At 40.3% G+C, this 123,674-nt stretch overlaps 3 protein-coding genes across 30 annotated transcripts in view; 2 read left to right on the plus strand and 1 right to left on the minus strand.

The window, feature by feature from the left end:
* LOC130086249 (nuclear receptor subfamily 1 group D member 2-like) overlaps window positions 1-36,225 on the plus strand; it is a 297,692-nt gene extending 261,467 nt beyond the window's left edge. For all 28 annotated transcript variants that reach the window (XM_056252463.1, XM_056252470.1, XM_056252477.1 and 25 more), the window contains 7 exons: window positions 30,372-30,701; window positions 30,791-30,879; window positions 31,038-31,182; window positions 33,522-34,063; window positions 34,176-34,361; window positions 34,866-35,076; window positions 35,925-36,225. In XM_056252463.1, coding sequence (XP_056108438.1) covers window positions 30,372-30,701; window positions 30,791-30,879; window positions 31,038-31,182; window positions 33,522-34,063; window positions 34,176-34,361; window positions 34,866-35,076; window positions 35,925-36,121 — 1,700 coding nt within the window. In that variant the 3' untranslated portion in view covers window positions 36,122-36,225. The remainder of the gene's footprint in view (window positions 1-30,371; window positions 30,702-30,790; window positions 30,880-31,037; window positions 31,183-33,521; window positions 34,064-34,175; window positions 34,362-34,865; window positions 35,077-35,924) is intronic.
* A 3,862-nt stretch (window positions 36,226-40,087) lies between these two features.
* Window positions 40,088-51,927, plus strand: faim2b (Fas apoptotic inhibitory molecule 2b). The gene is made up of 12 exons (XM_056252505.1): window positions 40,088-40,213; window positions 41,136-41,199; window positions 41,272-41,348; window positions 41,439-41,503; window positions 42,042-42,095; window positions 42,205-42,255; window positions 42,353-42,392; window positions 48,081-48,118; window positions 48,213-48,300; window positions 48,463-48,558; window positions 51,412-51,465; window positions 51,578-51,927. Exons 1-12 carry the CDS (start codon window positions 40,199-40,201, stop codon window positions 51,725-51,727), a joined length of 792 nt encoding a protein of 263 aa, XP_056108480.1. The 5' UTR covers window positions 40,088-40,198; the 3' UTR covers window positions 51,728-51,927.
* A 7,906-nt stretch (window positions 51,928-59,833) lies between these two features.
* Window positions 59,834-119,657, minus strand: rbms2a (RNA binding motif, single stranded interacting protein 2a). The gene is made up of 14 exons (XM_056252500.1): window positions 119,481-119,657; window positions 94,487-94,647; window positions 78,164-78,222; window positions 77,967-78,058; window positions 68,751-68,908; window positions 68,121-68,200; window positions 67,920-68,029; window positions 67,770-67,813; window positions 67,508-67,601; window positions 64,464-64,514; window positions 64,280-64,390; window positions 62,128-62,205; window positions 61,951-62,038; window positions 59,834-60,845 (listed from the first exon to the last, which is right to left on the minus strand). Exons 1-13 carry the CDS (start codon window positions 119,550-119,552, stop codon window positions 61,958-61,960), a joined length of 1,191 nt encoding a protein of 396 aa, XP_056108475.1. The 5' UTR covers window positions 119,553-119,657; the 3' UTR covers window positions 59,834-60,845; window positions 61,951-61,957.
* Window positions 119,658-123,674: the final 4,017 nt, after the last annotated feature.

The raw sequence follows: 123,674 nt of genomic DNA on the forward strand, positions 1-123,674 counted from the left end.
ATTTTTAAATTACTTTGATGGAGTTCTGCATCCTTTTTGAATCTGGAAAGTCAAACATCCATGCAGAGACCGCAGAACAACTCTTCAGATTTTCTCCTTTAGTGTGCCACATAAAGTCATGCTTTTGGAATGACATGGAGAATAAAAGATTTTGCTGTGAACTGTTTTTTTATTCCTTGCTGTTGCATTTCACATGTTGTATAAAAATCGGGTGTCCTAAACCAGCAATGAAGGGTCATCATCACTCAGACAAACACTCGCCTCCACAGAAGTTTTTTTTTTTTTTTTTTTTTTATACCAGAAACCTTGATTTCAGCCCTTCAAAAGACTGACCTTTGACCTCTGCTCTCTGGAGAACTAGCTCTTGATTTCTGGTCTTCAGAAGGCAGCTTCGGTTGAAGGTTATTGTCATTCAGCAGCATGTACGGATTGGATTGATTTTCTCTAGGGCAGTGGTTCTCAAATCTGATCCTAATCAGGTTTAACACAGGTTTTTTTGGGGGGGGGGGGTTTGTAGCTTACTTACTTATAACCCACACATGCAATTACAGTTCCGCAATTAATTCTTAAATAACATAATTACTTGTTTGCGTATAGGATACACAGGTATGAAGTCTTTTATATTATTTAAGCATCTGGAACCTTTTCAGTTTGACAGAAGTTTCAAAGGCCGATGACTTTCAGGTTCTTGTAAGGGTGATCATGAGTTGATGTGTTCTCCTCTTTCCTCTTCAGATTTTTTAGTTTGTGTGGCTGTTTAGATGATTGATTTCAGCATAGCGTTTTAAGGTCAAGCAGTTGCTAGTATTGGTTATTAATCATCAGCTCATTAGAAGTGTGTAGATAAGAAAGACATAGGCTACATTCACACTGTCAGTCCAAATATCTGTGTATCCGATTAGAATCTGATCTAAATGATTGACTGTCCACACTGTGTCCGATTTGTGTGTGCCGTGGCGGTCGTTCAATTTCCATTTTCCATTTTTAGTTCATCATTTTCATGACTTCGATGTTCACACTGTATTGGCAGACCGTAGGAGGCTGGCATGAGCGGGTTTATTACCGTCTCACAGGATTCAAAGAGACGTGTATGCCAAGCCGACTGGCAGTGAGGATATTGTAATTTTCCGCTCGATCTGCACTTCACAACAACACAACCTTCTAATTGCAATGACTTTCAGCATGTTTTCTACCCCAACGTTTACATGGCTTGAGAAAAGCTAAGCAAAATCCGATTAGAGTGGTCAGACTGACGGATTTCCAGAAATCTGATTTGAACATATGAATGGAGTTTGAAATAGCTTTGTAAATATTGAATTTCACGTGATATTTTTGCTGTTCCCACTTTCTAAATATGTTTGGATTCCAATTGCACAAAAATCGAATTTGGACTGATTAGTCTGAACAAGGCTAAACAAAATGTTGGGATTTGAGAACTAATGTGACCACTGTGCTGTTCAGACATGACCTACATCTATAATAACATGAAGAGATGCGTATACAGTAGCTTTATATAAAACTGAAAAGTGCTGGTAAGTCTAAAAGTGTGTTGCTTGAATGAGGTGAAAGCATGAAACAAATAAATAGGGAGAGAAAAGAAAAGAATGAAATAAAGGAGTAGTGATGAAGACTGCATGATGTTAGAAACAGCGTTTGATCTTTTCCCTCAACTTTGCATATTCTGTCAGTCTAAAAAGGTAGATATGGTTTGCATGTGCAAATCGCTTATATGGTCGATTAGAGCAGAACAAAGGTAATAGATCAAAGGAAATAGATGTGTGTGACCAATGAAAATGAAATCATTTGTAACTGTGTATGCGTGTGTTCAGGGTTTGAAAGGTTGAGGCAGCAGCATTAGAGGTCAGAGGTCAGACCTGTTAGTGTTGTGTCAAAGAAGTGTGCCGAGAAACAGGGCATGGGCGTAAATGTGTACGATCTTAGGTTTGTTTTCTGGCCAATGAAAGAGGAAAATATAGTGGAGTAAACTACTAGTGATTGTGCTTCTATTTGTCATTTTTCAAAAAAAAAAAAAAATCCATTATACTGTACATGGGCAGTAAACAAATAAGTGAAGTGAATTTTTAAATCACCATGATTTTAGATTAAAATGTGCATATGCAGAAAATGTCTAGGGAACATATATATATTTTATATGCTGTGACAGAATTTCTTTCAATTTCATGAATTTCTTAAATGTCGAATTAAGTGTTCCATGTTGTCATTCGAACAATATATGGTCTTCAAATCTACATACATAATACTAGTCTTAGAAGGAGTGTCAATAAATCACAAATATTTCTTATTTATTTTACATTAACATTTTATTTTTGTTACCTTTGAAAATCAAAACTAATCTGTTTATTTCTACGATCAGATTTTTTTATTTATTTTTTAAAGCGGGCTCAGACGTTTGGACCTCTGCATGTACAGCGCCTCCTAGTTTGCAGAGGGAATTAACTGGGCATGACAGAAGCTTTCCTGGACACATCAGCATAAATAACAAGTTTTCTTGCGGCATAACTATGAAATTAAAGAATATATATACCAGATCTATACAGATCAGTAAAATAAATATATAAGGGCAGAGCAACGAAGAAAGGAAAATAACATAAAAAAAGAAAGTACGGTTGAGTGAGTTTTTAGAGAACATAAAATGGGGCCCCGTTTGGAAGCCAGCGGAGGAGAAACCGCAGAATGGAGTGAGCCTCAGGCTGAAGGAGGAAAAGTGTGTGTGTGTGTGTGTGTGTGTGTGTGTGTGTGTGTGTGTGTGTGTGTGTGTGTGTGTGTGTGTGTGTGTGTGTGTGTGTGTGTGTGTGTGTGTGTGTGTGTGTGTGTGTGTGTGTGTGTGTGTGTGTGTGTGTGTGTGTGTGTGAGACACAGTAGGCTTTAATCAACAGCAAGTTGTCTGTAATGAGATCACTGCACAGTCCACACAGATTGATGTCATGTGAAGTTCTGTGTGTGCATGTCTGTGCGTGTGAGTGTGTGTGTGTGTGTGTGTGTGTGTGTGTGTGTGTGTGTGTGTGTGTGTTGGCATATGCATCAACACACCGACAACAACACACAAGCAGACATAGACAAAGACTTTAAGCAGAATATAAACGTGTGTCGAACTCAAAAGTCCAAAAGCACAGTCAGGGCAAACACACAAAGAGCACACTGTGCTGTGTTTAAATGGACCTGGCAAGAACAAGAGGAGAAAATGAGATAGAAATGGAGAGAGAGAGAGAAAGAGAGAGTTTTGGGTTATAAAGTTAAGCTCACATCCTAACCAATGAAAGAGCACATTCATTGTGCAGACGCCCAAATGTGAAGTCATTTATACATTTCCAGTGCCATGGAAACACACACAAACCCGTTAATTACTTCATGCATGCATGTTGACACAAGGCCATGTGCTCACACACAGTCCCATACACTAATGTAAGCGCAGGGGAGAACGGTGCACGGATTCTCTCTCTGCTTTTTGGTTCAGCACGCGTGTACCGAACGAATGCAGCGTAGTCTTACCTTAAGCCTACATCTTACGGTTGTGTCCTTATCGGTAAATGTTAGAAATTCACATGAGTATTTTACATTTTGCATAAAGACTCATTCTGACAGCAAGCAAGTCTCCGTTGAGGCCGGGACGCACCAAGCAATGTCGGGCCGTTTTTCCGACCAGTGCGTTCCGCACATAGACTGTAAAAAAATATGCACATAGTGTCCGTGACGTCACCCGTGGGTTTCTGAAGAGTGTTTTTGAAGACCAAAGTAGGCGGAGCTGGCCGTCGCCATCTTGGCCGTCGCCACTCCCGGATAACTGAAAATGTGCAGCGAGGCGGATTAGCAGAGGTGACGTGACGCTACAGACAGCAGACAAACGGCTAGTAGTGACATCAGCGGTAATCCACCTGTCACTCAAGTGGCCACGCCCTTAATTATGCAGAACTTTGAGGCTTAATATAATTGAGTTATAAAAAAAAATCACCCCCCTCACAGTTGTCATGAAGGGCAAAATTAGCAATATAGACCAAAACCACTTTTTCAGGCTGTAAACATAATAATAATAATAATAATAATAATTCATTACATTTATATAGCGCTTTTCTAGGCACTCAAAGCGCTTCACATGGAAGGGGGAATCTCCTCAACCACCACCAATGTGCAGCATCCACTTGGATGATGCGACGGCAGCCATAGTGCGCCAGAACGCTCACCACACACCAGCTTACTGGTGGAGAGGAGACAGAGTGATGAAGCCAATCAGTGTATATATATATATATATGGGGATGATTAGGAGGCCATGATGGACAGAGGCCACTGGGCAAATTTGGCCAGGATGCCGGGGTTACACCCCTACTCTTTCGAAAGACATCCTGGGATTTTTAATGACCACAGAGAGTCAGGACCTCGGTTTAACGTCTCATCCGAAGGACGGTGCTCTTTGACAGTATAGTGTCCCCGTCACTACACTGGGGCGTTAGGACCCACACAGACCACAGGTGAGCACCCCCTGCTGGCCTCACTAACACCTCTTCCAGCAGCAACCTGGTTTTCTCAGAAGGTCTCCCATCCAGGTACTAACCAGGCTCAGCCCTGCTTAGCTTCAGTGGGCAACCAGTCTTGGGCTACAGGGTGATATGGCTGCTGACACACATAACATATTTGTTTCTGCTGTAAAGTTGCCCATTTTAACATGGGGGTCTATGGGATTGACTCTCTTTTGCAGCCTGTCTCTAGCGGCCAGTAGATGAACTGCAGTTTAAGTCACTTCCGTGTTGGATTCAAGAGAGAGACAGGAAGGTTGCCGCTCTGTTATGCACCGTTGGCTCTAGTCGGACGCCATCAGGTTTTTTCAGGCCACTTCGGCATGTTGAATCGGCTTCGGGCCGTCAGTGAGAGAGAGAACTATGATTGGCTGTTCAGCTTCACGAACGAGTCAGTGCTCGAGAATAAAAGCGAAAGTGATGAAAGCGAGAAAAGAAGTCAAGACGGCACAGACAGAAGGCTGTTCGTCATCTTACCTGACCTTTCGAATGCACAAATATTTTTATAATAACATGAGCCGACTGGAATGAAGAAAGTGATCAGCATGATTGACATTCAAAATGATAAGCAAGCACTGGTTTTTCATGGTTTGTATTTATATATGCAGTCCTAGTTCCGGTTTCTCTTTTTGAATGACAAAAATAGAGTATTGATGCCTGCTGATATAGTCAGATATCGGCAGCTTTTTGGCCAATGAGAGGCGACAACACAGTCAGCTTTAGTCGCCGCTAGTAATTTGACATCGGCTTGGTGTGTCCCGGGCTTTAGAGGTAAATGGTAAATGGACTGCATTTATATAGCGCTTTCACAGACCCAATGGCCACCAAAGCGCTATACAATTTGCCTCACATTCACCCATTCACTCTCTCATTCATACACCCGACGGGCGACGGCAGCCATGCAAGGCGCCATCCAGCTCGTCGGGAGCAGCTGGGGTTAGGTGTCTTGCTCATGGACACCTCGACACTTGGTCAGGTGGAACCGGGGATTGAACCACCAACCTTCTGGTTTGTAGACAACCTACATGAACCACTGAGCCACTGCCGCCCCAACTATACCCTGCCCGCCCGCCCGCCCAGGTAGGGTCGGCAATTTTGGGGATTCAAGTAAAAGTAAGTTAGCTTTGAAAGCATACAATCCCACCCTCCCTTCAGAGTGCCAAGCCTCCTTCAAAACACATGAACACACACAGCAGAGTCTGTAAAGCGTCATGAAAGATGCCGTTAAATTACCTCATGTCTCAAAGGTTGTACCAGGCAGGTTGGACATCGTATCGGACCGAATGCAATGATTGGACCAAAATTTTTTGGTCCTGAGATATATGTTTTTATTTTTTATTTAAACCCCTTCTATTATTGATTGCTATCAGGATATGAAGAGGATTTAAACCAGTATCACAAAAACTGAATGAAGAAATGCAGTACGAGGAGTGTGTTGCAGCTGTATTGACAGTATTGAAAGTCAGTTGTATGTTTTGTTCTCCCCCCTCCCCCTCCCCCTCCCCCCCTGCATACAGAAATCATACCAAACATTACTTCAAAACCAAAGTATTTACCAAACCATCATTTTTGTGTATTGTTACCCCCCAATAAGTGTAAAATGAAGGTTTATCCCTCACGTACTGTATAAAAGACAAAGTTCTCACCCTGTCAACCATAATATTGTGCAAGAGGTGGTTTTCTCCTGGTGGATGTGAGTGAAAGAGATCCATATGCACTGAAAGAGATTGTGGTGGAAATTTTAAATTATATATATTAAAGACTAACATTAGACTAACATCTAACATTTGAACAGAATGTACTGTACGAAACCAATGGAAAACTTATGACATTGAGTGTGTGCGTGTATAAATAACAAATACGGGAAATGAAACTAGTCTAGGTTTGAAACCTTGTGATTATGAAGTAATGAAGAACCAATCAAATTGTAGGGAAATTATATAATGCATCATGTCATTTTCGCCCATTCTCCTTTTCTATAAAAACTGTTGTATTTGTGTTTACTGGTGGGATTCTTAATGGGATTTCTCTGAGATCCACTGGCCATGCTTATTGCTTCTTTTTGGGAGATTCTCTGAGAACTGCTTGAGAACTCCCGGCCGTAATAAAGAGCATTTAAATGACAATTACTGAAGTCTTTCTGTCATTTAAGCTGCGCAGCAAAAGAAAAAGTTAGATTATCGGCTCAGCAGTAGTCGTCTAGAGACACGCTGGAGTATAGTTAGGGACAAAAGGCTGTAGTCGACTGGAGACACGCTGGAGTATAGTTAGGGACAAAAGGCTGTAGTCGACTGGAGACACGCTGGAGTATAGTTAGTGACAAAAGGCTGTAGTCGACTGGAAACACGCAGGAGTATAGTTAGGGACAAAAGGCTGTAGTCGACTGGAGACACGCTGGAGTATAGTTAGGGACAAAAGGCTGTAGTCGACTGGAGACACGCAGGAGTATAGTTAGGGACAAAAGGCTGTAGTCGTCTGGAGACACGCTGGAGTATAGTTAGGGACAAAAGGCTGTAGTCGTCTGGAGACACGCTGGAGTATAGTTAGGGACAAAAGGCTGTAGTCGTGTAGAGACACGCTGGAGTATAGTTAGGGACAAAAGGCTGTAGTCGTCTGGAGACACGCTGGAGTATAGTTAGGGACAAAAGGCTGCAGTCGTCTGGAGACACGCCGGAGTATAGATAGGGACAAAAGGCTGTAGTCGTCTGGAGACACGCTGGAGTATAGTTAGGGACAAAAGGCTGTAGTCGACTGGAGACACGCCGGAGTATAGTTAGGGACAAATGGCTGTAGTCGACTAGAGACACGCCGGAGTATAGTTAGGGACAAAAGGCTGTAGTCGACTGGAGACACGCTGGAGTATAGTTAAGGACAAAAGGCTGTAGTCGTCTGGAGACACGCCGGAGTATAGTTAGGGACAAAAGGCTGTAGTCGACTGGAGACACGCTGGAGTATAGTTAGGGACAAAAGGCTGTAGTCGACTGGAGACACGCCGGAGTATAGTTAGGGACAAAAGGCTGTAGTCGAGGGGAGACACTCTGGAGTATAGTTAGGGACAAATGGCTGTAGTCGACTAGAGACACGCCGGAGTATAGTTAGGGACAAAAGGCTGTAGTCGACTGGAGACACGCTGGAGTATAGTTAAGGACAAAAGGCTGTAGTCGTCTGGAGACACGCCGGAGTATAGTTAGGGACAAAAGGCTGTAGTCGACTGGAGACACGCTGGAGTATAGTTAGGGACAAAAGGCTGTAGTCGACTGGAGACACGCCGGAGTATAGTTAGGGACAAAAGGCTGTAGTCGACGGGAGACACTCTGGAGTATAGTTAGGGACAAAAGGCTGTAGTCGTCTGGAGACACGTCGGAGTATAGTTAGGGACAAAAGGCTGTAGTCGACTGGAGACACGCTGGAGTATAGTTAGGGACAAAAGGCTGTAGTCGTGTGGAGACACGCTGGAGTATAGTTAGGGACAAAAGGCTGTAGTCGTCTGGAGACACGCTGGAGTATAGTTAGGGACAAAAGGCTGTAGTCGTGTGGAGACACGCTGGAGTATAGTTAGGGACAAAAGGCTGTAGTCGTCTGGAGACACGCTGGAGTATAGTTAGGGACAAAAGGCTGTAGTCGTCTGGAGACACGCTGGAGTATAGTTAGGGACAAAAGGCTGTAGTCGTCTGGAGACACGCTGGAGTATAGTTAGGGACAAAAGGCTGTAGTCGTGTGGAGACACGCTGGAGTATAGTTAGGGACAAAAGGCTGTAGTCGTCTGGAGACACGCTGGAGTATAGTTAGGGAAAAAAGGCTGTAGTCGACTGGAGACACGCTGGAGTATAGTTAGGGACAAAAGGCTGTAGTCGACTGGAGACACGCTGGAGTATAGTTAGGGACAAAAGGCTGTAGTCGTCTGGAGACACGCTGGAGTATAGTTAGGGACAAAAGGCTGTAGTCGACTGGAGACACGCTGGAGTATAGTTAGGGACAAAAGGCTGTAGTCGACTGGAGACACGCTGGAGTATAGTTAGTGACAAAAGGCTGTAGTCGACTGGAGACACGCTGGAGTATAGTTAGGGACAAAAGGCTGTAGTCGACTGGAGACACGCAGGAGTATAGTTAGGGACAAAAGGCTGTAGTCGTCTGGAGACACGCTGGAGTATAGTTAGGGACAAAAGGCTGTAGTCGTCTGGAGACACGCTGGAGTATAGTTAGGGACAAAAGGCTGTAGTCGTGTAGAGACACGCTGGAGTATAGTTAGGGACAAAAGGCTGTAGTCGTCTGGAGACACGCTGGAGTATAGTTAGGGACAAAAGGCTGCAGTCGTCTGGAGACACGCCGGAGTATAGTTAGGGACAAAAGGCTGTAGTCGTCTGGAGACACGCTGGAGTATAGTTAGGGACAAAAGGCTGTAGTCGACTGGAGACACGCCGGAGTATAGCTAGGGACAAATGGCTGTAGTCGACTAGAGACACGCCGGAGTATAGTTAGGGACAAAAGGCTGTAGTCGACTGGAGACACGCTGGAGTATAGTTAAGGACAAAAGGCTGTAGTCGTCTGGAGACACGCCGGAGTATAGTTAGGGACAAAAGGCTGTAGTCGACTGGAGACACGCCGGAGTATAGTTAGGGACAAAAGGCTGTAGTCGACTGGAGACACGCCGGAGTATAGTTAGGGACAAAAGGCTGTAGTCGACGGGAGACACGCTGGAGTATAGTTAGGGACAAAAGGCTGTAGTCGTCTGGAGACACGTCGGAGTATAGTTAGGGACAAAAGGCTGTAGTCGACTGGAGACACGCTGGAGTATAGTTAAAGACAAAAGGCTGTAGTCGTCTGGAGACAGGCTGGAGTATAGTTAGGGACAAAAGGCTGTAGTCGTGTGGAGACACGCTGGAGTATAGTTAGGGACAAAAGGCTGTAGTCGTCTGGAGACACGCTGGAGTATAGTTAGGGACAAAAGGCTGTAGTCGACTGGAGACACGCTGGAGTATAGTTAGGGACAAAAGGCTGTAGTCGACTGGAGACACGCTGGAGTATAGTTAGGGACAAAAGGCTGTAGTCGTCTGGAGACACGTCGGAGTATAGTTAGGGACAAAAGGCTGTAGTCGTCTGGAGACACGCTGGAGTATAGTTAGGGACAAAAGGCTGTAGTCGTCTGGAGACACGCTGGAGTATAGTTAGGGACAAAAGGCTGTAGTTGTCTGGAGACACGCTGGAGTATAGTTAGGGACAAAAGGCTGTAGTGGTCTGGAGACACGTCGGAGTATAGTTAGGTACAAAAGGCTGAAGTCGTCTGGAGACACGCTGGAGTATAGTTAGGTACAAAAGGCTGTAGTCGTCTGGAGACACGCTGGAGTATAGTTAGGGACAAAAGGCTGTAGTCGTCTGGAGACACGCTGGAGTATAGTTAGGGAAAAAAGGCTGTAGTCGTCTGGAGACACGCTGGAGTATAGTTAGGGACAAAAGGCTGTAGTGGTCTGGAGACACGTCGGAGTATAGTTAGGGAAAAAAGGCTGTAGTCGTCTGGAGACACGCTGGAGTATAGTTAGGGACAAAAGGCTGTAGTCGTCTGGAGACACGCTGGAGTATAAATAGGGACAAAAGGCTGTAGTCGTCTGGAGACACGCTGGAGTATAGATAGGGACAAAAGGCTGTAGTCGTCTGGAGACACGCTGGAGTATAGTTAGGGACAAAAGGCTGTAGTCGTCTGGAGACACGCTGGAGTATAGTTAGGGACAAAAGGCTGTAGTCACCTGGAGACACGCTGGAGTATAGTTAGGGACAAAAGGCTGTAGTCGTCTGGAGACACGTCGGAGTATAGTTAGGGACAAAAGGCTGTAGTCGTCTGGAGACACGTCGGAGTATAGTTAGGGAAAAAAGGCTGTAGTCGTCTGGAGACACGCTGGAGTATAGTTAGGGACAAAAGGCTGTAGTCGTCTGGAGACACGCTGGAGTATAGTTAGGGACAAAAGGCTGTAGTCGTCTGGAGACACGCTGGAGTATAGTTAGGGACAAAAGGCTGTAGTCGTCTGGAGACACACTGGAGTATAGTTAGGGACAAAAGGCTGTAGTCGTCTGGAGACACGCTGGAGTATAGTTAGGGACAAAAGGCTGTAGTCGTCTGGAGACACGCTGGAGTATAGTTTGGGACAAAAGGCTGTAGTCGACTGGAGACACGCTGGAGTATAGTTAGGGACAAAAGGCTGTAGTCGTCTGGAGACACGCTGGAGTATAGTTAGGGACAAAAGGCTGTAGTCGTCTGGAGACACGCTGGAATATAGTTTGGGACAAAAGGCTGTAGTCGTCTGGAGACACGCTGGAGTATAGTTAGGGACAAAAGGCTGTAGTCGTCTGGAGACACGCTGGAGTATAGTTAGGGACAAAAGGCTGTAGTCGTCTGGAGACACGCTGGAGTATAGTTTGGGACAAAAGGCTGTAGTCGACTGGAGACACGCTGGAGTATAGTTAGGGACAAAAGGCTGTAGTCGTCTTGAGACACGCTGGAGTATAGTTAGGGACAAAAGGCTGTAGTCGTCTGGAGACACGCTGGAGTATAGTTAGGGACAAAAGGCTGTAGTCGTCTGGAGACACGCTGGAGTATAATTAGGGACAAAAGGCTGTAGTCGTCTGGAGACACGCTGGAGTATAGTTTGGGACAAAAGGCTGTAGTCGACTGGAGACACGCTGGAGTATAGTAAGGGACAAAAGGCTGTAGTCGTCTGGAGACACGCTGGAGTATAGTTAGGGACAAAAGGCTGTAGTCGTCTGGAGACACGCTGGAGTATAGTTAGGGACAAAAGGCTGTAGTCGTCTGGAGACACGCTGGAGTATAGTTAGGGACAAAAGGCTGTAGTCGTCTGGAGACACGCTGGAGTATAGTTTGGGACAAAAGGCTGTAGTCGTCTGGAGACACGCTGGAGTATAGTTAGGGACAAAAGGCTGTAGTCGTCTGGAGACACGCTGGAGTATAGTTTGGGACAAAAGGCTGTAGTCGACTGGAGACACGCTGGAGTATAGTTAGGGACAATAGGCTGTAGTCGTCTGGAGACATGCTGGAGTATAGTTAGGGACAAAAGGCTGTAGTCGTCTGGAGACACGCTGGAGTATAGTTAGGAAAAAAAGGCTGTAGTCGTCTGGACACACGCTGGAGTATAGTTAGGGACAAAAGGCTGTAGTCGTCTGGAGACACGCTGGAGTATAGTTAGGGACAAAAGGCTGTAGTCGTCTGGAGACACGCTGGAGTATAGTTAGGGAAAAAAGGCTGTAGTCGTGTGGAGACACGCTGGAGTAGGGTTAGGGACAAAAGGCTGTAGTCGTCTGGAGACACGCTGGAGTATAGTTAGGGACAAAAGGCTGTAGTCGTCTGGAGACACGCTGGAGTATAAATAGGGACAAAAGGCTGTAGTCGTCTGGAGACACGCTGGAGTATAGTTAGGGACAAAAGGCTGTAGTCGTCTGGAGACACGCTGGAGTATAGTTAGGGACAAAAGGCTGTAGTCGTCTGGAGACACGCTGGAGTACAAATAGGGACAAAAGGCTGTAGTCGTCTGGAGACACGCTGGAGTATAGTTTGGGACAAAAGGCTGTAGTCGTCTGGAGACACGCTGGAGTATAGTTAGGGACAAAAGGCTGTAGTCGTGTGGAGACACGCTGGAGTAGGGTTAGGGACAAAAGGCTGTAGTCGTCTGGAGACACGCTGGAGTATAGTTAGGGACAAAAGGCTGTAGTCGTCTGGAGACACGCTGGAGTATAAATAGGGACAAAAGGCTGTAGTCGTCTGGAGACACGCTGGAGTATAGTTAGGGACAAAAGGCTGTAGTCGTCTGGAGACACGCTGGAGTATAGTTAGGGACAAAAGGCTGTAGTCGTCTGGAGACACGCTGGAGTATAGTTAGGGACAAAAGGCTGCAGTCGTCTGGAGACACGCTGGAGTATAGTTAGAGACAAAAGGCTGTAGTCGTCTGGAGACACGTCGGAGTATAGTTAGGGAGAAAAGGCTGTAGTCGTCTGGAGACACGCTGGAGTATAGTTAGGGACAAAAGGCTGTAGTCGTCTGGGGACACGTCGGAGTATAGTTAGGGACAAAAGGCTGTAGTCGTCTGGAGACACGCTGGAGTATAGTTAGGGACAAAAGGCTGTAGTCGTGTGGAGACACGCTGGAGTATAGTTAGGGACAAAAGGCTGTAGTCATCTGGAGACACGCTGGAGTATAGTTAGGGACAAAAGGCTGTAGTCGTCTGGAGACACGCTGGCGTATAGTTAGGGACAAAAGGCTGTAGTCGTCTGGAGACACGCTGGAGTATAGTTAGGGACAAAAGGCTGTAGTCGTCTGGAGACACGCTGGAGTATAGTTAGGGACAAAAGGCTGTAGTCGTCTGGAGACACGCTGGAGTATAGTTGGGGACAAAAGGCTGTAGTCGACTGGAGACACGCCGGAGTATAGTTAGGGACAAAAGGCTGTAGTCGTCTGGAGACACGCTGGAGTATAGTTAGGGACAAAAGGCTGTAGTCGTCTAGAGACACGCTGGAGTATAGTTAGGGACAAAAGGCTGTAGTCGTCTGGAGACACGCTGGAGTATATAGGGACAAAAGGCTGTAGTCGTCTGGAGACACGCTGGAGTATAGTTAGGGACAAAAGGCTGTAGTCGTCTGGAGACACGCTGAAGGGTTAACGTGGCTAATGTCAAATATATATAGATGCGCTAGCGTATAAGTTAAAATAGTATAGTTAGTTTTAGGGAGACAAATCTAAAATAGTTAGGTTTGAGGATTGAAAATCCATCACAAGATCTAGAGTAGAGTATTTCGAGAGAGCTCTTTTGATTTGCAAATCCATTGAAAAACGCTGGTCATCATCCGCATCTGATGTGTTCTGGATATTAGTGTCCCGTCCGGGTTTCTGCTAAGCCTGAAATACCTAAACCAGCTTCACCAGAAATACCATGATGGTTGACCATCAGTTTTATTTTGTGCTGAAAACCAGCATGGTCCACCAGCTAGATTAGAAACTAGACTGGAAATGTATACGGGTCTAAGCTAGTCTTTTGAGCAGAGAGCCACCTGGCAACACTCTAGCAACGCCCAAATAAATCACTCTGTTCAGGGAACCACAAATACACTCTAGCAACAGCGCGGCATCACATGGTTGTGTTTTTATGTGGGCAAACACCACTCACATTTTCTTCACAAAAAGAAGGGGTGGATTCAGGACATTTTTGTCCAAGTCATCTCAATGGCAAAACGTTTGCCAATCCCCCTGAATTCACCCTAGTTTACAGTTCAGCATGGGTATTACATGTACATGTTTAACTACATGTGTTTGGTGAGACAAAAAACTTTCTCAATTTAGCCAGTGATGTCATCATGAACTCACGTCTGTCAACTACCATTACTGTCAGATTCACGTCTGCTTTGCAGTCATTCTTTTTCTTCTTCTTTCTTGCCATTTTCCCTCACCTAAGCCTCCGCTACTTTCCACTCCTCCATCTGTAATGGGACATCTATTTTTGCTCGAGTCGCCTCACGAGAGAAAGATGGTTACCGCAGTCTTTGTTTTTACTCTGCTCTTTTTTCTCTCATTTTCTCTCTCTCTCTCTCTCTCTGTAACTTTGATTTTTTTTTCTCTTTCTCTGTCTCTCTCACAATGATTGAATTTCCATAAGTTTGTAGCCATGCCAAAATGTGCCAGGTTGTTCTGATTAAGACAGACATCATAAAAGTTTTAAAAACTCCAAATTATTAGAAAAGAGAGAGAGGGAGAGAAAGATAAAGAGAACAAAAAAGGAGAAGGAGGAGTTTGAATAAAGGAAAAGCAGTTTGATGCACATATGGAAACAATTGTAGAGTTTCTGCAGTTTCTGCCAGGAGCATGAGTTTAAAATCACCACTAGAGAGACTCTGTCCTCTAATCCATTAGTCCATTAACCACTACCTCAGGCCTTCTGATCACAAACTCATTTATTTTACAAATACTGGTGTTTTTTTATTATTGTTGTTTTTATTGATCAACAGAATTGAAAGGATCATTAGAATTATATAGAGATTGAGAAGAAAACTGAGTCTATGTGTAACTTAAAAGTGTTTTGTTCATGCCTGCTTTGTAAATATTCTGTTTCTGGCATGTGTTTTCATCAAAGTGCTTACAAATGAACATGTTTGTGATGATGACTTCTCCAGAACTACAGTGAAACATGTATTTCCAAGAGGAGGTCAGGTGGTCAGGAAACCATCCAAAATACAGTAGGGTCATATTGTGAAATAATGTTACAGTTCTCCTAAATGAAACTGTTTTATTCAGATCCATCCCAATAACGAAATATTGTTCAGAAATATTCAATCTCTGAAGCAATCGTGGTAAATAAATGCAGCATAATTGTGCTGTCACTTGATCCTTTTTGAGCCTTGAAAATCTTCTGATTAAAATGATCTCCAAATTCTGAAAATCTGCACCAAAATGAATTTTTTCACATAGGCAATTCTGTCATGACAACTCTCGGAGTGTTTGGCATGGTAATGGAAATGACAATGTTGATATGTTTGGTCTTAGATCTGCTACGCAGGTTCGGGACTTGCTACTGCTAATACACGACACACTGTTGTGAGCGAGTACGACATGCTGATGCTGTACAATATAGAGAACATGAATGACCCGTAGCAGATCTACACAGGTGGAGCTGGGGAAGGTGAGGGTTTCTGAAAGCACACTGTAAACTGCTACAGAAAATGCTGACCTCGCTTACCTCGTTTCCACCAAAAAAGAACTGGTTCGGAACTGGCGCTGGTTCAAAGTTGGTTCAACTTGCGAACGACGTCGTTACGTCACTGTGTACGTCGCCATACGTCTTAGCTTTCCCAAAAACACTTGCGCCAACTTCAAGCATAACGATTACAATAACCCCGCCCCCAGCCCCCGACGTAAGCATGACGTGGAAAAAGAACGGTTCTAGTCCAGCAAAGAGTTGGAACCACTTTGGAAACAATTTTCGTGGCCGAGAACCGGTTCTATGGCTGTCCAAACACAAAGAACTGGTTCGCGAGTAGGCACCAGCTCTCTTTTCCACCAAAGGCTTTTGAGAGCCGGTTCGGAGCCGGGTACCTATACTCGCGAACCAGTTCTTTGTGTTTCGACCAAGCGTGCCGCACAAGCCCTGAAAAGGGAAGCCAAAACGTCTCGATCCCCCCCCCCCGGTGGCTGGTCCTAGTATAGGTCATAAACCCCGCCTCCCCATGTTATTCAACGGCACATGAGACCAACTAAAAATTAAATTACACTTCAAATATCGTTTATCCAAAGATGGTTTCTGTCATTTACTGTAGTTTTAATCACGCTGATGTAATTTCAAGTGTTTGTTTTTAAAATAAGTTTGTTTTTAGTTGTTTATTTGATGCGGTGGTGTGACGTGAGCTGTGATTGACAGGTTATCTGAGCGAAAGTAGTCACTGAAGCACCAACAGACTTTTTTTCGGGATCTTCGGAGGACTGAGGAGATTGGAGCTTTAAATGTAATATCTATATTTCTATAATTAATTTAAAAAAAGTGCAGGAGCGTGTGCTTGCGGTTGATTCTGCGAGAGTGAGGGCAGGGCCTTGATTTCACGGCTTTACTTCCGGCTCACGACTGCGCATGCTGGTCCCGAAATCGCTTCTGCGCAGACTCAAGTTCCAAGATGTCAGCGCCATATCGGGACACTGGCGGCTTCACTTCTGACCAATGGAAAAGAGCGAAGGGGCGTCGTCCATCTTTTTTTACAGTCTATGGTTTTGACAGCCAAAGAACCGGTTCTCGCCCAGGAAAATTGGTTCCAAAGCGGCACTAACTCTTTGCTGGACTAGAACCGTTCTTTTACCACGTCATGCTTACGTCGGGCTAAGACGTATGGCTACATACACAGTGACGTAACGACGTCGTTCGCTGGGCTCTAGTCAGTGGAAAAACAAACAGGATTTGAGAAGGTTATTTTTTGGTGGAAACGAGATAATAATGCTTTGGTGGAAAAGGGGTATCTGAGGGTTGAGCAGCGAGCTCATTGACTACTGATACAGCAGGAACCAATCAGCTGTGCCCTATATAGAGAATTATGTGATTGCAAGCAGATTGAGTTAAGGACCTATCAGCCTGCGCCATCTAGAGTTTCATGACAGAACTTTAAATGAATTTGCCGATCATGTCTAGCCTGAGGATTGTGGGCATTCCATCAGATAAAGCTCTTATGTCACAGATGCTACTGAGGGCAAGTACGGGAACTGTGAGCCGTCATACACCAGCAACAGTCTGACCATAACCACAGGCTACAGTCTTTTGTTTATGATGTTTCCGGATCAAAATATAAAAATAAAATAAAAGCAGATGTATTACATGCACACTTTTAAAAATGCAATCTTTCCTTTCATTGCATACAAGCTTTTTTGTAATGTATTCATCAACATTCAGGCAGTTCAAACCTGTAGTGTGCTTGCATATACATTGACTAAACGTGATTTGCCAATAATGCTGATTTCATGTGTGTGTGTGAATGCACATATGCTTGTGTTTATAAGAGTGTCGGTATGAATTAGGGCGTTGAACGCTCCAGGCTCAAGGTATTTTGCAAGTGTGTGTTGGCAGAGCTGTATGCTGAGTTTCCAAACACCACGCTCACTCTGTAATTACCAACATGCCCATCACAACATGTCCTGACAAAAACCTTTTTCTTCTCTGGATCCCTCTTTGTTTAATTCTCTCTTCCTTTCTGTATACAGTTTCACCTCAACACACGCAGACATATTGTAACGCAAGTATTTACATTTCTGTTGCATACTGCACATCACTGGCATCATTATCCAAAAAAATAAATCTTAAGGTGAACAGGGGTGATCCAGAAAGCAGTTTAACGATGAATGACGGGAGATTCTTCCCTCTAGCGGTTTAGGTGTAAAACTGCAAGTTACTCGCAGAGAATTCTGACATTTCCCGCGTAATCCGACCCGACAGCTCAAAATCCTTATCATTATTATTAGCTTATACCATTGTGAGAGGCAGTTTTAAACACCGCTTTACTTACTCATCTTTACATCCCTAGTGCAGTGAAAGGATATTTTGCAAACAATGTTAACCTCAGGGTAGTGAGTAACCATAGAAACTGACAATGAAACTAACCTGGTTCTGTAGAGTTACTTCAGGTAAATGCCTTATTTCAGGAGGATTGAGTAAGCGTAGAAACAGATTCTATGCAATATTATAATTGTTATATCACATACCACATATTAGCATAGCAATACACAGAATGCTCATTAAAATAGTTGATCGGTGTTTAATAAAAATCTCTGATAGTGCTTTAGATGAGAAATATATTTGTAGGATTTCAATGTTATTGACATATTCAGTTGAAAAGAGAATGTCTTTTGAATACCACCTTAGTATAGGTTGACATGAATTGAGGTGACAAACAAAATACAGAATTCCATAGTTGTAGAATTTTATATATATATATATATATATATATATATATATAATTCTACAATTCTATATGCAATTAAGTGTGTGTGTGTATATATATATATATACTGTATATATATATATATATATATATATATATAATTTGTATAACTGCAAGAAATGTTTTTAACTAGAAAAGGCAAGACAAACTTTTTTTTCTTTTTTTGTTGTTGTTGTTGTTCTTAAAAGTAGTTTAGGCTTTTATAGACCTTACAACAGACAGACAGACATACTTAATTTAATTTGTTTCATTAGCCTATATTTTAAAAATAAAAATAAATTCTTTAAAAAATAAAAATCCTATTTCTGTCATTCTAATTCAAATTCCAACTCATTAATTGAAATAGAGGCAATTCTATCTTTTATTGATGTAAGAGCGCCATCTTGGGGTTCATATGAGCACAACTGCAAGTTCTTTGCAAAGACATAATAAAAAAAAAAGTCAAATTAAAATAGTAACTATGAATACAAACATTTTCAAATTCTCAATAATGACTATAACAGAGTAAAAACCTTCTTTAAATTCAGTTTTATGATTGAAATGCCTGTGCAAACCAGCCAAGGAATATACATTTAAAATGATCCAGAACAGCAATAAAAAGCAAGAGTAGATGAGAGACAGAAAGAAGACAAAGTAGACATGATATTATGACATTACTGTATAAAGGCCATTGAGAAATAATAGTTGTCATATTAAGCACAAAAAGCAGATTAAGCAAACTGTGGCTATTATGATAATTCTCCCCAACCATGATCATTATCATCAGATTAAATTTTGATTCTTGTGGTCTATAATTATATTGTAATATTTTTGTTAGTTTTACTTATAATAGTTTTAATTATAATTAGATATCTGTATATAATTAGAATACAAACATATGGATCACTGTGATTCATATGATTAGCATCAATTAATGTTTTAAGACAAACAGCTAAATAAATGGTAACACTTTACAATAAGGTCTCATTGGTTAACGTCTGTTAATAAAAACATTGACTAACAATGACACATCATTTGTTTACCGTTTTTATTAATCCTTGCTTACATTAAAACTAAAACAAATAAGATTTGAGAATACTAATTCAATAGCAAAAATAAATAGATAAATAAATACAATAAAGCGATAGTTCACCCAAAAATGCAAATTCTGCCATTTCTTTCTTTGGCTGAATACATAATAAGATATTTTGAACGTTGGTAACCAAAAAGTTGATGGACCACATTGACTTCCATAGTATTTAGAGTCATCAACTGTATGGCTACAAACATACTTCAAAATATCTTCTTTTGTTTTCAGACACAGAAAGAAACTCATACAGGTTTGGAACAACATGAGGGTGAGTAAAGGACTATCCCTTTAAGCCCTGATATAAAGGTGATACATGTAACATGACTCAGCTGTGTTTGTGTGCACACCTTGTGTTTAGTGAATGACCATCATAAATCACACATGATTTTAGTCAAGAGATATAATACAACAATAGTGAGGCCTTGAAAATATAAACATCTAACTAGAAAAGAGTTAATCAAATGATTGGGCACTTAGGCTCCTGTTGATGTGAACCCAAGCATTGAAATGTAACTTTTTTTTTTCAGGAAAAGCAATGTAATATATGTTTGTTCAATAATATTTTTTATAGTATTATTTAGAATTTATAGGGAATTTATGACACTATGCAATTTTTTAGACAATTTTTATTAGCTATTTTCCCCATTGAAAAAAACAAAACAATTCTGATATATTTTTACATGATTTTTCATTTAAAGCAATATTACATATTAAAATAGAAACAAGGCATTTAGAATCCAATTTTTTGTAGGTAAATTAGTGCCATGTAAAAAAAGAGAGAGAAAAACGTATGTAATGCCATGGTGTAACCACTAGATGCCTGTATAGCATAAAGTGTATGGCAAGCCGTTTTAACTTTTATTCATTTCCAGGATATGAATTGTTGATATCAACAATTACATTTTTGATATCAACAATTACATTTTTTGATATCAACAATTGAATTATTGATATAAAAAATGTAATTCTTGATATCAACAATTGTATTTTCACTAGTGAAATGTCACCATAGACTGCCATTCAAAATCAATTGGTGATATCAAGAATTGATTTCTTACTAGTAGGAATATAATTTTTGATATCAATAATTACATTGTTACTAGTAAAAATGCGAATTCCTGATATCAATAATTAAATTATCACTAGTCTAAATGTCTATTCTTGATATCAATAACTGAATTGCTACTAGTAAAAATTTTCATTTTTGATATCTGAAAATGTATTTCTGATATCAATATTATTTCAGATATCTAAAATGGCTTTCTTACTAGTAACAATCACATTCATGATATCAGAAATTAACATTGTCACTAGTGAAAATTGAATTATTGATATAAAAAATGAACATTGTTACTAGTAGCAATTCAATTGTTGATATCAAGAATAGACATTTCAACTAGTGACAATTTAATTCTTGATATCAAAAATAAAGGTTTTTACTAGTAAGAATTGTATTTCTGATATGTGAAATTGGAATTTCAACTAGTAAGAAATCAATTCTTGATATCAAGAATTGATTTTGAATGGCAGCCTATGGTGACATTTCACTAGTGAAAATACAATTACAGATATCAAGAATTGATTTTGAATGGCAGCCAAGCCGTTTTAACTTTTATTCATTTCCAGGATATGAATACTTGATATCAACAATTACATTTTCACTAGTTAAAATTATAATTATTGATATCAGGAATAATATTTCTACTAGTAACAATGGCAATTTTTGATATCAGGAATTACATTTTCACTAGTAACAATGCTAATTCTTGACATCAACATTTACATTTTCACTAGTTAAAATGATAATTCTTGATATCAACAATTGAATTGCAACTAGTAAAAACTATAATTCTTGATATCTGTAATTGTATTTTCACTAGTGAAATGTCACCATAGGCTGCCATTCAAAATCAATTCTTGATATCAAGAATTGATTTCTTACTAGTTGAAATTCCAATTTCACATATCAGAAATACAATTCTTACTAGTAAAAACCTTTATTTTTGATATCAAGAATTAAATTGTCACTAGTTGAAATGTCTATTCTTGATATCAACAATTGAATTGCTACTAGTAACAATGTTCATTTTTTATATCAATAATTCAATTTTCACTAGTGACAATGTTAATTTCTGATATCATGAATGTGATTGTTACTAGTAAGAAAGCCATTTTAGATATCTGAAATAATATTGATATCAGAAATACATTTTCAGATATCAAAAATGAAAATTTTTACTAGTAGCAATTCAGTTATTGATATCAAGAATAGACATTTAGACTAGTGATAATTTAATTATTGATATCAGGAATTCGCATTTTTACTAGTAACAATGTAATTATTGATATCAAAAATTATATTTCTACTAGTAAGAAATCAATTGTTTCAATTGTATTTTCAAATCAATTTCACTAGTGAAAAAACAATTACAGATATCAAGAATTATAGTTTTTACTAGTTGCAATTCAATTGTTGATATCAAGAATTATCATTTTAACTAGTGAAAATGTAAATGTTGATGTCAAGAATTAGCATTGTTACTAGTGAAAATGTAATTCCTGATATCAAAAATTGCCATTGTTACTAGTAGAAATATTATTCCTGATATCAATAATTATAATTTTAACTAGTGAAAATTGAATTGTTGATATCAAGTATTCATATCCTGGAAATGAATAAAAGTTAAAACGGCTTGCCATATAAAGTGGCTTATAAACGCAGTTTTGATGTGACCTACTCTAACCGTTACACTAACTCGTTGTATCAAGTAATATTCTGTTCACGATGACCTCATGTTTTTAGCAAAATAACACAAAGAAAAAATGGCCATATACTCTAGGAAACAGTGTAATATGGAAAATGCTTCTGCAAGGCTGAACATTAGGGTGTGTGTTACAGTTAACGCCACATGTTAAACTTGTACAACACTGTTCTACGGTTTGGGGTCAGTAAGATGTTTAATGTTTCTGAAAGAAGTCTCTTGCTCATCAAAACCATAACACTATGAAATATTATTTTGGGGAATTCTCATGGCGGAGAGGTCTGCCATGGGAGGAGCTACAGCTCACAGATGCAGAAAATGATTGATTTGCTGCCTTTGTTTTGGTGTGTGTGTGTGTGTACGCAGACGTTCCTTATATTCTAGATGAGATTCTGTAGAGTTGGTGTGTGTTTGACATTTGTAAGTTCACTCCTTTGAGTCGTGTTCAGTATAATGGTTGTGTTTAACTCTGAAATGCTGCAGGTGATTCGTAATTCGTATGATGTCTACCTATCGGTGTTCTTGATTGTTAAACCATTGAATCATTTGAATTATAGGATCTGTAATACGTTGTTTGAATTTCCATGGTTTAATTGTTATATTTGTTTTTAAGCTTTTGTTTGTGTTTCAATGCGTTAACACCCCGTCTAGGGTGAGGCCGCAACAAAAACTGGAATTGGCAATCAAAGATCCTTTGTACACTTTTATTAACAGGACCACAAGTAAAAGCACAACTTCAGGGGTGAGCGAAGGCCAAAACACCAGACAAACTCCAAACAGGACAAACTAAATTCCCTATCAAAAGAAAACAAAATAAAATACCCTACCTAATGAAAAACAGGAGAAAACAGTATTTACAAAAGAAAAGGCACTCAACAGCTTCCACGTGTGGAAAAGATACTATACTTTACAAAATATACAAAAAAGAACAGGTGATTATCAACTCAAAACCAAAAATTCCCACCGCACCCAACAGGAAAGCTATAGCAAACACACACAATAGCACATGTGCGACTGAACAACAGGTTGAGGAGAGCTCCCTCTTCTGGCTCTCCAGATCAGTGTATTACCCCTCATCCCATCAGGACCAATCACATCTGCAGATCACTGGTCTGATCCAATCCTGTGACAGAAAGGGCGGGACGAGAGAGAGAGATAGAGAGAGGGAGAGAGAGAGAGAGAGAGAGAGAGAGAGAGAGAGAGAGAGAGAGAGAGAGAGAGAGAGAGAGAGAGAGAGAGACAGAGAGAGAGAGAGAGAGAGAGAGAGAGAGAGAGAGAGAGAGAGAGAGAGAGAGAGAGAGAGAGAGAGAGAGAGAGAGAGAGAGAGAGAGAGAGAGAGAGGACCAGCAAAGCAATATAACAATTGTCTTTTGATGATCATGTATACCATGCAACTGGATTTCCATGTGTTACTGCCAATAAATGATTAAGATTGAGAACTGGATTCATCCTGGAAGCACATTTCCTGAACCCAAGTCCTGTATCCCACACTTTACAATTACAAGTAAGGAATAATCTACAGTCTTGACAGAGAGCATTCAGATTTAATGCACAGCTGGCCGTGGATTCTCCCACTGATACCGTGGTCATTTACCAGCATTGACCAGTTAAAGCTGTTATTGATGTTTGCAGCGCTAAATTCGACTGAAAGGGCAAACTGGCGGTTATTTTCTTCAGCAACTACTCGTTCGTTAGATCTAGCATTCGCTTTAAATCAGACACATAGATAAAGTAGAGAGAGAGAGAGAGAGAGAGAGAGAGAGAGAGGAGAGAGAGAGAGAGAGAGAGAGAGAGAGAGAGAGAGAGAGAGAGAGAGAGAGAGAGAGAGAGAGAGAGAGAGAGAGAGAGAGAGAGAGAGAGAGAGAGAGAGATGTGCGTGTGAATTACATGCATCTGCATCTGTTCAGCGTCTCTTTACTGAGTAATATAATATAATGTAATGATTTAGTAGTGTGTGTGTGTGTGTGTGTGTTCCAATGAAAGCAGCACATTAATATAGAATGGTAATTCAACTGACCTGGAACTATCTGTGCATTAAACCTTCCAGCCAATCATAATGGAGTATTCAGACAGACCATGGTAATTTAAAATAACTTTTCTGTGAATATATTTCAAAATGTCATTTATTCATCATGTGTGATCAAAGCTGAATTCAGCATCATTACTCCAGTCCAGATCCTTCAGAAAACATTTAGTTGATTTGCTGTTTAGTATCAAATCAAAATATGACTTTTTGTTACAAAACAAGGCATTGATTTCATACATGTCCACTGTAGAGACACCAGGACTTACAGTAGGTTTGTCAGGCATTCTGGGAGAAACAAATTCAATTATATATCAATATTCCTATGAAGTATTATATATTATTATGAAAATGTTACCAATTATTAATCCCATTATTGCACTTCTTTTTTCATTACATGTTGGCCCAAGAACACATTAATATGCTAATTAGATACCGTGTATACATTGTATATTTATGGCCAGTTTACCCACATATTGCATAAAGTGAAATGGTATATCAATTCATTCCATTATACCTTTCATAACATAGTTGGGAATCATCTTTATACAGATTTTGGTTAAAAAAATCCTGAAACCTAAAAATGTATTGGTGAATGAAAATAAATCCCATTGATTTTTCATGTATTTTTATTTTTTTAAACAACTGAGTACTGGTGTCCACTACATGGACATGGCATAGCATATGAATAAAATATATTTTGCCAAAAATAAAATATATATTTTTTCCATTTGATTCTTATGCTCTAAACAATGTAATGACATGAAAAATACTACATTCAAAAAAACTTTTTTTTCGGGGTCTCAGGAGGATATGTCAGTATAAAAGTCTCCACTGTCACTTTTGATCAATTTACTGCATCATATGCATTTCTTTAAAAAACAACAACCTTACCTTAATTTTTTGACGTGTAGCCTATATATGCACATTTCTTCAGTAACAGTGTTTTAGACATGCTTTTAATACCCCGATCAATGTTTAGTTCTCCAAACATTATTTCATCAAATGATGTGCAGTCTACAGCTAATTTAGGCACATGACCTACATCCAAGCCAGTGCGTGATGCAGGCTAAAAACGTGAGACCCACATGATGCCTTTCCGAGCTGAGTTCAGGCTGTTTGATGCGATGTTCATTCGGGCAAACCCTATATGGCTCGGAGCCTATCAGCAGCGCGTGTGTGGAGAGGAGGAACTCGAGCAATATAAAGCTGTGAGGGAACAAACAGCAGTCACGGTGCGCTCCTCCTCTTCTACATGTGCGTCCCCACGCCTCTCCTCCTCCTCTCGGAACATTAGCATAAAATCTGTGTCAGTAGGACAGCGATCACATGCAGCGCGCGCATGAGGCGTTCCAATGTCAACCGAGTGCACGCGCATTCAGTCAGTCACAGAAAGAGAGTGAGAGAGAGAGAGAGAGAGAGAGGGGAGGAGAATAGCAGCTACTACAGGGAAGAACAGAGGGCGTGTGAAACGGACTCACAGTCCTTGGCACACAATACCACAAACAATTTAAAGGGCACAGAAAGGAGGGGGGAAACTAGTGGGGGGAAGCTCAGTCACATTTCTAAAGCACCTGAAAACGTGTTTGGTGTGATGCTTGTGCTCGTCTCAAACTAGTTGCACATCTCTGCCTTGATGCCAGGTCACTAGCTCGGACTGTTACTGTACTGTACACAGTGTTCCAGCTCAGCTCTCTAAGACTGAGGACGGCGCATTGCCCTGCTAACCTGAAGGACATCTGACTTTTGAGAATCAGCTTATTCTTTTCCCGAGACATTTCCATAAAAGACTTATTGAAGTTTTGTGTGGACGGAATTTGAAACACGCTGAATATCATAATAGAGCCGCTTCAGATTCCCGCTCTTCCTTCATCAACATCAGGAACAGACACTATGGACGGCAGTCCAGGTGAGTTAAAACAATATATTGGCTATACGTGTTAGCTATTCTAGATCTTTCTACATTAATTTTTCAATCACCCGATTAGAGTTATAGCTATATGCACTGTTTTATCTTCGCCAATGTTGATATAACTTCTTGTTGAACTTTGTAAAATAGAGACATTACACGCTCACGTTTGATATTGCCAAGGAAGGACTGTAATTGTTTTTCATCTTTTCATTTTACAATTACATGCTGGTGTTATTTTTCCATCTGCACGTTGCATTTCTGATGTGAAATACATTTCGTAGGCTACTGTACCGCGTGCCTTGCGTTACGGTTACCGATGTTTTGACAAATGTTTCCGGTCTCGCGTGGCGCGTAAACAAACTCACGTGCAACTGCTCGCGCGCTCTTCCAAAAGACATCATGACACACATCATCCTCATAAATCAGTCGTGAGATGTTTTTCAGCGTGACCTCAGCAACCAACGACTTGTTGCTATAACAAAGTTACAATCTTCAAGGCTATCTGTGCATTCGCCGCGATTCAGTGGCGCTTTGTTTACATGTAGCGTGATCTCCAATAGAGAGGTGGGTGACATCCGAAACTGGGTTATCTACTGTCAAGGTGTTTCCCTCTCGAACAGGGAACGTGTTCACACTGTGATTCATTACCCGAGTCACGCTCGTGCGCCAGTGACTGATGCTCATTCTCTATAAGCGCTCCTCCTTTATATTCACCCAAACACGTGCATGTCAATAACTGCTCAGGAACATGCGAGGAAACCCGTCATTTACAGACAGTAAACACTGCACATCAGGCAATACACCAGAGGTTTGTTTACTGGCACATGACCTTTCTTATAAGCCAATGATGTTTTTAGATGGCTAAATCTGAAGTCATTTATTATAGAGTCATAATAAAGTAATCTGATATTTATATTAAGTCAGAACGGTTACACTTTACAATAAGGTTCATTAGTCAACATGAACTAAGAATGAACAATACGTCTGCAGAATTGATTCATCTTAGTTAATATTATTTTCAACATTTTGCTACTAATGCATTATTCAAATCAAAGGTTGTATTTGTTAACATTACTGTGAACTAACATGAACAAACAATGAACAGCTGAATTGTGATTATTTTTATTAACTAATATTAACACAAATTAGTAACAAATTGTTCATGTTATTAATATATTAACTAATGTTAACTAATTAACCTTATTATAAAGTGTTACTGTCAGAACGAGTGTGATTGTGATGCTATAGTTTTTTGGCAGCAAGTAAAATAATGATACATGGGAACTTTAAAACATGGGCTCTACATTGCAAAACTGTCAATTTATTGTACATATTATTATTATTATTATTATTAATACTATACAGGCTACAATTATCATTGTGCTACTTTAGGAATAACATTTATAATTGACACATAAACACATATGGTCAATGTCATATCCAGTATGTTATTTTTCTGATTCTGGTGCTTGTGATTTCTTTGAAAGCGCTCTGTTCGCCAGCTGCACGTTTTGCATGTCATCAGACAGACTTTCACTTTCACCATCACGAGGATCAACTCGGAACTCCACGTGCCACGCGTGATTTGATTTCCCAGGCGCACACACACACGCACACACACCCCCTCCTTGCCTGTGTTTTTGTTCCGGCAGCCGATCTCATCCGGCCTCTGAAGGGAGGGAGGCTGGTCACTGGGTCAAAGTCAAACAGGCACAGCTTTCAGCTCAGTCCGTTCTTCTCTGCCTGCGTGATCTCTATTAGACAACACACAGGCTTATAACAAGCACAGCCTTATGTGACAGAAGATGCTTGGTGCATTTAAGGCCTAGACACAAGAGATTGACTCGTCTCGTAAAAACAGAAAGCTCAAATATATAGTCTAACTCGCTTGTGCTTTGCCCCAGTACAACATCCGGCAGTGTTCCTTATGTCAAAAATAAAATATATTACAAAGCGAATGAATTTGTAGCACAATGAGTCTTCATTTACATAGATTGTGCTGCACATATGTGTTTTTTCCAAAAGATACAGTAATACTGACCTAGTTTTCAGCAGCAGGCAGCGCATGTCTGAGGACATCCAGTTCTCTGAACAAACCTTCACACACCTTTAAAGCCTCCCAACTGACAGTCTCAACGTAGAGCTCACCTGCCATTTACTTAATGTTCATTTGGCTGGTTTAAAATATAGTTAAGTCCTTTAGCGTTTATCATCTTTCTGTTTATCATTCAGAATCATAAGAAACTACACATTCAGATACACATATAGGGGAAGCATATGGTTCTCTTTTATTTGACAAGACATCACAGTATCACACTTCAGGTGATACAAAATGTCAGTAGTTATTATTATAGTACATTACAACAAGGTATGCAATACAGCAGTTTAATACTTTAAGTTGAAATGACAAACATCTAAGGTGATTGTACCTAATTTAAGGCAGCATTTTTTTTTACAGTGTACTTTACAATACTATATAGTATAATCTGAAGTGTACATTTATAGCCTACTAATGTTATTGAAATCTATTAAAGTCACTAAGTGATTAAACATAAAATCTACCTTGCATATATTAAACAAACACAGCACTCCTGTCAGCATTCAGAACATCATCAAGAGGGATGTTGTGTTCCTGAACAGCAGGTTTCACAAACTCAATAACCCATTCATTTCTTCATTCTTCTTATCATTCTCATTCACCTTTGTGCATGTGAGATACAATACACAGGAAAGGTGTTTCATGTGGTGTTTGGGGAAATGATGTGTCATACAACAATATTTAACTCGGATGAAATGAAATTGGGAAGGGCCGTTAATGTAGTATAATATCTATATTTCATCCATGCACGTCATATAAACAAGTGAGAAGAGGTGAAATGAGTTGCTTATAAAAAAAGAACAAGAAGGCGAAAACAAAAACAAGCTCGTATGTCGAGCAAACGTGACCGTGCACGTTCATGCATGCACTCCAGTTTCCGGTGACTCAAGTATTACAAACACGGGCGCATAAACCTGGCCCTGGTTACTGTTTTTAAGCCCTCTTCAAACGTGAGCAGCAGGCTGGCAGTGTGTGCTTCTCTCTCTCTCTCTCGTACTGCGGCTGTTTTAGACACGGGACTGCGCAAAGAGGCTTGTGTTTTCGGGGCGTTCACTGTGTCAGGAGTGCATGTGAGTCGACGGTCAGGTGGCTGGCAGCTCTGGAGCGCGCAGCGCGTGAGGCGGGGGCGTGAGAGTTCTTCGAGTTTATGATTCACAAACAAATTGTTCTTTTGAGTCGATTCTTTTGAATGATTCTGTTTAACAGACTCGGGAAGGTTAGAAGAGAGAACTTTGCAACGATGGGAGACAACTCGATTTTTGACGCAAGAAAAACACACTTAAGGAAAAAAACTTGGCAACATTAAACTGGAAGATGCAAATTGCATTTGAAAACAATAAAATATAAAACGCAGTCATAACAAACAGCTGTATTTAACTAACACTGAACTCGTGAAAATCGGCATGCAATTCTTGGAACGCTGTGGAGAGACGGATCGAATCACTGAAGTGAACTGACTCTCTGAAATAAATCCGATTCCCCAACGTTACACACACAATTATACACGTGAGTCAGTCTGGCTCATCCTGGCAGTCTGGCACACTTCTCACATGTTTGAGCCCTCTCCTGGCGCGGTTTGAAACATGTGATTCATGATGACGGATGAGCTGGCCAGACTGAAAGTAGTGAAGGGTTCAAACATGTGAGAAATTTCCAAGTTTACATAGAAGTCAGTGGCTTGGCAGCTTTTTGAACAAAAAAATACATACATTTCTGAATAGACCACATCCACACCCACTCTGTTTACAATACCATTCAGTTCATTGCTGACATTTAACAGATTCAGAGAGCAACAATGTGGCTGGTAACTAAGATGTTGCACGTTTATCTTTGTTAAAGATTTGCATAAAAGCCTCAGCTAAATTACAGATTTGCCAAATCCTGCAGAATGGATTTAAACATCCAAAATGTGTCAAACTGACGTGAATATACATGAAATTAGTCGGATTTAATAAACTGTGTAGAGTGCAATGGATATGTAAGCTAAAATGAAAGCCTTCATTCTGCTCATTTAGATATTTATATCATGACAACACTCGGGGTAGTTTGGTATGTTAATGGACATGACAATGTTAATGTATATGGTCTTGGCACTTGGCAGACTGTTATTGGTGCTGCTGTAGAGCCAGTATGGAGAATTGCTACTGTAAATACATTCACAGACACGATGCTGTGAGCATGTTGCCATGATATACCACACATGAAATTACACATAGCAGATCTAGGCAGGTGGAGCTGGGGAAGGTGGAGGGCTGCAGGACCGGTTTACAGCAAACACTAAACCAGACTATTTAAATGTTGAGCATGCAAGCTCATTGGCTGCTTGTAAACCAGAGACCAATCAGCTTGTAGAGCCATGTCGTGAACAATGCGATGGCTAGCATATTCCATTAAGGATCTGCTCCGTCTAGAGTTTCATGACTGAACTAGATATTTATAATAACAAGAGAAACTTATCCTCATGAAATATTTTTTCCCCCTCTCTTTCTCTCTTCTCCTTCACACACTCGCAGGTGAAGGAGTGATTCACTATGCAGGCTCAACTGGAAGTGCCAGCCCCAGCCCAGGAAGCCCATCCAGTGGGTACCAGACCCAGTCCCCATCCTCCCAGCCCTCATCCCCCGAGGAGGTCTCCTTCACTGATCTTGGTGCCCCTAAAAAATACTCAGCTGGAAGCAGTGGCAATTCTGTAAGGGGCAACAAACTGGTTTTCCAATTTCCAGAAGTAAGCAGTGCTTCCTCTGTCAACACCGTTACACCGACCTTAACGTCATCAGGGCAAAACTCCTACTCTCACCCAATGGTTGGCAGGCGACCCATTGGATTCACGGGTACCTTTACTAGTGAGTATTATTGGAGTCATTTTTGATCATTTAGCCTCAAATTCTGTGAGATTGACCACTGCTAACTCATTTTAAATTTGTGTTAATAGAAACCGGAGGTATGGTGTTGCTTTGCAAAGTATGTGGAGATATTGCATCAGGATTTCACTATGGTGTCCATGCATGTGAAGGATGCAAGGTAAGGACACGCAAATGCACACTTCTCACTCATAAAATATTCTCAAAATGCATAACTGATGTGTTTAGTAATGGCCCCTAAACTGAAGTCTCTATTCGGTTCATGTGCCTGTTGCTTTACTCACACACACATTCAATCTGATCTTGTGTTACCCTCAGGGTTTCTTCCGCCGCAGTATCCAGCAGAACATCAATTATAAGATGTGTGTGAAGAATGAAAACTGTCTGATCATGAGGATGAATCGCAATCGCTGTCAGCACTGTCGCTTTAAGAAGTGCCTCTCTGTCGGCATGTCCAGAGATGGTAAGAGCTTTAAACATACAGTTATTAATAATAAACATTATTATTCTTGGTATGACTATATTATTTAAAGTGTTTGCTGAGGGAAACAATCAGAATTACCAAACAGTGTTAGGAATGTAGTTGGTTGAGTAAAGAACCACCTAGCAATGTCCTAGAACCCCTCAGTATAGACCCTAGTAATTGCACTTTTCTAAGCAATTTAACACCGATCTGGAGACCAGCATATAGACTGGTCCAGTATGAACCCACTTAACAACAGATCACGCAACACACTAGCAGTTTGTCCATTGGCAACTGCATACCAATTCTAAATATCACATTTGTAATCCAGTGGTTTCAAGTAGAATCTGCGTGATCTGAAGTTTCGAGTGAGGGCAAAAAATGTCCCCATGTAGGTTGAAATTTGTTACGCAAATGTGATTGTGTTTGAAAGTGACCTCTGTGTGAGTGGTGTTTCATGCATCACTACTATTGACAATGGACAATTGACCTTTTTGCTGCAAAATTTCGCTAATGTGATCGCACCTTTACAGCACATTTAAAACATTCTTTCGATTCTCCTTTTTTATTTCCTCAACCCAGCATCCACCATCTGTTCTGTAATGTTTGCACCTATGGCTGACAGTTTCCTTTCACCGCTGATTTATTAGTGCGGGCACGCCGAAATCCCACAAGTCATCGCTCACTGTAAAAACTGCTGCAAATCAGGTTAATTTGGGGAATTGGGGACACCGAGCTCCTAGTGCACTGCAGTTTAATGTGTTTCCAGGTCTTCGTTTGCTGTATTGCAGGATTAATTAAGATCTAAACGCTCGCTGGGATTTAATAAAGTGCTTTGTCGATGTAACCCAGAAGCTTAGAGCATTTATTTCAGTCGAATGTACTGCATAAATATGCTAAAATATATTTTTTCCGATTTGTCCTCTAGTACACTTTGCCCATACAGGACACTGCTGTCTCTGGGGAGCTTTGTAAACTGGGCTGATAATAAATCATATTTTCTGGGGCTAGTGTACATATTTAGGTGACCTAAAAAGCGGGGAAAGTAAAGTGATGCACCGTATGCACCATCATATTTCAACGTCACTTGACCTTGTTTTCCTCCCTTGTTGCAACTCACGCTGTAATTGCATAAGATTTCCAATTAATTTGAAAGTTTATGAATATATAAAGAACCATTATGGATTTAACTTTGCCCTTAAATGGCAAAAAACGTAGCTAATACTGTATGTCGCTTGCTTTACAGTACATGTAGATGGTATATTCTTCCTCCATTATATTATGTCATTGAGCTTGTCACCGGAAACCTTGACTTCTCCTTTAACACTGGTCCGCGGCTTCACGTGAGGGTGCTTTATGACACCTCGAGACACGCAAAACCTGGTTATATTACAGGCCTAAAGATCTGGTTTTGCATTAGTGCTTGTGTTAGCAGTTTCAACCGAACCTTGCTTGCTGAAGGCACTTCGCATTGCTCAACACTTGGTGCTCCTTATCAGTCTAGTTCATCATCATATCATGTTCCTCTGCCCTACAACATTGCACCACTTAACTATTCTAACGCCTTCTTCTCTCTGCCCTTATAACCTGTAACCCGCTAACCCTCGACCCCACGACTGTATCATTTCCCCTGCTGTCACTCACTCCATCACTCATTCCCTCACTGACACCAGTGCTTCGGTGACTCACTGACCCACTTCCCAATGGGATAGAGACACAGAGAGATGAACAGAAGGATGGGGGAGGGGTATTATACAGTTGTAGGATCTATGAATAGCTGCGAGGTGGAGTAGGGAGAGATCGGATGAGAAAGAGGAGGGGGAAGTAGAACAGAACGAAGCTTTGTAGACCAGTTATGTGATATGAACGATTAGTGGTCACTGTATGTCTTTTATAAAATGGATCCTGAATGCTGATTTGTCAGTACAGCTGTCCTTCTGTGCTGCATCGTACAGTAAAACTGTCTGTCGTATGCATAAATATAAGCTGGTAACCTGAAAGAGGAACCTACATAAGACTGTTAACCTTAAGCCGATCGAACACTTCCCGTATCTGCCTTCCACTCCGTCTCGCAGAATGAAGGCACAGTCCAAGTGCATCCCAATTATGCACATACACAGAAAATAGCTTACTTCAATGTGCAAAATGAGGATAAATCAATAAAGCTATTCCAGTGCATGTTCGACCTAACCAATTCCCCTCTAGCCGTGACTATATTCACAGTACAGCACAGCCTCTCGTACCTCATTACATTATTGTACAGTTGTAAATTCAGTGAAACCTTTGCATTTGTATGATTGGATTATACATAGTGACATTTAATCCCCCGTTTCTCCTAGCTGTGCGATTCGGACGCATTCCGAAGCGCGAGAAACAACGTCTACTGGACGAAATGCAGAGTTACATGAACAGCCTTAATGAATCGGCGTCCATGGACATCAACTGTTCTTCACCCACCGAGACCCCTACCAGCCCTGGAGACGGCCAATCAGAAGAGGGCATCGGTGCGATCTCGCAAGCTTATCGAAACATCTTTGTGAACGGGGAGAAGGTGTTAGTGAAGATTGACGATGACAATAACAACAGTCCTTCTTCCTTCCGTCATAATCCAATACAAGAGTCCGGTTACACCCAGTCTCATCCTCAGCCAAGCGTCTCACCGCGAGAACATCCTGTACATTCCACAACAAACTGCCTCTCCCAGTCCAGATGCCCGTTCGCCAGCCACGACAACAAACCAGACAACAGTCACTATAACTTCCCACAGTCCTCAAGTCCCAGTCAGGGAAGTACACCTTCTCAAAGCTATCCATCGAAGCACAACAGTTATTCCACTCAGACGTCTTGTCCTTGGAGACTGAGTCCTGGTGCTAAAGTTCTGGTAGGTTTTTATGAGGGCGTATGATTTGATGTACATCGCAAAACAACATACTTTTTTATTTATTTTTTTAGAATTCATGTGATTAAATGAGTCTCTTCCTGTATTTCTCTAGGCATGTCCTCTCAATGCATGTCCCGTCTCCCCAGCCAGTCACTCCAGTCAACAGGTCTGGGAGAGTTTCTCCCAGTGCTTCACTCCGGCTGTTAAAGAAGTGGTGGAGTTTGCCAAGAGTATTCCCGGGTTTCAGGCACTGAGTCAACATGATCAGGTCATGCTGCTGAAGGCAGGAACCTTTCAGGTGAGAAACGCCAACGTCTGTCCCCAGATCAGTTCCAATCACACTGTCTTTGCCTTCTTCTATGTAGAAACATATTGATGTTTATTAGATTATGATTATGTAATCTAGGAGTCTTAGTTCAGGTTCTTGCAGCTGTGATTCAGGTCATTTAAAACCAAAATATTGTTGACTCAAGATCCTGATTTAAGGATTGATCTGGTTCAGATTGCTTTTGTGAACTGGTTCAATTGATTAATTGAAAAGATTTGACTCAACTGAACAATTCGATCATGAATCCAATCCCTAGCAGTTTCAATTACATGGTGTTACGGACAACTATTTACGGACTGTGCAAGACTCTAGACTAATATCTTTACAGATTTGTTTCAGCACTCAATAACTAAGGTCTGAATGAAAGCGAAATGCGTCCAGTGCTTATATTTCAATGAATAAAGTCTTTGAGTGATGCACTTTACACGACCCAATGTTGAACAGTTTATTTAACATCATTTTTCTTCATTGCAGGTTCTAATGGTGAGGTTCTGCTCGCTCTTTGACGCCAAGGAACGGACTGTAACATTCCTAAATGGTCAGACCTACCCGTTGGCGTCGCTGCGAGTGCTTGGCATGGGCAGTCTTCTGGACGCCATGTTTGAGTTCAGTGAGAAGCTGGGGAACATGGGTCTGGAGGCCGACGAGATGGGTCTCTTCATGGCTGTGGTGCTGGTTTCTGCAGGTACGTGTCACACGCAAGCAATGTTTCAAGAGTGTCGGTCCAACATTTTCAGGCATCACAGCTGTGCTTTTCACATGGCTGTTCCGAACAGTATCTTCGCATCACAATCAGCATCACATGTGTCCTTTGTGGATAATGCGATACTACAATCCAAAATGGTGGCTGTAGTCAAAGAAAATGCAAAAACATTCTATTTTGATAAAACTATTTTTTTTAATTGCAACCTTTTTTTGAAGAAAAAAAAGTTCGAATTGTGGGTTATAAACTTGGAATGGCGAGAGAAAACGTCAGAATTGTGAGATAAAAAGGTGCAATTATCTAATAGGTTTTTTAAATTCTGTGGCGGAAACAAACTTTTATAGAAAACAGTTCTATTAGCACACTAATTATCACCCATTTTTTTTAATGGCACCATATTTTTGTGCTTAGACTAGTATACATTTCAATTGATAGCTCTATTTGTGTAGTGAAGTTGATATCCATGAGTGTTTTAAATCCGTCAACTATCACTTCACACAGAACGCGTCTGTCCATTCCACTGCGCTACTTTTGCATCGTTTTTCAAAGTAAACACGCTAGACGGACGTCTTTAACCGTTGCACTTGCATCTCACACATGACACGCCGTTCTAAAAACGTGGCGCTCAAGTTAAAAGAAGTTCAACTTTGGAAAAAAAAGACAACTTTTTTTGTTCCGTGACCTGCGTTTTAAACAGCAAAACCGTGTTCTGTTTGAACCCGCCCTTAGAAGGACAGCAAAGCCTTGCACTAGAGTTTGGAATAGAGTAGTAATGTCTACGCCATGAGTGTGTATTCCAGGTACTCATGATTGTGTACTCTGTGTGTCAGATCGCTCAGGTATCTCAGACGTGGGGGCCGTCGAGCAGCTCCAGGAGGATTTGATCGGCGCTCTCCGAGCTCTCATCACTCGCAGGAGGCCAGAAGACAGCACACTCTTCCCCAAACTCCTGCTGCGTCTGCCAGACCTCAGGACACTCAACAACCAGCACTCGGAGAAACTCCTCGCCTTCCACATCGACCCCTGAGGCGCACGCCAGACCCAAAACACAGATTCAGGGTGCTCTTCTGTACAAACAAGCCATGCATAATTCAGGACGACACATCTGACTCGCACTTACACAGACTCGCTTTTCCAATGCAACGTAAGGATTCTTTTAAAGAATGGAGCAGATGCTGGACATTTGGACTTTTCAGGAGAGGTTTCAAGAAATCCAAGAAGAGGGAATCGATTTTTCTTCCTAAAATGGACATTTGACGAGATTATGAGGTGATGGATGGTTTTATAATCTGGACTCGCATTGAAAGATCGGTGTCAGTAGGCTATGAAGTTTTGGGACATTATAAATATTCTTCTCACTCCAGATGCTATGCATTTATTATCATATTGTTCAACACATCGTACAACCTTTCAGATGCTAGCTCATAATTCAATAATTTCCTCTAACACATTCTTATATCTCTTTGTGGACCTTTATAAATATTGTTTACAGTCAAAACATTGAGTGTAAAAAACATGTATTATAATTGAAATGTATGATAGTTTCTCATAACTGTATAAGACTGTAGTATGAATTCACGTGTGGAAATATCATGATAATACCAGGCTGTGTCATGAAGAAAGGACTGCTCATCTCATCTTGTATTTAAACTGTTATGCCAATGTCATTTACAACAGCTCTGCATGGATATGGTTTATTTTCTACCCTTTGCAGTTCAGAATTTTCTGAAAGTGTCTTTTGTATTGGCGAAGATGAGTTAGCGGCAAAGCGGACATTAGCATTTCTACACAAAGTCAATTCATTTGTTTCACGTGCATCTAAATGTATATTTCGTAAATGTATTATGTTTATCTTTTACTATAGAGATGGCAAGATTATGTGATATTAAAAAATTACATTTCAATTTTTGCAAATCTGACTATTTTGTATACAGTACATGCGCATATACGGTATATATGATATCCTGAGCACTGCACGTTGCTTTGCACATGGAATGCTGATGGTGCACAATGGTATCCTAGCAACAGGCGATGGAACCAGCATGATGTATGTGATCCATGCCAAGATTTTCACCTTCATTTAAATAATGGCTCCAGGGTTCCAAATGGAATCTTTGTTTCATTTCATACATCACACACACTTCAATTACAGAATGTAGCACAGAATAATGAGTCTAGAATATTTAATGTTGGCCATACCGAATGAAACATACCTGTGAATAACAAAAAGACAGAAAATATATAATATATATATATAGGCTATAATATATAATACATTTATGTACTGTATGTATATCAAATATGTAAAATATGTATAGGTTATCAAATATAGCCTATATCAAATGTATATGAATAACTGATTCCAGATATGAGCATTTAACATTTACATTTAATCATTTAGCAGACGCTTTTATCCAAAGCTTGCAAAAGAGGAGAGTATTAGAAGCAATTAAACTAACAATAGGACAACAATACGTAAGTGCTGTGACCCTTCCCAGTTTACTCTAACGCAGTATATGTCATTTTTTTATAAATAGATATAGAGTACAGAAAAGAGAAAAGAAAGCGTTAGTATTAATGGATTATACACAAATAAATAAATATTGTACATCCAAATTAATAATGTTTGATATGGCATTTAAATACAATAAGTGCGCCCTCTTGAGGTTACTGTGCCATACTACATTTAAATGAACAGTGGGCTAACGACATTAGTTTGAATTAAGTCTTTAAATATGATTTCTAAAAATATATTTTATTGTTTCTTATAGGTTGCAAGCTAAGCAAGTAATGAAACAGAGACTGAACTCATCATACAATTCATCAATTGCATCTGGAACTATTTTATGTTTGGCTAAAACTAAAAATCGGAATAAAGTGTCAACATTTAAATGAGTTAAAAATGTTAAATCTTAAAGGGAGCAAACAATAAAATTGTATTATTATATATAATATCACAATTATTATTATTGCACATATTTGCAGCTTATAGTCTTTTTTTTTTTTAGGAAAACATGACAAAAATAATGTTCATGCATAGCTCCAGCATGTCCTACATGATGTCCTACCCCAACTTCCTGTTTCAACCGGAAATGTGTGGACACATGGAGGGGAAAAAACGGGGAAAAACGGGAACGTTATGGGGTAAGTTATTACAAGAAAAGTTATGACTATTGGACAGAAACCAGGCCATAATAAATTAAAGAGCGCCCTCTACCGACAAACTAGCACGTTAGCTTAGATGACATAACTTTCATACATATTTCTGACATGACTTTGAAAAATACATTTCTGTAAGTTAGCTCAAACAACGGCAAGGTCATGGGTTTGAATCCCAGGAAATGTATGAACTGATAAAATGTAATGTAATGTGATCTAGGCCTGAGTCGCTGTGGCTAAAAGCATCTGCCAAATGAAATGTAAATGTATAAAACAACTGCGAAACTGAAATCTTTCTTTTCCTCCAGGCAGCACATATAAATAAACAGCTATCGTACTATAGTTTGGCCCACTGACAAGCAGGCTTCTAGATATAAACCCTTAAACCTTAACGTTCTTAACACACTGGCAGTCGTTCCAGAAGCCGCTTACTAAAGCATGAAGTCACCGTTTCAAAAGACGAGTCTCATGACCTGACAACCTGACAGAGACTAAACCTTCCTTACTAATAATACTATTGTATAATTACATAACATAACTCTGTTGATGTGCTTATGTACACATATGGTCGTATTGATATAGCTAATAATTGCTTTTAAGCAGTATATCAACAATATGAATCACAAAACATTTAATGAAACAGGTAAATCTAATCATTGTTAGTTTACAATGACTTTATGAATGTAAATTACACTTCTACGAACGAAAATTCGTCTTTGCTTTTATTTTAATGTGACAACTTGCCCCATATATTGTGCATAACACTCATGACAAGCTGTCCTGCCTCTTCTATCAAACTATCATGGAAATAAATGACTGCCTCTTGACGTAGAATCAGACTACAGCACTATCATATTTAATATTTAAAAAACATGGACCGTTTCACAAGCCTTTTGCGTTCCTTTAGAATATTTGTGAACAATGAAATGAACAGGGAATTATTGACACCAGCTGTACTGTGTGCATTTTTAACTTATTAATATTTCTAACTTATTGTTATTAGCAAATATTAACATTTTGAATGAAAAAAGTTAGTGTTTATTGTATTTTTATTGTATTGATATTTCCCTCCATTTAATATTGTTAGGGTATTTTATTATCTTGAAGTTGTCTCCCCAAGTTCAATCTTATTACAATCATAACTCTTTTTTATGAAAATATGTATGAAATACATATTAAATACATTCCTTTTTTTTAACAAATTACTCAGTATTTCTGTCTTGTTTTCCAGTACGAATATATCTAAACATTCTTAAATCAATTAAGATTCATTTACTTGAGAAGCAAAATGACTTCAGATATTAAGTCTTCTTTACTGAAAAATTAATCAAAATGAAGTGAGTTCATGCTTAAAACAAGGACTGATATCTGAAAACAAACTTGTTTTCGCCACATGCAGATATTTGATCTTATTCTAAGAATAAACTCACTTCATTTTGATTTTTCTTTTCTTTTCAGAAAACCACAATATCAACTCGTTTTGCTTCTCAAGTAGCCTAAATGTATCTTGAATTTTTTTTAGATATTTCTAATACAAAACAAGACAAGACAAACCCACACCTTTCCAACATTTTCTACTCAAATAATATGTCATCTTCACATCACATGTACTTATGTATCATCATCTTTCTCATTTCAGGTTAGTCCTACATACATAACATGCTATATAACTCTAAATATAGCACACCTGTTGCATCACATGTCCAAGGAAAGCCCAGGATCTGTTATGAAGCTTGTGTTTTCCCGCTCTATCCCATCATGCCACCCAGTGCTGAGACGTTGCTGGAATGAACTAAAGCCCTGCTGGAGGGATTAGCCTGGATAGATACTATAAATCTCCACTGTAGAGACACACACACACACTCACACACCGACCGACTGAAACTCTCCGCTTTCCGCTGAGAACCACAGCGTATCCTCACATCGCTGGAAAACATCACAGACAATGACACAGAAAAAGGTAAGGTGTTGTTTTATCAGTTACTGTAGAATAGAATAGAATAGAATAGAATAGAATAGAATAGAATAGAATAATAATTTGTTACATTTATATAGCGCTTTTCTGGGTACTTAAATCGCTTTACCTTGAAGGGGGGAATAGAATAGAGTAGAGTAGAATAGAATAGAATAGACCAGAATAGAATTGACCAGAACAAAACAGAAAAATGGAAAATAATAGTATAGAACAAATCAGAACAATGGAATAGAATATAACAGAACAATAGAATAGAATAGAAAAGAATACAACAACATAAGGTAACATAACATAAAAATAGAATAGAACAACATAACAATAGTACAGTGTACCCTGAAAACTGTGAAAGTAAAGTGAAGCTGAATTCATCTACAAGTAATGATATCAATATAATAACATAATAATATATATAATACAGTAACATATAAAAATAATGGTTTCAAATGTAATTGACTGAATGGCATTAAACCTTGTATCTGATTTCAGAAGTGTGTAGTCCCTATGCTTTACTGCATATTTCCATAAGGAGATCATTACCACTATTTATAGATCAAGCTTCTGTCTTTACAGAGACATAAAAACATCAAGTTTTATTCTACTAAAGAATTTTAAAATGAAACCGACTGTATTTTGCATTCATACACACAATCAAAATGATCTTTTTCATAAGACAATATGTCCTGTATTTCATGGTTTCATTTGCACAGGTCAGTTAATCTCTAAATTTGGATCATATCCATACGCTTATAAACAATAATCTAATCAAAGATTAAAGTTTACTCTGACTATTTCATAACCATTCTCAAAGTGAGTTAAATAATTATGATCAATGATTATTATTTGGCATTATGTTATTGGCCTCTATATTACATGCCTTAAATATTTTCCAAATCTGTTTGTTTCCCAGATTTCCCCGACGGTCCAGACTGTGGAAGGACAGATCCCGCCAAGCTACGACGAGGCCAACGCAGGTGCTTATCATAGCACTCGGACAAATAATCTCAAATATATATTTCTGGTCTTATTTATGAATTTATTTGTAGGATGTCCTGGTTACTACTATGGTGGAGGAACTTTTTCCTGGGATGACAAGTTTATTAGACGAATCTTTATACGAAAGGTGACAATTTAAATGTTCAAATTAAATATGTATTGAGGATTATCAAATCAAAATGCTTGTAATAAACACGTGTCTTGTCATTTCTGGCAGGTTTATTCCATTCTGATGCTGCAGCTCTTCTCTACAGTCGCAGTCATCGCTCTCTTCACCTTCCAGTGAGTCGAGATACTGCATGCTGGTCAAAGATGGATTATTATCACTGTGAAGAAATGAATACTTTTAGTCAGCAAGGACGCATTAAAAAGATTGAACAAAAGATTTCCATCACAGTTTCCACAAAAATATGAACTCTTGTGAACATTGGTAATCCTTACAAAAAACAAGTGTACTTCAAGTTCATTTTATTAAGTATATTCAAGTAAAGTTCAAGTATATTTTTAAGTATACCTTATGCAGTAATTATAGTATCAATGTACTAGTAGTATACTTGTAAGTGTACTATTCCAATACTAAATTGGCCCACTCTTTTAAACAATGCAGCTTTGATCACATGAATAATATTTCACAATATTACTGTGTTTACTGGTTTGACTTGGGGAGCAAACAAGACTTCAAAAACGAACAAAAAAAATCTTACCGACCTCAAACTTTTGAACAGTGTGTTGTATGAGTTATGTGTAAGCGTATTATATTAAGTATTGATTTTTGAGTTTTTAAGTACACTCCTAACCTCTTTTGCTCTGCTTTTCTCAGTGCTCCGGTGAGGATGTACATTCAAACACATCCGATTTTATACTCCATGTCCAAGTACGTAATATCAGTCATTCAAATATGGCCATAAATGCTTTAAAATGTTCCTCATTTAGGTATTAATTTGCGTGATCTTTAACTTAAGCAATATGTTTGTGTTCTGCAGTCTTCTGTTTCTCGTCACATATCTCACATTGGTTTGCTGTGGTGATTTGAGGTCAGTTCATGAAACAGTTGTGGTGATACACTTATTCTATATGAGAAATAAGCAGGAAAACACATCGTAATATAATCTTTTCATTTCTGTATTATAGGAGGCAGTTTCCATGGAATTTTATTCTGCTTACAATCTTTGTGAGTATCTGTTTAAATACTTTGACTTTATTATAATGAAATACTTACATGCTAAAATAAAACAGTCCCTCACTTCAAGTACACTCTTCAAAATAAAAGTTCTTTATTGGCATCGATGGTTCCACGAAGAACCTTTAACATCCATGGAGAACCTTTAACATCCATTTAACATCCATGGAGAACCTTTAACATCCATGGAGAACCTTTAACATCCATGGAGAACCTTTAACATCCATGGAGAACCTTTAACATCCATTTAACATCCACGGAGAACCTTTAACATCCACGGAGAACCTTTAACATCCATTTAACATCCATGGAGAACCTTTAACATCCATGGAGAACCTTTAACATCCATGGAGAACCGAATCTTTAATATCCATGGAGAACCTTTAACATCCATGGAGAACCTTTAACATCCGTTTAACATCCATGAAGAACCTTTTCCATCCATGGAGAACCTTTAACATCTGTTTAACATCCATGAAGAACCTCTTCCATCCATGGAGAACCTTTAACATCCATTTAACATCCATGGAGAACCTTTAACATCCGTTTAACATCCATGGAGAACCGAACCTTTAATATCCATGGAGAACCTTTAACATCCATGGAGAACCTTTAACATCCGTTTAACATCCATGAAGAACCTTTTCCATCCATGGAGAACCTTTAACATCCGTTTAACATCCATGGAGAACCGAACCTTTAATATCCATGGAGAACCTTTAACATCCATGGAGAACCTTTAACATCCGTTTAACATCCATGAAGAACCTTTTCCATCCATGGAGAACCTTTAACATCCGTTTAACATCCATGAAGAACCTTTTCCATCCATGGAGAACCTTTAACATCCATGGAGAACCTTTAACATTCATTTAACATCCATGGAGAACCTTTAACATCCATGGAGAACCTTTAACATCCATGGAGAACCTTTAACATCCGTTTAACATCCATGAAGAACCGCTTCCATCCATGGAGAACCTTTAACATCCGTTTAACATCCATGGAGAACCTTTAACATCCATGGAGAACCTTTACCATCCATGGAGAACCTTTAACATCCGTTTAACATCCATGGAGAACCTTTAACATCCGTTTAACATCCATGGAGAACCTTTAACATCCATGGAGAACCTTTAACATCCGTTTAACATCCATGAAGAACCGCTTCCATCCATGGAGAACCTTTAACATCCGTTTAACATCCATGGAGAACCTTTACCATCTATGGAGAACCTTTAACATCCATTTAACATCCATGGAGAACCTTTAACATCCGTTTAACATCCATGGAGAACCTTTAACATCCGTTTAATATCCATGGAGAACCTTTAACATCCATGGAGAACCTTTAACATCCGTTTAACATCCATGGAGAACCTTTAACATCCGTTTAACATCCATGGAGAACCTTTAACATCCATGGAGAACCTTTAACATCCATTTAACATCCATGGAGAACCTTTAACATCCATGGAGAACCTTTAACATCCGTTTAACATCCATGGAGAACCTTTAACATCCATGGAGAACCTTTACCATCCATGGAGAACCTTTAACATCCATTTAACATCCATGGAGAACCTTTAACATCCGTTTAACATCCATGGAGAACCTTTAACATCCATGGAGAACCTTTAACATCCGTTTAACATCCATGAAGAACCTTTAACATCCATGGAGAACCTTTAACATCCATGGAAAACCTTTAACATTCATTTAACATCCATGGAGAACCTTTTCCATCCATGGAGAACCTTTAACATCCATGGAAAACCTTTAACATTCATTTAACATCCATGAAGAACCTTTTCCATCCATGGAGAACCTTTAACATCCATGGAGAACCTTTAACATTCATTTAACATCCATGGAGAACCTTTAACATCCATGGAGAACCTTTAACATCCATGGAGAACCTTTAACATCCGTTTAACATCCATGAAGAACCGCTTCCATCCATGGAGAACCTTTAACATCCGTTTAACATCCATGGAGAACCTTTAACATCCATGGAGAACCTTTACCATCCATGGAGAACCTTTAACATCCGTTTAACATCCATGGAGAACCTTTAACATCCGTTTAACATCCATGGAGAACCTTTAACATCCATGGAGAACCTTTAACATCCGTTTAACATCCATGAAGAACCGCTTCCATCCATGGAGAACCTTTAACATCCGTTTAACATCCATGGAGAACCTTTACCATCTATGGAGAACCTTTAACATCCATTTAACATCCATGGAGAACCTTTAACATCCGTTTAACATCCATGGAGAACCTTTAACATCCGTTTAACATCCATGGAGAACCTTTAACATTCATGGAGAACCTTTAACATCCGTTTAACATCCATGGAGAACCTTTAACATCCGTTTAACATCCATGGAGAACCTTTAACATCCATGGAGAACCTTTAACATCCATTTAACATCCATGGAGAACCTTTAACATCCGTTTAACATCCATGGAGAACCTTTAACATCCATGGAGAACCTTTAACATCCGTTTAACATCCATGGAGAACCTTTAACATCCGTTTAACATCCATGGAGAACCTTTAACATCCATGGAGAACCTTTAACATCCATTTAACATCCATGGAGAACCTTTAACATCCATTTAACATCCATGGAGAACCTTTAACATCCATGGAGAACCTTTAACATCCGTTTAACATCCATGGAGAACCTTTAACATCCGTTTAACATCCATGGAGAACCTTTAACATCCATGGAGAACCTTTAACATCCGTTTAACATCCATGAAGAACCGCTTCCATCCATGGAGAACCTTTAACATCCGTTTAACATCCATGGAGAACCTTTACCATCTATGGAGAACCTTTAACATCCATTTAACATCCATGGAGAACCTTTAACATCCGTTTAACATCCATGGAGAACCTTTAACATCCGTTTAACATCCATGGAGAACCTTTAACATTCATGGAGAACCTTTAACATCCGTTTAACATCCATGGAGAACCTTTAACATCCGTTTAACATCCATGGAGAACCTTTAACATCCATGGAGAACCTTTAACATCCGTTTAACATCCATGGAGAACCTTTAACATCCGTTTAACATCCATGGAGAACCTTTAACATCCATGGAGAACCTTTAACATCCGTTTAACATCCATGGAGAACCTTTAACATCCGTTTAACATCCATGGAGAACCTTTAACATCCATTTAACATCCATGGAGAACCTTTAACATCCATGGAGAACCTTTAACATCCGTTTAACATCCATGGAGAACCTTTAACATCCATGGAGAACCTTTACCATCCATGGAGAACCTTTAACATCCATTTAACATCCATGGAGAACCTTTAACATCCGTTTAACATCCATGGAGAACCTTTAACATCCATGGAGAACCTTTAACATCCGTTTAACATCCATGGAGAACCTTTAACATCCATGGAGAACCTTTACCATCCATGGAGAACCTTTAACATCCATGGAGAACCTTTAACATCCGTTTAACATCCATGAAGAACCTTTAACATCCATGGAGAACCTTTAACATCCATGGAAAACCTTTAACATTCATTTAACATCCATGGAGAACCTTTTCCATCCATGGAGAACCTTTAACATCCATGGAAAACCTTTAACATTCATTTAACATCCATGAAGAACCTTTTCCATCCATGGAGAACCTTTAACATCCATGGAGAACCTTTAACATTCATTTAACATCCATGGAGAACCTTTAACATCCATGGAGAACCTTTAACATCCATGGAGAACCTTTAACATCCGTTTAACATCCATGAAGAACCGCTTCCATCCATGGAGAACCTTTAACATCCGTTTAACATCCATGGAGAACCTTTAACATCCATGGAGAACCTTTACCATCCATGGAGAACCTTTAACATCCGTTTAACATCCATGGAGAACCTTTAACATCCGTTTAACATCCATGGAGAACCTTTAACATCCATGGAGAACCTTTAACATCCGTTTAACATCCATGAAGAACCGCTTCCATCCATGGAGAACCTTTAACATCCGTTTAACATCCATGGAGAACCTTTACCATCTATGGAGAACCTTTAACATCCATTTAACATCCATGGAGAACCTTTAACATCCGTTTAACATCCATGGAGAACCTTTAACATCCGTTTAACATCCATGGAGAACCTTTAACATTCATGGAGAACCTTTAACATCCGTTTAACATCCATGGAGAACCTTTAACATCCGTTTAACATCCATGGAGAACCTTTAACATCCATGGAGAACCTTTAACATCCATTTAACATCCATGGAGAACCTTTAACATCCATGGAGAACCTTTAACATCCGTTTAACATCCATGGAGAACCTTTAACATCCATGGAGAACCTTTACCATCCATGGAGAACCTTTAACATCCATTTAACATCCATGGAGAACCTTTAGCATCCGTTTAACATCCATGGAGAACCTTTAACATCCATGGAGAACCTTTAACATCCGTTTAACATCCATGGAGAACCTTTAACATCCATGGAGAACCTTTACCATCCATGGAGAACCTTTAACATCCATGGAGAACCTTTAACATCCATTTAACATCCATGAAGAACCTTTAACATCCATGGAGAACCTTTAACATCCATGGAAAACCTTTAACATCCGTTTAACATCCATGGAGAACCTTTAACATCCATGGAGAACCTTTACCATCCATGGAGAACCTTTAACATCCATTTAACATCCATGGAGAACCTTTAACATCCGTTTAACATCCATGGAGAACCTTTAACATCCATGGAGAACCTTTAACATCCATTTAACATCCATGGAGAACCTTTAACATCCGTTTAACATCCATGGAGAACCTTTAACATCCGTTTAACATCCATGGAGAACCTTTACCATCCATGGAGAACCTTTAACATCCATTTAACATCCATGGAGAACCTTTAACATCCGTTTAACATCCATGGAGAACCTTTAACATCCATGGAGAACCTTTAACATCCATGGAGAACCTTTAACATCCATGGAGAACCTTTACCATCCATGGAGAACCTTTAACATCCATTTAACATCCATGGAGAACCTTTAACATCCGTTTAACATCCATGGAGAACCTTTAACATCCATTTAACATCCATGGAGAACCTTTAACATCCATGGAGAACCTTTAACATCCGTTTAACATCCATGGAGAACCTTTAACATCCATGGAGAACCTTTACCATCCATGGAGAACCTTTAACATCCATTTAACATCCATGGAGAACCTTTAACATCCGTTTAACATCCATGGAGAACCTTTAACATCCATGGAGAAACTTTCAAATGCACCAACGTTCTTTAGATTATTTAAATGTTCTTCACACTAAGAAAAAGAAGAAGTTGTTTTACGAAGTGAGCGCTGGAAGGTTCTTTGAGGAGCCAGTAATGGTTCTTCTACAGCATCACTGCCAAAACTTCCTCTTGGAACCTTTATTTTTAAGAGTGTAAAGTACAGGTTTGCCTTTTGTCTTAATAACCAATATCTACAGTAGCCCAAAAATCATTTTAGAGCCAAACTTAAAATGTTTGCATTTCATTGCATTACACTGCATTAATATACTTAAATGTTCTTTGATTATTTTCTTCCCCCTTTTCCCCCCGCTGTCATCTATTCTGCATGCTTTTGTGAACCTTGTGCAAACAAAGACTCTGAGCATGGCTTCCATGTTGGGTTTTATCTCCAGGTAATGACATATCCATATGTTTGCAAACTTGTTTTTCTAAATTCCACAGGATATGTTTAATATCTACTGACCATAACGGTCATTTTTCCTACAGTTTCTACAACACCAAGTCTGTGATGCTGTGCATTGGCATCACTGCCACCGTGTTTCTGTGCGTCACCATCTTCAGCTTTCAGAGCAAGGTGAGCAACTGATGAAAGAATTATCATTACATTTAATTACATATTACATTTTTAGTGAACATTGGTGTCTTTTATCATATTGCTTTTATAAAGCAATGTTGCTTTAAAGTACAATTGTTTATACATGCAAAATACAATAATATAATTTTTTTGTCTCTATAGATTGACATCACCTCATACCAAGGTCTTCTCTTCATTCTGTGTATGGTCATGTTCTTCTGTGCTATTGTCATGGGATTCGTGGTTCCCTTCGGCTATGTAAGTAAACTAAAGTAAAACCTCACTGAGCTTCCCACTCAATTCAATACACAGAGTTCAGGACCAGTGTTGGGGAAAGTTATATTTAAATGCAATGTGTTATAATATTGCGTTACTCCCTAAAAAAGTAACTAATTAGGTAACTTAGTTACTCTTTATGTAAAGTAATGCATTACGTTACTTTTGCATTACTTTTATCTCAGCTGAGGCTCGCTCTCACCCAGGCCTTGTGGGGGGTTTGTACAGAAACGTTTTTTTTTTTTGTGTGTTCAACGCAGTAATACATTCAACAATATCCTATATATATAATATGCATCTTCAGTTCCTGACCATACAAAAGATCTCTTAACATTATGGTTTATATTACCTACTGTACAACTGTACAACCCCCTGAAGGTCTTTTTTTGGGGGGTAAATATAGACCTTTCACACCAAGGGCCCTACATACACCTGCGCAATGCAAGTGTGTTTTGCTAGTTCCAGCCCGACGCAGTTTTCATTTTCACGTCCTGCGCCACGTTGTTTAAATAGCAAATGCATTTGCGCCCATCTGTGGCCCATGGGCTGCTGGTCTGAGGTGTGTTCAGGAGCATTGTTGGTGCGTTGCTATTTTGAGGAAACTGAAATAAACTGCGCAAATTTTTTTTGTTATTTAAAGAGCGGATTAGTAATGTGCGCCTATAGGCGGGTCCACAACGCACGTACACTTTGTCCCGTAGATGGTCTGCATGGCAGAGAAGCGTTCAGTTTTTCCACTTGCAAATTTCGTCATGTAAATAGTGAATCCGCCACCGCGCGAGCGCAACTGGCTTTTAAAGGGAATGGGAGAAGAGACTCTGATTGGTTTATTTCCCATTACTCATTAAGAGAATTGAGACAACCCTTTTAGACCATGCGCCGGGAGCGCCGGCCATTTTCCCCGTCGTTAAACTAGCAAAAGTGGATTCGGACTCACACTAAGTGCATTTGCGCCGCGCGCTTTAGACCATGCGCTTAGATCCTTAAAATAGGACCCCAAAAGTGAAATGAATCATCCTGAGGCTGAAATGCTGAAATGCTCACCTGTACAGTAGAGGGCGCCACTCAGACAAACCTTTCAGCTGTGATGTCATTCTGTATTGCAGAAGAAAGTTCAACACTCTTACTTCAGCATAAAAACAAAGAAAAATGAAACACAAATATGATATTTAACTTAGTCTTTTTTTTCTAATTGGTTCATCAAAGTTCACGAGCAAAGACATTCGTAAATAAAGTGAGATTAAATACATAAAGTATATTTGTGTAATTTTCAGGGTTCTCAAGTGGCCGTGAGACACACGCAATTCAACCAGTTCACACGCTCACACGCCACACCGTGTATTTCTCACGCTGAAAAGGCAATGCCAACCAAGTTGTCCTGCAAGCTTTATAACGTTGTATACGAGGCGCATGCACACAAAGATAAGTTTCCTGCCGCCAGCGCGTCCGCATCTCGGCCAGATTGCGTTCGTTATAGGCAACTTATAGACGCGCGAAGTCCGCGAACACACACGGAAGTTCGGCCACCGCGACATCGCGCGAACACACGTCGTGATGGAGAAAGTAAGTTGGAAGAAAGCTCGCCTAACATTTTAAGACTAGAAGTTCTTGAACATTTAATATATAGCCCATCGTATACATTATTGATGCAGTCAAAAACTCTACAACTGCTTTGCAACCAGGCCAGAAGCTTTGACTCAGTTTGGCTAAGGAAATGTTAGTGGGTATGGGAAGGAATGAAGATGTATTTCTTCAGTTTATTTTAAATTCTATATTATACTGTATTAATAGTATTTCTAGTTACATTAAGGCTAAAGCAGAGTGCTCTTGGTAATATTGTATATCCTGTCAAAACATACATTAGCCTAATCATTGCCATTGCATTTGTATTTTTCAAAGATGTCAGGGAAAAATGCAAAAATATTTGTTTTTCCAAACATTTTGGAGCAATTTGTTATATATTTGTAGCCTAATTTTGAAATTTAACATTAAAGAGTAGGCCTATATTTGATGTGATGAATTGCTCTGTCATTTATCAGATTTACCAATTGTTATAATTTCCATTTTTGCTGGTTAATTATGAACAATGGGTAAAATTGGGGGCGGGGCAAGGCGGGGGCGGGGCTCCATTTAGGCTCCGCCCCTAACCGCATGTGATCTCACTCCAAGCTTTTGATAAAACTTGAGAACCCTGTTATATTTAATTATAGGAGGTACTCATAATATTCTGTTTTTATTCATTTTGAGGAATGGTGTTTTTGTTCAAGTGAGATGAGTAAATGCTCATATTTAGTCTAGATCTACAATAGCTATCATGTTCACACACAACGCCTCTGCACTTACTCACGATTTCACTCAACAAAACTCGGACAGGAGAGCTGTCAGTCAATACAAGGGAAAACAAAGTAACTTGTGTTACTTATTTAAAAAAGTAAGTAAAATTAGACAAAAATATTTTGTTGCAAATTTAAAAGTAATGCATTAATTGTTAACTCATGTTCCTTGTAATGTGTCACGCTCAACACTGGTTCCCATTCACGAGTGCACGTCTAACTTAACTAAGTGACTATATTACGGAGGAGAATTTTAATTCAGTAATTTAAAAAACGTTTTAGCAAATTATTTAAACTGAAAAGTAACTTCAATATTAATGTGTTACATTTATAAAGTAATGTGTTACTTCACTCATTACATCCAAAGAAATGTGTACATAATGCATGTTGATTGTAATGTGTTGTTCAGGACTGTATCTTTAGATTCTGGCTAATAATACCAGTCCAAATCTGTACGAAAGCATTATCTGTCCTAGATTAGATTCTGTTTCTCTTTCAAAAGGTCCCTTGGTTACATGCGGTCTATGCCAGCATAGGAGCTGTGGTGTTTACCATGGTGAGAAGCAGATTAGTCAAGAAAGGATTATGGTTTAAAATAATGAGGATTTACTATGTGATTAAGGTGATATAATGTGGACTGACCTGAGTCTCTGTCTCTTCTGTCTCAGTTTCTAGCCTTCGATTTGCAGATGCTGATGGGGAACAAGCAATACGCCATGAGTCCTGAAGAGTATATCTTTGCCACTCTGAGTCTCTACCTGGATGTCGTGTACTTGTTCACGTTCCTGCTGCAGTTGTTTGGCAATGGTCGAGAATGAGCCACGGTTGTGTAGTAATATTCGCCATCACATACAATATGAATGTTCCCAACTGTTCTGCAAACCCAATGTATGTGGCCTTTTATGTTTCGTTAGGTTTAAGGAAAATCAACACTGTAAAAGTGTTTTCTCAGGTAATGTGAATATGTGCTTTGTGTGTTAACTTATTCAAAGGTCAAAATCTAAAACTTTTAATATGACTGAGACTGTTTAATTTGAATACAATTTAAATGAATAAAACAAATTCAAATTAAGATTAAAAATGTACATCCAATGTGGGTTTGTATCTTGGCCACAAAAATGAAGAAAAAAGCCTTTTTGCTTCTGGCAGATGATGTTAGTCTGTGTGTTAATAACAGTTTCACTCAGCTGGTTCAGAAAGTTCAAATGCAGAGTTTATATTAAGCTCTATTATTTAATACTGTTTAATCATTTTTTTTGTATAAATGTTGCGTGTCAACAAACAGTGCAAAACAAACAATGACTGAACATAATTTGGAAATCTAATTTATCACAATCTGTCATTGTGTATTGCATGTAATTTTTCATAATGCATTGTATTTCTGTAACTTGCACACATATGTTGTTCTGTATTTGACAGTCCATCATTTCTGGATACCCATAATGTACTGCAGCACTTCTGCTTGCATATGACCCATCTGTCTTCAATAAGCACTTTATATTTTTGTCTATGAATGTACTTGATAAGTAGATATTAAACTGTGGCATCAGGGAGGCATGATATATATACAGTGATTTATTTTTGAGCTAATCCTAACATAAGTTTCTCGATTAGAGCTTTTGAAGTATTGCTTAATACTTAGTAAATTGGCAAGTTGTCTTGTGTTGCTAACGGGTATGAGAAGACTAGAAAGAACAGAGAAAAGAAGAAGAATGAACACAGTCAAAGGCCTGGCTCGCAGTCTCCGCTCTAATTCACCCCAAAGGTGTTCTCTCGGGGTGAGGCCAAGGCCCTGTGCGGGCCAGTCACGTTCCTCCACACCAAACTCACTCATCCATATCTTTGTGGACCTGCTTTGTGTACTGGTGCACAGTCATGTTGGAACAGGAACATCCCCAAACTGTTCCTACAAAGTTGGGAGCATGAAATTGACCTATGGCTAAGCCACGCCCCCAAACGCGATGAGCCAATCACAGTGCGCATAGCTAACCCTATACACTCGGACATTCTCTGCTTCCACATCCATTGAAATGCATTGCAGTTAGTCCGTTTTCATTCGTTTTTATATGTTTTTTCATGTCATTTTAAGTTTAAAATGGTCAAACGGTGTGCATGGGGTACATGCAACTTCGACACTAGGTATCCCGAGAGGCTAGGCGACGGTGTGTATTTCTTACCCTTTCCCAAGCCACATCTCAACCGAGATAAGTGTCTGCCGGTGTCTAAGTTATGCGGTAGACCACAACACCAACTAAACGTGGATAAATTAAACAAGGATGTCTACATCTGTTCTAAGTCAACAACGTATTTGAACGTTATCTTTAACATCTCTAACGTAACATTAGGCAAACGTTAGAAAACGTTGACGTTAGCAGCTGCGTTGTACATGTCACTTAGCTTCATTAACGTATCTTTAAATAACCGAGATAACAAATGTTAGCAATGTTGTGCTGAATGATTCATGTAAATAATGCAGTGAATGAACAATGCTGATCCTCTATCTTGTTGTCTGAGATGGTGAGGGCAACGAGATGCGGTTTATTACGTTTACACTGTGACCTGTAGGCTACATTTTTGCCTGGAGCTGAAGCTTTTCATCGACCTTCTCAACAATAAAATTATTAATATAACCCTCCAATGAATAGTTAAGGCCCTTGTGGTGACTTCGAGATGATATAAAATATTTCTGTCTCCAAAAATCATCAATTGCCTCCTGTGAAATGTCTCCTACTGTGACAGCTGCCATAGCGCCTGTCACCGAATGTTGACTGTCCGAGTGAGTGGAGGGGGCGTGGCTTAGCCATAGGTCAATTGTCCAAAATGTCTTGGTATGCTGAAGCATTAAGAGTTAATTTCACTGGAACTAAGGGGCCAAACTCAACCCCTGAAAAACAACCCCACACCATAATCCCCCCTCCACCAAACAACCCCGCACCATAATCCCCTCTCCACCAAACAACCCCACACCATAACCCCCCCTCCACCAAACAACCCCGCACCATAATCCCCCCTCCACCAAACAACCCCGCACCATAATCCCCCCTCCACCAAACAACCCCAACCCCACACCATAATCCCCCCTCCACCAAACAACCCCGCACCATAATCCCCCCTCCACCAAACAACCCCACACCATAATCCCCCCTCCACCAAACAACCCCACACCATAACCCCCCCTCCACCAAACAACCCCGCACCATTATCCCCCCTCCACCAAACAACCCCACACCATAACCCCCCCTCCACCAAACAACCCCACACCATAATCCCCCCTCCACCAAACAACCCCACACCATAATCCCCCCTCCACCAAACAACCCCACACCATAATCCCCCCTCCACCAAACAACCCCGCACCATAATCCCCCCTCCACCAAACAACCCCTCAACATAATCCCCCCTCCACCAAACAACCCCGCACCATAATCCCCCCTCCACCAAACAACCCCGCACCATAATCCCCCCTCCACCAAACAACCCCACACCATAATCCCTCCACCAAACAACCCCACACCATAATCCCCCCTCCACCAAACAACCCCTCACCATAATCCCCCCTCCACCAAACAACCCCACACCATAATCCCCCCTACACCAAACAACCCCACACCATAATCCCCCCTACACCAAACAACCCCACACCATAATCCCCCCTCCACCAAACAACCCCACACCATAATCCCCCCTCCACCAAACAACCCCACACCATAATCCCCCCTCCACCAAACAACCCCACACCATAATCCCCCCTCCACCAAACAACCCCACACCATAATCCCCCCTCCACCAAACTTTACACTTGGCACAATGCAGTCAGGCAAGTACAGTTCGCCTGACAACCGCCAAACCCAGACTCGTCCATCGGATTGCCAGTTCATGAGTTCACACTTACATACAATTAGAGGGGGTAAAGTTTAATGCGTATTTGGCGTGCTGTCCGGGGAGAGGGCTCCGAGCTCGGAGTTCGGCCCGAACCCAGAGTACTCTCCCCTATGCAAGTAGTTAGGACTAGAAGTGTGGAGAAGGGGCGGTGGAGGGGTGCTGCTAAACTGTCAATAGATTGAGGTGAGACTGCTGAGTCTATATATACACCTCTTATCATTGATTGTTGAGTGCTCTCCACCCGTGTTAATTATCTGAACGTGCTCCTCCCGAACTTTGTTAATAAAACATACCGAGAAGCGTGATTCGTCCCTCCAGAGAACAGGTCTCCACTGCTCTAGAGTCCAGGGGCCGGTTGCTTTACACCACTGCTTTGCATTGCACTTGTGATGTAAGGCTTGGAAACCCATTCCATGAAGCTCTACGCACTGTTCTTGAGCTAATCTGAAGGCCACACGAAGTTTGGAGGTCTGTAGCTATTGACTCTATGTCATTGATGCTATGTTCCTCAGCATGCGCCGACTCCGCTCTGTGGGTTTACGTGGCCTGTAGTTGCTGTTGTTCCCAATTGCTTCCACTTTGTTATAATACCACTAACAGTTGACGGAGGAATATTTAGAAGTGAGGAAATTTCACGAATGGATTTATTACACAGGTGGAAACCGATCACGGTACCACGCTTGAGTTCACTGAGCTCCTGAGAGCGACATCTTCTTTGTAGAAGTGTCTTCATGCCTAGGAGCTTGAGTTTAAACAACTGTGGCCATAGAAGTCTCTCTCACACACACACACACACACACACACACACACACAGACAGACAGACAGACAGACAGACACACACACAGACAGACAAGACACACACACACACACACACACACACACACATAAACAAAAACTTATGTTAGATGCGATTATTTGATTTGACACCACTAGTCTATATGTCGTATTTAGACTGTGGAAACGTAATGATAAATACATAATTATAGAGTTCAATGAAAATTAAAAGAGCATATGATTCCTCACAATTCATAAAAAAAAATCAACCTAAATAAAATAAACAAACTAAAGCTGATGTTATTACAGTAGGTGAAAATGCTGTGAATGAATAAAAAAAACCCAACAAAATACAAACAAGATTTTATTTTAAAAAAGAAATTCAGGAGATCAGTTTAAAAAAAACAACAAAGTAAAAACAAACAGAAGATGCTTTTTTTTTTTTTCATCAAAACAAAAAAAAACAGTAACAGAATATCAGAAACTGTGGCACAGGAAGACAATTTACCGGCTAGAAACTCTGGTTTACATGCAGACAAACCATCAAACTGTTTCTTCAGCTCTCTGTACAACATGTGTGACTGTATAAATAAAGAATATGTTTAAAAAAAAGCTGTTCAAGAGACGAGCCGTTTGTTCAATAATCACATCACGACCATACGTATGGCTATATGACGAGCTGTTTCTGTGGATCTAGACCCAAACTCTGAACTCTACACACAGCTGGCGATGCTTCTGCTGTGTGTGTGTGTGTGTGTGTGTGTGTGTGTGGCTCTCTGGTGAACAGCTTCAACACCCCATGTTAGCAGCAATACATTTTGAAACTATGAAACGAGCTATTCAAAACATAAGCAGCTATTCGTTGGAAATCGATGGAATTAAATCATGCAAATTGAAGTGATTCGGTATCATCCCAGTTGCTGAGAAAAATATAAGAATTTAGATTTGAATTGTTATCATTTCAAAGTTTCAAAAGCGTGTTTCATGTTTTGTATTTGTAATGGATGATATGATTTAGCAAGCTTAATAACCAAAAATAAATCATGTGTTCCTTCATGAGGTGCATGGTATCATTTGAGAAATATCTTTAGACATAGCGTTGTCAAAACATCAACAATAAAATCACATTGACAAAGTAGGCAAAGAAAAAAAAGAAAGGTGAAAAACACTTGATCATTGCCGTAACCAACTAACTCATGCTATTTCAAATCTCGTCGTCTCCATCATCATTCATATGGATTTAGGGCTTTTCAAATATTTTCAGTAAGAAACTGTTTTTAAACTGTAAAGGCATGTTGATTTCTTGGTGGCATTGATATCTTTGGTTGCAGGAATGAATCAATTCTTTGGGCGGCCTGAAGTTTTCAGTCACTGCCAATCGTGTGAATCTCAGTAAACTGTAAGAGGTATAGATCCATTTCAGTAACACAACGTTCTTTGAATATAATTTCAAACTATCCTAGTAGCTACAAGATATTTTTTAAGTAAAAGAGTCTCTTGGTGAAAACCATTGAGCAGTTTTCAGATCAAGTTCATGGCTTTACATTCATGAAATGTAGAAGCACCAAGAAGAAGAAGAAGAAGAAGAAGAAGTAACAGCTGCATCACGAGGCCTTTAGTGTGAGAGTAGCCCTTGTGTTTATATCCTATAGAAGAGCCACACAAAAAAGGTACAAGGTACAAAAACAACTCATGTGGAACCATGAGTAAATATACACTATTTTTAGATTATCAATGACATCAAAGCTTTCATTTCGGATATTCAGACTCTTTTAGAAGTGCATCATGATTGACCAGGACAGTACATTTCAAGTACAACAACAAACCGCACGGAGAAAGACACGAAGAACGTGAAAGCAACTCGAGAAAACCTTTTTCATTTGCACACGAACAAATTCCCCGAAAATCCTATGAATCAGGGATTTAGAAAGGAGGAATCCTCATCATCTACAGCGAATCTCAGTCGGACGGTAAGACCAGCAGCATGAAGGAAGAACGGCGCTGAAGAACTGCTTCTGTCCTTCTTCATCCGAATCCTGGCTGTTCCTGCTGTTCATGAGTAACCCCAGCACCAGCGAAGGCTTTCTACACACTACCAAAGCCATGATAACACTCGACCTGATGAAGCCACGACCACCAAACGGGGTCTTGTTTCCAATGAAGATATATCTAAACTGAGGCACAAACGTGTGCAAGAGTAAGACTTGCTTTCAGAGAATACATCTGGAACCATGTGTATTTTTCTTACCAATAGTGTTATAATCAGGGCTCGACATTAACATCCGCGACTCTCCGAATGCGTGTGTATTTCAACAGCGGCGTCACTAATAGCCACTTTGGCGGGTTGAATATTACACTAAATATTTACATTTTTCAGTTGTAGTCTTTTAAAAAGGCATCTGAAATAATTAACTAAGTGCAGTGTAGTGTTGCTGAAATATCTGAAACACTTCCAATACTCACTTTCCGCAGAACAGACACACGATACCCTCTCTCTCTCTCTCTCTCTCTCTCTCTCTCTCTCTCTCTCTCTCTCTCTCTCTCTCTCTCTCTCTCTCTCTCTCTCTCTCTCTCTCTCTCTCTCTCTCTCTCTCTCTCTCTCAGCGAATTACACACAAACCCGCCTCGTTTCATTTTCTCCGGATGAACATTGTTGGTGTTACAGGGCTTGAATTACAGCGTGGGATTGCACATATTGTGCATAATTTGACTCATTCCCGCAGGTTTTGAGATCAAACCAGCACATAAAGCCGCCACTCAGAACTAAACCGAGTTCTTTTTCACCGCTTGTTGCGCTTAAACAGTCAAATACACACACAATAATGTCAAAATGCTGGTCTTGGCGAGTGTTCACGGGTAAACAGTCAGTTAGGTTTTAAGTGAAAGTAAGCAGTTGAGAAATAAAGCCATGTGTAACGTGGCAGGTCTTAAAGTGACAGCAGCCTAATATTCCTGATGCCAAATTATGAGATAATATTAAAAATATCTATATGGCAGTTTTCCCCCCATGTCAAGATTGTGGCCAGTGAAAATGCTGAGAGGCTCGTAACTTTGGAAAACCACTAGCCACAGGGGCTGGTGAGCAAAAAAGTTAATGTCAAGCCCTGGTTTTAATATATATATATTCGGCATAGTAAAAATAAACGTCAAAAAAGGACGACTAAAGAAATTAATATTACTTTCGGATAAAAATTACGCTGTTTTTCTTATACAGTAAGTAGGTTGACTCAATTAGGCCAACAATTTAAGATCACATGACGGGAGAAACAAAGCTTTTCTAAACTTTGAATCAACTGAACCAATTGATTCACAAAATGATTCACTGGCTTGAATCGCTCGAAACGCCACACACTGGAGACCCCTGCTGGTCAGAACAGCGAAAACTCGGCCAAAACGTGCATACAAACTTTTAAAAACCAATTGCAAATGTTTTATTGAAAGTATGATCTATTAAATGCAATTATCAAAATATCGAACACGATTGAATATGAAGTGCCTTTATAATATGTGCTATTTTATAAAATGTGTTTAAGAACTTGGTTAATCAGACCAATAAGTGACTATTAACTACAATTCTTATTTTTAAATGTTGAAGTTGGTCCATAGAAATTTAGAAACATTTCTAGACGGTTGTGATGTAACGAAGCCTTGTTGACTGGAATCACATGACTTGATACGCGTTCCGAATCACTGGTCCGAAACAAATGATTCACAAAGGTTTTGAATCTTCACGAAGCTGTGTTTCGCCCATCACTACACAAGTCCAAGATGTCTGCCATATCGGCCAGCATAAATCATAAATCATGACTGAGTCTCCTTTTAGTACGTTTAGGTATAGTGAAAACGAGACAAAAATACTGAATAAAACGGCATAACAAATGCCTTGAGTTTCTTCCCCTGTCTTTGTTATTTTGCCCCACTGCAAGTGTTTAATAGATTCATACCAGTAAACATAACAGGGAATCTTTCCTTCAAGTCTAAATGACAGGTGAGTTTGATTACATATCTGCTGTATGCTCTATTACAGCATGAAGAAAGATTGCTGATTTATGATGGTCCTGTATTGAGAAGCTTCATCAAGTCAATATGTTATCATCACTTTATGAAATATTTTGGATACTAACAAACCACTTAATGTCACTTCCTCTAGACCTTTGTACTGTAAGCCAATAAAAGTAATATTTATGAAACACTATGTACATTACAATGCATATTTCCAACGCTTTTGGAAACCTGAAATATTTGGTGGCAATACATACACCAAAAATGTACATTTTAGCTAAAGTATGAAGGGAGGAGACAGAAATGATTAATTATACTTTTTACATTTTCATATTTTAAATAAAAATGAATTGATCCTGAACACTGTAATGTTAGGCACAAACTGTTTCACAGGTAATCATTAGATTTAAAATGCCCCTCATAAAACACATTTCTACAAAAATCTGGTTCATTTCCATTACTGTGTTTAAAAAAGCTTTAACGGCTGAAGCGCATCAAAAATATCCGGATAATCTCACAATATCAGATATTCGATCTATTTCTGCATCTAATAGTTCATATGAACTTGAAAGACAAATCTGTATTGCCCTGGTATGTACCAAAAAAAGATAATTTTTTCAATAAATAATAATTTAATGATTGTCTGATGCTTTCGGAGAAGTGATGATCGAATTAGAGTGATTTTATCACTATTTCTTTATAGATTCTTAAAATGGTACGACATGAAGAAGTGGCTTTAAATGGTTTCTTCAGCAGAACATCACACGACAAACTTAAAAATAGGACAAAAATGCACTGTTTGCATCTTAATCTGTACAAAAATATCTTACTGCTGCTGACGGAAGAAAAAAAGGAACAAATCGAAAGAAAAAAAGTTGCATATTTTACAAAGAAAATAAAAGACATGTTTTTAGTTTCTCTTTTCTCATCCTCCCATATTAAAGAATTAGTTCTTAAAAATAAGAATTTGCCATTACGTGCATAAAAGAACACATTGTGTTTTCCTTAGCCTTTTCTAAATTATCTTTGTTTTTTTATGCTTTTTCTGTTTTGTTATCAAAATAGATGAAGGGATAGCTCTTTTGCACAGACTCCCACTGTTGGCTGAGTGACACCTGAAGAGAGGGGTTGAACAAAAGATGAGTGACGTCCTTCTCGGACTCTGTTCTACAAAAGATACAAGCTTCTTTTGTCATCCGTATCCCCTCTGCTACTCTTCTGTGGAAATCTGCAAATCTCACAGAGAGATTTCCATTGTCCACAGAACTGTAGAGCACCTGCAGAGAGAGAGAGAGAGAGAGAGAGAGAGAGAGAGAGAGAGAGAGAGAGAGAGAGAGAGAGAGAGAGAGAGAGAGAGAGAGAGAGAGAGATTATGTATAGTGCCTTGTAAAAACTGTAATTCAGATTTGCCAATTTTCTATTAACTCATTGCTAACATGTTTCTAACATGTTTTAAACCTTGCTGTTTTAGCATGTTTTAACATATTTCTAACGTTTTACCAAGTTGCTAGCATGTTCCAACACATTACACGTATGTTGCTAACATTTAACACATTGCTGGTATGTTGCTAGCATTTTTAACATGTTGCTAGCATGATTTAACATGTTGTTAGTATGTTTCTAGGATGAATTAGCACATTGCTAACATGTTTTATCATGTTGCTAACATGATTTATCACAATGTTATCATTTTTTTATCAAGAATAAACACATTGCTAGCATGTTTTAGCACATTGCTAGCATAAATTTACAAGTTAACATGTTTACAAGTGTTTTGCTATCATGTTTTAACACTGTTAACATGATTTGGCACATAGCTAGCACAACTTAGCACATTGTTAACATGTTGCTAGTATGATTTATCATGGTGTTGGAATGTTTCTAACATGAATTAGCACTTGCTAGAATGTTTTAACATGCTGCCGACATGATTCAGCACATTGATAGCATGTTTCTAGTATTATTTAACACATTGCTAGAATGTTTTAACGTGTTTCTAGCATGTTTCTAGCATTAATCAGCACATTCCTAACATGTCTTAGCATGTTGCTATGATTTAACACACTGCTAACACATTGCTAGCATTTTTTTTACACATTGCTTGCATGTTTTTAAACATGTTTGTTGCCAACATGATTTGACACATTGGTAACATGTTTCTAACATGCATTAGCACATTGCTAGCATGATTTACCATGGTGTGTTGGCATGTCCTAGGCTAGTTGCTAAGCTTGGCTAGTGATAAAAGATAGTTAAATACTCTATAAGAGTTCATGTTTGAAAGTTTTATCAAGCCAACATAAAAATATAAGCCGCAGTGCCAAACCAGCCATTTGATAGCTAGCACACTGAATGTTTCCCATCTTTTACGTGTTGTATTACCATAGCTTCATTTGCTGTGCTGATAGGAATAATTAGTGTGTTCCGAAGGCGTCTCCATGGAAACCTGCTGCTGTTGTCCACTGTTTTCCTACATCACACAGAATTAGAATGAATCAAATGTAAGTAATGAAGCAGTTCATCATGTAAAGCAGTGTGTGTGATGAACGGTTGTCGTACCTCTAATGTAACACTAGAGGGAGGCACTGGGGTGTACTGAGGGATGTACGTTCCTTGCATAGCTGTGTTAGGAATATACTGTAGACAACATAAATAAAATCAACGGTTAAAAACGTTCCATTGCATTTTAAAGTGCCCCTATTATGCTATTTTAAAGATTCCTAATGTTGTTCTGGCGTCTCCTACAACAGGTTTACACGCATACAAGCTCAGAAAACACTTTAATTTCCTCATAATATCCATTGCAGCATCAGCTCTTTTCTCTCAGTGTTTGAAACGGTTCATCAAGGATTCAGTCTCTCTAAACCCCGCCTCTCTGAGAGCTGCTCTGCTCTGATTGGTCAGATGGCCCAGTCTTTTGTGATTGGTCATCGTGTTGGAAACAAAACGCTCATTATCATATCTGAGTTTCAGCTCTGGATCTTCCTCAGCTCTTGATACTCAGTGATACGAACAGTGACGATGGCGTCGGTTTTACCGTTTCAATCTCATCAAAGTGGATTTGCTTTGTCAGCAGAAAACAGCGTCTTCTCCACATGAACAACACGAGCCAAACTCTTCCAGTCTCAGATACAACTACAGTGTTTGAGGGTCAAAGTAGACGTTGTTCACGGCAGCCGATGAAGAACATAGACTGGCATTATGCAAATCTGTTACAAACCTGCGCAGATTCAGCAGGAAGTGAGACTGGAAATACTGACGACTCGTTTCAGTTCAGAATCACTTCTTTCTTTCGGGAGACAAAAACTCCATTTATCTGCACTCTGATCTGTGAAACTTTGCAGATCTTTTACAGTCACAAACAGCTCTATTACACACTCCATGAAAGGGAATATCCCAAAAATCTTAATAGGGGCACTTTAATAGTAATTAGATTTTAAAACAAAAGGGGCTTTCGTTCCTAGGTAGTTCTGAAGGGTGGTTCCCTGAGAACTAAAGATTCCCATAGGAACATTTTCCTGGTTGCATTCGCTACAGTTTTTGTGACTTTCATTTTGACAGCGCTAAGAACGCAAGAACCTGAGCTCATAGCGCTCGCATTCTCCATGTTCATTAGTTTACGATCTGTTTAATAGTCCTGTCTGATGTATTAGATAGAACTGTTATACAGAAAGACAGTAATGAAAAGGTATTAGCGTATGCCGTGTGGTTGATGCTCAATGTCACTAGCTGAGCACAAATACATAATTATGTTTCTCTTGGTCCCCTCAGAGTCGCTTTGGATTTTCTCCTCAGCGTAAATGTTAAGAGGCCCGTCTATCACTGTTTTCGTAGAGTAATTTTCTGGAGTAAATATATAGGCTGCTATAATCTGTGTGTTTACACTGCTTTTTAAAAAATGCTGGTGTTTCGCATGCATTCGGCCAATCAGCGAACACTAACGTCACTGGTAGTTCCTATAGTCCTGGGTTAGCCCCGACTCTGAAGAAGGAGCTAAATTAGTTCCTCCAAAAGGCATTTCTAGAACTAAAATCGTTCCCTGTTCCTGTGGTGTGAACAAACACGGCAAAATCCGGGAACTTCCGCCAATAGTTAAAAAGTTCGGTAACACTTTACTTGAAGGGGTGTGCATAAGACTGACATGACACCTTCATAATCATGACATGAAACATGTCATGAAAATGAAGGAGGTTATATGCATATTTATGACAACTGTCATTAAGTGTTATTTGCTTAATTATGACATTTTTAATTCAAATATGACATTGTTTGAGATGTCTTTGTTATGACACCTTGACATAAACCAATACCAAAGCCAATGTCAAAACCAACCACCTGGCAGTTTAATGTAATGTTAACCCATAAAACTAAGTGCTTTCTTAAGTTTGATAATTAATCTGCTATGTCATGTTTATGACCTATTTATGACAATTTATGTTGTCTTGGTAATGTCAAGTTGTCATAACAAAGACATCTCAAACAATGTCATTTTTGCATTAAAAATGTTATAATTGAGCGAATGACACTTAATGACAGTTGTCATAAACATGCATAAAACCTCCTTCATATTCATGACGTGTCATGTCATTATGAAGGTGTTATGTCAGTCTTATGCACACCCCTTCAAATAAAGTCTAACCAATAGTTCTAGTTGAGAAAGCCCCTAAAGACAAACTCCTGTTGAGGATCAATGAAAGGTGAAAGAGCGAACCGTGCCGGCGCTGCCGAGAGACAGGTGACCCAGCTGCTGGGTCAGGGGTCCCATCATAGACGTGGGCTGAAGGGACATCGGGTGATCCATAGCTTGAGTCAGAACGGTCCCCTACGCACAGAGAGAGATGTTATAAACAGAGAAGATGCGTGTAAAGCTACAGTACAGCATAAGTGACACTCACTGCGGGCTGCATGAGGTACGACTGATGATGCATCCAGGACGGGCTGTGCATCTGTGGATCCAGACACAAACAACATGGATATATCATTTCTCCGACGGAACCTGTCCCATGCAAACTGCCCTGTACCTCTCAACACTTCAGACTCACAGAATCACACAGCAGGCACTGGGAATACTGGGCCTGAATTCAAATGCACCATACCAGCCAATATTAATGAGCTATCTCCCACAGTGCATCTGGATTCATATGCTGCTCATTTAATGCCAGATGGTACCATTCGTGACTGGGACAGGGGTTTGCATCTAAAAATAGCCTTTATGCACATACATAGGCTACAAAAGTTTGAAATAATTAAGAATTTTCATGTTTTTGAAAGAAGTCTCTTCTGCTCACCAAGGCTGCATTTATTTGATCAAAATACAGTAAAAATAGTGAAATATGATTACAATTTTAAACAAATGTTTTCTATGTGAATATATGTTAAACTGTAATGTATTCCTGTGATCAAAGCTGAATTTTCAGCATCATTACTCCAGTCTTCAGTGTCACATGATCCTTCAGAAATCACTCTAATATTATGATTTGATGCTCAGAAAAAAACAATTACTGCTCAGTTATCATCAATAATTGCTCAATTATAATTAATGGTTCTTATTATTATTATTACAATTTTTTTTAAGTTTTGCTGCTTAATTTTTTTTAATCAACTTAAAAATGATAAATGTTTTTCAGGATTCAGGAATATAAAGTTCAATAAACAGCATTTATTTGAAAAAGAAATCTTTTGTAACATTATGAAGGTCTTCACTGTCACTTTTGACAATAAACACATGTTTTAATGGTAGTGTTCCACGGTTTCCATAAAAAATATTAAGCAGCAAAAACGGCACAAATGTCATCATATTAGAATGATTTCTGAAGGATCATGTGACATGAACATTCAGCTTTGATCACAGGAATAAATTACACTTTACTATACTATATATTCACATAGAAAACAGCTGTTTTAAATTGTAATGATATTTCAAAATTATTTCTTACTGTATTTCTGATCAAATAAATGCAGCTTTGGTGAGCAGAAGCGACTTCTTTTGAAAACATTATGAAAAAAAAAAAAAAAAAACTTAAGACACAAAACTTTTATAAATGTGACACAAAAAAAGGATGCAATGAATGATGATGATTTAAATGTTTGGGTCTGCTATTCCTTTAATATTTAGCTGGAGATTTGTGCCTCCATTGATAAGAAAATAAAAAATAGCCAATCACCATCGAGTATTTCACTGTATATGGCAGCGAATTTGCCAGAGGCTATACCTCCGTTGTATATCAACCAATCATCGACGAGACGTAAATTACATAAATTATTTTGTTATTGTCTTGCTGTATATGTGTCGTTTTCTGTAAATTTTCTGCCTAAAAGTGACCAAAAAAGCAATTTTAAAGCAGTCAAATTAAATCCTTGGGAGGGGATTCGACCGCTCAAATTTTATATGCCTCTTTATTTTAAAACCCACCAGCCGTCCTTAAATGCTAGCAGACTGAGCTGTAGCATCATTTCTCTGTCTAAAGGGCCATTCAGTGTGCTTTAAACACACATGTCAGACCTACAGGACCTCAGCGAACAGTATTAGCTTTTGCCTGTTCATCCATCAGGACTCAATAAGGTGTCAGAATTCCCACAAGCCCCTGCGGTCTGATATTCTCCTCAACGCTTGCTGAGTCACTGTGAGTTTCCATCTGGCTGCTGTCGGCTTTGGCACACGCTCAGACTGAGCTCAGTATCTCTACAAAATGAAAAAATCTAATCTGGATTGACATTCAGAAATGTGATCAGAAATGAAGGTCTGCTCAGACATGGAAGAGTAAGACCACTGAGTGAACGAGTAAGTTAACAGAAGACGTTGCTGTAGGAAAGCATCATCAGTAAATCAGTAAAAGTGTGTTAATGTGATTTGATTAATATTGCACAAAAAACTTTTTTCCTCTATAATATTTGTGTGAGTATGTGTACAGAGAACTGATGTTTAAGTATGTTGAAACAGCACCTCTTATGCCATTTTACAAAGTCTTGATGTTGTTTTTAGGCTCTACTAGAACAGGTTTTCCCGCTTGAATGTTGATTATTTTCCTCATATTCTCCATTGTTGCAGCTCCTCTCTTCCCAGTCTGTCAGTAACGCTCTGTTTAGTTCCTGTCTCTATGAAGCTCCTCCTTCTGAAAAGCACACTGTGCTCTGATTGGTCGGCTGGAGCAGTATGTTGTGATTGGTCGAGCGATTCGAGTGTGTTTGGGAAATGTCCCGCCTCTTTCCATAACCGCCATTTTCAACTCACTACTAACTAACTCAACCAGGCCCCGCCCCTTTATTCTGCGTATGAATTATTTAAATGAGGAATATTGTGACGTGTTCGTTCCCGGAAGAAGCTCAAGACGTTTCAGGGAGTTCAGAAACACTGACACTGATATAGAGAAGAACTCCCGCTGGAGGGACTTAAAGTCCCATTGTGGTGAAAATCCAGCTTTTAATGTTGTTTATGTGTCTATGTGGTGTTTTTAATATGCTTTAAGACAAACCATGTGTAAATTCATAAAGTCCACAGCATTGCTGAGTATTTTCTGCTTAAAACTGCAGTGAACCAAAGACAGTCTCAAAAACACGGTTTGAAATCGCTGGTGTTTCTGACGTCACAAACGACCTTGTAACCAATCAGATCAACGTGGGATTGTCAACCAGAGGATCTCTGAGCTGAGTGAGTGAGTGGAGGCGGGGCTCATTTGCATATTCATAGAACCGCACATACTAAATGAGGCAAGGGTGTCGAGTTACATTCAAGATAGGCATGACGAATATTTTTTAAATGAAAAAACATTTAAATATGTCATTTTGGTGATCAAAGATGATTTTTAAGGGATAAAATGATTGCCTACAGGGGGACTTTAAGAACTTTGCAGAGCTTTTAAATGCTCAAACAGCAACATTACACACTAAAGAGAGATGAACAAGGAAAAAAGCATAATCGGTCCTCTTTAATGACGCTCACCTGGTAGGACGGTAATTGTGATTGCATGTATGGAGACAGAGATGTCTGAGCGATCATTCTGTTTGGAGCGATGCTGTACGGAGAAGAATAAAACCTGAAAATAATCAGCAAAAACAATCAAGCTTAAACACCAGCACTTAAGTTAGATGTTCAGTTAAAAAGCAGTAATATTGTGATGATATATAGGCAAATAAACAAGCATTTTTAATATACAGAGTAAATGGCCGATGCATTGAAACAGGCTTTGAGTGTCTGTTCTCACCCGTTCTGTAAGGCTGTTGGGTCGTATGTGAGCGTCATTCCTCCCTGAACGTGGAAATGAATATGATTAACTTTACATCAAATGCACAGGGTCTGTATGAATACTCGCATATGTAAATATAAATACCAATACATAAATGTTCGCTCGTACCGTATCACCGTCTCTATGCCAGGGTCGACCGTTCTGTAGGTACTTTGTCTGGTTCTGTCGCTTCTTTTGTCCTCCGTCAGCAAACTTGCATAACAACGGTTCTGAAGGTACTACAGTCGAAGCGACCAGAAACCAAAATATTAGTTTTAAATTTTCTTTAATTGGAATTTATATCAAATAAATAAAATATATATTGTCTACCTGGCACTCCTGGTGGGGTTTTGATATATTTTCCATTAAAATGCTGAATGATGGCTTCACACTTCTCTGTAGATTCCATCCTGATATACAAAGACATGGATAGACTAATAAATGGTGGGAAAAGTTGTGAAATTCATTTATCAGCTTTATTTTTATGTTCGAACATATGTATTTCACACATAAAAGATGGTAAAGGTAGGAATATCCCTGAATGAAATATTATGGATGGATGAATTTAATGGATGGATGGATGGATTTAATGGATGGATGGATTTAATGGATGGATTTAATGGATGGATGGATGGATTTACTGGATGGATGGATTTAATGGATGGATGGATGGATTTACTGGATGGATGGATTTAATGGATGGATGGATGGATTTAATGGATGGATGGATTTAATGGATGGATTTAATGGATTTAATAGATGGATTTAATGGATTTAATAGATGGATGGATGGATGGATTTAATGTATGTATGTATGGATGGATGGATGGATTTAATGGATGGATGGATGGATGGATTTAATAGATGGATGGATGGATGGATGGATTTAATGTATGGATGGATTTAATAGATGTATGGATGGATTTAATAGATGGATGGATGGAGTGATGGATTAAGCACCTAGCGAAGCCGACTCCTCTGCTGGTCCCGTTAGCGTCCCGTAAGATGCGAGTGGAAATGACCTGACCGAAGGATTTGAGCATGGCCTCCAGCTCCTGCTCGTCCATGGACACGGGCAGGTTAGAGATGTATAGGTTAGTGGGATCCTGCTCCTGTTGCTGGAAATAAAATGCAGAAATTACATCTGACGGGACTAATCAGTCGTACAATTCATAGTTTTCACGTGACATCACACCTTTATAGGAACACCCACCATAGTAAAAGACCAAATTCAATATACACCTTATTAATTATAAGTACAGGCGAGTAGATGAACACAGAATATAGACGCAAAGCTCAATTTCTCGAAAAGTGTTTTTCTGTTGAAAAGCATTATAAACAAATCCCTCCACCAGTTAATTTGTTGCAGTCATATTCTGGGCTCATGTGATTGCCACTTGTCAAGCGTCGGGTTAGAGGCCACTCGTCAAGCGTCGGGTCAGAGGCCACTCGTCAAGCGTCGGGTCAGAGGCCACTCGTCAAGCGTCGGGTCAGAGGTCACTCGTCAAGCGTCGGGTCAGAGGCCACTCGTCAAGCGTCGGGTCAGAGGTCACTCGTCAAGCGTCGGGTCAGAGGTCACTCGTCAAGCGTCGGGTCAGAGGTCACTCGTCAAGCGTCGGGTCAGAGGTCACTCGTCAAGCGTCGGGTCAGAGGCCACTCGTCAAGCGTCGGGTCAGAGGTCACTCGTCAAGCGTCGGGTCAGAGGCCACTCGTCAAACGTCGGGTCAGAGGCCACTCGTCAAGCGTCGGGTCAGAGGCCACTCGTCAAGCGTCGGGTCAGAGGTCACTCGTCAAGCGTCGGGTCAGAGGTCACTCGTCAAGCGTCGGGTCAGAGGTCACTCGTCAAGCGTCGGGTCAGAGGCCACTCGTCAAGCGTCGGGTCAGAGGTCACTCGTCAAGCGTCGGGTCAGAGGCCACTCGTCAAACGTCGGGTCAGAGGCCACTCGTCAAGCGTCGGGTCAGAGGCCACTCGTCAAGCGTCGGGTCAGAGGTCACTCGTCAAGCGTCGGGTCAGAGGTCACTCGTCAAGCGTCGGGTCAGAGGTCACTCGTCAAGCGTCGGGTCAGAGGTCACTCGTCAAGCGTCGGGTCAGAGGCCACTCGTCAAGCGTCGGGTCAGAGGTCACTCGTCAAGCGTCGGGTCAGAGGCCACTCGTCAAACGTCGGGTCAGAGGCCACTCGTCAAGCGTCGGGTCAGAGGCCACTCGTCAAGCGTCGGGTCAGAGGCCACTCGTCAAGCGTCGGGTCAGAGGTCACTCGTCAAGCGTCGGGTCAGAGGTCACTCGTCAAGCGTCGGGTCAGAGGCCACTCGTCAAGCGTCGGGTCAGAGGCCACTCGTCAAACGTCGGGTCAGAGGCCACTCGTGGATGGATGGACGGATTTAATGGATGGATTACATCTGACTCGTTATGCGTAGGGTCAGAGGTCACTCATCATGCGTTGGGTCAGAGGTCACTCGTCATGCGTTAGGTCAGAGGCCACTCGTCATGTGTTGGGTCAGAGGTCACTCGTCAAGCGTCGGGTCAGAGGCCACTCGTCAAGCGTCGGGTCAGAGGCCACTCGTCAAGCGTCGGGTCAGAGGTCACTCGTCATGCGTTAGGTCAGAGGTCACTCGTCATGTGTTGGGTCAGAGGTCACTCGTCATGTGTTGGGTCAGAGGTCACTCGTGGATGGACGGATGGATTTAATGGATGGATTACATCTGACTCGTCAAGCGTCGGGCCAGAGGTCACTCATCATGCGTCGGGTCAGAGGTCACTCGTCAAGCGTCGGGTCAGAGGTCACTCGTCAAGCGTCGGGTCAGAGGTCACTCGTCAAGCGTCGGGTCAGAGGCCACTCGTCAAGCGTCGGGTCAGAGGTCACTCGTCAAGCGTCGGGTCAGAGGTCACTCGTCAAGCGTCGGCTCAGAGGCCACTCGTCATGCGTAGGGTCAGAGGTCACTCGTCAAGCGTCGGCTCAGAGGCCACTCGTCATGCGTAGGGTCAGAGGTCACTCGTCAAGCATTGGGTCAGAGGTCACTCGTCAAGCGTCGGGTCAGAGGCCACTCGTCAAGCATCGGGTCAGAGGTCACTCGTCAAGCGTCGGGTCAGAGGCCACTCGTCAAGCGTCGGGTCAGAGGCCACTCGTCAAGCATTGGGTCAGAGGTCACTCGTCAAGCGTCGGGTCAGAGGCCACTCGTCAAGCATCGGGTCAGAGGTCACTCGTCAAGCGTCGGGTCAGAGGCCACTCGTCAAGCATCGGGTCAGAGGCCACTCGTCAAACGTCGGGTCAGAGGCCACTCGTCAAGCGTCGGGTTAGAGGCCACTCGTGGATGGATGGACGGATTTAATGGATGGATTACATCTGACTCGTTATGCGTAGGGTCAGAGGTCACTCGTCATGCGTTGGGTCAGAGGTCACTCGTCATGTGTCGGGTCAGAGGTCACTCGTCATGAGTTGGGTCAGAGGTCACTCGTCATGTGTTGGGTCAGAGGTCACTCGTGGATGGACGGATGGATTTAATGGATGGATTACATCTGACTCGTCAAGCGTCGGGTCAGAGGTCACTCGTGGATGGATGGACGGATTTAATGGATGGATTACATCTGACTCGTCAAGCGTCGGGCCAGAGGTCACTCGTCATGCGTAGGGTCAGAGGTCACACGTCAAGCGTCGGGTCAGAGGTCACTCGTCAAGCATCGGGCCAGAGGTCACTCATCATGTGTTGGGTCAGAGGTCACTCGTGGATGGATGGATGGATTTAATGGATGGATTACATCTGACTCGTCAAGCGTCGGGTCAGAGGTCACTCGTCATGCGCTAGGTCAGAGGTCACTCGTCATGTGTTTGGTCAGAGGTCACTCGTGAATGGATGACATCTAACTCGTCATGCGTCGGGACAGAGGTCACTCGTCATGTGTTGGGTCAGAGGTCACTCGTCATGTGTTGGGTCAGAGGTCACTCGTCATGTGTTGGGTCAGAGGTCACTCGTCATGCGTCGGGTCAGAGGTCACTCGTCATGTGTTGGGTCAGATGTCACTCGTCATGTGTTGGGTCAGAGGTCACTCGTCATGCGTCGGGTCAGAGGTCACTCGTCATGTGTTGGGTCAGAGGTCACTCGTCATGCGTCGGGTCAGAGGTCACTCGTCATGCGTCGGGTCAGAGGTCACTCGTCATGCGTTGGGTCAGAGGTCACTCGTAATGCGTCGAGACAGAGGTCACTCGTCATGCGTCGGGTCAGAGGTCACTCGTCATGTGTTGGGTCAGATGTCACTCGTCATGCGTTGGGTCAGAGGTCAATCGTCATGCGTCGGGTCAGAGGTCACTCGTCATGCGTCGGGACAGAGGTCACTCGTCATGCGTTTGGTCAGAGGTCACTCGTCATGTGTTGGGTCAGAGGTCACTCGTGGATGGATGGATTTAATGGATGGATTTAATGGATGGATGGATTACATCTGACTGGTCATGCGTAGTGTCAGAGGTCACTCGTCATGCGTTGGGTCAGAGGTCACTCGTAATGCGTCGAGACAGAGGTCACTCGTCATGCGTCGGGTCAGAGGTCACTCGTCATGCGTCGGGTCAGAGGTCACTCGTCATGCGTCGGGTCAGAGGTCACTCGTCATGTGTTGGGTCAGAGGTCACTCGTCATGCGTCGGGTCAGAGGTCACTCGTCATGCGTTTGGTCAGAGGTCACTCGTCATGTGTTGGGTCAGAGGTCACTCGTGGATGGATGGATTTAATGGATGGATTTAATGGATGGATGGATTACATCTGACTCGTCATGCGTAGGGTCAGAGGTCACTCGTCAAGCGTTGGGTCAGAGGTCACTGGTCATGCGTTGGGTCAGAGGTCACTCGTCAAGCGTTGGGTCAGAGGTCAATCGTCATGCGTCGGGTCAGAGGTCACTCGTCATGCGTCGGGACAGAGGTCACTCGTCATGCGTTTGGTCAGAGGTCACTCGTCATGTGTTGGGTCAGAGGTCACTCGTGGATGGATGGATTTAATGGATGGATGGATTACATCTGACTCGTCATGCGTAGGGTCAGAGGTCACTCTTCCGCCGGAACTAGACTCGTCTAAGGCCGTTACCGGAAGCCAGTGATTATAGCTTATAAAGTTTTAAATATGGATATTTTTCTTACATGTGGATCACTGTTATGCTGGATGGATGCGCTTTTTTGGGCTTCAAAATCTAAGGCACCATTCACTCCTATTATAAAGCTTGAAAGAGCCAGGATATTTTTTAATATAACTCTGATCGTGTTTGGCTGAAAGAAGAAACTCATATACACCTAGGATGACTTGAGGGAGAGTAAATTATGGGATAATTTAACGTTTTTGGTTGAACTAACCCTTTAAGTGGGACTAAAATTATAATAATTTTAAATGGTTTAAACCCTTATTATCATCAGCTGACGAGTCAAAATCTTTGTCCATCTAGGTACTTTGGTTAAATGATATTCATTTTAAAGGGATACTCCACTTTTTTTGGAAATAGGCTCATTTTACAACTCCCCCAGAGTTTAACCGTTTTTGAATCCATTCAGCAGATCTCCGGTTCTGGCGGTACCACTTTTAGCATAGCTTAGCATACATCATTGAAGTGGACAAGTGGGATTATTACGAGTGCGTAATAATCAAGAAACTTCACTGCCGTACCATGAGTGCAGCAGGCGTAATGATATGACGCAGCGCCTGAAAATAGTTCCGTTGTGTTGAAGGAAGGTGGCCTATTTTCAGGCGCTGCGTCATATCATTACACCTGCTGCACTCATGGTACGGCATGGAAGTTTCTTGATTATTACGCAGGAATGAGAGTATAGTTCCTAGCCATATCAGCCTAGAAAATCGCAACTTTACATTTTCCGTCGGTCTTAGTGCACGATGTAACTACAGAAGAGTCAAGTTTTAAATAGGAAAAATATCGAAACTCTTTGGTCATTTTTTTTTTTAGAAATGCTAATGGTCTTGTCCACTTCAATGATGTATGCTAAGCTATGCTAAAAGTGGTACCGCCAGAACCGGAGATCGGCTGAATGGATTCAAAAACGGTAAAACTCAACAGTTTAACTCTGGGGGAGTTGTAAAATGAGCCTATTTCCAAAAAAAGTGGAGTATCCCTTTAAAGCTTCAGTTTTCTCATTCAGTCATAGAATAATTTCTTAACTAGAATTTTCCCCTGCCCTCCCAGCCAAGATAACATTTTGTATGTTAGCTATCAGTGTTATACAGTGTTATCATCTGTGTTATCTTGACTCAAATGCATCAAATTCATTTGCATCCTCCCAAGACCTTCAAAAATCTGTTTGAAATTTCCTCACACTTTTTTTGTCAGGCGGAGAGAGAACTTTACGGCACTGTGTTGAGAATGAATAAATGCCCTAAGTATACATCACTTTTTATGCGTACCCTAGGATTGTTCTAACTGCGTACATATATACACATGCATTCAATTATTTTTTTTCCAGTAATTTGTTCGTCCACAAGGTGGCAACAGTGCTTCTGGGCCGTTGATTCACAACTAGTCAAAGAAAAAATTGGAATAAACAGACCGGAGAGAAACACATGCAAGCTACAACAATGGATGGCTATGGATGAGAGATTTGCAAGGAGATTCGAAAGTTCCCGCATTTGTACAACTCTAGCCTACAAGCCTATAAAGATTATAAAAGTGTGTATATGGGTTATTATGATGAGACGAAACATTCTGTCCACAGAGTACAAGGTGTCGTAATGTCCACGTAATGTCCACCTGTGTGCGCCTAGACGTCAAATTGAGTATAGTTTGAAAGGGCATATACTTTACTTTGGGCTTTACATCAAAACAGCACACACACACACACACACACACACACACACACACACACACACACACAACTGAGAGGCTGATGAAGTGGTCTGAAAATGCTACAGGAAAAGAGTGAAAAGAGAAAGAGAAACGCCTGACACCATCTTTGCTCTGCCGGTCTCATCTTTCCCCGGAGAAAAAGATCTCCTTCCTGTTTCCATGACACACTTCCCAGACTCTCTCTGAGTCTAAACACATCAGAAGCTTTCTTTAAGACGGAAAATAAACCAAGATTTCCAACACTGATGACCATTTTTCATTCAAGCAACATAAAGCATGTTCACTGGCTATGCTAAAACACTGCTCTTCTAACTTCTGCATTGTGCAGTCTGTAAACGGTGACTGTACGCATACCGAGACGATGACATACTGCTGCTGCTGCCAAAAGATGCAGTGAACACACTGCACATAATACTATATCCCACAATGCAATGCCCTCAACTTGACCTCCTTCTTCCAGTGTGATAAATGAACCAGAAGTGATTATGTGCAAAGATCTTTTTCTTGATGCATTATTTAATCAGACTGTCGAGGTTAACCCTGTAAAGCCTGACATATACATACAAATAATAGCCAGAAACATATTTTTTTATGGAACCGTTAAGTGAAACTTTAGACACATTTTCTAAAAAGGCATGCATATGTGTTTCTTGTTGAGTATTATATTTGATGGCTTTTATGGCTATGATATACAGTAGTGAGAATATGAAGCTCAAACTCAAACACCTCAGTTTTATTTAGAGGCTCGAATTGAGCAAAAATAAGCAATTTGGTGCAGATGCTGATAAAAGATGGAATTCTGATTGTAATGTAAATCAATGAGATCTTCATAACAGTATAACAGATTACTTATATAAAATGCATATAAACACTCCCAATAATTAAATAAATGCTTAGTTTTATGATCAAAGCTCTGTAGTTTTAAAACATATAATGCAATGCAATACAATGATTGAGAGAAAAACAAATAAACCTTCCTCAAAGCCTGATGATCATATTTGATACTCACATTTGAACATGATTTTTCTAATGATATACGGATATTCAAGTAAACTTAAGCTGCTTCAGCCTAGTAAGTGTTCATCTTGAAATATTACTAACTACATTAAATGATTCTTACCTTTACTTTATAAAACAAATCTGTAAAAATGTCACAGCAAAAAGACATGTGAACCACGAACTGAAAGTGGACGTTTTTACAATTATACCAGACTAGAGAGATAGACAGTTCATCTCTTCTCTTCTCTTCTCTTCTCTTCTCTTCTCTTCTCTTCTCTTCTCTTCTCTTCTCTTCTCTTCTCTTCTCTTCTCTGATGACGAGGGCGGAGCAACCTGTCACTCACATGACATCAGCCAATAGCAAACCACAACCATCCAATCAATTCCCCACAGACAAAATCAAGCCCCGCCCACATTTGTTCTAGTTTGAGAAGCCGCTTCACTCGGATATACGGCACAATAGGGAAGACAAGACGATAGCAAATTGTTTCATGCCGACTTTAATGACTGTGAACGCGTGTTTTAGCTGTATCATGTATCATGACTGGAATGTTGTATTGACCAGTCAGCATTCACTTATGTTTTATAGTTAAAACAAAACAATTCAAATGAAGCAGAGAGAGGTGGATCAGTTTGTTTTTTCAATGTCAAGTTTATAGGTTCACCATTGATGTATAGCTAGCATTTATCAGTGTGTGCATGTATTTAAAGTGTGTGTTTCCGTATGACCCGCACACACTCCCTGTGTGTCGTGCAAAATGGAGTCTGGGAGACACCGAGGGATCAACTTCAGAAGATTACAACAGAGACATTCACACACAAACACACACACACACACACACACGCAAAACAGCAAACAAATGCCACAGAACGTGCCAGAGAAAAGACTCAGAGAGCCAAGAGACATAAACTTTATGTAGTCAAATGTGTGTCAATTAATCCTATCACTATGAGTAAAGATAGTTTCACATCAGTGAGTGTGTGTGTGTGTGTGTGTGTGTGTGTGTGTTTAAACCAGTCAAGCATTACCTAACCAACGTCAACAAAGGGACAGTTTATGATGCTGGTATGTTAATGTGTGTGTACTTACAGTCTGCTCTGTGTGTACACTACTGGTCAAATGTTTGGAGTGGGTAATATTTTTTAATGTTTTTGAAAGAAGACAGATAGATTTATTTGATAAAAAATACTGCAAAAAAAGGTAATATTGTGAAATATCATTAGAATGTAAAACAGCTGTTTTCTATGTGAATATATAGTAAAGTGTAATTTATTCCTGTGATCAAAGCATCATTACTCATTACGTCACATGATCCTTTAGAAATCATTCTAATATGATGATTTACTGCTCAAGAAACCTGTCTGATTATTATCAATGTTGGAAACAGTTGTGCTGATTAATATTTAAGTGTGATTGTGTTTTTTTCACCTGGGATTCTTTGATGAATAGAAACTTCAAAAGAACAGCATTTATTTAAAATAGAAAGCTTTTGTAACATTAGAATTGTCGTTACTGTCACAATTTACTATAATAATTATAATAACTGGTAATAACTAGGTACTAACTCTAAACCTTAAACCATGTTAAATTCATATAGTTACCTCATATTACTATAACCTGAAAATTGTTAATTAATAGTAATTTTAATATTAGTTATAACTGTTAAAGTTTTTTTTTAATAATTAATATATATATATATATATATATATATTTATTTATTTTATTCTAAATATGTGCAAATGTTTCATTTTGCGTTAAGGTTTTGGTAAAAAAAAGAATGGACTAAAAATAGCAGAAGTAAACATGAGTTGGTGTGCGTATGAAAAATAAGAAAGAACAACATGTTGCTTTAATTTATGCTCCACTAGACTTTGAACATGCAACATTTCTACGGACGCTGCAACTTCATACTGTCTTTTTAAAAAAACATGAATTCAACATTTAACAAATACTTATAAATCCAAAATGTTTAATTATTCAGAGTACTCTAATTCACTGCATTTTTTTAGTTCAGCTAAGAGGGCATGCTTTATGTGATATGAATTCGCTGGTTGAAATTCACCAAACCTGAAATTGGAAATGCAGTGAAATTATTAATGTATTCAGTTTGATCACAAGCATGGAGACGATCAAGGTGAGGTGATTTATCAAGACAACACGTCAGCTTCGAGAAACAACATTTCTAAGCAAGAGAGCTGGAATTCACAGAATAAACACAGATGACCTCCTCACTACATACTGCTAAAAGTGAAGCGGCGAAGCGAGTTTATTCAGACTGTTGCGTGCGATCCAATGGTTCATGTGCTGAGTGGACGTCATGTTCATAAGGTATTTCTGTAATGATATCCTACCTTGGCCATCTGAGCTTGAACCCCACTGGCCTTGAGCGCCGTCACGGCCTTCTGCGCTGCCGGAGGACTGTCGAAATCCACAAAGCCATACCCTACATATATACATACATACAAAAAGTAAGATATTTATGTCAGATGCATAGGCTGCATGTCATTGTCAATGAAACATTAAGAAGTCAGGTGTGATTTGCACTCACCTTTGCATTTGTTGGTAGTTTTGTCCAGAATAGCTTTGGTGGAAACAATCTTTCCATACCTAAAAATATCAAGACAAAAACCATGTCAAATGTGACTCAGCACCACATATATATAATTCTGTTTTTACTGTATTTTTCATCAAACAGGCCTTTATCAAACTTCCATGTTTGAAGTGGAAGCTTCAAATGGTAGTGTAAAAAACTTATGTTGTAAGGAAGCACAGGATTGTTGTGATTTATGTCACCAAAAATATTTTTCAGTTTTTCAACACATTTTTTTCCCCTTAGTTGCATCACGCTTTGAAGAGCATCCGCATAAAGACGGTAGTGTCAAAGCTTCCACAAATACAGTTAAACAACAATTAATGTGACGTGACTCATTTGTGCAGCATTTATACATGTGAAGTTGGCGAGCTCACACACTCCTGTCCTGTGTGAAAGATCTCTTTGCTGTCATCGGCCTCAATGCTGTTGTTTTGTGTACAGGTTGAGACGTCACCCTGAGGACAAAAACTATTTGTTCTCGGATATTCTCCACCACACCTGTCTGTCTGTCTGTCTGTCTGTCTTCCTGTCTGTCTGTTTGACTGTCTGTCTGCCTCTCTGTCTGTCTGTCTATCTGTTTGTTTAACTGTCTGTCTGTCTGTCTGTTTGTTTGATTGTCTGTTTGTTTGTTTGACTGTCTGTCTGTTTGTTTAACTGTCTGTCTGTCTGTTTGTTTGACTGTCTGTCTGTTTGTTTAACTGTCTGTCTGTCTGTTTGTTTGACTGTCTGTCTGTTTGTTTAACTGTCTGTCTGTCTGTTTGTTTGTTTGACTATGTCTGTTTGTTTGTTTGACTGTCTGTCTGACTGTTTGTTTAACTGTCTGTCTGTTTGTTTGTCAGGTTTGTCTGTCTGTCTTTTCGTCCGTCTGCCCCACGTAAGTCTGAAAGATCCCTTTGCTGTCATCGGCCTCAATGCTGTTGTTTTGTGTACAGGTTGAGACGTCGCCCTGAGGAGAAAAACTATTTGTTCTCGGATATTTTCCACCACACCTGTCTGTCTGTTTGACTGACTGTCTGGCTGTTTGTTTGTTTGACCGTCTGTCTGTCTATTTGTTTGACATTCTGTCTGTTTGTTTAACTGTCTGTATGTCTGTCTGTTTGTTTGGCTGTCTGTCTGACTGTTTGTTTAACTGTCTGTCTGTCTGTCTGTTTGACTGTTTGTTTAACTGTCTGTCTGTCTTTTTGTTTGTCTGTCTGTTTGTCTGTCTGTCTGACTGTTTGTTTGACTGTGTGTATCTCTGTCTGATTGTCTGTCTGTTTGTTTGTTTGTCTGATTGTCTGTCTGTTTGTTTGTCTGTCTGTTTGATTGTTTGACTATCTGTCTGATTGTCTGTCTGTCTGTCTGTTTGTTTGTTTGTTTGTCTGTCTGTCTGTCTGTCTGTCTGTCTGATTGTCTGTCTGTTTGTTTGTCTGTCTAATTGTCTGTCTGTCTGTCTGTCTGTCTGTCTGTCTGTCTGTTTGTTTGACTGTCTGTCTGATTGTCTGTCTGTTTGTTTGTTTGTTTGTCTGTCTGTTTGTTTGACTGTCTGTTTGTTTGACTGTCTGTCTGATTGTCTGTCTGTTTGTTTGTTTGTCTGTCTGTTTGTTTGTCTTTCTGTTTGATTGTTTGACTATCTGTCTGATTGTCTGTCTGTCTGTCTGTTTGTTTGTTTGTTTGTCTGTCTGTCTGTCTGTCTGTCTGATTGTCTGTCTGTTTGTTTGTCTGTCTAATTGTCTGTCTGTCTGTCTGTCTGTCTGTTTGTTTGTTTGTTTGACTGTCTGTCTGATTGTCTGTCTGTTTGTTTGTTTGTTTGTCTGTCTGTTTGTTTGACTGTCTGTTTGTTTGACTGTCTGTCTGATTGTCTGTCTGTTTGTTTGTTTGTCTGTCTGTTTGTTTGTCTTTCTGTTTGTTTGACTATCTGTCTGTTTGTTTGTCAGGTCTGTCTGTCTGTCTTTTCGTCCGTCTGCCCCACGTAAGCAATAAGGTACGAGAGACTGTCTGTCTGTTTGTTTGACTGACTGACTGTCTGTCTGACTGTTTGTTTGACTGACTGTCTGTCTGACTGTTTGTTTAACTGTCTGTCTGTCTGTTTGTTTGACTGTCTGTCTGCCTGTCTGTTTGTTTGACTGACTGTATGTCTGTCTGACTGTTTGTTTAACGGTCTGTCTGTCTGTCTGTCTGTTTGTTTGACTGTTTGTTTAACTGTCTGTCTGTCTGACTGTTTGTTTGACTGTCCGTAAGTCTGTCTGATTGTCTGTCTGTTTGACTGTCTGTTTGTTTGTTTGACTGTCTGTCTGACTGTTTGTTTAACTGTCTGTCTGTCTGTCTGTTTGACTGTTTGTTTAACTTTCTGTCTGTCTGACTGTTTGTTTGACTGTCCGTAAGTCTGTCTGATTGTCTGTCTGTTTGACTGTCTGTTTGTTTGTTTGTCTGTCTGATTGTCTGTCTGTTTGTTTGTCTGTCTGTTTGATTGTTTGACTGTCTGTCTGTTTGTTTGTTTGTCTGATTGTCTGTCTCTTTGTCTGTTTGACTGTCTGTCTGATTGTCTGTTTGACTGTTTGTCTGTCTGTCTGTCTGTCTGTCTGTCTGTCTGTCTGTCTGTTTGTCTGTCTGTTTGTCTGTCTGTTTGTCTGTCTGTCTGATTGTCTGTCTGTTTGTTTGTCAGGTCTGTCTGTCTGTCTTTTCGTCCGTCTGCCTCACGTAAGTAAGCAATAAGGTACAAGAGGCTGTGTATCGTGAATAAGTCACGGCTGAAGGGCGTTGCCAGGCATGACGGAGTGTGTGAATATTACACACACAAAACATGATATATTATCAGGACATAAATAATGTATTAGATTAAGTGCATGGATGTTTCTCTCTCATTAGTCGTAAGCTTCAGTGAGAGCAGACGACTGATGTAACCTGACTCCAGTCCTGTCTCCTGCTTCAGCTCTCTCTCACACACACACACACGCACACACACACGCACACACACTAATGTTGGTGAGTAATACTTTACTACTCATGCTTGTGCCCATGTCTTACACATAAATTTAAATATTTATGTAATTTACACTACCACAACAAACTGAATTTAAGTTTCTCAATATCCTAAAAGAATTTTGATTTAAAAATATATATATACATAGATAAACAAACTGAGCCAATAATTGAATTTAAATGGATTGGTTGGAGCAGATAGTAAAAACAGCATTTATGGGAAATATTTTTCCAAAGTACTGTCCAAACTGGTAGTGAAAATAAATAAATGAATAAAAAAATAAAAAATAATAATTCAATCTCATTTAAAATGCAATTTAATTCAAAAATTAATTTAAAATGTAATTTAAAAAGGAAAAACAGCCTGTGTGTGTCCAGCATATATGGGAAATCTTTTTTCCAATACTGTCCAATGGTTGTAAATAATAAATAAATAAATAAATAAATTTACATACAAAATGTACAAAAACAAAGTAGAAAAACAATGGATAATGTCTTTAACTTATTAGTAATAATTGCTAAACCGTTGGTCATAAACTCCTAATGCTCTAATGCATCAGATACCTCTCAGCGCCTCTGGCAATACGCACAGACATTCCTGTCTGTCTCCGACTCTTTTCCGATCACATGTGGGAAGTCTGTCGTTCGGCCAGTTGGCACAGTGAAGTGTTGTTGGCAAAGCCAGTCTGGAATGACTAAACGAAGCATAACTTTCTACATTGAGTACAAGCGTTATTAACACACCGTTTGGCGGCTTCAACTGCGACCTTGTCTATCATGAGTTACTAAACTAATAAGGTTCATTTACAAAAAGCTTTGGATTTGAAACTAGTCAAAGTAGCCAATGACACGCTCCTTGAACTAATAGTATTTTGATCATTAATTTGTTGATTATTCTTTTGATTAAATCAGATATTAAACATCTTGATAAATGCTTTCTTTCAATGTAGAAACTGAAGTCAATGTAATGTATGTTATACATTATCTTGTAATATTTTTGCACAAACTGGTTTAGAAACATTCCAGTAAACACTGCTGATAAGAAGTTAAAAGAGATTCAAGAAAAAAATACAAGAGATTCTCAATGCATTCCAGGGAATTATTTAGATATCGTAAATCACATCAGGAGAACAGACCACAGTATATGTTGATGTTTTATACTGCTACTGCAGAATACAAAGAAAATAATCAGGAGGAAAAGAATGCGAAAGTCTCTTGCCACAGATATTCCTGTGATAGTCAAACCCTGTTGAAATACCAAGCGTTTCGATATTCTCCTGACGTCTGAAATTTGACAGCTCGTTCAGTCAAACTGTGAGATAAGGATTATTTGTTGCACAACCTTATGATCTGAAATGATTTGTTTCAGTCTTTTTGAGTGAAACTTCCCCAAACCGGAAGCCCCTCCCATAATCTAAAACGCAGTCGCTCGTCAGGAAAGAGGAGGATAAAGTTTGAAGCAGCAAATCAGTGTAAATAACCAAAGTTAACAAATCACAAATTTGCCAGTGTGAACTGATAACACACTGTATACAGGTTTGGAAATACATTAGGGTGAGACATTATTTTCAACTTTGGCTGAACTGTTTATTTAATAAAAATAGCTATTTTCTTTAAAGTGGAAAATCTGCCAAAATAAATTTGATAAAATGCAGTCATCACCATTGCGGTTCTAGCTCATGACAGTGACATCATTTTCTGAACAAATTATTAAAGTCCCTCGTGGTGAAAATCCAGCTTTTAATGTTGTTTATATGTCTATGTGGTGTTTTTAATATGCTTTAAGACAAACCATGTGTAAATTCATAAGTCGACAGCATTGCTGAGTATTTTCTCTTTAAAACTGCAGTGAACCAAAGACAGTCTCAAAAACACGGTTTGAAATCGCTGGTGTTTCTGACGTCACAAACGACCTTGTAACCAATCAGATCAACGTGTGATCGTCAACCAGTGGATCTCTGAGCTGAGTGAGTGAGTGGAGGCGGGGCTCATTTGCATATTCATAGAACCGTGTATACTCAATGAAGCAAAGGTGTCGAGTTACATTCAAGATATTGTAAGGCATGAATAATTTATTTTCAAGGAAAAATAGTTTAAATATATCATTTTGAGTTTTAAGGGATACAATTATTGTCTACAGGGGGACTTTAACAGAATGGGATGCTAGAGGTTTGAGTATCACATTATCAGCGTGAGAATATGATAACTGAGAGGGTAAAGGGAGCAAAAGATAACATCAGTCAGAGCAACAAAAAGAGGAAGTGACTTATGTTGTAGACTGAGAAAAACATCCATGTTGAACAGTTCAAAGGTCATCAGTTAAACACCTATCCGACTTTTACATTGAGACATCTGTGTGTGTGTGTGTGTGTGTGTGTGTGTGTGTGTGTGTGTGTGTATTCAACCATGACCCAGTTAGCACTGATGGCGTCCTATCCTTCACATGCTCTGGTATTTGTTTCCCCTTTAAAGAATTTCCACTGCTGACACTTCCTCACCTCTCTCACCCTGCGATCGCTCCTCCAGTCTGTTCACCGGGTGAGTCTACAGCACACTTCAGAATAAAGGTTCTTTAGTGGCATCGATGGTTCCATGAGGAACCTTTAACATCCATAGAACCTTTCCAACACAAAGGTTCTTTATAGTGGAAAAAGGTTTTTATAATGTTCTTCACACACTGAGAAAAAAAAAGTTATTTTAAGAACTGATCACTGCAAGGTTCTTTGAGGAACCAACAATGGTTCTACTATGGCATCACTGTGAAACCCCCCTTTTGGAACCTTTATTTTTAAGAGTGATTAGACGGCATTGCTCTAGGCCTTGTCCACACGGACACGGGTATTTTTATAACCAGAGTTTTTCCTCCTGCGTTTAAAAAAAAATCTCCGTCTACATGAAAACGCAAAAACATGCTATTAAGCGCTGCCAAGAGCATGCCACACCAGCAGGCGGCGATACAACCCTAACCGTAAAGCCACGTTGGCCAATCAGAAGCCTAACAAAAAGTTATTACAGGTTCAGGTAGGCGGATAACGGCGCACAATCTGACGTCGCAAGGCAAAAACCCCGGTTTCACTGTCTACACGACAACACTGTAACCGGCGTTTCTGAAAATCCTCACCCTGGCAGGGGTTTTCAAAAATGTTCGGTTTCAGTGTCCTGATACTGCGTTTCCGTGTGGATGAACGGCCAAACCGCGGAAAAAAAGTCACATCAAAAATACCCGTGTCCGTGTGGACAAGGCCCTAGACTCAATGGATTTAACTCTTTCCCTGCCGTTGATGGAATTTTCTGGCTTTCCCATGTTTTCACTGTTATACGGTAGGGGGCGCTATTACGCATCTTCTGAAAGAGTGCAGAATCTCCTGATCAAAACACATTTATTTTTAAAAGTGTAAGTTAAAGACACAATATGTGAATTTTTTCGCCGCTAGGGATCGCTAACCTCTTACAATAAACAAAGGCGTAGATTGATGATGCAAAATTCCAGTTGAATCATGGAACTTGCCTTCATGCTGATGGATCTAATAATGTTTATGGATGAGTGAATTCATTGATGTTTTTAACATGACTGTGGTGTGAAGCAGGGCACGAGTGCTACTGAGAGACAGATATCAGCGCCACACGCGAGTCCCGCGGATATAAAGGAATAAGGACATTTAATTGTACCGAACTACACGCAAGTGCTGAATTACTCACACAGGTCAGTTTATTAGACAAATGAAGCTTGTGAGGTAACGCAGCCCTGCTTCACTTGTTCTAACGTTACACTATCACACTAAACTGCATTTAAGTGTGTTGAAAGATATAATGTTATTCTATGTGTTAGTTTGTTGTCTGTATGAGACTAGCAGACTCAGTAAGCTGGATCAACATTAGAATAACATACTGATCATATTCTAACATTTCATTATGTTGAGTTATATAACATTGATTAGTTTTATGTACATTTGCTCACCTGTCTAATAAAGTACATGCAAGAGTGGCGTCTCTGTCAAGTCGAAGTTAGTCGCGGACGTGAAGCTCTCGGCATCTCGAAAACGCCACACTGATATTGATCGTCGTTATATTTCTCCTTTTGTCCCAAAGTCTGCTTGCCATGGTCCATAATGTTTGAACGAAACAACTGCAGCTAGACGTAACGCTGTTGTCCACGTCTGTCGCCATGGTTACTATGCTCGTACTGCACGAGCGGAAACCAGGGATAACGCGGATATTACGTCATTGACAGGCGACAAGTAAACATTCCGGGACGGCCAATTATTTAAAATTGGAATTTCTCTGAAATTAAAAATCGTTGGGAACTTTTGGGATATTGTAAGTACACAACTGCAAGAAATATATCACACTGTGCAAGTGATTTTTGGATATTTTATTACAAAATTCTTACATATTGTATCTTTAACTTAAATCCGTTGAGGAATTCGATTTAAAGACCAATATTAAGCAATGTGAACTTGCATCATTTGAATCCACTAAAAAAAGAACACATCTTTTAGTTAACTAATAGCGAACAACTAGCAAAGAGTTAATACTTTTAAAATAAAGCAGCATCTCTTCCTCGACTGAACCAAACACTCTTCACCACAATGTTAACGCCAACATTAAAGAAATCCCTTTAAATCCCAACATAACAGAACATTAAACACTAACAGAACTCTCCTCATACTAAACCTGTGCAAAACAAAATAACACTTAATTTTAACATTTACTCTCTTCCTATATCGTTCAATGCATTGAAAAATCAAAGTGAGTGAGGTGTATGAGTGAGTGAGTGAATGGGTGAATGTGAGGCAAATTGTAAAGTGCTTTGGTGGCCATTAGGTCTGTGAAAGCGCTATATAAATGCAGTCCATTTACCATTAATTGTGGCCATCTTCATAAGTACTGTTAAGTACGAAGAATATTGATATGGAATGAGTAATAATTGTATTTCTTGAAACTGATCAGCGTAAATTTTCTATTCTTAAACATTAAGTATATTTTAAAATATAAATTGTTAGTCAAATCATAATTTATTTTCACAAAATAAACTTATATGATAGATTTTAGACCAAATTGTTTTAGGCATTTATTTTGGTATGTCTAACGCAATCACAATCAATCTCTTAAGTGATATTCAGATATTGTATTTAGCGGGCTAGCTTTTTATTAGGGGTGTAATGGAGCATGTATTCGTCCCGAACCCTCATGGTTCAGTGCATACATTCGGACGACGAATACAGTCAGTCACAAGCGATCCACACTCCAGTCCAGAAGGGGGCGCTCGCGGTAATGCAACGGTGTTTGCTAACTGAAACAACAGGAATAAAGAGCAGAAGAAGAAGAAGAGACGATCTACTAAAGCTATTATTATTTAGGGCCCTATGATTTCCGCGATTACGGAATCGCGGACGGAATTACGGAATTGGCAAATTAACGCGGAATCTAGTGTTAACGCGGAATTTTGTGGAATTTTACATATTTGGATTGAAATTCTGTTTTTGTGTGGGAGAAGAACGTATGTCTGGTGAAAATGCAGACCGGGGGAAGCAAATCTGGCCGACACAACCCCTCCCGTCATTTCAGCTCCAATGACGGCATCAAAACAATGAAAGCATGGCGAAGCGGCTCTCCACGACTCTGCTTTCGTCGGCCAAAAAGTTAAGAAACTCGACGCTATAAGCCCTCAGTACCGAGCCGAGCAGTTTGCACGTGACTTTTATGCAGTGTTTCCCACACATAGACTAATTCGCGGCCACAAAATCAACTGCAGCCGCCACATATTCCGTTTCGTCTCTCTAACACACACGCGTCTCTCTCACATACATACACGCGCACACACACACACACCGCGTCTGTCTATGAGGCGCCGGACTGGACAAAAGCGAAGCGAACTCCGCGAGCGACACTGGGCGAGAGAGAGACAGAGTGTGACTTTTATTTAAACTAATATAATTTATTTTACTGGACAGTTTAAAGCTCATAACCATATTTTGTTGTTACTTGAAGAGTGCAGTGTCATGTTGCATCATGCAGTATTTGTCCTGAAAAGGCTACTGAGTAAATGTCTGTAATTTAAGGTCATTCCTATTTTATTTGTATACATTTTAATCATTAACTTTAAAAGCACACTCTTTTTATGACTAAAATAACAGTAAAGGGTAAAAAAAAATGAATTCCCAAAAATTAAAACGGAAAAAACGGAATTTGGGAAAAAATAAAACGGATTTCATAGGGCCCTAATTATTATTATTTAAGTTAATTTCTACATGCTTATTAATGCTTTACACTCCAGTCCAGTTGGTGGCGGTAATCCACCGAAAGTTGGTTTGCCAACCGCCATAATACTCCATAAGAAGAAGAAGACGAGACGAAGCGACGATCTACTCACCAACCTAAAACAAGAGTTCAGATGCACGCAAGAGCATGCTAGTAGCCTTTACGCTGAGTTTCAATTCATTTTTATGACGCGCTCACGGAAAGGAAACCGGGACGGCAGAAAGCGGCAGATGCAATACCAGCCAAAAATTCAAAGAATCATTCTGATCATTTTAGATGAGAGATATTACATGACACACAACCAATTAAAGAGTTTATCTGTCCTGCCATAGCTAAAACAAGAAAATGCACAAATGATGAATGTTTTAAAACAGGTTTGGCAATCCGGTTGATATGTGGCACTGCTCACAGAAAACGCGTGTTGAAGGCACCACAGAGCCACAGTGTTTCACTTATGAATGGCTTATTTAGTTGTCTCTGCATATTGAGCTGTGACAGAAGTACGTGACGCACACATTTATCCAACTACCAAATCATAAACGCAGTTTTGTTTAAGTCTGGTAAAGTTTCATCCTTCATACAGCAGGAAAAGATCACTCATTTAACCGTTGGCTAGACAGCATGTGAGGCCATAAACGGAGAGCTTTTACACGTATTACATCATCATGAAATTACCGTAAACTCCCCTCTTAACCTACAGTCTCCCAGCGGGGGGAAAACTGGGTGGATCAGGAACAGACTCTTATAATCTTACAAAAATGCATATGAAACCAGACGAGACTACAGCAGGGAAATAGAAAGCAAAACTGACTTGCTTTATTTAACAAATAATGTAAATTAACTTGCTTTTACTACATACCGGATCTACATACCAGTCAAAAAGCTTTGCAAACTCTGTTCATTCTCTCAATCCACCTCATAAGATGAACCTTTTAAAAATATATATATTTGTATATAGTATTGACGTATTGAAGGAGTTCACATGTGTGCTAGACACTTGCTGCCTGGTCTTCCAATTTATTCCAGTTATTTATCTATAAATCGATTTCAATCCTTTAAACACAAGCAGCTTTGAGGATAATGTGAAACAAATTCAGTCAAATGTGTCCAAAGTATAGCACTGCGTTTCTAGGAACAGAGGACTGTCGCCTGGATTTTTCCATAGCCTAAATATGGCTGTGCTGATGTTTGTGGAAAATCAGCATTAGTGTATGGTGTTATTTTTTTTCTCAGAAATGTTTAAAAGCGTCGCACTGCTTTTTCCAGTTCATCTCCAGCAGAAGCAAAGCGTCAGCACCTTTCTCCTGCCCTCGTGCAAACGCTGTCCCACATCTGAACTGAAATGAAGAATGTGTCTGTTTAAACATTAATGATAGGGTCTAAACAAGATTGGTCTTGACTTGCAGAGGCAAAACCAGTTCTCAGCCTCTAGAGTTGTGTAAAATGATGGTATACTGCGGCAAAATTTACTTACGTGAGAGCTATATTCAAGAGCCCGTATTCAAAGCACAAACAATCAAGTTTAGCGAGACTATTAACATGCAAAGCTTCTCATGTGTATGTGTTAACTTACACTACATAAAACCTCACCAATCTACTATAAAAAAAAAAATGACCCAAATGATATATATATGTAAACACACACACACGATTGTGATTTTACTTTTATACAACCGTTCGATGGCACAAGTGTAAGAAACAACAACGGAGTGTATTTTACTAGCCTCTTTTGTGCAGAACTACCTTCCATCACGGATCCAAATATCAAGTTGCCAGTTTACCAGTTACATTGAGTCGCTTATTGAAGCATATTGTATTATGTAGAGTATTGTAGAGTAGTTGTAGAGTTGTATGAGTAGTTGTAGAGTAGTATTCATTCTTCAGATCAATCTTATACTCATAATAAAAAAATCAGTTTGAATGTCTCCTGAGGAAAGCAATATCTTAGTATCCTTTAGTAGCAGTTACGGGAATTCCCCATGATAGTGCTAATCAATCGGTTGCTTCAAGTAAAAATAATGTCTTTGTTTACAACCTTTCAATATAAAAGTCTTTGGTACCGACTCACACATAAAGACAGTCTTTCCTGCCATATAATGGCGTAGTAATATAACTTTCACTGAAGTCGAAATCACAATCATTAACGGGCCCTTTCTCAGTACCAAATACAGCATATTATTAATATAAAATAATATTTATGTAATAATATTTAAATGAACAAGAATAAGACTGACTGAGATAAGCCGTTCTCGGCGGGTACATGAGCGCTGAACGGCTGACGGCCTGAAGCTAACATCTCCGAAAACGTCAAACTAATTTTCAAATGGGTGCTATATGCTTACATAAATAGCACATTTAAGGTCTTAACAACGACATTCTCTTAAAACTGCATTTTGTGACAAAATAACAGTAGTATTTGTTAGGGCTGCACGATTAATCGAATTTTAATCACGATCGCGATTTTGGCTTCCCACGATCAAATTCGCGTGACCGAGCGATATTTAAAATGCGTCATTACATTCACAGAACACTCCGTATCAAAGGTTTTTTTTTTTTTTTTTAAAGCCAATCTAGCGCTCCGTAAACCACTGTCTGTTCACGTGCCTCCATGAGCCCGAGTGCGCGAGAGAGACCGTCTGCGCGCGAGCGACAGTGCACGAGAGACCGAGTGTCCAAGAGCGCGCTCGAAAGTGCGCGAGAGATACCGAGTGTGTCTGCGTACGAGCGACAGCGGGCGAGAGAGACCGAGTGACGGTGCGCGTGAGAGACCGAGTGTGAGCATTAGTAAATTGGTACATACATACTACATATTAATATATAATTACTATATAAGAGGCATGAAAGTTCGATTAATGGACTCCAATAATCAGTACTACAAACTCTTGTTTTGAACTATTGTTTAATAAGTAGAAATAATTCAAGCACATACACTTTGGAGGATTAAATAAGATTCAATTTATGCAGTAAGACTAATCACTGACACTGTACCACAACATTTTACATTTCTTAAGCGTCAAATAACAATGACTCTGAATTTCATCCATTAATCGAACTTCCATAGTGCTTAGTTCTGCCTTGAAATGTTCTCATTTGGTTACATTCTGTTATGGAATATTTGTTTTTTTTATTGATTGTATATTTTGTGCGTTTTATTCACATCCATTATGCAGGTACAATGCAAGTTTATATTTTTATTTTATATTTACACAATCTAAAATAGTGCCCTGTTGAAGTTTTGCTACATTTTCTTTATTGTTTTATTTGTTTTTATTTATTCTTTAAAGAGATGCACTGAATTTTGGTGAATAAGAGGACCTGTTTTATTTTGATGCACATAGTTGTACATTAGCAGGAATGTAGCATAATGTGAAAGCAGTTATAATTAGCCTATGTGACAATAACATTTGTTTTGGTTAAAATCAACAAATAATCGTGATAATTAATCGTGATCTCAATATTGATCAAAATAATCGTGATTATCATTTTGGCCCAAATCGTGCAGCCCTAGTATTTGTACAAGAATAGTGGATTTGCTCCTCCGCCATTGCTGTGAGAAATGCTGCCAGTATAGATCCGGCAGAAACAAGCGGCGTGATACACATTGTGAAACGGTTTCTATGTTATATTAGTAGAATATTGCATGGCTAGAAAAAGGCTCTGAGCCAATCAGATTCAAGAACCAAACTGGTATATATACACACACTGGAATTAGCTGCAAGTCTTTGTAAAGTTCTATGGCGTAACATTTTATAATAAAGCTCTTGGCTTCATCTCAAGAAAACAAAGCATTTCCTTTCTGCCACTCCTGAATTTACCCTCATGTTTCCTCTTTTGAACCACAAATGGCTCGAGTCCAAACCTGAAAGCCTACTGTAGTTTGCTCAACAAAACATACTCAACATTACATGTGATTTTGAGATCTCTAGACTGTAAACACATTAACAAGCAGAAGTTTACAGATGAAACGTCCAACTTAAAGGGTTCTCATCAAGATTAAACAAAAAGATATCACATACATGTGTATCACAATATAAGTTGTCCTAAAAGAGAAAAGAGTGCTTAAAGGAGCCTCAAAGCAGTGGTGTGTGAACCTCTTCTGAAGTGAGAAGACAAAAGTCCCCACTGGATATTTGTTTCTAATGTAAATTCATGCTCTATTTCCCTTTTGTTTACAGTGTCCTTGTTAAGATGACATATGGAACATGTTACACTATCAACAAGTTCAAAAACAATTATGTCTGCAATACAATTTATCAGGTTTATGTATTTATGTATACACACAATCTAGATCCACTGAGGGTTAGGTTTAGGGGTGGACATTCATTCTTAGTATATATATATATACACTCACCGGCCACTTTATTAGGTACCCCATGCTAGTAACGGGTTGGACCCCCTTTTGCCTTCAGAACTGCCTCAATTCTTCGTGGCATAGATTCAACAAGGTGCTGGAAGCATTCCTCAGGGAGTTTGGTCCATATTGACATGATGGCATCACACAGTTGCCGCAGATTTGTCGGCTGCACATCCATGATGCGAATCTCCCGTTCCACCACATCCCAAAGATGCTCTATTGGGTTGAGATCTGGTGACTGTGGAGGCCATTTTAGTACAGTGAACTCATTGTCATGTTCAAGAAACCAATTTGAAATGATTAGAGCTTTGTGACATGGTGGAAGTAGCCATCAGAGGATGGGTACATGGTGGCCATAAAGGGATGGACATGGTCAGAAACAATGCTCAGGTAGGCCGTGGCATTTAAACGATGCCCAATTGGCACTAAGGGGCCTAAAGTGTGCCAGGAAAACATCCCCCACACCATTACACCACCACCACCAGCCTGCACAGTGGTAACAAGGCATGATGGTTCCATGTTCTCATTCTGTTTACGCCAAATTCTGACTCTAACATCTGAATGTCTCAACAGAAATCGAGACTCATCAGACCAGGCAACATTTTTCCAGTCTTCAACTGTTCAATTTTGGTGAGCTCTTGCAAATTGTAGCCTCTTTTTTCCTATTTGTAGTGGAGATGAGTGGTACCCGGTGGAGTCTTCTGCTGTTGTAGCCCATCCGCCTCAAGGTTGTGCGTGTTGTGGCTTCACAAATGCTTTGCTGCATACCTCGGTTGTAACGAGTGGTTATTTCAGTCACTGTTGCCCTTCTATCAGCTCGAACCAGTCTGGCCATTCTCCTCTGACCTCTGGCATCAACAAGGCATTTCCGCCCACAGAACTGCCGCTCACTGGATGTTTTTTCTTTTTCGGACCATTCTCTGTAAACCCTAGAGATGGTTGTGCGTGAAAATCCCAGTAGATTAGCAGTTTCTGAAATACTCAGACCAGCCCTTCTGGCACCAACAATCATGCCACGTTCAAAGTCACTCAAATCAACTTTCTTCCCCATACTGATGCTCGGTTTGAACTGCAGGAGATTGTCTTGACCATGTCTACATGCCTAAATGCACTGAGTTGCCGCCATGTGATTGGCTGCTTAGAAATTAAGTGTTAACGAGCAGTTGGACAGGTGTACCTAATAAAGTGGCCGGTGAGTGTATATAAATTTTAAGTTTTCATATAACTTAACATCACACCCCCGATTAACCCATGAGAACCCCTGAAAGCCTCAAAAGCTAAATTTGAAGGGAACGAAAACAAAAAATTACGTTGACGAACTTTTTTCCCTTTAGACGATGAAAGAGGACACCCACGTCATTAAACGATAACTGTGACTATATCAACACATGCAGAATCGTTGACAAAAAAAGACTGAAATGTGTTTAAAAAAATAAAAACTTGACCAAAACCACTTATTTTTGTCGAATAAAGGAGGAGACAACACATTACAGACTGTTTTTACAATCGTTCATGCTTACGGTTGCCAGATTTCAATAATTTAAACCCCAGTCAGAGCTTTTCTGTTAAAAGAGCATGTTTTCTACCCGGTCTTTTCAATAGTATCTGGCAACCATGCGCGCACGCTTTCTACATTGTGCTGAAGAAGCGCGGATGATCTGAAAACACAGACAAGTCAGCTGGAGTTCTGCCATCTTCATTTGAGATTTTCTACTAAAGTGTCATTCAGTCGGTCTGTGTTCTGTCATGAGCCACTTGCGCTGTTTGTGCGACTAAATCTGCGAACAAAATGCAGGCTGATATTGTCACACTAAGATCAGACAAAGGCCTACTGCAGGCTCTCATTCGCAAATGCACTGATTGACAACCAACAACTGAAGTACAGAGGTTTATATTGAATATTGATATATTTATATTAATATTTATATTAATATACCCGAACATTGACGGGTATTTCGCACACTGGTCAAAAGCAAGGCAAACAGGGATATCCAGGGAAACTGGGAGAAGACCAAAACCATAACAAGGGAAACGAGAGAGCGCTCAGAAAAGCAGTGTGACACTAACAAGACTTCGCAAAGAATGAGTGAATAAACAGGGCTTAAATAGGCAGAGTAAACAAGGTAATGAGACACAGCTGAAATAATGAAGCATAATGAGTCCGGGCAATGGGTTATGGGAAATGTAGTCCAAAATGGAAAAGCAAGGGAGTTGGAAGGTCTCTAGTGGAGGTCAAGGGCACTCCCACTGGTGGATGTAACACTCAGTCATAATGTAGACATTTTTAATGGTTCATTTGTATAATAAAAAAGTAAGACTTGTAGTAAATAGTCTCTTGTTAACCTGAATAGCCACATCCTCCATTAAACGCAAAATAAGCCCTACAAATTAATAAATAACATATTATACACACATTTCGTTGTAATGGTTTGTCATTATTTGTAGACTGGTTTGTAAAAGGTGCTTGTATGCATGTTTGGACTGAGTATTCGTTGCATTTACACAGTTTTGACCGCCAACTGTTGGTCAATAAGGGTTAATCAATTGAAGCAATTGGTTTTTCGTTTGGTTTTGAAACACTCTTGTTTTTCCATCACTACTTTTCAGATGTATTCTGATTAAAGTAACATGATTCCTGACAAATTACGAGCACAACAAAGCTAGCTAGACTTAAATAGCCTACACAGACCAGCGAGACTTACGGTTGGCAGAGCTTGACCAGGTCTTGGTCTGTAGTCCCAGGATGGAGTCCACGGATGTAAAGGTTTGTTTTGCTCAGCTGTTCACCGCCTCCCAAACTACTTGCGCTGCTACTGTTGGGGCTGGACAGTGCCATCTGGTGGCTGGAGGACACATAGGCTTGCTGTTGAAATAAATAAAAAAATATTTACTTATACAACAAATAAATGTTATTAATATTTAAGCTTTTAATGTTGTTTATATGTCTATGTGGTGTTTTAATATGCTTTAAGACACACCATGTGTAAATTCATAAGTCGACAGCATTGCTGAGTATTTTCTCCTTAAAACTGCAGTGAACCAAAGACAGTCTCAAAAACACGGTTTGAAATCGCTGGTGTTTCTGACGTCACAAACGACCTTGTAACCAATCAGATCAACGAGTGATCGTCAACCAGAGGATCTCTGAGCTGAGTGAGTGGAGGCGGGGCTCATTTGCATATTCATAGAACCACTTACACTAAATGAGGCAAGGGTGTCGAGTTATATTCAAGCTCTTTTAAGGCATGAAGAATTTTAAGGAAACAAATTTAAATATGTAATTTTGGTAATCAAAGGTGAGTTTTAAGGGTTAAATTATTGACTACTGGGGGACTTTATAAAAAACTACTACAAAGACAAAAATTTGCCATGAAAAAAATTGTTGATTAGAATAAAAAGGGAATTTGCAATTGAAAAGTTACCAGCATTTTTTTAAATGTCACATTAAATGAAGCATAGTCAACCTTTTTCTAAATATTTTTTGGCTGTTTTCGAACAGATATGTTTCCATGAACAATCAAGTTGTCAAATGTATAAGGAGTTTGTGAGAAAGGGCTTCGTCAGCAAGCTGCAAGTACACAGATTCAGGCATGCCCTTGAGGTTCCAGCATTATTTGTGAGAGATTTTTTTCATTGAGAAAAGTTGATATGTACTGAACCCGATATATCCAAATGAATCAACACTGAATCGAGATCATAACTGAATCAAATCGCAAGCTTGTGAATCAAATCAAGAAATGTGTCTCAATGCCCAGCGCTACAAAGGGAATGTGATCATTACACATTAACAGTTGTGTCCTTACACTAACCTGCACTGGTTAATGCGAAGGATGAGCCCGTTCACCCATATACACAATCAAAATCCTGTATGTTGCAACATCCCATGGTTTCCTTTCCCCTCTGCTCCATGAGTTTGTTGACTTAACCTTTTGTCTCTTCCATCCAATAATAACATTAAGCAACTTTCAGATGCCTGCCAACAGAAAACCAGCACTGAATGTGAAGGAGAGCAAAATGTGTGGTTCATCTTGGTCTAAGGTTTAAAAGTGAAATATTATGTCCTTTCCACATGATGTAATATAAATCTATGGTGTCCCCAGAATGTGTCTGTGAAATTTCAGCTCAAAACACCCCCCAGATCATTTATTACGTCAGCAGCCATATCACCATGTAGCCCAAGACTGGTTGCCCACTGAAGCTAAGCAGGGCTGAGCTGGTTAGTACCTGGATGGGAGACCTCCTGAGAAAACCAGGTTGCTGCTGGAAGAGGTGTTAGTGAGGCCAGTAGGGGGCGCTCACCCTGTGGTCTGTGTGGGTCCTCCTAACGCCCCAGTATAGTGATGGGGACACTATACTGCCAAAGAGCACCGTCCTTCGGATGAGACGTTAAACCGAGGTCCTGACTCTCTGTGGTCATTAAAAATCCCATGGCACTTCTCGTAAAGAGTAGGGGTGTAACCCCGGTGTCCTGGCCACATTCCACCCATTGGCCCTTTCCAATCATGGCCTCCTAATAATCCCCATCCACTGAATTGGCTCTATCACTCTCTCTCCTCTCCCCACCTATAGCTGGTGTGTGTGAGTGCACTGGCGCGGTTGTGGCTTTTTTATCTCCGCCCCACCGCGTGGGTATTTAAGGAGAGACACCTGCAACAGCAGATCATGTCTTCGCTGAGGAGCCGAGACTGAACTCAGGCGTCTACCCAGCGGTACAGCGGAAGTGGCAGGGAGACGTAACGTCTCCGTTCCCTACTCAGGGAACGAGGGTAACATCCGTAACCGAGACGTTCCCTTTCGTAGTCACTCCGAGTTACGTCGGATGACGGAGAATGGGGGTCCCCGTGTAATCACGCCACCTTCACAGCTGTCTTCCAGTGCCCTGCGAAGTCTGACCTCCCTGTCGTGATATAGGCACGGACGAAGGAGTCCTACTTAACACAGGAATACCAAGGTACACTGGGAAGCATATCTCAGGGGAGAAATGCCACAGCATGCCTACCCATAGGGAGGACTTAAGAATACACATATGGCCGAGGGGGCTTCATATGGAGGAACACTGGAGTGACCAGCCCGTGGGGTGGCAACTTTCAACTCCAGGAGTGGCAAGGTGGCTTGCCGAGGGAAAGACACATGCTCAAGAGGCTTACAGTGGAAATACACATGTGGGGGTTACTCAGAGGAGGAACCATGCACACGGAGGCACCTAGGCGACGCACAGGCAATAGACACTGGCGCCAGCGTCAACAGTGCTGGAGGAACTCAGGGCTTCAGAGAGGAAGGCTACCTGAGGAAATATCGCACGTATCCAGTCCGTGGATTGGAATGGCGAGCAAGCGAGACACCTAACGGCTTCCATGTTAGCTTGAAAAAGACAGTACATGGGCGGAGACTGGCTCCACTCGGAGATTTTAAAATCTGGCGAATGTGTTGGGTGTCGCCCAGCCTGCAGCTCTGCAGATGTCTGTTATGCTGGTATGCCAAATCAATGGCGTCCACTATCCAGTGGGATAACCTTTGCTTGGAGAGAGCCTTTCCCTTCAGCTTCCCACCATAACAGACAAAGAGCTGGTCTGAGGTCCTGAAACACTGCGTCCTGTCTACGTAAGCACGGAGGGCGCGTACTGGACAGAGCAGTGCCAAGGCTGGGTCTGCCTCCTCCAGGGGCAGCGCTTGCAGGTTCACCACCTGGTCCCGGAAGGGAGTGGTGGGAACCTTGGGCACATATCCAGGCCGGGGTCTCAGGATCACGTGAGAGCAGGCCGGCCCGAATTCCAGGCACGCTTCGTCAACGGAGAGTGCGTGCAGATCCCCCAACCTCTTGATGGAGGCCAGTGCAACCAGGAGCGCTGTCTTCATTGACAGGAACTTAATCTCCACTGATTGCAGAGGCTCAAAGGGAGCCCTCTGCAGGGAATATAAGACCACTGAGAGGTCCCAAGAGGGTACGAGAGGAGGGCGAGGAGGATTCAGTCTCCTCGCTCCTCTCAGGAACCTGATGATCAGGTCGTGCTTTCCCAGAGACTTACCTTCAACTGCATCGTGATAAGCGGCGATAGCGGCCACATACACCTTCAGGGTGGAGGGAGACAGCCTTCACTCCAGCCCGTCTTGCAGAAAGGAAAGCACGACACCAATCGAGCATCTCCTGGGGTCTTCTCGCCGCACCAGTTGACGAAGAGGTTCCACTTCAACGCGTAGACGTGTCTCGTGGACAACGCTCTAGCGGAAGCGATGGTAGCCGCCACCGCAGGTGGCAGGGTACTCAAACCTGCCTCGTCCCGTCCAGGAGCCACACGTGGAGTCTCCAAAGATCGGGACGAGGGTGCCATAGGGTGCCCCGTCTCTGAGAAAGGAGGTCCTTCCTCAGAGGAATTGGCCAAGGAGGTGCTGTCGCGAGGAGTATCAGTTCGGAGAACCAGGTCTTGGTGGGCCAGTATGGGGCGACCAATATGACCTGCTCCTCGTCCTCCTTGATCTTGCACAGAGTCCGTGCGAGAAGGCTCACTGGGGGAAACGCATATTTGCGTAGGCCCTGCGGCCAGCTGTGCGCCAGTGCATCCGTGCCAAGCGTGCCCTCGGACAGGGAGTAATACAGGGCGCAATGGGATGAGTCGTGGGAGGCAAACAGAAATATCTGTGCGTCCCCGAACTGGTCCCATATCAGCTGGACCAACTGGGGATGGAGTCGCCATTCGCCAGAGGTTGGCCGGAGCCGTGACAGCTCGTCGGCTGCAAGGTTCCGCTCTCCTGGAATGTAAATAGCACGAAGGGACCTCAGGTGCTTCTGACTCCATAAGAGGAGGTGGCGTGCGAGTTGCGACATACGGCGAGAGCGTAGACCACCCTGATGGTTGATGTACGCTACTGTCGCGGTATTGTCTGGACGGACAAGTACGTGTTGACCCTGGAGCAGCGCGTGGAAGCGGTGCAGGGCAAGGCGTACTGCCAGCAACTCGAGGCAATTGACATGCATGAGGCGCTGGGGTCCTGTCCAGGAGCCCGCGGCTGCATGTCCATTGCACATGGCGCCCCAGCCCGTGGCAGAGGCATCTGTGGAGACAACAACATGCCTGGAAACTCGTTCTAGGGGAACTCCGGCCCGTAGAAAGCTGAGGTTCCGCCACGGGGTGAAGGACTGACGGCAGGTCGGAGTTATTGGAACTCTGAGCGTACCGCGATGCCATGCCCACCTCGGGACCCGATCGCGAAGCCACAGCTGAAGCGGTCTCATATGAAGCAATCCGAGTGGCGTTGCCGCGGCTGCGGATGCCATATGCCCCAGGAGCCTCTGAAAAAGTTTCAGTGGGACCGCACTCTTCCCCTCGAACTGTCGAAGACAAGTCAGCAGTGAGTGTGCGCGCTCGCTCGTAAGCTGCGCGGACATGGCGACCGAGTCTATCTCCATACCGAGAAAAGAGATCCTCTGCACGGGGCAAAGTTTGCTCTTCTCCCAGTTGACCCGAAGGCCCAGACGGGCTAGGTGCCGGAGCACTAGGTCTCTGTGTTCGCAAACCTGGACTCGAGAGTGAGCTAATATTAGCCAGTCGTCGAGGTAATTCAGGATGCGAACCCCGTGTTCGCGCAGGGGAACAAGGGCTGCCTCGACGACCTTCGTAAAGACGCGAGGAGACAGAGCCAACCCGAATGGGAGAACTGCGTACTGGTATGCCTGCCCCTCGAAAGCAAACCGAAGAAACGGTCTGTGTCGAGGTAAAATGGAGACATGAAAGTAGGCGTCCTTCAGGTCTATCGCTGCAAACCAATCCTGTGGCCGCACGTATTCGAAAATGTGTTTGGTCGTGAGCATCCTGAACGGCAGCCTGTGAAGGGAGCGGCTCAAGACGCGCAGATCCAGGATTGGCCGTAACCCACCGGTCTTCTTGGGGACAATGAAGTACGGGCTGTAAAACCCTGACCTCATTTCGGCTGGAGGGACAGTCTCGATTGCACCCTTCGCCAGCAGGGTGGCAACCTCCGCTCTCATGATCGGGGCATTGCCACCGACCAAAGTAAACGGACTCCCCTGAAGCGGGGAGGAGACCGTGCGAATTGGATCGCATAGCCGAGCCTGATAGTTCGGGCGACCCAGCGGGACAGGTAGGGAAGCTCTAACCAAGCTCCCAAGAACTGAACCAGCGGAAACATCCGAACGACAGACGTCCCCCCGGAGGGGCAGCGAAGCGGAGTGACCGGCCCAGGCGTGGGTGGCTTAGCGGCCCGGTGCGGGGGCACGGTCATGCTCCGCGTCCTGACAGAGGAGACCAGGGAAGGACCAGCGTTCCACGGGGGTCTGCTCTGCCAGGGGTCTGGCGACAGAGGGGGACGAGAGTGGTGTGGTCCGGAGACGGCACACACTGTCATCCGCGCCCTCAGAGACAGAGGGGGACGAGAGCGGCAAGGCCCGAGAGCGTCGCGCACTGTCGTCCGGCCCTCTGAGGGCTCAGAGATGGGATGCAGCTCTTTGCTTTAGAAAAGATTCTCCCCCAGCCCTCCACCGGGGGAAGGAGTGGCCCTGCAACCACTCCCTGAAGGCCAGAGGTGTCTGACCACCTATGTGGACATCACCTGACTCAGGGAGCGTGCGGTCACCTACGTCGCTCGGAGAGCAAGGTCGGTGACGGCAGGCAGCTCAAGGATGAGCCCTGAATCAGCCCTACCCTCGTGCATGTCATTGAACACCCAGGAGGATGGCAATAACACGCAGTGAGGTGGCAGCCTGCCCCGCAGCTCTATAGGTCCCCGGCAAGGCCCGAGAGCGTCGCGCACTGTCGTCCGGCCCTCTGAGGGCTCAGAGATGGGATGCAGCTCTTTGGTTTAGAAAAGATTCTCCCCCAGCCCTCCACCGGGGGAAGGAGTGGCCCTGCAACCACTCCCTGAAGAACTGCAACCCACATCTGAGCTGCCCGTAACGGGAGCGCCGCAAGCCTGGCCTTGGCGGGGCTGCGGGACCGGTACGGGCAGGGGCGCCTTCCTGCGACCACCTCCACGGCGCGGCCCGGAGCTGCTGGGGGCCGGGCGGGAGGGGGCGGAAGTCGCAGGAGGGCGCATTCGGCAGCAAGCGGACTGAGGCGTCTGAGCCGGCAGCTGGAGGCAGCAAAGCCGCGGGGTCAGACAAAATAGCCACAGTCCACTTCTGGGCGGCCGAGAACTGTTGGGCAGAGTCCTCGACCACGCCGCCGAAGAGGCCAGCCTGGGATATGGGGGAGTTGAGGAAATGAAATCACTCAGCCTCGCGCACATCAACCAGGTTAGCCAGAGGTGTCTGACCACCTATGTGGACATCACCTGACTCAGGGAGCGTGCGGTCACCTACGTCGCTCGGAGAGCAAGGTCGGTGACGGCAGGCAGCTCAAGGATGAGCCCTGAATCAGCCCTACCCTCGTGCATGTCATTGAACACCCAGGAGGATGGCAATAACACGCAGTGAGGTGGCAGCCTGCCCCGCAGCTCTATAGGTCCCCGCCACCGGAGTAGACAAGAACCTACAGGCATTGGAGGGGTGCTTAAGAGTCGCCACGCCAGGTGGAGGCGCAGTGGGGACACATAAGTGTTGCCACAGAACACTCCACAGGGGGAACCCCAGTGCACCCTAGGCCGCGGCCTCTGCAAGGGCAGAGAAGGCGGAAGAGGCCACTGAGCAGTCGCGAAAAGTCAAGGAGACTTCCACGATCTCATGATCTCTTCATGCACGTCCGGGTAGAATGGATTTGGGTTCGCCACCCCCAAAAACCAATCACCCGGGAAGCATAGCTGTGCACTCTGGATCAAACTCGTTATGCTAGCACATCCGAGGACAGCAGCACAGACGAGCCATCATCTCTAGAGGACTCCAGCTCACCTTGTGATGCGGTGATACATGATTTCATCAGCCGGGGGACCGAATGAGGCCGCGGGCCCGCGGGCGGGCCAGCGAACTCACCTGGGACCACGCAGGTTGCAATGTGAAACACGGGGTGTGGACCGAGGAATTTTTCGTCGGTTTAGTTCCAAACCTGCCGTCTTTGGTCACCCTGGCCACCAGCCGAAGTATTATCTCACGTGGAGAAAAATAGATCGGGGTGTGGATGAGGGGACTCTCACTCATTGAGCTCATCGAGTCTCGACCGTTACATTGCGATGGTCACGTTCCCAGTGAGAGAACGTGACACAACCACGAGCGCTGTCTGAGCGCGATCAAAGCCCAAACACTCAAAACAGCGCTCGCGCCCATCAGCTGAATCTATCAGAATACCACACTCAGAAAAACACGGGCAGATCGTCTTTAGAAAGACGCGTCTTTAAAAAGACGTGCCGCGTGCAGCTCTTTAGTGAGAGGAAAAACTCCGCGGATGTTGAAGCGACCAGGGAGAACACACAGACTGGCAGACCACTGCTCAGCTCGCAGGCAATGTGAAACTCGCTGGATACCGCCGTCACACCAACACCGGAGAGTTCGCTCGTCTCGAAGAGATGTAGTCACTGAGAAAACTCAGGATTTGGCTTGTGGAGTGAAGAGATGCTCTTGGCTCCGAAGCGAAAACATGATCTGCTGTTGCAGGTGTCTCTCCTTAAATACCCACGCGGTGGGGCGGAGATACATTATGCAAATTTCGCAGACCCATGGCATTTCATTGCCATAGGCTCGTTTTTTAATACTCGAAGATGATAGGCTTTCTGGCGAAACCCCCATTCTCCGTCATCCGACGTAACTCGGAGTGACTACGAAAGGGAACTGTTATTATATATTCAAATCAACAACCTGAAAAAAATTAAACAATATGTGAAAAAAATCACTAGAGTGTTTCTACCATAGGTTTCTACAGAGAGCTGTAAATCCACTAGTGGTAAAAATGTGCTATTGCGTGATAAAAATGCTCAGTGTGTCCACCAGATGGCTCCGATCTCATTTCAAAAATTGCTTTCATGAGGCCTAGACTTAACTCTAAAATGAAATACAGCTTTAATAAAATTTTTAATTATAAATATATATATATATATATATAATTTTTCTATTATGTTCAATGGGAAAAAATGGGTCTTAATTATTGCATAAATATTAATTATAAATCATAAAATTATCTCAAAACACCAAAAAAGAAAAGAAAAAATATTATTGAACAAAAATATATTTCATTGATTTTACTCAAATAAAATGTATCTTAATGCCGCCCTCCGGGTCATTTTTGACCCGAAGGTCCTGAGTGTGAGTCTAATATGAAGTACCCCAGAGGGTTAACTACGAGATTAATACATGTTATAAACATCCTATTCCTTGCATGCGTGTCAAACATCAACAACGTATTTGATTAGGCTGCAGCGAGGAAGGTCTCAATAAAGCTGTCACAGAGAGATTCAAGACATGGAGAGGATTCGGACTGACATGACTGACTGCATGAGTGATGGCTTTAAAGCAGGGTATGTGAGTGAACAGGAGTTGTCGTTATGGACAACGAACACAGGTGCGTTTTATTGATGGCATTTTGAACGCACAGTGAGATCCTGAGGCCCATTGTTGTGCCATTCATCCATGACCATTGCCTCATGTTCCAGCATGATAATGCACGTCCCCATGTTGGAGGATCTGTACACATTCCAGGAAGCTGAAAACATCCCAGTTCTTGCATGGCCAGCATACTCACCAAACATGTCACCCATTGAGCATGTTTGGGATGCTCTGGATCGGCGTATACGACAGCGTGTTCCAGGTCCTGCCAATATCCAGCAACTTCGCACAGCCATTGAGGAGGAGTGGACCAACATCCCACAATCAACAACTTGATCAACTCTATGCGAAGGAGATGTGTTGCACTGCGTGAGGCAAATGGTGGTCACTGGTTACACCAGATATACTGACTGGTTTTCGGACCCCCCGGACCCCCCCAATACAGTAAAACTGCACATTTTAGAGCAGCCTTTTATTGTGGCCAGCCTAAGGCACACCTGTGCAATAATCATGCTGTCTAATCAGCATCTTGATACGCCGCACCTGTGAGGTGGATGGATTATCTCGGCAAAGGAGAAGTGCTCACTAACAGATTTAGACACATTTGTGAACAATTTTTGAGAGAAATATGCCTTCTGTGTACATAGAGAAAGTCTTAGATCTTTTGAGTTCAGCTCAAGAAAAATGAGGGCAAAAACAAAAGTGTTGCGTTTATAATTTTGTTCAGTGTATAATAGTTTAATGTAGTAGCCTACTGACGCTCAAACTCTACTTGAATTTTTTTCTCACACAAATTTTAGTTTAGGGTGAACTATACACGATACATATTATCACTATCCATCCACGATACATATTTTTGCATTTTTGTATTGCGATATATTGTGACACAATATATCGTTACACCCCTACAATAAAAACAAAAAATAGAAAAACATTTTTAAAAGTATCCCAAAGCCACACGATAGCTTTGTGTGAGGGAAAAGTTAAACTTGGCCATCGTTTCTACCTTGTAATAAGATGCTATTTTCGACAATCACAATTTTGGTGATCACAAGTGGTCAGCGCTAGATACGTATTGTGATCAGATCACTGAAACCACATACTGAGGAAGTCAAAACCACCTTGAGTTTGTAATACGAACACTATCAAGAGCTCTATTCAGACGGTAATGTTTCTCATGTGGAGCGAGTTCTGTGATCCTACGAACCCGGGAAAGCGCTGCTCACGTGGTCAGTCACATCAATGTCTGCTGTAAATAAATGTCATATGCTTGGGTTAATTAGAATAAATTCATATTTACTTTAATAATAAAATAATATAAATAATATCCTATTTATTTTTTGGTTATTTAATCTCGTGTTTAAAAATAGGAAGAAAGATGCGCTATAGTTAAAATTGTTTTCTGTCTTGTATTTTATCTCAAAATGATGGATGCCATTTTAAAAATGTGGAAAATAGCGGAAATAAGATAATAACAGCCTCTTATTTACATGAGGTAAACATAAAGCTGCTTGGTTTATATTTTGAATGTATATAAATGCTGCCATAATAACGGCCCATTTAAAATGTGTACATGCTTTTCTTTTATTTCTCCTTTGAGCAGTGATATGTAATAATATTGTTCTTCCAGCATTTCAGTAATAACAGTGTAGGCTTAGGCTAGATCAATAAAATGCATCCATAGTGCAACATTTATTGTACGGTGCTCTGCACGGGTCAAAAAGGATTTAAACTGAACTTTTAATTGATCTTCTAGTAAACTCAGTGATGTGGATTCGGGCAGGAATACACAACCCATCACTGCACGACCTTGCTTGGAGTTTGTCAAAAGACAGTAGGGAGAAAAACCCTGACATTCTGGATTCTGACGGCAATAAAATCACAGACTAGCTCCTGTAAATGCTGAAAATACCTTACGTTCCCCATGAGAAACAATTACCGTCTGAATAGGGCTTAGGGCACTATGATTTCCAGATTTAAATCAAATTTTGGATGAATAAATCAAAAGAAGGGTTGTACACTAATAAACTTGATGTGATGTGGACTAGTGTCTGTGAACACTGAATGGCACATAAACTGCTATTTAAAGCTGAAGTCTGCGTGTTCTGCGTATTAATGACCAAACCTATCTTTATAAAAGTTGAAAATGTTGTTGCAGGTGAAATATAATCAGAGACTGGCCCGGGACGGGAATCAGACGATTTTTCACATGCTCGGCCCGGACCGGGAACCGGCTCTATATATATTTTTTTACATTTAATATCTAACCTGACGATTCCGATTTCCGCTTTTTTTCCGGGTGACCTGCCGATACCGATTTTTCCCGATTCTGATTTTCTAAGAACTATAACCGGTTATAGTTGTAACCGGTTTCCAGCGGCACAGGCAATAACGTCAGTGACACACACCAGCTGCCTCTCGCTCACTCGTCTCATTCGCTCGCCGCTCCTGTTACATAGTGCTTATATTGCGCATAATTGTACTAATTCCCACAGGTTTCATACTCACACCAAAGGATGTGCATTAGCCTACTGATCTATATACAAGTCACCTCTCAAACAGCTCGAGAGTCGCAAGTACCAAAATGAATGGCTTACTGCGCTTAAATGGTCAAATACACACAAAATTATGTCAAAATGCCCATCTTGGCAAATATTCAGTTAAACACGGTCAGTTTTGAGAACAAAATACAAAGAAAATCACTCGCTGCTCTTGACTGAATAACTTATGTAACTTTAATTGTAAGCATTAATCTGTATTTCATTTTTACAATGAAGACTATCCAGTGTTATTTTACATTTGATTACATGTATTTCTGTTCCTGAAAACGAACCTACTGTCCGACCCAGCTGAAAAACTTAGAGCCGTGTTTATTTCATAGCTTTATTCTGTTGCATTTATTTGTGCTGTTGTTTGCAATTTGTTTATTTGTTCTTATTTTATTACTGACTTTTAACCTCAGTTTTTTTTTTATGAAAATAAAATTTTGCATTGAAGAAAAGTAGATTTTTGTTTGTATATGCAGTCAATTATAGTTCTTAGAAAATCAGAATCGGTAAAAATCTGTATCGGCAGATCACACGGAAAAAAGCGGAAATCGGAATCGTCAGGTTAGATATAAAAAAATATATATATATACACATACAGGTGAAACTCGAAAAATTAGAAAATCGTGCAAAAGTTTTCTTATTTCAGTAATTCAACTTAAAAGGTGAAACTAATATAGACTCATTACATGCAAAGTGAGATATTCCAAGCCTTTATTTGTTATAATTTTAATGATTATGGCTTATCTTATGAAAACCCCAAATTCAAAATTAGAATATTGTGAAAAGGTTTTCATAAGCTGTAAGCCATAATCATCACAATTATAACAAATAAAGGCTTGAAATATCTCTCTTTGCATGTAATGAGTCTATATAATATATTAGTTCCACCTTTTAAGTTGAATTACTGAAATAAATGAACTTTTGCACGATATTCGAATTTTTCGAGTTTCACCTGTATATATAGCCTATTCTTTCAAGTCGAAAAAAGAAAATAAATAAATGAATATTCATTACTAAGATTCAACTACAAGCTTGATGCAAACTCAAATGACACAAATACATCCATATTATGGAAGTGGTGTTCCACTTATCTCTCTATTCCCACGAGAGTCTCGTGGGAATCATTACGACATACTCAATGAGCCATTCTGCACTACAAAAGAAACGAATGTGCTTTTCCTCAGAAAACAAAAGACATTTGCAGGAAGATAGCATGAAAATGAAGAGAAGGAGAAAGAACACCACATTAAGCAAAGTGTTCATCTCTCACAGCTTTACCATGTGACGCTCAACACTCCCTCTGGGAAACGCTCTGGCTGCCTTATTTGCTCTTGACGGGGTTCAGAGAAGGATAAAGCGTCCAATTACAGACATCTGACTGCGAGAGGGGTTATAGATCACGGCCTGCTAGTTTAAGGATCCAGCAGCACAAATCAAGCGTTCAGGGGCCCGGCGGGGACCCGCTTCAGTCCTGCTAATTATCAGCCGTCCTGCTTTTGTGAGCCCGTCTTGCTTGCGCTTTAAAAGTTTCAAGAGAACTCCCCGCACCGGCTCAAAAGCTCAAGCCGATCCATGTCTGTTGATTCATTAAAAATACTTCAAGGGTGATGAATACTTGGGCAATTTCAGAGCGGTTCAAATCCATTATATGAATCAAACTCGCACCACGACGTCTCCAACACCCACAATGACTCACAGAGAACACAGATGCCAAAAAACACAGATCAATGAACAAATACTACAATAATTAGACATGGGGAACGGCTTCAAAGTACTTTTAGTGTGGCCTTGCCTTGCCAGCAGCTAGAGCCCAGAGATCAGAGAAGCCATAGTCATACGAGTCAGTTCAATTACAGGGTTTCTGCAGGTTTCCTAAAGCTAAATTGAAGACCTTTGTGAGTCGTAAACGGAACGGTAACACTCTCAGAAATGCGGCATCATGCGTATTGTTATCATTAAGCTTAAATGGCTAGGTAACATGTAAAAGCTTACAAACATTTATTGTCCATGTTACAAAAGTAACATAAGACGTATTCAATCCCTAACCAACAACCAGAATGTGACTCTATATGTCCTGTGTTTGCTATGGCACCCGAGTGCTGTTTCCAAACAAAGAATAGAACTAAAGTAGATGTTTGGGTATCCATGTGGATTCTGCGCTGTATTTTAAAGCGATATGGAGTAGAAATCAGGAGGAAACTGCAGCTTTACTGAGCTCAACGGCTCTGGCTGAGCTGTGATATAAACTAAACGCTATTAGCTATTTTAAAAAAGGGGTGGAGCTGTTCGATATGTCCCGCCCTGTCTTCCTGTTTCAGTGGAAATGACGTCAACACACTGAACAATTGACCCTTCGCAGGGAGCTTGATTGACAGGTAATCTGACCAATCATACTTCGCCATCCGCCATTTTGTCCGACAAAGCAGTCAGGAGAGTTAGTAGATTAACATGGGAGGATTTGAAATTGAAAAACGGTGTGTACTGACGCCTTTCTGCGGTTAAAACAACACTCCTTATCTTCATTCATGTTTATTTGATGCTATAAATGAACTAGAAGGAAGAGATGATCGGATCACGAGCAGCTTTAACTGATGCTCTACAGCGAACTGTCACGACACATTAAAGAAATACCACAAAACGGTATTTATTGTTTAAATTTCTTTTAAAAAATTGACCAAATTTGAAAGGTGAGACTTTGTTTAATATGTTTAATATCAAAAGTAACCTGGTCTGTCCTGTCTGTCAGCGTGTTGTCAGTCCGCGATGTATTTTTCACTGCGTGAGAACATGGTGCGTGTGTGTATGAGAGCAGCGTAGCTTGTCGGACATAGCGACAGTAACTAAGGGGGGCGGGTCTTTGCGAACAGTCAATTCTGCGTGTTTCAAGGCATTCAAGATAATTCGATGGGTGATGTTACTGTATCACTGGTGTCAATACTTCGATAACTTATAGGTAACACAACTAGGGTTACAAAAGGGCCGCATTTTTTTGCAAAACTTTCTATGGTAAGTTAAGCTAAAAAAATTATTTGTGAGTAGAACTTTAATCGATTCTTTCATTAAACAACAAAAAAGCATGAATAAAGCTGAATAAAATAAACTTATTCCCTATGATGCCCACTGATTGTTAAACGGCTGCTGTCTGACTCAGAGATGGCGAACGGGAATATGGTTTGTGTAACATTAGCATCACATGATTAGCTGTTTGATAACTTAGTCAAGCAAAAGGCTAATCATATTAATTACAGTTATGTGTCCGACGTTGTAGAGAGCGATACATAAAACGCATTACTATTCTGATACATCGGCTTGTACAGCTGGTGTGAGTGAGTGGAGGCGGGACTTATTTGCATGCTCATGGTTTTGGGTATATTAAATGAGGCACGGGTGTAGAGTGGCATTAAAGCTATTTTAAGGCAAGAATTTAAAAAAGGATTTTTTTTTATTTTTTTTTATGTCATTTTGGTGATCGAAGGAGAGTTTTAAGGGATAACATTATTGACTACAGGGGGACTTTAAGACTAAAGTCAAGAGTATTTTTTATTCCCAAAAACATTTAGTAAGAAAGAGAACATTACTCTACACATTCATCATAAAGCCCACGCTGATGCATGACGACTATAGAGGTGTTGATGATCAGCGAGTCTTCTGTAAGAAGACCTGTACAATTACATCAATAAAGCTTGAGAGAGAAAACAGACGTAGAGAAGACTAACTGCACTTCTAACTTCCTCTCAAGCAGATTTTAGGCTCTCGTTCTCTTAATTTAGTCTTTATTTTCTTATTTTAAGTTAACCGAACTGTTCACATATCTCCATATTAGGTGTGAGAAGAGGGAACACATTTCCGATCTGATGGCGTAGAAAGCAACTTAAATCCCGTGTCCCAGTCTAGCCCAACACAATGAAGGCTGACACAGAAACGTGTGTGTGTGTTTTATTGGCTCCTCTGGTCTTAATTAAGACTCCGGATATCCTCAAGCCCAGCGTCCTGATTTAAGCCTGTTCTTTAAACATCTCGCAGAATTCACCTCGTTTTCTTTTCCTGCCTGTGTGTGTGTGTGTGTGTGTGTGTGTGTGTCCTGTGGGCCCCTGAGCTCAATTACATTCCAAGGATTTTTGGGATGTTCCTAAAAGAGGCATGACTTTCCTTCTCTTCCATTAACTATATGCCAGTCAACACACCTGCTTATGAGATTAGATAGAAGCATATTGTAACGTGTGTGTTGTGTTTAGGTTTGGGCTGTGTTTTCCTGTGCTCATTTGCCTGTGTTCTGAGTCTATAGTTTGGTTGGTTGTAAATTAACCCCACACCTGTTCCTGTTCTGTTAATGATCTCTCCCTGTGTATTTATTCCCTGATGTCTGTCTGTTCTTTGCTCCCTGTTGTTTTTTATTAACGTGGTTGTGTTGCTCCCTGTGATTCCATTGTGGATTACTGGATTAAAGACTTTTCTTTGTGCGAGTTCTTCGTTTTGCGCTTGATTAATACTACCATCCCTGACCATTGTAAGCAGACAAACAACTGACTGAACTTATGGCATGACCAAATTCAACAGCGACGAGTAATATTATATTACAAAACGTTCATAAAACAAATATTACAAAATGAATAATAACATTGTTCATTTTGTTACACTCAAAAATTTCAATCAAAAAAATTATCATTTGGTTGAACTTCAATTGTGGATAATAATTCCTCACATTGGAAATACATTTTCTTAAAATGAAACCAGACTGTAAACTGGATCGCTGTGTGTCGTGAAAACACGACAGTAACCCTATAGTTAATAAGTGCACATGCTAACATGCCAAACTAAAGCTGCAATCTAGAACTTTATGTGAAATTACAAATAATAATTATGTTTTGATTATAATTAACAGCAATACATCTAAAATAATGTTTTTTATATTACATATATTTACTACTATATTATTCCACATAGAAAATGTATATGAATTGGGTTGGGTTGCTCACTATTTTGTATTTTTCTAATTGAAAACAATAGTTTACTGCACATGATTATCAATCGTTTTTATTCAGATTTGATGTTCTACTGATTCTTTGTAAACCACTAAAGAACAGCAAATTCTCATGAAATCCATGCTTTAAAATACTAATTATATCAGGTTGGATTTCACTTATTAATCGTTTAATTTTAAAAGGATTTCTGCTCAGTTTCGTCCCCAGAAAAAATAGCATATTTCAAGGGCTTCTCAAACAGCACATTTTTTGTTTATAACTATGCATAAACATTATTATCTCAAAAATACAAACATGTTGCTCACATATTATGGTAGCCCTGTTTGTGCTAAATAGAGTGTAATTACAGCTTTGCCATTAATATGTTTATAAGCAACTGAAAAAAGCTCAAATGTCAAGCACCGCAAACACACGTCAGACCCCAGAGGGTTAATGCGACTTTTATACAGTGAAAATATCAACACACTTCAACAATTTCTCTCAAGCTTTCTGTCTTTTTGTCATATTTCTAAATAAAAATGTAATATATGCTATTGCACACAGACACATATTCTGTATTTAAATAAAATTAGATTTTGCACTGTAGTTCATGCTCTGCAATGAACAAAAATGACAATGATCAAACTTAATTGCTTCAGTTTACATGCCTTGCATTGCTATAAAAAAAGAGACATATTTTTGCAAAATCTGCAGCTCCTCTCGTCTCCTAACACACACACATTCTCACACACACACACTACGCCACTTTCCTCCCGCTGCAGAGACATCACACTCGTCTCACTCTCGCTGTCTGTCTCACATCTTCATTACCGTGTGTGTAACGTAAAACAGCTTTCACACACTTCACCGGAGGAAACCTGACGCTGCTCCATTAACCTGATTCTGCTCCACGCATCCCTCAGCTTCTCTTAGTCTACATTTACAGCTCTTCCAAAAATACTACCTTTTCCAAAATTAATGCATTAATGTCTTAATGCATTTTCGGTAACACTTTACAATAAGGTCTCAATCATTAACATTAGTTAATTTGAATGAACAATGAGCAATATATTTGGTAACACTTTATTTCTTTCGACAGTCCACTTTAAACATTCTACTAACTATTAGTAACTCCATGTCAATAGTAGTCATTAGAGTATGTTAACAGAAACTGTAAATGTAATATTTTATATATCACCAATTTTTTTTATAATTGGTAAGACTTCACAATAAGGTTTCATTAGTTGGCATTAGATAACTACTGTAGTTAACATGAACTAAGAATGAATACTTTCACAGTATTAGTTAATGTTAATTTCAACATTTAGCTACTAATATGATATATATATAAAAAAAGGTTGTATTTGTTAACATTAGTTAATGCACTGTGAACTAACATGAACAAACAATGAACAGCTGTATTTTTATTAACTAACATTAACAAAGATTAATAAATACTGTAACAAATGTATTGCTCATTGTTAGTTTAGTTCATGTTAATTAATATACATTAACTAATGTTAACTAACTTACTGTACCCAGGGGCGTAATTTGTGGGGGGGATGGGGATGGGGGGGATATAACCCCCCCAATATTTAAATCTATGCATTACAACCCCCCCATTATTTATACCATGATCACAATATCAGGAGGCATACCCAAACTTCAACCCCCCCCCAATGTTCAAACCAAATCTACGCCCTTGACTGTACCTTACTGTAAAGTGTTACTGAATCATTTTTCCTGTAGTCCACTTGTGATGCTTGTCAAAGTCATTTTATTTTTCATGCAGAATTGCTTCATCATATTTCATCAATTTAAATGTTGTCTCTTAATCAATCAAACCATGGAAATTTAAAAAAATGCATACAACAGCCAATACTAAATTCTAGCAGATGATATCAAAATCTCTACGGGTTGTCACATTTCCACCGTCAGACTGTACACTCAGCTCTACATAAAGTGAACTCACTTTAAATCTTTATTCAATTAGGTTTTAATGGAATCAAACACACACACACACACACACACACTTTAGTCCTGAAAACCATTAGTCTCAGCTATCCGGTTTCTTTGTGACCCTCGTCCTGATATCCCATGATAGGCCAGACGTCGTTCTCGACACACTGGATTTCCCGCATCCAAACGCACAACTATTTTTTTCTCATTTTAACAAACATAAAAACACTTGATGGCACAGACCTCACCGGTGAACCAGATTTAACCGAGGACAACATGCTCCTGGATCAACATCTTTATTGATCCTGTAACTGTAAAAAAGTTGCTGTAATTATGCAGCTGTTTGCCAGTAACTTACTGTAGATTTAAATTGATGTATATTGACTGGCAACAGTTTGTTCAAAGTTAAATGAACATTAAACATTAACAAGTCTTTGTCTTTACAGAATAAAATTATAAAATAACAATCTAATGCAAAGCATTCTGGGAACCAGAAATCTTCATCAACCTTTTTCTGTTTTTTTTCCTTCAGATTTTGGTTCCCAGAATGCTTTGCATCAGGCTGTTATTTAGTTTTATTCTGTAAAGATAAAGACTTGTTAATGTTTAATGTTCATTTAACTTTGAACAAACTGTTGCCAGTAAATAACATCAATTTAAAACTACAGTAAGTTACTGGCAAGCAGCTGCCAGTAATACTGTAATTTATACAGATTTTTTTTACAGTGAACATTTCAATCAACCAATCAGATCTGAGGGACAAGTGTACAGGTTGTCAAGTTTAGGGTCACAAGCAGGGTTAGGTGCTTCTACATCAGTGTAATTCACAATCATTTCCCTCTAGTTTAAGGGATAACGTATTATGGGTAGAGTTAGGTTTAGTGGTAGGGATAGGGTTAGGGTTAGGATTGTTTAAAATGGACATTGGACTATGAAAAAGCCAAAGCGGACAAACTTCTTGAGTTGTTGCTGTCCTATTTAGGTCAAATTTGGACTTTCTCAATTTCTGAGACTAAAGTTAGTGGGACCTTTAAAGCTCTAATGTTTAAAGATTTATTCCATGAAAATGATGCAGATGTATCATTTTACAGTATATCATACTTCAATATTAAAGGTTCTTTAAGCGATCCTGGGTGACGTCACTTCTTGTTGACGTTCGAACTATTGTCAAACAAAACGGAGGCTAGCTAGACCCTCCCTCCTCCTCATCCACACACTAACCCCCCAAACCACACCCCCAAACCCTTCTTGTCGGTCATTGGCTGGAACAGTTTGTTATGTTTCGTGGAGCGGGTTGGCCCAGTTTGTTTTTGTTGAGCGTGTGTGGAGCCTGGGCTGTCTACAGAGATCGCGTTTCTTTACAGTGTGTTCAGGGGACAGGCAGCCAGCGGATAGTGAGGAGATGTTTGCTGTATGGGACAAAAAATATTTTGGCCTAAAAACCGCGTGACATCGCTTAGAGCACTTTTAAAGTATATCATACTCCAATATCTAATCAGATGATGTCTCAGGTCTAATATCCTCTTACCCTAAAACCAGCAGATCCATCCAGAATTAAACTCAATTAAACACGTCACGACTCACGACACAACATTATCACGTTCATCAATCCTTTTCAATCCTCAGTCAGGCCTTTTCAACCACAATACATATTTAGCATGTTTTTACATTTGTTGTAGTCTTCACAATTTAAACGTATAGAGTAAACTGGGGAATCTTTAAAGTCCCTCGTGGTGAAAATCCAGCTTTTAATGTTGTTTATGTGGTGTTTTTAATATGCTTTAAGACAAACCATGTGTAAATTCATAAGTCGACAGCATTGCTGAGTATTTTCTCCTTAAAACTGCAGTGAACCAAAGACAGTCTCAAAAACACGGTTTGAAATCGCTGGTGTTTCTGACGTCACAAACGACCTTGTAACCAATCAGATCAACGTGTGATCGTCAGCCAGTGGATCTCTGAGCTGAGTGAGTGAGTGGAGGCGGGGCTCATTTGCATATTCATAGAACCACGCATACTAAATGAGGCAAGGGTGTCGTGTTACATTCGAGATATTTTAAGGCATGAAGGGTTTTTTTCAAGGAATTTATTTTTAAAAAAAATTTAATTTTGGTGATCACAGATGAGTTTTAAGGGATAAAATGATTGACTACAGGGGGGCTTTTTTCCTTTAATGTACTCTCAGTCTCAAGCAATGAATGCTCTTCAGGTAAAACAATAGAAAATTGTTGCTTAGAAGGCAATGATTCAATTTATACAGCAACAGCAACATTTCTTTAACAAATCACCTGACAAATCTGAGGCCGAAATGCATCAGTGTGCAGTTTTTTCTTGCAGAAAACAAAACTGCCGCCATTCAAGAGACCCAGTAGAATTGGGATTTCTGGGAAATGTAGTTTTGATTAACGTCATTTTAAAGGCAATTTGGTAATTCAAAACCTTCTGCCATCTGGTTCTATAATCGCCTCCCACTCACAAAGAGCCTTTTCTCGTCCCTCGGCTCGTGTTTATTTTGTGTTCTCTCTTTTGTTGACTCTTATGGCACAGGTACAGGAACGAGAGATCGGGTCAGAGAGACAGGCCAGAGAGAGATGGCCGAGAAGAGATATGTCTGGAATTCTCCACATGTGCACTTAACCTGCGCATGAACTCTGGGATACGGCCAAATGTTTTTCAGCTAGTCATGGGAGTAACGTTCTCTTCTCACCACTAACATAACAGTTCACTTCAGCCATAGTGTTGTGAAATGTGTCTCGGGAATATAGCTATGCTGAGAGATCTGTTTAATCTGTTATAACATAATGTTGTTTAACATATATTTGTTGTGTCACTGTTGTTTACCAGTTTAAAATGTATCTGAACATACCAAAAGGGTCTAATTCTGATCATGTTTGTAAGCTTATTTAGCTGTCACTTGTTTTATTTTGAAATATGACAGACAGAAACCATGAGAAATGTTTCACAGCAAATTCTTGTTATTATTTAGCAGCCAATCGAATATTCAGTTCTCGAGTTATTTGAGTGTGTTTCTGCTTTAAAGGTCATTACGAAACACTGCTATTAGAGAAGCCCTTCAAAGAGACTTATGTTTTACTGGAACATGGTGATGAAACTGCCTGATATTGATAAGAACTTTAGAATTAATAAACCCAATTCAACATGATATGATCTATTTTCTTGGTATTTAATATCAATAATGTGTCTTTCATAGTATAGTGAGTGCAGGACACTGTCTGAATGATTCTGACAAAAATGTATGCAAAGACTAATAATTCTCTGTCTGTAATTAGAATCATTAAATAAATAAATAAAAACTTTATAGAGATAACCTAAGACAAGCAGTGAACGTGCAGGAAGAAAATCATCCACAACAAAACACACTGGTTATTGTTGCTGAAATACTAAACTTACAACTAAAATTTCAAATACTCAAACTGTAATTCATATGCAAATTAATCTAAACTTAAGTGTTTAATAAAAGGAGAAACAATTAATAAAGCATAAGATATAAGAAATATATTACATGTTCTCCGACATATAAACCCACACTGGACTTGTCATGTTACAATTTAAAAAAAAAACTTTATGCCAATTTTAAAAAGTGTATGCCAAAACATAAAACTATTCAAATAGGAGATACATTTTCACTTTAATATGCACTTTATCGTGGTGCTTTTCAGATATATGTGAGACCATAAACATATTTGTGTTTGATCTCTCTCTTTTTCCTCTTTTGAAAAGTCATGGAAATGCATTAGTAATTTTTCGTATTTTGTTGTTGGAGCAAGTGGGAATGCAAAAATTATATTTGCTTTGGTTTCCCATGTACCTCTATTTACCTTGCTATAGTTTACTTCCACTTTCCAAACCTGGAAATGTGAAAAGGGTTCATATAGAGCAGAATAAATCCACTCACGCACATGCAGAATGCAGAATGATGGGTTTTAATGTAACCTGAGCGCTTTACATTCAAAGGTTCACAACAGTTACATTCAAAAAGTAGTGGGAATGAAATGTTTAGTAGTTCGTGGCATTCAACCATTCATATACAGAATCAAAGCACAATGATATCAGTGAGAAACGAGGCATCCTCATATCTGCGCTGCAAGTAAAGGCACTGGCACAGTTTGTCTGCAGAGAGTAACCTGATTGAATATAAAAAGTTGAATTGGAAAAATTGTGATTGATGAGATCATTCTCTCCTTCATGCGCTCCACTAACTACACTACCATTGGTAGTTGCTGATGAGAGACGCTGATCATTTGCATAAAAATAAACTTCTCAACTTTGTGGCATCGATGGACACGCCCACATTGTGTCATCCAATGGTCACTTTTGCTCATGTCACAAAAAACACACTAAAAATGAGATCATGTTGCGGTGTAAACAGGGCTTAACTTGACAAAAACGGAATTCCTACTTAGTGCTGCTTTAACTCTTTTCCCGCCATTGACGGATATTTTCTGTCTTTCCGTGTTTTCGCTGTTATACGGTAGGGGGCGCTATTACACATCTTCTGAAAGAGTACTGAATCTCCTGATCAAAACACAGGTGAAGAAGAAGCAGAAACAAGCGATAGCATATGTAAAATAACATGATCATCAACATTAAACAGCATATAAATCAAAACTGCCTAATGTTACTGAATGAAATGTCGACCCGGGACGAGATACAGGACTGAAGCTTTAGGGGTGTTGATGGACTCGATCTATAGGCTACTCCATCTGTGTTTTGATCATCGTTCTGAATCCCATCTGGATGTAGTCTTTGACAAAAACGTGATTTTCTCAGCTTTTTGCTCAAAATGTTGCTTCTTTTATTAATCTCTTACCCACATTCATAATAAAAAAAATGCATGAAACTACAACAGAACGGGTTTCTGCTCTTTCTTTTGATATATTGCATGTTCAGATATTCATACAACAAAATATTCTGGGTGCCATGAAACTTTTGTGAAAAATATCCAAATACTGTCTGGCTGGCAACTTTAAAAAATAATGCTGGCAGGGAAAGAGTTAAGAAAGCTTAAATAAGTTTTTGTGGACAATAGTCAAGCTGCTGTAACTTAATGCATTTCTTGGAAAAAGACAGCAGAATTTAATTTCACTTTCATTTGTCAAATTACAATCAGTTTCCCAAGTGTTTATCAGTGACGTTGTGTTGGGAGTGACTGTGAGCGACACACACTCTGTGTCATGAGCCGTGCACATATTAGATTTACTGACTGTAAACATTCCAGACACTTGCACACCTATCATCAACAGTTTTCAGAAATCAATCATGTCACTTCCCAAGCGTTCGACTGCTTGAGGCACAGCGCTAGCGACACCAGTGTCACGGGTTCAATTCCCACACAACACTTGGACTAATGCATGTATTGCCTGAATGATATACATGTTCGAATCACAGCTGCCAAATGTAACGTAAAACTCTTGGCGCAGAGCATTTTTAAAACTGTAAATGTGAAATACATTGACAACAATTATAGCTACCTTAATATTTAATTGAATATAAATTAACATAAACAGACAATTATAGGTTCATTATGTTAAATCATAATTTCTATCTGCCTGATGTCACCTCAATAGCCTACATATAACTTTAGAAAGCTATAAAGTTGTTCTTACATTAAGAAATAACAAATAAATAAATAAAATACTGGTGCGTTGACATTAAGAAATAGGTAACACTTTTTTTTCAGTTACATGTGTTACATGTACTATAGTAATAACTATCAATTATGCACATGCAACTAACTCTAAACCAAACCGAATCATAATCCTAACCCTATAGTAGTTACTTAATATTTATCAGTAGACTAATTAAATGTATCAGTGTATAAAGACACCTTAAAATAAAGTGTAACCAAGAAATTTCGAAAGGAGAGCATTGATTTTTATCGTCTTAAGAATGAGTGTGACATTCAGAAAATGTCGCATTTGATAAGCCCAAAAAATTCTTAAGTTCAGGGAAACAATGGAACATTCACATCCTGAATTATGTAATGTTTAACCCCATCTACAGCTCGGCTACTGAGCGACGCTACAATAACGCGCACATTATAAACAACGAAGCGGGCAACATTGCAAGCGCTCGCTTCGTTTATTAAAAATGTAACTATGTTGCGCGTTCGAAGACTTGCGCTTCGCTGATCGCGATTTAAATGGGTCGCGTCGCGTTGCTCGTCGAAGTTGCTTCGGTCCTTTAACAAACATGGACGGTCACAAGAGGCGTAAACATAATGAGTTCGCTGAACTGAAACTTATTCCCATTTTATTACTCTCCAACGCAACAGTCGCGCGCGTCACGGTGGGTTGTTTTTCGAGGGGTGGGGCGTTGTATTTTCCCACCGATGAAAACTTGCAAACATCAAAGCATCCGCATCCCTCTTTTTCATACGATACAGAACATGTCGATCACTCGCCGATACAGCTCACATTTCAATGGTTCATATCTGTCAATATCTATAAGATCTTCTTCGCGGTGGGAAAGTCAACTTCCCCATTATTTAGGCTATACTTTCAAAGTTCGATAATCCTGAAACTTCCATGGAAAACGATGTTGCTTAATGTATGTGGTTTAATAACGACTTGAACGATGACGAATGTAGCTATTATTGCCAGAAACTTATGAAAGCCGCCATTCCCAACAAAACCAAGCATATCCCGAGGCGTGTGTATCCACAGCTCGACACAATGATCCCACAGAAAGCTGAAGTTGATTTGTCAAGGACACTGCAGCTCGCATTTCTCACTGGTTTTGGGAAAGCAACAGTCAAATACACGTAAAAGTCGGATTGCGTTACCTTTTTGCTGTTTCTGCTGTTGTACCCGTTGTAGGGGTTGAATCCCGTCCTCGGAGGAACGGAGAGCAGCATTTTCTCCTCCGCGGTGTCCGGAGCGGCGAGCCTGACGTCAGTGAGAGGAAGTTCAGGCGGGATCGAGATCGAGTCCCGCGTCGCGTCAATATAGTATCGCGTCGCCAGGTGCCGTGTGTCTGAAGCCCCGTTCTTCACACTGTCGCTGTCTCTGCACTGCGAGTCGCTGTGGGCGTTCACAGTGCTATCGCTTTAAATGTTATTGGTAGACTGCACGTCTGGCCATATCTATAGAAAATACCACCACAAGTGATATAAATTAAGATATCATTCTAATTTGACTAGGATTTAGGCTTAAAATGATTAAAAGTAACATGCTGTTGGAGAGTGTTGTTATTGCCTACCACAGCAGTGTTCAGTGGATTAGATCACTAGACTTAGTCACTCATACTGTAATTACTAAAACGTCTTTCGAATTTGACAAATAATCAATTTTCTTGTCAAGATTATGGGGAAACTGTAAAATGAACTGCATCAGTGCTAAACAATTACAACACACGAACTATCATTGAATGAATCAAACTCACTAAGACTGTCGACAGTTCCTTTTCCATGCATCATTTTATTATATCTATATGTGTGGTTACAGACAAACACATAAAACATTGAATCGCTCCGGATCCGTCTTGCCTGACCTCGAGACGGTGACGTGAGCTCTACTGACAGCCCCTCCTATTGGTTGTCGCTCTCTAAATTCGCTTCTCATTTGCATAAAGTCGAAATATTAAAGTAAGTGTTTGGAGAAAAATTTGGTGATTAACTTGGAAAATACCATACTCAAACAGAAATGGACTACACATTCATTTTATTCCAGAGTTATGCCTGATAGGGACAACCAGCAGGAAGCATAAACGTGTTAAAATGTGCCGGTATTCCTGTATCCAGTTAACAGGGACGTAACCTTTGGCTAACATTCTGGCAGGATTATGAACAAATGTTCATCCAGTAACATCAATACAATGTTTGTTCAAGATATCATTTTGTTATAAGTAAGTGTTTGGAGCAACATTTGGTGATTAACTTAATAATTATGCATAGAAAATACCATATACAGAAATCGACTAATAATAACCTAACATTATATTATTTAAAATTGAACTTAAGCATTAAATTGAGGCCTTAAAAGATGAAGAAATTAGAAGAATATTTAGAAGAAATAAAAAAGCAAAACAGATTGTATAGAAGTTTTGAATCCTTTTCTTTTTCTATCCCCTGTATATTTTTTATTTGTTCTAATTTTTTTTCTGTTTCCTTTCATGCTATTATGAATATAATAGATCATAGTTACACTGTGATCCCCTGTATGTGCATGTTGTTATTGTTCTGTTATGCAATAATATATTAATTAATTTTAAAAAACCTGCAAACGCTGTAGAATTGCAAAAAGTGCATGTATAGGCTACTTGGCATTGTATAAAGCCTTCTTGCACTCAAAAAAATGACTCTTTGGTTGAACATGATTTAATCATGGACAGTGGTTCCACGTGATTGATTCAAGTTATTCGAGCACGACTGAATCAGGTTATTTGGACAAGACTGAATCAAGTTATTTGGACACGACTGAATCAAGTTATTTGGACAAGACTGAATCAAGTTATTTGGACATGATTAAATCAAGTTATTTGGACATGATTAAATCAAGTTATTCGGACATGATTAAATCAAGTTATTTGGACGAGTCTCATTTGAATTGAGTTTACTCACTTCGCTTAAGTTCATCCAACATGAAGTTTTTTGGTTGAGATAACATGTTTCCATCATGTGGAACCACTGTCCATGCTTGAATCATGTTCAGCCAAAGAGTTATTTATTTGTGTCTATTTTATAGACACACAGAGTTAAAATAACATACAATCAACCTAAATATAGCTTTTCTTTTAATACATACGATGTTGGCAGTCTAAAAATGGTACTGATTGCATCACTAGCAAACCCATTGGAGTTGCTTTTAAAGCAACTTGAATTCTTAGCAGGTCCTCCACCGAAGCACATGCTCGACACTTTACCACAATAGTAACTCACCCATAAACACCCACATATAAGAAAGTCGTTTAAAATACCAACATAATAGAATATTAAACATTAACAAGTCTCCATATTTTCTCATCTGGCTTACTTTTTTTTTTTTATCAAAGAACACTGGTACAAAGCAATTACGACAGACCAGGAGGGTATTCTTAAGTATTTATTGAGATACAACATTTACTTCACATAACATTTTCAGGCATAAAACAAAATAAGTGGGCTGAACCATGGTGAATAATTTATCTAAAGAGAAATATGTGCTTTTGGGAAAGTGATACTTTGTTTTTTTTATTCGTCTTATTCCATCCATTTTTAATTCAACTTTTATGTGTTAGTCTTACTCGGTTTTTTTTTTATGAAAGCATTTAGAATCATAGGAGTGTAACGATACCCTCGTGTCACGATTTGATACATATCACGATACTAAACTCATGCAATATTATACTCCAAGACGCTAAAAGGCTAACAAAAAATGAACTGTTGATAAAAATGCTAAATTTGGTATTTCATTGTGTGTAAATGAATAGTCTTGGACTTGGTGCTGGAAACCCAAAGCACAGGACAATAGAGACACCAGAATAACAATATTCATGATTCTGAAGCTGAAAATACTGAATTATTTTAGAAGAATATGCTTTCACCATCACTGACTAAATATTTAAAATAATGTAGGCCACTTTTTACTGGTAACATCAGACATCTGGCATTATCAGAACCCACAAATATTCCCCCATTGCATTATTATACATTATATTCAACATGTAATACTGACACTAAAACTCTGAAAACTTGAATATTTGCGATATTTTGTGACATGATATATTGTTACACCCCTATAATTTACTGTAAGAAACGTGCTATACAAATAAGCCAGAATTGCGTTTCAAATTGTCAAAGAATCAGTTAAATAACCCTTTTAAACTAAAACCTTCCAGAACACATATTCCAGAGTTATGCCTGATAGGGACAACCTGCGGGAAGCATAATGTGTTAAAATCACTTAAAAAGTCAAAATGTGCAGATATTCCTTTATCCAGCCAACAGGGACAGTTTTCTAACCTTTGACTAACATTCTGGCAGGGTTACGAACAAATGTTCTTCCAGTAACATGAATACAATGTTTGTTTCAAAGTTATCTTGTCTATAATAATGTTCTCAAAACGTTAACATAACATTATCTATACATCATTCATTTCTGAAATGTTTTAGCTGTAACATTTTTTAAATGTTACTATTTATTTTAGAACATTCAGAAAGTATTCAAAAGTAACATTCCCATAACGTTTGCACAACTATCGCATAACCAAGAAAAACGTCTTTTAAAACTTTTAAAAACTGGTTGTTTTGAACGTTCAGAGAACAGTCAGAAATAATGCTTTCATAACTTAACGGGAACGTTAACAAAACATTATATTATCTATATTTTTTGACAGTTTTGACACAGATAACCACCAGATTCTCCTGTCAACCCACATGACTTAGGGCATCAGGAACCGCACAGCAATAGTTCCAGGTCCTTTAGGGTGTCGTGGAGGGGTGTCTGGAGTGCTTCAGGGCTCAGTGCTGGGACCGCTTCTCTTCTCCATATACATGACATCATTAGGATCTGTCATTCAGAAACATGGCTTTTCTTATCACTGCTATTGCTGACGACACACAACTCTACCTGCCATTCCACAATCCATGATCCAACAGTATAGATACTCGCATCTCAGCCTGACAGACAGACATTTCTGGCTGGATGAAGAACCACCATCATCAACTCAGCCTTGCAAAGACAGAACTGCCTGTGGTCTCGGCCAACCCAACACTACACCACAACTTCTCTACTCAGCTTGGTTTGTCATCCATAACTCCATCCAGGAACCTTGGAGTTGTGATTGATGATCAGTTGAACTTCACAGACCACATTGCTCGAAATGCCTGGTCCTGCAGGTTTACCTTATACAACATTAGGAGGATCAGGCTCTTCCTATCCAATATCTAGTATTACTTCATCGGAATGGTACGAAACTTGATAAAGGTGCTTGGTAAAGGTTTGAACACACACACAGACACAGACACACACACACACACACACACACACACACACACACA

Source organism: Rhinichthys klamathensis, unplaced genomic scaffold (genome assembly GCF_029890125.1).
Source record: "Rhinichthys klamathensis goyatoka isolate OS25496 unplaced genomic scaffold, OSU_Roscu_1.1 h1tg000095l_1, whole genome shotgun sequence".
Classification (NCBI taxonomy): domain Eukaryota; kingdom Metazoa; phylum Chordata; class Actinopteri; order Cypriniformes; family Leuciscidae; genus Rhinichthys; species Rhinichthys klamathensis.

Bases quoted from the DNA above. Each gene is read 5' to 3' on its own strand.
- rbms2a (XM_056252500.1), bottom strand. From the start codon at position 119,552: ATGCTGCTCTCCGTTCCTCCGAGGACGGGATTCAACCCCTACAACGGG. The intron at 62,206-64,279 runs GTTCGCTCTTTC...TGTTGTCTACAG, and splicing joins CTCTCGGCAGCGCCGGCACG to TATATTCCTAACACAGCTAT. The intron at 62,039-62,127 runs GTACGACAACCG...TGTGTGATGTAG, and splicing joins CCTCTAGTGTTACATTAGAG to GAAAACAGTGGACAACAGCA.
- faim2b (XM_056252505.1), top strand. The intron at 48,559-51,411 runs GTAAGTAAACTA...CTCTTTCAAAAG, and splicing joins TCGTGGTTCCCTTCGGCTAT to GTCCCTTGGTTACATGCGGT. The intron at 51,466-51,577 runs GTGAGAAGCAGA...CTTCTGTCTCAG, and splicing joins GAGCTGTGGTGTTTACCATG to TTTCTAGCCTTCGATTTGCA.